Genomic DNA, 140361 nt, shown 5'->3' with positions numbered 1-140361 from the left:
CACTCCGTGGAATCGACAGCGCAATCCGAGAACAAGATCACATGGAATGTTATCCGCGAGGCTATGGGCAACATCATGTACCAGCTGTCGTCCATGAAATTCAAGGTAAGCTAAAAGAAGTGCCAATATAACGGAAGTCATTTTTATGCGATTTTTTTAAATTTTTTTGCGCCATAGGACCCCGTGAAGGATGGTGAAGCCAAGATCAAGGGTGATTTCGAGCAACTGCACGAGGATCTACAACAGGCTTTCAGAAACTTGGAAGATTAAGCTTTATAAGCGATTTCTACACAAGTTTGCTTTAATTTTAAATTGTTCTAAAAGACAAGGAGCCTTTAATATTGTTATGTAGATTAATTAAACGAGAATCGTGTAAACGCGTCATCCTAATCAGTAACGAAACAGAACCAAAAGGGACACACAACTATTCCTTTATAAAAGACAAAATTATGCATTCCACTTAAATGTTTCCAACAAACGTATTTAAATCATTTACTTTAATTAATTACATTGTTTTTCTGTGAAAATGTTAAAACGAAAACATTCCGGCCTTTCGGTGTTTCTATTGAAAATAAAATGTTTATTGCAGGCAACAAAGTGAAAAAACACAAACGTCCCAAAATGTACTTCCAATATTATTGTTAACATTTGTATCTTTTGGGATGTAAACCGTGCGCATTTACTGTTTACACACACACACACTATATATATACATACTGCAGAGCGGGTATTTGCTATCCGCAAAGTGCGCATTCAATCTACAAAATACAAGTCAAAAGTGCTTACATATACATATATACTTATTTAAAAATGCATACCAGTAGTATTATTGTATAATTGAAATTCTTGTTTGTCAAAATCTAAATGTATTGTTTTCGCTGCTACAGCTAACCTTCATTTGTTGAATGTAATGTAAATAATTACCTTATTGAAAATGTATTGTGAAAAGTGCATTCTGAAATAAAATGTGCAGCCTCAAGCTACATTTTACTGTAAACATACAAACTCCTGCTGCCGTTAGTTTCATTGTCTATTAGTAAATATTAATCGAAAATTCAGCAGAACGAACGGGATGCCTTGCTTTAAGGCACTTGATATGTGGGAAGTGCAGAAAGTAGGGTATTTGGTGAACATTATAAGCAAATTGCTTACACACGAACTTCAAATATTCCAATAATTTTTTACTTGTTTGTGTGAAGTGTACAAAACACATTTATAAATAATTAACTTCAATTGCTTGTTGTATATAATGCGATAGCAGAAGATTAGCTTGAGAAATTTAAAACTCAACTTTATCAGAGATCAAGCCATATTGTGTAAGAATTGCTAGCATGCGTTCTTAAATCTTATTTTTTCGTTTTTTCCGCTGGCAGGTTAGAAAACACTTAATTTAGCTGAAATTTGTTGCATTTTTCCAATCTCTTCCATACATATGTATGTACTTTCTATACTTCCCTAACGTTCATTAGACCATGCGAAAGGTTAAAGTTAATAGCCAACGAAAATACATGTACTTTCGAAACGTGAGTGCGGAAACTTCAAAATTTATGACTCGAAAGTGCTAAAATATTAAAAACATTTAAACTCACCACTTTGTGGGCCACCAATAAATTTCAGTACCCTCAACTGCCACCGCCATAAACGCAGCACAGCAGGTGAAGTGAGTGCTCGTGGCGTTCCACTTTGCTAAACATGACACGTCGCCAACGCCATACATATACGAAGGACATACACACACATACAGGTGTACTTGGCTTGACACACACATTCAAATTTCAACATGATGGCAGGGCGGCCGACCGTCCGACCGACCGTTCGCATAAAATGTCCACAATAAAAATAAAATGTGCGCGTCAACAAAGAAAATTTCATTTCAACATGAAAATCTACACACACACATGTGTGACGAAAAGCACAGTATGTGGCCAGTTGTGTGCTTGATTTTGATAGCGTAATAAACTTGCGAAGGCTCCACTTCTTCTGGCCACGGTTGGGTGAAATAAAACCGTAAAGTGACTTGACGAGGTGCTGAGCGCCAGTACCAGTGCCAGAAATGCGGACTAAAGCAATAACTGCAGGACATATTGTAACCATGGCGCTTAATGGGATAATAAGTGGATAGCAGTGAAAAGTCTAAGCTTTTTTTTTTTTGACAAGATAGTTTGCACTGGGCAGTTAAATGGAACATTGTAACAATACCAGAATTCGGTAAAGGGTTGTGTGCACACGTACACACACAACATTTATATATGTATGAATACAGGTGGCTATTAAAAACTTGCTAGCAGTTTATTGCGGGTAATCGCTTTTTTTTGTTTTTGGTTTGTTTTTTCAATTTTTGCTCACATGCAAAATTTGTAAACACATTTCACCGGACGAAATAATTTGTATGTACTTCATTTTACTGCTTTGTTAGAAAATACCGTAAAATAGAGTTTAATTCTTCAGGGGCGTAAGAAACACCTTTTCGGCAAGCAAACAAAATTTCGAATTCAAATTCTATACTTAGTTTAACGGTTCTGTGAAATGAGTTTGGCATACAAAATTATGTGTAATGTAGGTATGTATATAAATTTTTAAAAGGCGTGTCAGGATTTTAAAACACGTGACATATGTACATATACCATCCGTGCTTCTTTTTTATGTATGTAATTTCATTCTCAGCATCTTTCTCAACGAATGCTATTTCGTAACGGTAAATAATTGAAAATATTTGAAATAAAAATTTTAATTTAAATCGTTTATTATTGTTATAAAAAATTAAATCTCAAAACAAACCAAAACTGTGAGTAAAAATTTAAAAGTTGACCGTTATTCAGTTACAAGTTCAGCAAATGGAAATTCTAAGTTTTTTATTTCTGTGTATGTGTTATGCAATCATATAAAAATATTAAAAACGGTATCATTAGTGTTATACAATAAGTTGAATTTGAAATCAAAAACGAAACAGTTTTACCAAATGAATTTATTCCAACATTCGACTAAAAGCCGCTTGCATATCGTCATTAAGTTTCTTGTACTCGCGCATGATTCTTCGTTCTCCATCTTTATGTGCATCCTAACAAACCATTTAAATTCCTTGTCTTAATTTATCTACAAAAAGCATATCAAACATGCGTACTCACCTTAAATTTCATGGATGATAATTCGTACAGTATATTGCCCATTTCTTGGCGTATCTCATTCCAGGTAACACGATTTTCATCCGAAATTGTGCTTTCTATAGCGTTACGTGATAGATCGTAGAAAGTAATTATGTTATTGAGCATGCCAACGGTCTTGTAGAATGGACAATAGCGATCATATGTCGAATATGAGTTCTGCTGCAGAAAATCGTCTTTAATCAACTTGGCAACCTCCAAAGTTACTTTATCGGTCTCGGCCAATGAAGCTTTACCCACAAGCTGTACGATTTCTGATAAGTCTTCTTCTTCTTGCAGAATTTCTTTGACTTTCAAACGTAGAGGCACGAATTCCGGAAAATGTTCTTCATAATATTCGTCCAACGCACGCATATATTTTGAATATGATATGAGCCAGTTTACTGATGGGAAATGCTTTCGTTGCGCCAACTTTTTATCTAACCCCCAAAATACTTGCACAATACTGAGTGTGGCGGAGGTTACAGGGTCTGAGAAATCACCACCGGGTGGCGATACTGCACCGACAATGGAGACGGAGCCTTCACGTTCAGGATTACCTAAACATTTGACGCGTCCAGCACGCTCGTAAAAGGAAGCGAGACGAGCACCCAAGTAAGCGGGGTAACCGGAATCGGCAGGCATTTCAGCCAAACGACCGGAAATTTCACGTAGAGCCTCAGCCCAACGTGAGGTGGAATCAGCCATCATTGATACGTTGTAACCCATATCTCGGAAGTATTCGGAGAGTGTGATACCAGTGTAAATAGAAGCTTCGCGTGCCGCGACAGGCATGTTGGAGGTGTTAGCTACCAGAGCGGTACGCTTCATTATAGATTCTGTAACTCCCTCAATTTCAACAGATAGTTCGGGAAAATCTCGTAATACTTCTGACATTTCATTACCACGTTCTCCACATCCGACATATATTATGACATCAGAGTTGGAATATTTCGACAAAGACTAGAAATTTACAATTTTTATTTTTGTTTATAAAAAGAACACAGTATTACCTGTGAAATAACTGTCTTGCCACAACCGAATGCACCTGGTATTGCCGTTGTGCCACCCAAAACACATGGAAAAAGTGAATCCAATATCCGTTGTCCAGTCAACAATGGATGATTTCCCGGCAATTTCTCATTAACTGGACGCGGCTGACGCACCGGCCATACTTGCAACATGGTATGTTTGGTAACAACATTATCAAACTCGGTCTCAAGTACTACTTCGTCGACAGTATATTGACCCGGTGGAGCTATATATTTTACAGTACCTTTTGCACGCGGATTCATTAAAATCTTATGATTTACTAATGTGTTTTCTTGTACGTAACCAAAAATGTCACCGCCAGTCAAATGTGAACCAATTGATACCTTGCCTGGGCGAAATTCCCAACTTATATCGCGTGACAAGCTTGTAACATTCACACCCTTCGGGATGTAAATAGAACTTGTGAGTTCGTTTATAATGCGCAGCGGACGCTGAATTCCATCGAAAATGCCACCCATTATACCTGGACCCAATTCTACAGAGAGCGGCTTACCGGTCTTTAAAACAGGATCACCGACGGTAACACCTGAAGTCTCCTCATAAACTTGCACAGTCGCCATTTCACCTTCCAGACGTATAATTTCGCCGACGAGTTCAAAATATCCAACACGAACCAATTCATACATAGCGGAGCCCGACATATTCTCAGCAGTTACCACTATGGGATTTAAAGCAAATTCTTTATTAACCGATATATTCAATGACAATTATAGTTTACCTGGACCAGAAACACCAAAAACACGCCCATACTTGCTTTCGTCAATTTCTTTGCGCTTCGTGACTTCCATAAAGGAAGTCAGTTTCTCTTTCGAGGGCGGAAGACAAACACATTCCTTTTCCTCGACATCTATACAGCCACATGATTTCTCTTCTGGTTTCGTGTTATAGCAGGTACACCACTCAGACGACATTTTGAAATATCTTCGTTTACGTAATTTTCAATAAATTTTTGAACAGAATTTTCACGCAGAAACGTCTTTTGTATTTTAAATAATATTTCAATTTCACTGTGTCACTTTTCCAATTTGAATTTCGTGCCAGCTTTGCCAACTACAAAGAATATCTGATTTGATTAAGCTGTGGGGAAAAATTATACAGTGTTTACAGCCATTAGACTATAGATTAACATAAATGAAAATAGGCCAACGGACACTATAAAACTTACCCACTAACGTTCTTCGGGACCCACTTAAAGTTTTACTCAAATCCGGGCGGATTTTCTCTTTTTACCTTTTACTTTACACTCAAACTTAATGAAATCGTATCCGTCGCCGGAACTTCGAGCAAACTTGTATTGACGACGCAGTTGATTAAGAAGGAATTTAATTTACATTTACGGATTTTTAAATATTACTTTGGCAGCCGTAAATTTACAGTATGCAAGCATGGCGCAGGCATATCGAATATACCCAGGATGGCTGCCGATGGTGCCATATATAATGGTCATGCGGGAATGATTTTCCAGCTTTATTTCTCATTATCCACACGGTTTCGCAAGTGAAGTATTAAAGTTAATGATTTCTTTTTAATATAATCTTTCCCTCACTTAATATGGACTCGGAACAGCAATGGGTGGGTTAAGAAAACACTGAAGTTTAATGAGAAAGGATATAACCAGCTGGCAAAAGCATAAACATCTCTTTATTACAACCACAAAGTGGCAGAACCAACAGTTGCCACATCCAGCCACATCCAACCATCAACGAACCAACGAGTCGCAAATCAGTCCCTGCCTCGCTTTCATGTGGTGCGCACGGCTTGTTTGCTTTGCTGCTTGGTCGGCTGACCAGCATAAGAAGGGTCAATGCTGTTGACTGCCTCACTGCACTGTTGAAGGACATTCACGGCGCCGTCAATGTACTGTTTGCACTGTGGCAGCATGGTATACAGTGAAATGAAAATTACTGTTACTGACTCGCGATCAGCAAGCATGCAGGAGAATTACTTAATTTCTCTGCTGCATCTGTTCAGCGGATGCGGGGCAAGAAAACGGTGTTGACGACTGGGAGAAAGACTGAGTGACGTGAACGTGGCATTGCCACAGGCTTGTTGCTGGATAAGAGAATGAGGTGTGGAAAGATTGTTAACTTCAGTTTGTTACCTTAACTTTAGACTTTTTATTTACATAAATGTACATATGTGTATTAAAGCTAAATGGAGAATCTCTAGAAGATGCCTCATACTCTTCATTGATCAGCATAAACCAGATTCAGCCTTATAATCATGAAAGGGGGTGTCAATGCTCAAACCCACTCTAGACGGCCAATGGATTTTCTGAGGTTTGATATTTTCTACCGAAGAGCTGTTTTTATGTCCTTGAAATCGTATTTTGATGAAGTCACGTATGGAAGTTCACGCAAGTGAGGAAAGTTCTGTAAATGCCATTCACTTGGGAATGGCCAGAAACGATTCTTTTGAATATGACTCAATCAGCTTACGACTTACGGTCTTAGACCAAGTATCCTCTAGGTAGCCAAAGAACATCCGTCCCCAGGGTTGTGCGCTGGGTTTAGGACCCGCCACGTAAAAAACACGACCAAGGAAAAGAAGAAAACAGCCTCGGATGAGAGATTCCCCTTTTGATGCCGACCCCTGCAAATGTGTTAAGGATTACGATTTAAGGGCATGAACCTGGAATGTCCGGTCCCTTAATTGGGAAGGTGCCGCTGCCCAGCTGGTTAATGTCCTTACTAGAGTGAAGGCTGACATCACCGCTGTCCAAGAAATCCGATGGACGGGAAAAGAACTGAGGCGAGTAGGTCCTTGTGGCATTTTCTAAAGTGGCCATATAAAGCAGCGCAAATTTGGCGTGGGACTCGTGGTGGGAGAGAGACTCCGTCGCCGAGTACTGCCATTCACCCTGGTAGATTAACGTCTAGCCAGAAGCCGCATCAAAGCAAAGTTCTTCAACCCCGACGGAAGAGAAGGATGATGTGACCAAAGATGCCTTCTATGAGAACTGCCCCCGCCACGATATCAGGCTTGGAGACTTTAACGCCAAAGTGGGCAAAGAAGGTATCTTTGGCATTACGGTCGGTAAATTCAGCCTCCATGAGAAGGCTGGGTTGAGGTTGATCGACTTTGCCGGGCCCGAAATATGGTTATCTATAGTACTAGATTCCAGCATAAAAAAAACACATCAAGCAACCTCCGGAGCGGTGTCTACGCCAGTGAAAAAGAAGAAGAAAATGTCGTACTTAACGTAGCGTATTATTTAAAGAGGATCATCGGTGAAAATAAATCCAAAAGCACACAATGAGCCGAAAGTACAGTTAAATAATCAATTTTTAATTACATAACGGTTCTTTATGTACATATGTATGAATGTATCCTACTCGCAAATGAAAATAAAATATACTTTGACCGCTCATTTAATCAATTCTCGTCTTATGCATACATATCCATATGTACATACATACATACTGCAGCTACTATTACACATATTGCTGCACGAAAAAGTTTACAGCTGCGTTATCAGCAATTTGCAGTGAATTTATTTAAAATAAAGCACTCCAATTTGACTTCTCATACATTGATGAAAACTTTGTCCGAAAGTTAGGTAGACGCTTAAGCAGAGTAAGTTTAAATAAAAACCCACTGAAGCCGCCACAGATAAAGTAGACAAATACTCGAATGCTCGCCCACACTTACACACCTACACACACACATATACACTTGCATGCATAGATGCAATTAGAAAATTGAATAACTTCCTGCATACTCTTCGACACATGTACGCGCATGTGCGTGTGTGTGTGTGCACATGTGTTTGTGTGCTTGGCTTTAGAGATATTTGAGTGAGTTTGCATAACTGCTAAGATAAAGTTTCGCCACTGCAGCACCGCACTCCAGCACCCAAACGCACTTATCTAATATTATGTAAACATTCGCCTTTCAAAATTACTTTGCAAACTGAAAACCATCAATAAAAAAGTTGCCAAACCATATATTTTCCCAATGCAGCGCCGCCACTCATCGAACTGCCATTTCTGGCGGTAACCCCCTCCTCCGCCGCACCACACGCGCCTCGTCAAAACGCTGTTACAAAACGCGTTTACACATTTTCGAACTTATTCCACTTCTAATGCCACTTCTGCCAACAGCATTTGATAATTGGTTAGTTCAATTGATTTTACTTCCTTTTCTCCACTATTCGCACCCTTTTCATTTCTAAGCAAGCTGGCCCGGCGCCTCGCCTCTTTGACTGCCTGACTGCCTGACTTCCGGAGTGTGCAACATTTGTTTGCACACACTATCGCTGACTGCCAGTCGTTTTCGACTCAAATTCTTTTTGTTCCAAAATAAATTTTGTATCCTCAAATACGCAGAAGTCTTGGCACACAACGATTTCCATTGCCTCGAGTGCGCGACTGCTGCTTGGTAGTGATTGGGTTCGCAACGTGCGATAGGAGTGAAAATTGGTCAAACTTTCGCATTTTCGAAAGAGCTTTCAATTGTCGAAAGCTCTTACAGCGCCCCCGTGAATAGCATTTGACGGCGCAGAAGCTCGGCCCAGTGTCAGTACAATGCATAATTGCGCTATTTCCATTTTTATTCGCATTATTTGTGCATTTTCCTGCTTTCTGTTGTCGTCAAGTTGCAAAGTTTTGGTGCCACCCTCACGCAGTAAGACTGCAGTCATAATAACGCATTCTTTTAAGTAATACTTCGAGAAAACAATTAGTTTTGTAGTGAAAGGAAAGACCCTTTCTTGACTGCAAAAGAAAAGTTAGTAATGTGTACCTTCTTCGGTTTTTGGTAAGTTTCTGGGGGAGTTTCAATCATCTTCATAGTAATCGGTTGGCTTGAAGGCACCTTTTTGGTAGTTTTTGGTATTTTTTTGGTTTTTTTGATTGCCGAAAAAAACTTAATTTTAGCTTACACTCGTATTCACTGTTTGGTCCATGTGAACCTCTTCAAATGCGTTTGAACTACTTGCATCTTGCTGAGTGGCAAATTTCAATTACAAGCAAAATACTCAATTCCACTCCCAAGTGGGCAATTGCTTCGCAAACGTCCAGGTTCTACTGCTGCCGGAGCTGTAAGTTGACTGGCGGGTAACCGGCGGAAGAGTTCGTTAGTTAAACTACAAATAGACTTCAGCAAGTATGTACTCGTAAGAACTCTTTCAAGTTGCAGATGAGAAAATTGTGACACTTCTCATGACGTTGAACTGTGGAACTTGCAACAAAACCAAAAAGTCACTGAAACTTATGTATTTTAGAATTACATAATTATGTAAAAATGATGGTCCTAAAGTCTCCAATGAAAATACCGCAGAAATTACTGCTGATAGTTTCTCCTCTTCTTCTATTTTGGTATAGACACCGCTTACGCGGTTATAGTCGAGTTTACAACAGCGCGATAGTCGTTCTTCCTTTTCGCTGTTTAGAGCCAATTGGAGATTCCAGCTGTAGGCAGGTCCTTCTTCACCTGGTCTTTTCAACGGAGTGGAGGTCTTCCTATTCCTCTGCTTTTCCGTGTCGAATGCTCTCGAGCTAGAGTTTTCATCCATTCGGATGACGTGACCTAGCCAGCGTAGCCGCTGTCTTTTAATTCGCTGAACTACGTCATTGTCGTCGTATATCTCGCACAGCTCAGCGTTCCATCGAATGCGATATTCGTCATGGTCAATCCGCAAAGGAGCATAAATCTTACGCAAAACCTTTCTCTTGAGAATTCGTAACGTCGACTTATCAGGTGTTGTCATCGTCCCTGCCTCTGCACTATATAACATGACGGGGATGATAAGTGATTTGTAGAATTTGGTCTTTACTTCTCAATGGCTATTGACATCGATGTTATGGATGTTCGCGAGCAGTTGTACACTCTTGTATAGGGTGATTTTTTAAGAGCTTGATAACTTTTTAAAAAAAAAAAACGCATAAAATTTGCAAAATCTCATCGGTTCTTTATTTGAAACGTTAGATTGGTTCATGACATTTACTTTTTGAAGATAATTTCATTTAAATGTTGACCGCGGCTGCGTCTTAGGTGGTCCATTCGGAAAGTCCAATTTTGGGCAACTTTTTCGAGCATTTCGGCCGGAATAGCCCGAATTTCTTCGGAAATGTTGTCTTCCAAAGCTGGAATAGTTGCTGGCTTATTTCTGTAGACTTTAGACTTGACGTAGCCCCACAAAAAATAGTCTAAAGGCGTTAAATCGCATGATCTTGGTGGCCAACTTACGGGTCCATTTCTTGAGATGAATTGTTGTCCGAAGTTTTCCCTCAAAATGGCCATAGAATCGCGAGCTGTGTGGCATGTAGCGCCATCTTGTTGAAACCACATGTCAACCAAGTTCAGTTCTTCCATTTTTGGCAACAAAAAGTTTGTTAGCATCGAACGATAGCGATCGCCATTCACCGTAACGTTGCGTCCAACAGCATCTTTGAAAAAATACGGTCCAATGATTCCACCAGCGTACAAACCACACCAAACAGTGCATTTTTCGGGATGCATGGGCAGTTCTTGAACGGCTTCTGGTTGCTCTTCACCCCAAATGCGGCAATTTTGCTTATTTACGTAGCCATTCAACCAGAAATGAGCCTCATCGCTGAACAAAACACGCGCGCGAAACACATTTCGAACCGAACACTGATTTTGGTAATAAAATTCAATGATTTGCAAGCGTTGCTCGTTAGTAAGTCTATTCATGATGAAATCTTTCTCTTTGACACCATGTCTGAAATCCCACGTGATCTGTCAAATACTAATGCATGAAAATCCTAACCTCAAAAAAATCACCCGTTAGAAGATTGTACCTCCTCTATTCAGATCTGCAGCTCGAATTATATTCTCCAGGAGCTGAGGAAGTCGCACGATAGGGATTCGCCTTGTTTGAAACCTCGTTTGGTATCGAGTGACTCGGGCAGATGCTTCCCGATCCTGACGGGCCTTTTGGTATTACTCAATATCCGCCGGAATAGTGTTTTAACTTCATCAACTGTGAAAATTAATATTGGAACAACCTGTAGTTAACTGCAAAAAGCTTACTGAATTTCGCACTACTTTACCGTTAACCGTTGAGAAGTTTATTTAAGCCAAAATTACAGATTTAAAGATTTAACGGCCAACAAAGTTCGGAGAATGTTTTGTTTTATTTTTTGTTATTTCAGAAGTATATTTGCACTATTTGTTACAAACTCGCTTGTAAGCCTTAAGCTACTGAAGGGTCGGAAAATCCTTTTCAATGTACGGCCTTTGTTTTGTTGATTTCGGGGAAAAAGTTAACATGGATCCGGAAAGTATTATGTATTTTTCTTTGTTTATACAAAAACGTAAATCGCATATTTACACACATAAGCACATAAAATAAAGCATTTACAGTTATACGTCCATAACCATACACACACACATTTCCATTTGTGCGCTTGCTTTATTTTTCAAAATTCAAATTCAAGCATCGCCCAAAATACCGTCGGCTGTTATGTGTGTAATCACACACCAATACATATAAACAAAAATATTTTCTTTTAAAAATAAGAAAGTGAAAATAAAAGCTACAGCCATAATGTGTGCGTGTATGCGTGTAGTTTTGCGTTATTTCCTGCCCGAAACCGGACCCTTGTCTCACATACCATCACTGCAGTGATGACGACGCTGCCGACTAAATTGAACTAGTCCAAAAAAACTATATAAATTCGAAGGAAAGTTTCATGTAGTCATTTCTAAACCTTCTCGAGTTTAAAAAATGTTTCCGAGTATATAAATTTAAAGAGAAAAACTATCTTATCAGCTTTCATCTACATAGGCTGAGACTGATGTTCCTGTATTACCAACCGAAATCTGCCAGCAGTCATCTGCTAGTGCTTCAGCCTGAGTAATAAACCACCTGTAAAGAAGAACTCGATTGACTGCTTGGCTTTGTGATTCATGCTAGTACACCACTGGGGCCATTTTTCACATTCGCACATCCGCTTCATACATTTCAAGTAGCTCCACGTATAATGTATTTACATTACCTACTTGTTGTTATTATGCCCCGCACTGTATGAGCAAATCTGCTCCTTGTTTTGGCTTTCAACTCCTAATCAACGTTTAATCTTATATTTAGCATATTTGGGGTTCGAGCTGTTAATATTATTCTTACTAAAAGCAAACTATTTATGCAAAACTGTTATTGCACGAGTGTTGCGAGCATATCGACCGAGCGTTCAGGCAGGCAATATTGACAATGCACATATGTACATACATATATAATAACGAAGTAGTTTAGTAGTTTAGTGGATATTGCGAAAGCTCTACTATGACGGCTAAAAGAGCATAAAGTAGTATTTTTACTGTCAAACACTGCCAAGACACTTTTGCCTTCTTCAAATTTCATATGAGTCCCTGATTTCTTTAATTTTGATGGACGATAAAAAATATAATTTAAAATATTGTGTACATATTTTTATAAGGCTGAGTACATACATATAAATCTTCGACAGCTAGGCTGATAAGTGATTAGGCTAAAACATCTACCCTTTCGAAGTGTCTTTTGGAAGAACTCGTACGACGTAACGTGTGCCAGTCCCTTCTTGGATAAATATTGTCTACGATATCACTGGTGTATTATTCACTTTAGTGGCAGGTCTGCCGCGTTTAATACCCGTCTATCTACATACATAAACATATCGATATAATTTTTACTGTTTTCCTGATAAACGCCATATTAGCAGCTACTTAGTCCTTGTATCAGAATGTGACGGCACATAAAAACGTAAACAATAGAAAGAAAATTAAAAAGACGCACCGTGTTCCAAGGTGTTCGCTATAGTATCTTCCACATTCGCACTAGTTCAGGTCATGACGACTGAACACTCGCATTATCTCACCAATCCATTGGAACGTCATTTATGGGTCTTATATCCGAATTATCGGCATATAAAATGTTATTTTAGATACCTAAGCATATACCACAACCTAATAGGTACTTTGTGCCTTGACTCTAAAAACCCTCAGACGAAAAGAGTGGTTAGCCCAGACATTCAGTAGAGCTCGAATTCTATGCACTTCTCTAGCCTCTCTTTGCTTTATGCATATCTCCAGCATATTACCTCGGATGCGCAAAAACGAATGTTCCTCAACGCCATTGCTTGCTTCATCCAACACGACTTGATATTCGAGAACGGCAATATGAGTGCCATCTGAGGCTGCATGGATACAATCGACCACAAGATATTCGACACGCGTTTATTTGACTATGGGAAATGGTCTCAATACATTTTGGGCATGAAATATTTTATTTGCGATGATCAATTGGAAAATCCGAAATCTGCGGCAGTGAGTTATCGACGCAGGCAACTGGTGCATTCAGTTTTTAAGTATATCTTCTATGTCTCTCAAGCTGCGCTGATCTATGCGGTAATCAGGGTTTTATATTGGATGGAGTATTCATGAAATTTATCAGCATTAGACTTGGTTTCGAAAATAGTTTAACTTAAAAAATATAGACTGTATCTTCTATTTTCTATAACTCATATAATAAAGTAAGGATCAAGATCTTCTGCACCCACTTTTGCAATAAAAATGCACCTGTGAAGGGTATTATAGAATCGGTACAGCTAAAGTTGATGTTTTTTATATTGACTTTGGAAATAACGGAGCCCTAATATACTAGCAAGAGTACTTATAAACTTAATGAAAGTAAAGCGGTTATAACTTTCGCAGAGAGCGAAACCTATAAGCCACTTAACAGCTGTCTAATCCGCTAGTAAATATGTATAAGTATGTATTACAGTTAACTTGGCAAAGCATATAGGTACATAATTATATATTAATGATTAATACAAGTTCAATAAAAGGTTTGCCATCTTAGCCAGCAATTAAAAGTGATTAGCAACAAACTCACCCCGCAAAGTGTCCCTCATATACAGGGGAAAGAATTCTAGCAATTTCATATGAATATATGGGTGTATGTGCATATGTGTAAGTGCATATATGAGGTCTCTTAGCTGACCACTCCAGCAGCCAACACCAAAGCACCTATCAACTTGTTGGAACAACCGATAAGTACCCACCTGCCTGCATATTTATTCACATACGCACACATACATATGTATTATACCATATATATGCCTACACATATGTACATCTACCTCTTGAAATGCCTCAACTTACACACAACGTCATATTCAGCCACCCGCAGTCATTCTTATCTGCTCGACAATCCACCCGCTCGGCATCGAGACATATGTCACTCGGCGCGTCCAAGCGGACCGTTATGTGTGTGTCCATGTGTGCTCAGCTATATACTCGAGAATGTATGTTCCTGTGTATAAAGTTCGCAGTCAATCGAGTTCACTTGTGTCACATTCGTCACTTCCTCTTGTGTTGCTGTTGTTGTTGTGGTTGTTGCTGCTGCTACTTCTGCCACAATCATTTTAAATTGTTACTCATGAATCAAGTGCAAAGCATGTGAGTATGAAATGCGAAAAACTTTTTCTATAAAAATTGTTTGGGCGTATCATTTCATGCTTGTTGGCAGATAATGAAATTGTTGAAAACTTTTGGGTTAAAAAAAACAACAACAACGAAAAAAGGGAACACCACAAGCACTCAATAGCACTGAAAAAAGGCAAAGACAGAGTGAAGTACATACGAGTACATATCTAGGTAACTAAGTACATGCTTGTATGCGGCGAATGTTTATAAAGTCATTATAACTGCGTAGGTGTATTATTGGGTTGTTATTGTTGTGAAGCACTGTCATGTCAACATTTCCGATAACATCTAATCGATTTAAAATCCTTACAACTGGTGAACTTTCGCAGAGTGAGTTACTAAGTAATGAGCTTCTGAAGCTCTTCAAGTTTTCAAGTTGCTTAAGCGAAATCGTGGAAAATTTGGCGCACACAACGGAAAACGATGTGCAAAAAATAGGAACTCTTCATACATATTCTTCAAAATGTATGTCGTTCCGCTCAAAGTTATCCCCCTTGGCCCCAATACATTTGTGCCAACGTTTCTCGAAACAGTTTTTAAAGTGAAATTCCGGAATAGCCTTCAAATAGCCTTTAATGGATTCAATTGACTCGAAACGGTTTCCCCGGAGCTGTCGTTTAAGGTTGCTAAATGGCCAAAATACGATGTATGTAACGCAGTATGTCATGGTGCACTATCGTGGTGAAAAACCAAGAGTTGTCGGCCTAAAATTCCGGCCTCTTTTTATGAATATCTTCGCGCAAACGACGCATGGCACTCAAATAGTATTCTTTGACAGTTTGGCTGGTCGGTAGGGATTTCACTATATCTCGATAATCGAAGAAAACTGTCAACCTCGATTTTTGACCAGCTGTCATCCCGTTTCACCACACCTCAATAATCGAAGAAAACTGTCAACCTTGATTTTTTGCCGAAATGCCAAAATTCTAATATTTTTAGAAGCAAATCTATAATTTTACCTATTTTTGCCATACAACTGATTTCACAATTTATAAAATGTAACAAAAAAAGATAGAATTGACGATACGGGTGGTTTTAATAATTTGCTTGCTTGTTTCTAGGAATAAAATCAGCATTATTTTCCTAGTTTCCGTGATTGTCAGTTTTAGAATAATTTTTTTCTTTCACATTTACAATTACGTATAATAAATACGTGTTTATGCGCCAAACAGCCATTTAAATGAGAATTTGTTTTTATTTTTTTTTGTGCAAATGGTGCAAGTCCATCATTGATTGTATTGTATTTTTGTCAGCCACATGCTAATAAATTTTCCAGCAGCATAACTGTATATCAAATTATTTTGTTTCCGCTTTGTTTCCGTTCGATTTGTTTTCCAAAGAATTCCGTGCCGTGACCAACGAAAAACATAAATAAATTAATTTGCAAATCCATGCCATAATACAAACATGGGATTATGCACAGCTTGCCATGCATTTATTGCCGACCGAATTTCGGACCGAACGAACGCATAAGCGTAATTGAAATAATTTGATTTTTAACCATAATTATGCATACAAATTGCCGAATATCAAACACAGTGCGCAACATGCCACCGATAATCTGCTTTGTGGTGCTGCAGGGCGACAGTGCGCTGTGCGTAGTACGCTGCGTATGAGCGATGCCCAAATGACCGAATTAGTTGGAAGTGTAATCGAAATAAATTCCATTTTATTTAGATTATTTTTATGTGTTATTTTGATATGCTTAATCAAATTCTGACTGAAAGTTATATTTAAAGTTTCTATTTACACTTTCTTGTTATTTCACGCCGAACTTGGAGCGAATATTTTCCTTGCATGCAAATTTTTTGCCCAACTAATTTACATGCATATACTAGACCGGGCCAGCAGATAGTGTGTTCACATGTGTATGTGTGTGTGTGTGTGGTCGAGGCTAGAGCTCGCATTATGCTTGCTTTCGTTGCGCTGGTGTGGTTCCAGCCCCAGAGTCATTATGGCTGCTGTTCTACTGTTTCTCAGCTCGCCTCGCACGAGGCAACACACACTTTTTTTGCGCTCCAACTTGCACCGTCATTGTTAATATTTGTCTCAAGTGTCAAAGTTTGGCGTTAAAATACATTAAAGTTTCTCCGCATTTTTTGGTGCTTTTCTATTTTTCACATGAAAACACATACGGCAGCCAGTGCTTTTACACTGGAGCAGTTACGCATATACAAGCATACATATATATGCGTATATATGTCTGTAATCATCGGCAAGCATAATTTGTGAATGCATTATACGGAATGAAAATTTTATGCGCATATTAATGTCATGCGAATATTTAATTAACCCAAAAATAGCATGCGAGCGCTTTGTACATTTCCAAAATAAAAAATAGGAAAATACATTTAGTTCTAATACCAACTAGCAAGAATTCAGCGAATTGAATTGAATGTGGAATATAATGTTAAAATATGGAAAGTCGAAAAAGTCTTTTCGTATTTTGTCAATAGATGTCGTTGCAGTCGTATATCTCCCATGCTACCAATCCCATTCTGTCATACCAAGTAGTGTTGGAAAGGTGAGATTTTAAGCCTCGTATAACCAAAAAAAATAAATTTGGGGAAGTGGAAAAAAGTTACAACTGTAAAAATGAAGAAATTCACTTTGTTTTGAATTTTTTTGTATAAAAAAGGGAAGAATGCCACACCAGCAATGAAATTGCAATGGATCGCTCGTTTCTGTTCTCGAAATTTCGAAGAATGTCCCTCGCTCTGGTCGACCTATCGTTGAAAAAATCGATGAAATTATGGAAAAGATTGATCAGGACCGTCACATAAGCAGCCATGACTTCGCTAAGGATCTTAACATTCATCATCAAACGGTTTTGAACCATTTAAAAAAAGCTGGCTACAAGAAAACTCTCGATGCTTGAATACCACATGAATTGTCTGTGAAAAAAATATAATGGACCGAATTACAATCTACGATTCTTTGCTGAAACGAAATGAAATCGAACCATTTCTGAAGCGAACTGTAACAGGAGATGAAAAGTATATCCAATACGACAATAATCTGCCAGGAAGATCATGGTCCAAGCGTGTTGAAGCTCAGCAAATGGTCGCAAAGCCAGTATTGACGCCTCGAAAGGTTATGCAGAGTGTTTGGTGGGATTTGAAAGGATTCATCCACTATGAGCTGCTCCAGCCTGGTCGAACGATTGATTCTACATTTTACTGTCAACAACTGATGAGAATGAAGTAAGCAATCAAAAAAAACGGCCAGAACTGATCAACAGAAAGGGCTTCGTCTTCCATCAGGACAACGCTAGACCACACACATGTTTGATGACTCGGCAAAAACTGGTAGAGCTTGGCAGGGAAGTTTTGACGCATTCAACATATAGCCCTGACCTTGCACCATCGGACCACCAATTGTTTCGTTCAATGCAGAACTCCCTTAATGGAGTAAAGTTCGCTTCAAGAGTAGCTTGTTTAAATTACTTGTAATCTTTCGCCGAGAAACTAGAAAATTTTTACACTGATGGTATAATGTCTCAAGCGGAAAAATGTCAAAAAGTGATTGACCAAAATGGTGGATTAAAGTTCATTACAAATATAAAAAATAAGTTGAAGTTTGATAAGAAATACGAAAAGACTTTTTCGACTACACCTACTAAACTTAGCAAAAATTCAACGAGTTGAATTAAATGAGGAATATAACGGTGAAATAAATGAAATTGTTAGAAAAAAGTTGAAAATGCATTTTAAATTGTTTTATCATTCACTTGATTCTAGCGGCTCATAAGGAATCATTTCTACAATATTGTCTTCCTCACAAAGAACGAGAGAGCGTTTCACTCTCTCCAATCGATGTGAACCGATTTGCCTGTACTCATACTTTGACTGCTCTGGAGTATTATCTGATTCTCTAAGGAAGCATCTGAGGACGAAAAATAACAACAAACAGTCGGACAGTCGCGAAATATTCGTAATCTTCGAAGGGGATCGTGTGGTGCCGCCATTTTATTGGTTGAATAGCAAAGCATTAAAGTGCCAAAACGGATTTTCTTATATACAATTTTGATTATATAACATAATAAGCTTACTGCTTGAGCCAATGTGCAAATCCTTTTAAATTTCCATATATACACACACACACACATGAACACATGTCGATAGCGTTGCTATAAAACCACTTGACGCCGATAAGTTGGCAACAGATTCTTTTGGAAATCAATTTTTATTTTCAATTTAATTTAATCCGTAAAGTACTGCCAACCAAATTACTGCATTCAACTTACACTCCAGGCCCCCGCGGCGCCACATGTTGCAACTTTACTTCGCCCGCTGCCGCTGCCCTTTTTGGCTTACCGCTACCGTTACATGATTGCAAAATGACCTCCGGCATAGCAGAGCTGCTGTCTTATCGCCCAATCGTAGTCGACAAAGAACTTACAGCCATTTAATTCAAGCTCACTCACACTTGCAGGCAGCCAGCCCTTACGTACATACATACAACAACACCAAAGCTCATATGTATGAGTGTATGGTGTGTGTTTGTGTGCGTGTGCAGTTGAAAACATTCATATATTTGCACTTTACTGGGTATTAAATGTAGTTTAGCACAATCCTTATTCCTGATGCTGATTAAATCCAAGCGCACACGCCAACACCAACACCACCACCAGGACACATACATACATGCGAACACAAGAATGTGCGCACATACACACACGCACACAGGCGCAGAAAAGTTATGGTGGTTTTTAATTGAATTTCTGCGGATGAAGAAAAGGGAAAAAGAATTAAAATAAATAAAACAAATGCTGCCAGGCCAATGGATGGGTGGCATGGCGGGGCTGCTGCAGGAAAGCTCTTAGGCAACTTACTGCACAACCGGCAGTTTGGCCATACGACCGGGTTTAACGGATGGCCGCCCACTCGCACGCCCTAAACATCAGCAACTTATTTAAACGAAATTTGAAGATTTTCTGCCGTCGTGAACTCAATGGCCAGCACGCCGACGTCACCGCGCTCTTGCAGCGCGCTGGCTATTATGCAAGCGCACAGCCCGCAAACACACACACACAGCCACTTATACTCGTAACTATACAAGTATATGTATATCTAGATGGCCACGTTGAACTGTTGACCATCAAAGGCGAAGAAGTCATGTTAAGTGTCGAATGCGATTGGCAATTAGTTGCGGAATTAAAGGATCAAGTAGTCAACAAATACAACAATTGCCACGTTACATACAAAATTCATTTGATCGCAAGGCTTGGCATACTTACAGGCGTTGCCACCCACTTTTGCGACGCGCTCAACGCCGTCGTCCTTCAATGCTTTATGCCGCGTTCGCATTGTTGTTGCTTTTGTTTTCCAATTAGTGTACGCACACACACACACATTCGCACATGCTCGGTCATGCAGTTATTGGCGATTGGCAAAATCACTCTTGTCCATAAACTGCCATTTACCCGCCCCGCTTGTACCGCTCCTCCACTCACGCGCTGCCAGAGTTTCCGTAATTCACTTAAAAGTTTCGTACGCCCTGCTATGGACATCATTATCACTTGTTTCTTTTTTACGCACAATTCTTAATTCTGTTGCTTCTCCTGCACACTCCCTCACTTCCTTATAATTCACTGCTTTCATTGCTTTATTGGATGAGTGAACTCGACGAAATCTCTGTTAACCACTTTTGCTTCATGTGGCCACTGCTCTGCTCTTCGCCTTTCATGGAATGCACTCAAGCGCGCACACACACGCTCTCCGGCGCTCTCATGTGTGTGGGTTGGCCTCTGTGTAGTATATTTGGACTATTTTCGTTGCTATTCGTTGGTGTTTTTGCTTGACTCCTTGTTTTGCTCGCCTTGTGGGTCCCTATCAATTCAATTACAACTGTAACAATCTTAAACAATTAGACAACAGCAATCGGAGCGTCTCAACGACGTGAGTTTATCGTTTTGTTAAAAATTTGATTCCTTTTTTATTAGCTTCTCAATTTGGCTGTCGCCGACTTTCATCAACCGCACTTCAAAGTGGTAATTGCAGCTATTTTTGTTTTCCTCTCAAGTCTTCTTTGGCGGAACCACAAACAATTCGCACTAAGTGGATACATTTAGAATGCGTAAATAAATATATATAAATATGTAAATATCACCGTTTCACTAAAAGAAAGTTATAACTCTAAACATGCTTTGTCCTGTGTCAAATAATAATAATAACCTGCCGTTAAGCTGCCCTCAAAGCCGGGCTTCGACTTTGGCTTAGGAGTTACTCGGCCCGCAAGCTCGAAGACATTACGATGTTCTGGATAGTATTGGACTTGCTTGTGTAAGATGATGAGTTGAAACCAAGATTCGTTAGCGGAAACACTTATTTATACAAGGTTTGTCCGGAAAGTAATAGGACTGATTTTCTTCCACCGTGACTGTACTTCAGAACGTGCGCGCACCGACTGGTTTCGATAGAGGGCGCTCCTAGCTAACGAACGAGTAGCTGGTTAGTTATCTTCAAGTACCTAGAGATTCAGGACAAACATTCTCACGCGACGAGTTTCTGTGAGTGGTGCAAGCCGAAAATACAGCGGTCATTAGAGCAGCGATAAGCGATTAAATTCTGAGTGAAACTTGATAAAACTGCGACAGAGAAGTTTGATGTGATCAAGCAGGCTTACCCAGATGTTGCTTTAGCAAGAAGAGGTCGCTGATGAAGACCGTTCTGGGAGGCAAATCCAAAGTGAAAACGATGCCATAAAAGCCATCATTCGCCATGACAAACCGACAACGCCAATTTTTACGTGGAAGTCCTCAATAGACTCAAACGAAGGGTCAATCGGGTCCGACAAGACATCGCAGCCGATTGGAAGTTGCCCACCGACAACGACCCGGCTCACACCGCCTTTCTAGTGAACAGCTACCTAACCAAAGCCAGCATTCCAAAACTTCCGGACTTTTTTTGTTTCCTTGCCTGAAATGGCCGATTAAGGCAAGAATTTTGAGACGATAGAGGGGATCCAAGCATCATGCACCTAGGCTATTCCGGAGAGTGCCTTCCATGACGCCTTCAATACTTGGAAATCGCGCTAGAAGCGCTTCATCGACGCAGAAGGAGCCTATTTTGAAAGTTTTTAAAGAATTGTAACGATTGGTTCAATAAATTTTTTTAAATCGACTCAGCTCTATTACTTTCTTGACAAACCCTGTAATGATTAAGTCTCATCTGTCAACTCAGTGGACGTGAGTATCAGACCACGGAGCTGAAGGCTGGGCATTCGCAGAAATAATGTCCGCTATTTCCACTTTTTCTATATTCTGAAGTTGGGATATTAAGGGTGGGTGCCCTATGATGACCTCTACAATGTTACTAAGGTCCCTTTTGCCAAATAGTAGGAACTTGTTGGTCAGTCCACCATCATCACCACTCCAAAGTAACTTTGTGGCATGCCCCGTGTTGCTTCTGTTCAGGAATTGAGATGTTCTTATGAATATCTTATTTATAACTGTAAGAAACATTTCCTTGACCTCTGTTCAACATTGGACCCATTCGCCTCGTTTTGTTTTTTATTTTTTTTTTTTAATAAAATGGATTAAGTCATTAGCAAATAACCGCATTTGAACATTTTTGCAATTAATGTTAGACTTCTTTATTGGAAATGAGCTTTATTGCTCCATTTAACGAGCTTAAGTTTCCCTTCTCACTTTCTATTAATTAAAACATATAAGAGTGATTTAGTTCACATTTAAATAATGAAGAAAAAACCAAATGTAAATTGCCAGCCAACAACAAAGAAGCAATGCACTATTTTTAATTTAGTCCAACTGCAAGGAAATATATAAAATATAAGACGTGGCTTGTAAGCTTTTCTTCCACTAATGAAGAGCTTTGTGGCGGAAATTGCAAAAAGCGTAAAGAAATGAACGAGTAACCATTCAGCTGAGCATTTTTCGAACCGTGAGTATTTTAATTCGCGCCATGTAGAAACCAAAGTGTTGCAACAACTCGCCAACAGCGCACAAATTGCAACATGCAACAACAAGCTACACACCTAAACTCACCTAAACAGCTGCCCAACCCCCATAATTAGTGCGTTTTCATATTAAAAATGCGAAAATCAGCTAATTAGCAAGAGGAAAAGAGAAACGCCATAAAATTCATTTCGCTTTAACGAAAGAGTCCTTTGGCCAACAACAACAAAGCAACAGCGCTGATGGCAATTAAAGGATTGCGGCTTAAATTGCTTTCGTTACATTTATTATTTTCCATATAACGGAATGTAGCTGTGTATGTGCACAGGTTGGTATATATGTGTGTGTGGGTGTGTTTGTGCGCCTTGCTAAGCGGAAGTGACGGCTTGGCGAGTGGCGAGCGAACATGCGTTAATTTTCATTATTTACTCAGCAGCAATAACCAGTTTTTGCATAAAAATTACGAAAGGGGAAACAAAACAAAAGTTAAACTGTGTGAACAACCGAAAAAACACAAAATATGGCAACGCACTAACGAGTCCTTTATTAATTACGCAAATACGCAAACAAGGCGTTTGACCGACCGACCGACCGACTGTTTCGGTTAACGACGACAAGGCGACGCAGGAACACTATGTAGTATATACGTAGTCGCAGCGTGCGGAACGAATGTAAAGGTAGCGGGCGGAATTGGGGTGGGGAGCGGGGCTTCATGGCAAAGAGTGGGGGCGAGGAATGAGAGCGAGGAGTGAGGGCGGCAATGCGCGCTGACTGAAGTTGCTTTTTACACGCTGCAATTAGCAGGCGAAAATTTATATTTCATTATTACGGTTATTTGCATAACGGAGCAAAAAACTTTCCGCACAAACGAATACAGTCACGAAAAAAACAAAAAAAAAAACGCTGTCGGAAGAAGTAAAAAATTTTACAAATTTAATATTTTCACACAAAGTTATGCATTCACAAAGCAATGTGTATACAGACACACATACATTCACACCAATAGCAGAAAAGAAAATTTTTCCTATTTTTAGAAATTTCGAAAATTCAAAATAATCCGTCAAAGGAATTTTTGCAGGGCAGAGAGGCATTGTTTTTAATGGAACACTGAGGGACTTATAAAACAAAGAATCCGGATTTAATTAAAAAAAGAGTCCAAAATTAAGAAAAAATGTTTATTTATTGCTGGCAGCTTAAGATAATTAAAAATGTGTATATAAAAGGCTTTATAAGAAACCAATTCGTATAAACAAAGCAAGTCGAATCCAAAACCACATTCTTTCCGAAAAAAGGAAGGGAAGATTTGGAGAATAGGCAGACGAGTATAATATTCTTACTTGAAGTGAAGCCTAATAACACATTGAACCAACAAAGTCGGATACCATGTTCTCAGAATCCATACTTTCGCATTTAAACTAAACTTCCCGTTAACTTCTTCAGCAATAAAGAAATAAAAAAGAAAAGAATTTCTAGCCGAAAAGTATTTACAACTTTGCCTGCATTAACGGTTTAAGGTGTGTATGAAAAGTGCTATTAACCGACTCCTGATTCAAGGGACTTTTGCGCGCCTCCGCCATCAGACGCTCGTAGACACGCCCATCGTAGCAACCTAAAGTGGAGCCCAACACACGATCGTTGAAATCGAAACCATCGACCACAGCGACGGCATTGACACGCAAGTTCGCCAGCAAATGTTCGTAGCGAGCCTGCAGCTGATCGACTTGTCGCGCGTTTAATGGATAAGTCGTTAGGATGTGACCCAGACTACTCAAGCACAATTCTAGAACAAATAACTCAGCCAGCTGCGTGAGCACGTCCGCCAAAACGGGTTTCAGCTGTTTACAAAACTTTTCGGTCTCTTCCAAGGCGGTGCGTGCTAGGAATGCGCGTGCATGTAACGTTGCCACCTGTGTCAAACGTATGCCAGCCTTATTGGCCACTAACTGTTCCGATTTCAAAAGTTTACGCTGCTGTCTCTGATACTCGTAAAGCGTACGAATGCTTTCTGTAGCCGCAAACTCCAAGAGTGCCGTCAGCATTGGCAGCTCAATATTTTTACCCCATTTGGGACGCGTTGCATTACGCAGGTATCTGACGCTGTGTGGCAGTACTTTCCGTTTCAGGCCCTCCACATATTGTTTGAGGAGGAAGCGCGCAGTTTGCAGCAATAAAACCGTATTTTCGCCTTCGTAAGTGCATGCGGCCGTGACGGTGCCATAGATTTGTTGGAAATTTGACGAACTCAAATAACCGTGACCGCCGCAGGCTTTACGCAGTACTTCAACACCTTCTTCGGACTCCGACGAGCAGTATGCTTTGAGGCAGCAGGACAAGGCATGCAGCTCGGGCAGGTTGCGGCGCTGACCAGCATCCAATTCCTTCACAACATGCTGATACATAACCCAGACAACGTCGGCCGCAATACGAAAGTATATACCCTTTGCGATTTGTGGAAACAACTTCGCCTGTTGAGTGGTGTGATCCAATATTTGTGGCTCGGGTTGGTCGGGTGCAATTGGACTCTGACGGCGCACTGCCGAATACCTGCACGTAAAATAAATGGTAGAATGACTTAAAAATATATGTAATTTGCGTTATCTTCACAATGTTCACCTGGTTGCTATCGTGGCCGCTTGCAGTAAACAGAAGGAAACGTCGCGTACGATCATTACACGCACAAACACCATGGTACCATAGATAAGCAATGGTTCGGGCCCTTTCACAAAGCGTCCATTAGGGCGCACCTGTGCGTTTTTCATTAACATTTGCGTACGCGGTATGCGAACGTTTTTCAACCCCAGAAAACCATTATTCACACCATTCACACCCAACTTCGGTCCGATCTCGCCCACATCTACACCCGGGTCCGGCAGATGCGTCTCGGCATTACGTATGCGCACCAAAAACGGATGCAACCCGTGGTGTTTTCCTTTTATATACAATTGCGCCATGACAATCACCATGTTGGCGCTGTGACCCAAACCACCAGGCCACCATTTGTACGCCGTTAGCGTTGGTGTATTCAAAATGAACTCTTCACTTTGCACATCATAATCGGCGCGTGTCTCGAGGCCGCGTATAAAAGTGCCATGGCCCAGCTCCGTTTGCGCATATGTGCCGATAATGCCGTCCATGCGCCAAGCGCGATCGAACCATTCGCGTTGTTGCTCCTCCGTACTCTGGCCCAACAATGTCGGCAGGAACATCGAAAAATGCAAGCGCAACGGAAAGTTCTGCTGAAACAACGCCGTACCCAATGGGCCGGCCAGCAGCATTCGAAAACCGTACAGCGTTGCAATCGCGCTCTGCTGGGCATCGACTTTGCTGTGCGCATTGGCTGCGTGCCAGCGGCGCAGTTTGCTAAGAAATTTGCAAGCTTTCGCAATTGTGTACTCATAAAGCGCTTTGTGCGACATCAGCGACGTGTGTTGGGGGTCCACCAAATCGGCATCTTCTATGAAAAGCTTTTCTAAAGCTCTGCGTTTGTGCAGTGCAGCGCGTCCGCCTGCCCACCACTCCGCAAAGTCTTCACTCGAAATGGTTGCACCCGCGCGTTCGCGTTGCAGATCAACATTCGTCATTCTATTTGCAACGCGGAAAATTTCACTTTCTTTGCTAAAAACTCTTTTGTTCTACTTTTCAATGGGTTTGTTGCACTTTTGTATAATATTTTACAAAACTGTATGGAAATGCACTACGACCGACGTGTTTACACTTGCAGTTGCAGGCAAACTGGCTGCCGACTGTTGTCAGCCTACTTGCTTAAGCAAGTTGATAAGAGTTCTTTGTACTGCACTCTACCACTAAAATATGCTTTCTGCAAGAGTGTTGTTTATTTCCGTCACCACGAGTATAAATAACACATTATCTTAAACATCCATAAAGCCTGATGGCTAATCACTTTTATTTTCTGTCCAGCGAGAGCCTGCTGGCCTCTCAAGAACAACATAAGATTGAGATGGAGCGCTTTGGAAAGCGGCGGTTACAAAAGTATGCGTTCATTCACCTTTCGTTTGAGTGAGTATTCGCGGAGCGGCAATGCAAGCGATTATGAGTGCATTAAGGTTGCACAGCAAGATAGCTTAAGTATTACTGTAAACAAGGTGTTAATTTATGTATGTGGCGGATGAAGTAATAATGGGAGCAGCCCCTTGGGTGTTGAGTTTACAATAAAATCATAAAACCACTATTTTCTCATAGCAGTGTTTCGGACTAGATTGAACTTTTTAGACACCTGATCCCTTATCGGATTACTTTAAGAAGTTTCATGGCTTTCAGAGCATAAAAAAAAAATTTTGTTATCTTATGTAATCCCATAAAATCTATAGAATATTGTCCTAAATTCTTAAGTTGATCCAAGCAATAATTTTGGAGATACAGGCTTGAAAAGTTGCGCGTTCCAGTTCAGCTATATCGTCACCTAAAACTTTAAGCACATTTTCTCAATTTTTTTTTTCAAAATTGTTTTTCGCGAGCTTCTCAACCGATCTTAATGCAATTTTGTTGGGGCCTTAGGGAAATATTTTACAGAGTCGAAGAAGTTTGTTTGCTCAATTGCAACTAGTTGAAAAAAAAACGTCGAAAAGTTTTCACCAAAATTGGTATGTCTTAGTAAAAACGTCTGCATGAAATACAATTTTCGCATTTGAAAAAAATTATAGAAAATAGGCCGTTTTTTGTGCCACGAAACCCATGTTACTCCTTGAGTGAGCTTTAAGGGGTTAGATGGGTTTACGGGTTTCAAAAAATCATTTTTTTTTCATTGCCTTATTAAATTCTACAACACTTCTAGAATATGGCCCTAAATTTTCAAGTTGATCCGAGTAATAGTTCCGAAGATAGAGCCTTTAAACGCGTTTTTCTCAAAACTATGTTTTTGAAGTAGTTTGGCAAGATGTCTCGAGAACTACTCAACCGATCTTCATGAAATTTTGCACAGGTCTTTGAGATACAATTCTTAAAGACTTGGGCGTTGGATTCTTTTTTTCGATTACAACAATTTGGAAAAAAAAAATTCGCGAAATTTTAATTTTTTTGCAAAAATATCTGCCAAAAATTAAATTTTCAATTTTTTCCCCTCGTCCAAGTCTAAGTTAAGCTTTTAACTAAAACGCATATTTTCTCCTTTTAGATGATCTTGTAAGGAGTTATCCTGCCAACTTTTTCGAAGGGGTCACCGGACATGGCATCGCCGAGTTAAAAATATTTTTTTTTTCCAAAAACTTCAGAATTTCTTTGTTAGCAGTGTATGTTACATAACAATAAAAAATTCTATTAAAATATTTCATTTTTTCCTGAGGAAACGCATGTAACTCCTTAACAGACGGGCATTATAAGGAATGTCACCAAAAACCTCCTGCAAGTTCAAGCACCAATCACATGCCTTATTTAATGTCCACATCAACATAATAAAAATTCTCTGAATAAATTCAGAACAACGCTCTTAAAGCTCTAATATTTACGAAATGCCCATCAAATTTAATAAATTCAATTTCAACTGCGAATGCGTATGGATGTGTGTGCTCGTAAACGTTCATTGATTCGGCACTAAAATGTCCTGAATTTTCACTAAAAAAATTACAAAAAAAATACAATTTAAAAACCTTAACGGCCATATAGAAAGCAGTAACGGCAGGAGCAGTGATAAAAATCAACAAAAGTAAAAAATTCAAACAAATGACAGTCAAAAGCAAACAAAGAAAAAGTTAGCTACCTTTATGCTCTGGCAAAAAAATGTATAATGCAAAAGTAAAACAAAAACAAAAAATTCGTTGGCAAAAAACTCAATTAACCAACATTTCCAATTGAACGAATCGCAAAAAGCGAAAGCAACGGACGAAAACAAAAATAAACGTTTCGAATAATTGAAGTGAGCAAACCAAGTTAGCATAACGGCATATATGGATGTATGTATCTACATACATATATAGACGATCGCACACAAATACACCACAGAAAAAATTTACTTACTACCCAGAAGGTAGTCGTGGAATTGACCTAATATTGAGCCATTACGCAAACGAATTAACGCTAACAAATTATTACCGTTTCCGTTTAAGATGCCAAAATCTGAATATTTACAAATATAAAACCTTATTTTAGTTAAAAATCGAAGGCAGCATGTGATATCAGAAATTATCGAAATAATATGGGTTCTAACTGTCAACATACAAAAAATTGTAAGCCAGGAAACTTTTGCTCATTTTTTCTTAAATTTCGTTATGATAAATAATAAAATAAATGAAATATTAATAATATGAGTTCTAATAATTATTGTGTCTCTCTCTCCTCTTCTCTTTCTATCTTTTTTTTCCAAATTAAATGACCGGGTTTAAATCCTTTCTTTTTCATGATTTCGTGCTCACTGGTTACACTTTTTGCGCCGCACTAAACGACAAAGCAACAAATTTAAATGATATCGAGGAAAATTTATACGTAAGCCGCAAAAAATGTTCTGAATGCAAAATTGATACGTCTGAGTAAACTGACGTTGATGAATTTCATTTTCAGAAAGGCGACTCCCTATCGTGTGGCTTTTTAATTGCTGAAAATATTAGCTGCAAAACTTAATCGAGTACAATCTTCTATAAGAGTTAGTTCCAGACTGGACAAGGAAGCAAAACGAATTGACAGTAATATTTGAAGTTGTAGATAATTATCTTAACAATGTCAGTAGAAATCTTTTTGCCAACACTCGCTACTTCTGTATACTTATATTGAGAACAAAGGAAAAAGGCGAAAATTAAAATAAAAAAGCATCAAATTTAAATTAAAAAAAAATTAAGTCAAAACTAACAAAAAAATTAAAAAAAAAAAAAATATTAAAAAAAAAGGGTTAAAAATTTCAAAATCAGCAGTTGGTCAAGTGGGGATCTCAAAGAATTGGCCCTTGACGTACCCACGATTTCTGTCCTTCTGCCAATAAATTAAATGTTAATCAAAAATAATGCCTGACCATACCCACTTTTTCAACTCCTTGCAATTTTAATAAAAAAAAAATGTATCAAAAATAATGTCGCAATGTCTGGAACTCCGAATAAGTTAAAAAAAAATGTTTCACGAAATGGCAACAGCCTGTAAACAAATGAAACAACCATTTTTGTACCAATTTTTTGACTGTTTCGAGTTTTTTTTAATAAAATTTGAAAATAAGGCTAGTTCCAGACATAGACAAGTCTATAAAGAAGAGACTCCTAAAATTTCAGGTAAATTGGTTCTACTGAACTTCTACCTGAGAAATTGTGGGTATGAAAAAAATTCAGTTCCGGCCGAACCAGTACCTACAAATATCTCCGAATATAATTTGAAAAATCCTCTAGTAGACATATTAATGATATTCTTAAATAATTAAATTTTGAAAATATAGTCGATTTTATTTCTGCCCGCCCCCTTAAAATTAAAAAAAAAAAATTAAATGTAAAAAAAATTAAACATACCTGTGAATCTTTAGACAATTGCCATCCTGGATATATGTATATATGTACATACGTATATGTAGGTATTTAATGTGCTATAATTGTATTTTTCAGTTTCCTTTTATTAAAAAATATGAATTTAGTAATAATATATGCAGTTGTTCTCGCTTAAAATTCCAAATTGTTGTTTCGTTCGGCATATCCTACTTATTATCTCGCCAATTTTTGCTAAAGCCACTAATATTATTAATATAGGTTCTTATATTGAGGTTATTTAGGCCACTATTATATTAAGTTAGATTTGATAGTTTTGTGTATTTTAAAAAATCGTAATCAAAGCAAAGACGCCATAGAGGAGGGCACACGGATACGCAATCAGCACTTGTTGATGGTCCATGGAGTAGGCCGTCACGAATAGTTTCGAAGCGGACATAGCGCACCAAAGTATCGCCACGCCAGCGACAATCAGACCCAATGTGCCCCTAAGAAAATACAGAAAAAAATTTCAATTAAAAAATACAATATCTATGAAAAGGAATACAATTTAAAATATTTTATAATAAATATCAATAAATTAACTTAAATTTCAAACAATATAACTCGACTTTAAAAAAGGTTATGAGAACTATATATTCTAGAAATATTTGATAATAAGAGTTTATGCCGCATTTTACGAGCATTTCTTTGCTTTAATCGGCCGGCGAGAAACCAATTTACACGCGCTTAATAACATTGAATCTGAACTTTCACGAAGAGCTTTAATATGTTCAACAATGCTCCGACTAAACGTCGAATGCTCGTGAATAATGAAAGCGTTTCACACTAAATTAACGCACAAAGTCGGAGTAAACTGTAATTGAAAAGGAAACAAGTGACCCTCCGTGAAATTGTGTGTGTGCAAAAAGTGTGTGCAGACTTTTTAATTCGCATGAACAACAAAATTATGAGCGTTCAGTGCTGAATACAGTGGCTAAATCGAAGAAGAACGACGATTAGCAACAACAAAAACTACAAACAGCCAAATGTATTGACCCTAGCCAGGATAGACCACACAACAGTGCAGCAGTCAAAAACGTTGAAAAGCACATTGCCAAAGCCAGTGGGACCGATGGATATGGTGTTGATGTTGCCATTGGTTGCACGAATCAGTGTTGGAGATTGGCTTTGCGTTGAACAGCTTCTGAAGTTAATAAAATTGCAAAAGCGCAAAAATTGCAACAAAAAAACAACACAAAACTGCGCCAATAAAAACTATAAAGCTAGTGTGTGCAGAAATCTAAAAGAGCGCTAGTGTGCAGGGCAATAGATACGACCTGAATGCTTATACGAGGGGGTGCTGATCGGCGGGTGAGCTGGCGCATGTACAGCTAAATTACGCAGCGCATAGCGCGCCAATCTCCTGGGTGTACAATATTTTATTGACTTTACACCAGAGGCGCATTCTGGCCGGCAACAAAAACAACTACTACCAAAGTGGGTATATATGCAGTTGGCCAGCATGTCTAAAAGTTCGTTTGAAGCCAAAAGAGGCAAAAAGCGCACAAAAAATGTTCAAATAGAAAAAAATTTAAAACAAAAAACAAAAAAAAAATAGAAAAGGGGGATTGAGCGAACTGCTCATAGTTGGCCGCATGTGTTGTATCAATTAAACGCGTCTGTTGAAATTTAAAAGCACTGAGACCAGCTGGCGCCCAAACGTACATTTACATATGTACATGGAAATTGATTGGAGAAATTGCTAAAGGAAAAATGCAAAAATGCATTTTTAACTGAGTGCAGTCAATAAGTTAGTACATTCAAGCTTACGCATACACAGAGATATGCAGCTAACTGTTTTTATTTACTCACTGTTGGCGGCGCTCACAGTGGAGAATTTCTAGCGTTTTTTATAGGCGTATATGCAAGCGTATGTTGAAATTTTCACTAGTTTAGACTGATTTAGACTTTCCACAAATTTTGTGGAAATCCTCCGAAACGCTAAAAGTTAAAAATGAGTCGCGGGCCAGCGCTTTAACTGTTTATATTACATTAACAGCACTACACACACACTCAAATTGGCAGTTGGCCTTTGAGCAGTGACCAGAGGTGTCCACCAACAGCCGCATGTACTACATATGTATGTATGTATATGGAAAATATTTACATATATACATTTGTATGCATTTTATGCGCTGAAAATTTTCAATTAACCACGGAAGTTGATGAAGAAGTATTTCGTTCGCTGTTTGCTCCGTTGCGCGCGCATTTTATACAATATTTGTTATATATACTGTATATTATTTTTTGCATTGTTTCGCTGACCATCAGCAATCAATGGAAAACAAATGAAAATGTATACAAAAACTGCCAATAATAACAATTACAGCACAATGGGATGGCGGACCGATGAAAGCTATAAAAACTATTGCATTGTATTAAAGCAAAGAAGCGTGCAGAAGAAACGCGAAGTATGACTCCTACAGGCACAGATGCACATTTTATATGCATGTATGTATATGTGAATTTATTTACATAGTATATATGTGGATTTGTGTATACTCACTGTATGGTGATTAAAACGTTAATGCCGGACAGCACCACCATGGGTAGCAAACAATAGCCGAGCACAGAGACCACAGCGCCGAAGGTTACTTGCGCCTGTGTTGCCATCAGCGACAGTAGACAATAAAAGGCGATGCAGCCCATCACACCTATGCCATAAATGTATGAGAATGTTACTTTGCCGCTCTGAAAGCGCCGAATCACCAATATAAGCAGCGCCAGAACCGCGCACACAATGCCGCGATGGACAGCGTCCATTCGATTTGTAGGGGGGAGATTGGTGTTGTTGGTCGATTTCGCGTTATGGTGATCGGTGGCCAGGGGTGCGGTAGCGTGGTGATGGAGCACAGTTCGTTATGCGGTTGATTGTTGCAGGTGTGGTGGAGATAGTATCACCATTATTGTTGAGGTTTTGTTGTGGTGATCCATGCATAGTTGAAGAGCGGAGCGCAACGTTATCACCGGAAATAAGAATATTGAAAAGTTTTTCAATTAAAAATTTCATACAAATATTTAAATGTTTACAACTGTAATATGGTTAAGTTTGTATTACTTTCGAATATACATACATATGTACATATTTATGTATCATTATTTTTTATTTAAATTTTAAATTCTATAAATAAGTAGCATATTTTTGTGATTATGTAATTTATGAAAATGCGAAAAAAGTACTTACCAAGAGGAGAAAACCACCCAAAGCCAAACAGAATACCAGTGGGCCGGCCATATCTGTATCCTGCAGAATAGTTTGATCGGTGGCACGCAATGGATTTAGCACTGCCAGTGTCTAAAGCAGTAAGCAACAATTTACAGTTATTTTGAAACAATTTTCTGGCAGAAAAAACTTCAATAACTTATACTTCTACTTTAAATTTTCAGGTATAGAGTGGTAGACTTAGTAAAAAAAAAATGTTTCATTGTAAACGATAGTGAGGGCGCAGAGTCAAGCGCAGGCTTCCTAAAGGATCTCATCTCTTCATGGACCTCGTAATGGAACTCCATGTGGTATTGCAAAGGACCAAAAGTGGTGTGGCATCAGGGTGTTGTTGTTGTTGTAACGGGTACCTAGTCCCCGTTAGGATGGTAAGGATTAGCTAAGTTGTCGTCGACGTCAACCAACGGCGTAAATTTTACAAAATATACATTTGTAAGTCCGTTTCTACTACTGTCGGGTCTACGTAACCGGAACGGACCCCGGAGCTTTCTTATCCCATTAGGGACGGTCAAATTGGCAAAATTCTTGCGTTACAACAAGAACATTGTAAATTTTACAGTTCAATATGAAACAATTCTAACATACATTTTTCACGCCGAAGGTCCACAATTTGTAAAAAATTTTAATAGGAATACAATGACAATTCGATTTACCATAGCTTGAATTTTTCCACTTGCATGCTTTAGAAAAGAATTTACACGCGTCGCTGCATACGTCCATCTATTGGTGCCCACCACGCTGGCCCACTGGCGTTATGCTACAATACAGTGCAGCGTCGCCCACACTTTACATTCGTGGACCAAAAATGAGAGTTACAAAAGTTGTAAACGAAATAAAATGGTAGCAATGTGCAACAGCACGAAAACTTTAGCAACAGAACGCGATGCTTGCTGCCGGAAAAGTATTACGCACAGTACAAACGTAGCCACAAAGGGCTGACCAGCACAACACAACGTGCAGTACAAAGAGTGCGCCTCCACGCTGATGGAGTTGGTGGTCCACTCTTCATTTTGTTGTTGCCATTGTTACAGTGCTATGTGTGGCGAGAATTTATTTGTAAAATTTTTAGTCAAACTTTGAAAAATGGAAATTGATGATAAATGGTGTTGCTGACGACCACAAGCCAACGCTGTGCGTGTGTATGTGTATGTATGAGTTTGCACCGAAATCAGCTCACACATGACACTGGGATTATTAGTTGTGACACTGGCTATGTTGGCCGGGCGGCTATGTGCGGGTAACAGCTGTCAACAACGTGTATTGGAAATTGTAGTTTGCTGGGCGGCAAGTGAGAGAGCGCGGGGCGGAGTGGGGTGTGAATAGTCACCGCAACAATATACATATGTGAAAATACATATGAATTTATATACATACAAACATATTTATGTTGCGGCTTGAAAAAAGGACTTAAAGGCACAACAGCAATAAAATACTTATTTTTTATTCATGCCGGTTTGTTTTACCAGCTTTTTCCTATTGTAACTTCAGTTGGTAGTTTATCAGAGTGATCAGACAAAAGCAAATATGAATGTACATACAACTAACGAAGTAAATTTTCAATTATGCAGCACATTTGCATACACACTTTTGTACATACCAGCGTTTTTATTTACATAAGTTATTAATATTTGGCTTGAAAACCCGGGATTTTTATGCATTTAATCTATGCTCGGAGTATATTTTAAGCCTAGGGGCAGTTTGCTTTGCATGTTTAGATGCAATATAATTTTCATTCGAAATTAATATTTTACACTATTGACTATTGTTCTTAAAAATTTTCACTAGCCACACATACACACATATTTTTACCATAATATTAAATTTCATTTAAAAATTGTGAATTGCCAATATTATGGTTATGCTTTTTGAGGTTAGAAAAAAATATTATTCATAAAATTGTAAAAAAAAAATGAGAGTACTCTTAGCTCGACGTCCATTGTAGTTGAATGCAGCGAAAGGAAATTTAAAAATTTTTGTTTATTTGAAAAATTGTGTCGATATTTATTAATTTTTTTTTCATTACCCTGATTCATGTTTCCAAGAACAATGACAATAGTAAATGCTCCATTTTACTTATTATGATATAATTTCAATTTTTTGCAATTGGAGCAACTTTATATCATTTCTATTTCTAGTTAATAAGAATAATTTTATAAAAACGAATTTAATGTTCGCTCATATAAGATTGAATAACTTCACTACCCTGAATTTTAACATTGAGCATTGGTAGGAAAAAATCATAAATAGAATTGTTTATGAAATTACTTACCTTGAGAAAGATATGATGCGGATTTATTCCTAATTCTGTAAAAAACAAATTTTAATCAAAAACTTCATTATTTAAAATATTTCGCATACTACCTTCCAACAAAGGTGGCTCATCATCAAAATCATTTCCCGTGCCACCAGGCTTGAAACCAGAATCTTGGTCGTAAGATTGATTTACGTAGGCATTAGGATCATAGAAACCGCCAAGACCTTGACTAGCGCCTCCATAGCTAGCATCGTAATTGGGTGGAACGGAGGCTTCGGTATTGTCAAAGGTTTGAAAATTTCTAAAAGCAATAGAAAATTTATAAACAAATTATTACTTAAAAATTATATTCTATATATACATACAATTCTTGGCCAAATTCTGGAACTTCGAAGTTATATGACTGATCCCCGCCGCTAGCATAGTAATCATTTGGAGCACCCTGGCCACCGCTATATGCCATTTTTCGCTTAATTAGAAGAAATTTGTAAATATTATTTTTATCGCATGAAAGAATAAAAGCCACAATCTGTGCCTACGTGACTTTAACAGTGATTCGGAATCTATTGTAATATTTGCTTACTTACCTTATGAGATGATGGTGGACAAAATTAAAGTTAATTGAAGGTGTATTTGAAGAATATGTTTGAATATATTCAAATAACTATATTTATAATTCAATAAATATTATCTTTAAAATATAAAACCGGACTTCAATTTGTAGTTGTCATTTCAGACACGTCAATAGACCAGCAACAGCTGAGCCACAGGGTGTCGTGTATGATCAGAAATAAGTCACAGTCACAGCGATACAAAAAGCACATTACTGTAATTTTTAGTATTCAGATAAAACTATAGCTGAGATCTTTCAATTTATAAATTGATGAAATAATAAATAAGCAAAAAAAATACTTTAAGTTAAAGTCTAAGTTTGGTCTAACAAAACTTTTGAAAATCATAAATTTTCTTGGATACTCTCAGTATTACGTATTAAGTTCAACAATCAAGAGTTTCGAAACAAAAATTATTCAGCAATAACCTAGAAATCTTATTTTTTGTTGTATTGTTTACTTATTTCAGTTATGTACATATATATATACCCTTGCCACTGCTATCTGACATTTTTCACCTAATTACAAGAAATTTATAATATTATTTTTTATCGCATGAAAGAGTAAAATCTGTGCGTATGTTACCCTCCCCCTAAAAATAATGAACAACCCGGTAAGCGTTATTGTTTTTTATTTATTAACATGGATAATACATACGCATAAACATTCGCTTTAATCTCTATGTAAACTGTTTTATTTTACAATAAATAAATAACCTAGAACAGTCAAACGGAAAGCAAATAAAATTGTTTGCTTTTAGAAACGCTAAAGACGATTTGCAAGCCCTTTAGGTCTTAATATATACATATAACAAACAACGCAAAAAATTAAAATTTTCAATAGTATTTAACTGGTCTTAACATTTTAAAAATACATAAATCCACTAGACGCACATATGTATGTATAAGAGTTATACGAAAATTAATTTCTTGCCAAATTCTTTGAAATGTAACAATTACTTTTAAATATTCGTTAATTTAATTTAGTTATTATTTGCAGTAACAGTTTCTCATAATGTTCATATATATAGGTAAATAGTTTTGTTTTTTGTAGTTGAAGTTTCTTTGGTTCGTTTGCTTATACATTTGTTATTTATTAGCCACTAGTTATTGTTCGTCTTTCACTGGTGATTCGTTTCCGTTGTCACCATACTTCCCATTATACTGTTTAAGATATATTAACACTTGCTTAAAGGACATTAAGAGGTAAATTAAGGGTGAATACTATTTTGTATATTTATGTTTAAACTGATCCTAAGTTTATTTCCACAAATATTACGATAACACGTAATGACTAGTTGAAATGACTAGCTGTAAATATGTAAATACGTCAGTTATACGCTAAATGGATTAACTGAAATATTTCGATGGTTTGCTTAAACCGAAATTCTCTACTTTATATTACTTGGCTTTGGATGTAGTTTTTGTATTTAGCTTTCCCTCCTCCTTTTCAGAGACTTAGTCCTCTAGATTTCTAAAAGCTTGCTGTAAGTCTTCGTGAAGTTGTTCATAGTCCGCTTTGATTTTCGCCTCGCCATCCTTGACTGGATCCTGTGTTCAATTCATTATAAGAAAATTAAAGATCTATATACCTCACTAAAATATATATCTCTATATCAAACAAAAATTACCTTAAATTTCATTGAAGACAGCTGGTAGAGGATATTTCCCATCGCATCACGTATTACATTCCATGTGATTTTGTTGTCTGATTGGGCAGTGGATTCTACAGCATGGCGAGCGAGCTCATAGAAAGCCAGCATATTTCTTAACATACCCACTGTCTTGTAAAATGGACACACGCGATCATATGGCGAGTATGAGTTTTGTTGTAAAAAGTCATCTTTAACTAATTTTGCCACTTCCAATGTAATTTTATCAGTTTCAGCCAGAGATGCTTTACCCACCAGTTGTACAATCTCAGAGAGATCCTCTTCCTCTTGTAAAATTTCTTTAACTTTTGTACGAAGTGGTACAAACTCAGGGAAATTCTTATCATAATATTCATCCAGGGCGCGCATGTATTTCGAGTAGGAAATCAACCAGTTGATGGAAGGGAAATGCTTACGTTGAGCCAATTTCTTATCCAAACCCCAGAACACTTGTACGATACCCAACGTGGCGGATGTGACGGGATCTGAGAAATCACCACCAGGTGGCGATACAGCACCGACAATGGAGACGGAGCCTTCGCGTTCAGGATTACCTAAACATTTGACGCGTCCAGCACGCTCGTAGAAGGAAGCGAGACGAGCACCCAAGTAGGCGGGGTAACCAGAATCGGCAGGCATTTCAGCCAAACGACCGGAAATTTCACGAAGCGCTTCAGCCCAACGTGAAGTAGAGTCAGCCATCATAGCAACATTGTAGCCCATATCTCGGAAATATTCAGAAAGTGTGATACCGGTGTAAATGGAGGCCTCACGTGCAGCGACAGGCATGTTGGAGGTGTTCGCAACCAAAGCAGTACGCTTCATAATCGATTCAACGACTCCATCAATTTCACAAGTAAGTTCGGGAAAATCGCGAAGTACTTCGGACATTTCATTGCCACGCTCACCGCAACCAACGTAAATAATGACATCGGAATTCGAATATTTAGACAGTGCCTGCAGATAAACGAGTGTGTAAATAATATGATTCAAGAAATCTCCAAATGAAAATCTTACCTGTGAAATTACAGTTTTACCGCAACCAAAAGCTCCGGGAATGGCGGTGGTACCACCTTGCACGCAAGGAAATAGTGAATCCAAAACACGTTGTCCTGTAAAAAGTGGATGGTTTGCAGGTAGCTTTTCGGTGACAGGACGAGGCTGACGTACTGGCCATACTTGTAACATGGTATGTTTGGTGATTTCACCATCGAATTCCGTTTCCAAAATCACGTCTTCCACTGTGTAATTACCGGCTGGCGCAATATATCGTACAGTACCCTTGCAACGAGGTCCAACAATCAAACGATGCTTTACAAGCGTATTCTCATGAACAATACCGTACAGATCACCGCCAGTAATGTGAGAACCGACACGCACATTTGTCGGATTGAAATCCCAAGCTTCGGTACGCGAAAGCGAAGGAATATTCACACCTTTTGGTATATAAATGGAACCGCTGCTCTCGCCAATATCCTTAAGTGGACGTTGTATACCATCAAAAATACTGCCCAAAATGCCAGGACCCAATTCAACCGATAGCGGTTTACCGGTCCTCAACACTGGGTCACCAACAGTTACGCCGGAAGTTTCTTCGTACACTTGGATGGTGGCCATATCGCCTTCCAGTCGAATAATTTCACCGACCAGTTCATAATAACCCACACGCACCAATTCGTACATAGCCGATCCGGACATACGCTCCGCAGTAACAACTAAACAAAATGAAATGAAATATTTTGAATGAAGATTTTTTTTCAAGTGCTCAAGGTTTCAATTATTTCTCTTTTAAATGCTTTTCACCTTTAAACTGTAAATTTAATAAAACTCTAGGAAAGACCACCAACTTCAATGTTACTGGCATTCACATATACACTGTTATAATTGTATAATCTATTACTCACCGGGACCGGAAACGGCGAAGACACGACCATATTGAGACTCTCGCTCCTCCTCTTGATAACACTTCAAAGTCGACATATTTTATATTTCCTGGAAAACATTATTCCAAAATATTAGCATGAAAAACTTTAGATAACATTAAGGCATTGAGTAATATTTGATTATCGATTTTTCCGCTTGCACAACAACAACACTTGCTTTTTTTGTTTTATACCGAAATTAGAGAACTTTATTAGAGAGCACTTGAAGTACTAATGAAAATTCGCATTCATAAATTAGTAAAGGTACTTGTACTTAATTGTATATTCACATTTTTCAAATGTCATTATTATTAGGCCAAAGCATTTTGATTATCTCCTCCCCCCTCACATGTATACAAATGTATTCAGCGAAAATATACGCAGCATACTCTGCATAGTTCACGCACTCTCTTCCTCAATTATTTCTCTGCTACAGCTCGCTCTTTTGCTCTCTTAAATTTCGCAATTGGGTAAAAGAAAATTCGATTTTTCACCATTTGGCACTTGCAATTTTTCACCCATTGCACTTGATGGAAATTACCAAACTTAAATTCTACTTTTCACCAGTAAAAAGCACACTATTTCCATTGAAAATATTACAAAATTGTAGACGAAGTATTGAATTAACTTCTTTTGGCTTTTATGCGTTACAAAACTAATGGGAAGTAAGGAAAATGTGGATCACAAAAACCACTTACTTTCGTATGGTGTGTACGTAAAGTTTTCCGCTGACTAAAATACACGATGGACTGGACTGAACTAAACTGAATATGAATGGCAGCGATATTTTCGAGTATAGTGAAAATTTGGCTAAAAGAAGGATGAAAAATCGATGCCGAAGTGTGCCAAAACAGCGTTTTTAGTACAAATAATCGGGGTCGAAATTAGACCTTATTTATTTTTATACGAATATTTAATAAAATTTATGTAAATTTTCAGGATCTTGTGCAAAAATTACTTATTTAAGTATAATATGTTATTTTTTGAAAATAATAAATAACAATATCACAATTTATATTTTCAAACTACAAAATCAAATGCTGAACTGGAGATATGCCAATATTATTGATATTAGAAATATTATTGCATAAGGATTCATGTAACTTATTGTCAATCTGAAGATGATAGAATCGATGTACAAAATTAACAATAAAAATAGCGCAAAGCATTTATGAAATGTTTTATAATAGAAATTTTATTATATTTTATTACAAAAACTAAAAAAAAAAATATAAAATTGAAATAGCTATCCATTAACAATTCTTTGTGAATACCCAACATATTCATTTTTATTGTTTGTACATTTGTATACTCATACAAATATATTCAACTTATCCTGCTTACTCAATTTACAGTTATTTGTTAGAAGTGATTCAAGGGCTTCGGCATTAATGCATTTTTTGCTGGTTTCAGTCGTAACACGTTGTTCTGCGTAATTGTTTTGTAATCATTGTTATATCTTCGTTTTCGTTTTTTTGTTAATACAACGAAATTATGTTGAATTTTTATAGCAATATCCTTCAAAAGTCTCAAGAACCCAAATCAAAATTATCAAATACGCGATTCAAGAGATATTCGGTGTATAGAAACTGGGGCTCTGTTGAAAGTGTAAACATAAAATGTGTGTTAGTAAATATGCAGGTAGGTTTGTGCATATTATTCTTACAAATCTAAAAATATTTGTTACAAAAAATTAATTAATCTAATAAGATTTAACAAAATTAACCATTAGTATGTGAAGTCGCACTTAAAAGGCATTAACCAAGAGTTCAAATTTTTCTCATAAATTCACTGCAAATCAATTTTCGTTGAATTCATACGTCAATTGCCTCAGGGAGCTACCAAAGATATCCATTAAAGTTCCTATGGGTTTCTTCAGGCCGAATTGTTAGAAGCAGCTGAAACTTTTGTGTAAGTACGATGGTTCATCCACAGGACGTACGAGTGATACCGTATGTATCAGTTAGTTCCCTGCTAATTCTTCCAGTGCACTGGAATTTCGGTTATGACTTGCCGGGTACATTCTTTCAAATAACCGGTTTTAATTCCATTAATATGAATGACATCTCTGGGCCATTTCACAGCTGATCGAAAAACTGACAAACAAATAAATATTCACTCTTTCTTTTGACTTTATTTATTAAAAAATGAAGAGGTAATCAAATAATTATAGGCGAAGGTAGAAGAAAGTGGAATACAGAAAGTTGCAACGTTCAAAGTTTTCAGATAAAATATATTTATTTGTTGTGTTTTAGGGAAATTTAGAATAGAAAAAACATTGAAATAAATTCAGAACAATGATGGTAAGCTAAATGTGTATATATTTTATATGCTGTAAATCTGGTTCCAGTATTTTCATAAAAAAAAAAAACATTTTCTGATATCAGTGACCACTTGCATGAGTCAAAGACATCCTCCCTTTTTTTTTTTAATTTCATACGTCTATACAGCCGTTTGTCAATATCTTTTGTTCATTTTTTGTTAAGCACCAGACCAGATAAGACTGAAATTACAATTCGTATAAGTATTTTTACAAGATTTTCCTCAAAATCTGATTTTTCAGGACGGAACGGATGACTTAGCAACGGTTGAAAATCTGGCCAAAAATACGCCACTAGGCGTAGAGAACAGCATTTCAACCAACAATCCAACAATAATGGAAGTTTCTTCTCCCAATACACAACGGGAAACCGAAGGCGGTAATCCTTTAACAACTAATACAAATAACGGCAGTGGTACTGTCACCTCCGAGTCGTCTTCATCAGCAATCACACCTGCTGCGCTTGCGGAAAATACTTTGCATGTGGAAATTTCCGATGCTTTGAGCGAAAAAGATAAAGTTAAGTTTACCGTGCACACGCGAACAACCTTGCCCGGTTTTGTGAAACAAGACAATAATGTGGTACGTCAGCACGAGGAATTTGTTTGGTTGCATGACCGGTTCGAAGAAAATGAAGAATATGCCGGTTATATTGTAAGTTTTTAATAATTATCGAGCAGAAACGAAATAACTAATTTCCATTAAATAGATACCACCATGCCCGCCACGCCCTGACTTCGATGCCTCACGAGAGAAATTACAGCGGCTGGGAGAGGGCGAAGGCAATATGACAAAGGAAGAATTTAAGAAAATGAAATCCGAACTCGAAGCGTAAGTGCCGAAGTCAATAATAATATTATTATTTTCTGATTACATTTTTACTTAAGCGAATACTTGGCCACCTTCAAGAAAACAGTAGCCATGCATGAAGTTTTCTTGCGTCGACTCGCAAATCATCCGGTATTTCGTGTGGATCAGCATTTAAAAGTGTTCCTAGAGTATGATCAGGATCTCTGTGCAAAACCGCGTAAGAAAATGGCTATTTTCGGTGGTTTTGTTAAATCGTTAGGAAAGACAACAGACGAAATATTAATGAGTGCAACAGTGCGAGACGTAAATGATTTCTTTGAAAATGAGCTACAATTTCTCATTGAGTATCATGGACATCTGCGCGATGCTGCCGTACGAACTGAAAAAATGACACAACGTCATAAAGAAGTCAGTGAATGCCACCAAAAAATCTCAAACGCGTTGATGCAACTATCAACCGCAGAAAAAGGAAGCATGGAAACCTTTTGTGCTAAATCAGCCGAAATCTTTGAAAAAATTAAGGTATGTTTGAATGTAATAAAAGAAAACGTAAAATTTCAAATGTAATTTCATAATAATTTTTAAGAACTTGGAAGCACGCGTCTCTAGCGATCAGGACTTGAAACTCGGGGACACCTTGCGTTACTACCAGCGGGACAGCGATGCAGCAAAAGCACTCTTAATTCGTCGTTTACGTTGTTTAGCCGCATATGAGGCGGCCAATCGTAATTTAGAGAAAGCGCGTGCCAAAAATAAGGACGTCCATGCTGTAAGACATCTCGCCAATTTTAATATCATAAATTTCTTTTCACTCGCCTATTTGCTATTATAACGTTAATTGATTATACATAGTCTGCATTTTTATAGTCTCCTCCACTGTTTACTATTATGTATTTTGTCATTATATTATTCGCGCAATTTATTTAATTTATTCACGGTTTTAATTATTTATAACTTTTTGTACTAGTTCAATATTTAAATTAAAACTTTCTATTCACACTTTTTAAATGCAAACTATACAAAAACCAAACAAACTGCTTTCAACGAATTCATATGCAGCCTTTGGATGTTCAAGAGGTACTTGGTGTATTATTTTTTTACTCATATTATATGTAATTGTATACACATTATACTATATTCTAATGTATTTTTGTTTTGCATTGCCAATCCCTATTAATTATAACACCCATTATTGAAAAACTAAAACGCACCAAAGACCACACAAAATTATCCAGTACTCAGATACAACTAATTAACACTACGCATGCTTGAAAGAGTTCAAAACAACCGATTTTATCTGCTTCATAACATTACATATATATATTTATATTTCTTTCATTGCTTGTGAAAATAGGCTGAAGCAGCCCAAGCAGAAGCCTGTGAGAAATTTGAATCGATGTCCGCTTGTGGAAAGGAAGAATTAGTTGGATTTCGCAATCGCCGCGTAGCTGCCTTCAAGAAAGGGTACAATATTTAGATTTGTGTAGTAAATATATGCAGTTATTGTAATTATTTTTAATCGCAGGTTGGTTGAACTAGCTGAACTGGAGATCAAGCACGCACGCACTCAATATGAATATTTACGCCAATCTCTTTTGGCGCTCAAAGAAATTGCCTGAACTGTTGACTTGTACTTGTTATATTCTTCTCAACATCCTTATACATTTATACATCATATTTACATATATACGCCACGCAAAATATATTAAAGCCACATAATAATTACGAATATTAGCTTATATACGATATGTAATATATTATGTATACAGCTGAAGTATTTCTAAAATTGTATTATTGTTCTAAACCAAATTTACGTATTGATTTTTGTATGACGAAATAACGATAAAATACGATTTTCTAAAATTATTTGATACTGTTCTGCATTCGAATATCATTCCAAAGTGCTTAATTTTTCTTGATTTCAAATAAAAGTATTTACAGTATAATGTGAATTGCAAACGCTTTAAATTAGTCCACTAAAAGCAAAAATTTCGGGAAATGGTAATTAGTAATAAGAATATTAAATCACATTGTAGATATCTAATCAATTTTCCTGGAAGCATCAAATCTCCAAAAAAAAGGTCAGTTGACTTCTTTTCCTACACACATATTTAATTATCAATGTATACACACATACACATTTAATATTAGGCACAATGAACCCTAGCAACCATAACAGCTACATTTCATACAATCTATTGAATTATTTGATTCCCGTTATACGTCAGAAACAAGCAAAATTCGTTTATTTTATACTAATTTTATCGTAAAAATATTTTGTATTGCATTTTTGTTGTAAGCATAGTTGACTTTTGAAAATGAATGACTTTGGATTCATCGATTACAAAAAGCCAAGTGATGAGTGTAAGGACGACATGCGTACCTCCACCTATCGGAGTCATGTCTACATGACTGACACGATGATGGGGAACCATATGCATGCTAAATTCAAAGAACCTAAACCGTATAGCATAGACCCCACCTTAGAGAAACTGCGCACCAGCGACTACAAAGCCAATTATACATGGAAAGTAAGTAAAAATTGTATTTGAGTCGCAAATAGTGAGTATTTTACTATATGTTCGATTACAGTATGATGACCCAAATAAAGTGATTAATCCCTCGCTCGGTCCAAAAGTGCAACTAATGAAGAATTACGAAGATCGACGTCTACGTTTCATCAGTCGTCCAATGCGACCAGCCTGCAGCACCATGCACCAGGATTTCCTTTGGAATCCGCAAGCAGCACCTGCACCACCTACGCCTATAGCTTTACCCTCCCCTGTGGCTGCTTCTAAAGTCGTCATTAATCGCGCTAAACCGAGCTACTCAAAATTACTCGATCCGGCAGCAACCACTTCACGCCTCTCCTTTGTCCATTACACACCCGCTGAGTTGATGGGAAGCGTGGCGCGACATGACAATATAACATTTTGGAATTGGCCTAAATATAATACACAAATCAAGCGTGTTTTCCCCGGACGCGATGACACGCAATGTGATGACAAAGCTGCAAAGGAATGCCCAAAACGCCATTGTGAGTTCCCCAGCTTGGTGCAACATGTACCCAACTCTGGCATGACAACGGAGGTGCGTGCCAATTATATTGAGCCAATTAAACGTACCATCGACTTTGAAACGGCGCACATACACAATCGTTTGGTATACGAGCCAGTAACACCGTTATCGAAAGAAACCGAATACAAAGTGTACGGTTCCGGCGAGCGAACGCTGAAATATGTCTAAAAAATCGAACTCTTATTCAAATACTTATATTAAAGTAACGTTATTTTCAGAATAAATCGTGTGGTTTTACAGTTATATATAAATTTATTGTTTATTTGTTGTTACTTTTAGTATATATTTTATTGCTGCTTATAAAAGAGCCTTTGCACGTGTATGTTTGCGGTACGTCCATGCAATTATATAATTATCTGAATATGCAAGTTGAAGTTTTATGTTTACAAATTTAAGCTAGTAAAAATATATTATTAACATCCGTGTGGCATGTTTGTCTGTTAATCATAAAAACACAATAGCTGTGATATACAAGTTATTTCAAGTGTCAAGTTGAAGTATATAAATTAATTACTCTGAATGATAACATTTTTTATAATTTACAGGTAACCCGCGATAACATGAACCTATGAATGTGCAATCGAGCTGAAATTCGTTTTTAGTACCATTTCTTTAAGTAATCTGAGAAAAATAATGATATCGAATATTATAAAGCGAAAAATTGAGAGCCTACTCTATATAATATACATGTAAGTGATCACAATGCACCACTGGGCAAAAAGTTGATTAATTGGGCAACAATCATATTTTCGAAGTTTAGATAAAGATTACGAAACTGAAAACCACTAAAAACCCGTTGGGGTTCAGGGTTTTCAAGTTATTAAATTTGCAAGGCTTATCGCCTTTTATCAGAGATAAAACGAATTGCATTCAAGCGGATGAAAGACATATTTTTTCAGAATGAAATTATTTTGCACTTTAACCCTCTTTCTTGAAAGCTCCCAATATTGCTGATATATCTATAAAAATACAAAAGAGTCAAAATTAATATATGTATATATAATATGCACACAACTGTAAATAAAATTAAATATTTATGTGTATTTATGATTAGTACAAAATTACACTTCATCTATACTACATATTTGCTATTGCCAGTTTTTAATTAAATATACATACACACATGTATACATTAAACCATTATTATTGCCAGCAATAACGGTGTAAGTGAGGTCCATAGTTTGATATGATTAAAGAGTAACTATTGATTAAAATATTTGTCTTTCCATTATGTAATTAATCAATTCTTTTTATACGTGCGAAAACCATGAGGCAGCAGATTATAGATGGATGTCGACAGCACCAGATCTTCGTCAGACTTCTCAACATTGATTTGCGATTTTGTAATGAATAGTGGTATATCGTTAGGCGCAAACTCCATTATAAATTGTCGACACACGCCACACGGCGTTGTAAAGGAGTTCTCCTGATAAGCGACCACTGCACCTGCAACAAACTCTAGGTATCCCTCCGAAACGGCTTTGCTGATAGCGGTGCGTTCAGCACACGACGTGGGCGTGAAACTGGCGTTTTCAATATTACAACCTGCAAAGATGCGGTTGTCTTTCGTGCGGAAGGCAGCACCAACGTAGAAGTTACTGTATTGTACGTAGGCGTGCTTCTGGACTGCAATCGCTGCTTGTATCAGTTCTTTGGTAGGTTCATCTGTAAATTAACACATATGGACTTGATTTACATATATATATACATACATACATGAATAACAAAAAGTTCTAAAACCAAATGTTTAACTTGAAGCATTCAATTAACAACAGTTAGACAGCTGGATGGCATTCACTCACCCAAATCACCGTATTTTTCGATGTGTTCAACATATTCTGGTTTCTTCAAACCCGTGACCTGATATATGTCCATTTTATGGAAAAGTTGATATATTATTCAATATCTATTTTAAAATTTCAAGAGCACAATTTCGCACGAACTTTGAAAACTCAACGAGGCTAGTGCGCGTTGCGTATATTCTCCTTAAAGTATGATCGCCAACTGAAAGATTTGTATGTTGTTTCGCAGTCAACTTTCTGGCCAAAAAACTAATTAGTATAAAAAGCTATTTGTAGTTTCTTTCTTCTTCAAGCGTTCTGCTCTCCTTATCAATGCTTTCTCTACAAACAAATACAGATAAACGGTAGACTAGTGCCGTATATTTGCTGAGAAAGTTCGGAGAGTGCAACTGAGCCACCACCAATAGCGGTGGAAAATCAAGATAACAGCCAATAAAAATGCATTGGTAGATGTGTCTTATACAAAAAATAAACACATGTTGTGTGGCAAGAACGATGAGTAATTTCATTGTAAAGTTTCGTTTAGCTACTAAAAATCTAAATACCATTTACATTCATAAAACCGCACTAATTGAACGTATATGTATGTAAATATGTCATGTCTATAATTCAACATTGTTTACATTAAATTCAATGCATGGAAATTGAATTCACAGTACGAATTTCCGGTTTAAAGGCAGATCTACTACGTTTCCGTTCCATAGTATCACAATTCGGACTGAATCAAAGAGCAAATAAATGATCAAATAAAAAATTAAAGCTAATTTAATAAATTCATTGATATATTGAAAAATATAGTACATGCATTATAATAGTTCATCCAAAGGTAGCTGTTTAACAATATTTGTTGTTTACAATTATTACTCGTAATCAATTTATTTATTTCCTAGGAAAGAAAAGCTGCGAGGCAAGAGATCACGAATACTTGTGACTAGAACATGTAGCGGCGGACAAGCTGGTTTGGCACAATATAGTGGGAAATCTCTTTGCATAGCAAATTCAGCTAGGAATTGCCGACATACTCCACATGGAGTGGTGAATCCGCTCTCTTGCTGTGCCACCACTGCGCAGGCAACGAAATCGCGCTTCCCATCGCTAACCGCCTTGGAAGCAGCAGTGCGTTCGGCGCAAATTCCCGCCGGATATGCACCGTTTTCGATGTTGCAACCGGTATAAATTGATCCATCTCCCGTTTGTATAGCTGCGCCTACTTGAAATTTGCTGTACGGACAATAAGCCATTCGCCGCGCCTCTATAGCTGCTCTTATCAGTTCTTGAGCGTCCGGAGCTGGAAAAGCAAGTACACAAGAATTAGTCACTTGGAATTTGTAGTTGACCGTACATATATACCTAATTCCTTGAAGTCACGTACTTGCTTATCTGCATTGGTATTATATACTATGACTCGTGGCATTATATAAGCAATAACACATATGTATGTATATAAATAATTTATACGAAACCAAATTTGTTGAATTCACGTATATTTTAGATTACAACAAATTCACAAAATATATATTGAAACAATAGTGTCGAACTTTGATAGACTGTTAAAAAAAATTTAAAAATATTGATGTGTTTTTCAACGATTGTTTACAAAAATGTGTGATAAGTTTACTTAAGATGCAAAGTACTAAATATTGTTAATAATTTCATTGTTTGCATGTTTTTATTCCTAAACATTAAACGTTCGGCAACCCTGCAAGTGTTTTTGTTTTCTTTGTTTTCAGCGTGCTCCGCGATGTTTTATTCGTTTATTCCCTTTCTGATCTTCTAAACAAAATAGTGAATATTCGCTTAAATAAAGTTACAAATTCCTTTTGCAATTTTTGATATCGTTAATGCATTGCTCTTATTGTAATCGGGCTCTTGCTGAGGACGAAGATTGTCTTGAGTGCGTAGAATGTGATTCTGTGGTACACGCAAAGTGCCTACGCACGTGTCGGCCTGGTGATTTATTAGGTGATGTTTTCTTTGATTTCACCTGTGCGGCGTGTATGAATTTGCAAAATGATGCGCCTTCTACCTCAATGTCGGCTAAAACCGCTGCTCCACGCGAAAATTTCGTGCGTCAGCGTTTGTCCTGGTTCATGATTGTGGTTTTGACCCTATACAATTTATCGGTGAAATCAAAGGGCCTAAGTCATCATGGCTTCTTCCATTGGCGTTCGCATATTGTGAGTTTTATCAATAAGAATTGGGACTTTTTAATGGAACCAGGAACGTAAGTAATTATTTCCTCCTCTATTATCATTAATATTAAATATATAATGAAATGGTTTGCGTGTAGACGACGGCGCAAAAATTGGTTTGGTTCCATATCCGGTAACTTATCACATTATAGTCCCGAGTTCTTTTTATCCGGCCAAGAAACAATCCAAAAATCAGGTTGGTGGCGTCTAGCTCAGTCTAATTTAACTCCAAAAGCTATTCACAAAAAATGTAAGTACGCTTAAGAAAACAAGATAACCCACTGAATTAATTATGTCTATACGATATTGCAGATGAAGAATTTAGTCAGAAGCGCTCACAAATGCGCAATGACAAGAAAATCCATGAGGATATTGATAGCGCTGATGAACAACAGGATAGCAAGCGCAAACGTCGTAATGATTCCGATGATGACTTGATACCAATAGCTGATGGTTGCAGCCGTACTATGTATTATTTTCAAATTTGAATATTGTTAACATTTTTTAAATAATTATTTATTTTCCTCTGCAGACCATATATGGGTCGCACCCCTAAAGTAGCCAAGCAGCTTAATATAGTTGATGATGACATTAAAAACTTACAACAACAACAACCACTTAACACTGTTCAGTCAAGTTTAATGGACTTTTTGGCAGAAAATTTAGCTAACGACGATTTATTCAATTCCTTGCCGAATATTTCCACAGACACTCTCGGTGGTGGAGATGAAAAAACTGATTTTCTGCCGCTACTTGAAACTCACAATGATAATATAAATAATTTCAGTCCATCAAAAGCGAAAAGCAAGATTGATTCTGATGTCACTAATGCAAAGCCTATAGCTGATAAATTCAAAGGCTTCTCCAATTCAGACGATCGACATGAACAAAAATTGTCCTCATTAGAAACTTCTGAACAATTGTAATTTTGTAAATTATTATAAAACGTCATTATCTATACTATCTTCAATTTTTCGCAGGTCTCAAGAAGATTCTATTCAAACTCCATCTGAGTACAGTAATGATCCAGATGACGACGATGAATATCAACCGCGCATAGTACAAGTAACCAATTTTCAACAGCTCAACCAGTCTCCAAGAAAAGAGCTTAGCAGCTCAGTAGGCGAACAAGCGTTGTTATCTCAATTGGATCACACAATCAAAAAAGAGATAAAATCTGAGGCAGAACAATCGGAAAGCGAAGATGCCACATGCAGAGCTAAGGGAACAGTTCAAAATCCTGAGTCGGACAATGAGGCTGAGGGTAATAAGACCATTATGAGTGTTTGCAAACCTAGTCTTTTCACAAAAACACCTCGACGGAACTGGCCATGGTTAATAGAAGAAGACGAGGTATCTGAAGATCATATAGACAACCAAACCGTTGAAAAGAAGCCTTTTCAGGAAGCTGAAAGGTATGTAATATATGAAAATATAAAGATTTGAATTTGTTTAAAAGTAATAATGATCATTAAAGTTTAATAATGATGAGTGAATACGAAGAAACCGAACTTTTATTGAAGTTACGAAAAATATTCGATATGGAAGAAAAATGCAAAATTGATATTCCCGCCTATGTACGGAGGTTCTACAGAAAACTTTGTGTTCGTGAATGGAAACGTGAACATGGCAAGCCACTTTTCAACCTAGACGATCAAATAAATGGCAAGAACACCGATTCACTAGCGAACGAAGCCAAAGCACAAATCATTGATAGATATCAGGTATGTTGAATATTGGCAAGTAATGGATATAAGAGATGTTAGAAATGATTACCGCTCGCTTCCTTAAAACTCTTGCAGCTTATATCGCTTTCTTCGGACAACATACGCAAATCGTTCTACGCAAGAATCGCGGGATCTTTTGACTATGAAATGTTTGAATCGCCATATTCCCACCGAATTTTACATCCGTTCATCTACAGAGATAAGGAAATAGCTCCACCTTGGTTAAAAGTATACTTTTGCCGTATTTAGTTTTGGATATACATACTTAGTTTCTATTTTTCAGCTAATGTGCGAGCTCCAATTTACTGTTAATAAACAGTATCCGTTTCGCTCAACAATTGATTTTTGTTATGTGCGTCCTAATCACATCGCTGCAGTCAACGCTTTACTGCAAACAACCTTTTGGCCTGGGATCGACAGTAAGACAAAAGTGACTTTAATTCTCTCATTCCCACACACCTTACACGTATTTATTTTTTAATTGCATAGTGTCTGAATGCCTTAGCTATCCGGATTACAGTGTGGTAGCGCTCTACAAAAAGTTGGTGGTCGGTTGTGGTTTTCTTGTACCTGATGTCGGTTTCAATGAGGCATACATTTCCTTTATGGCCGTCCGACCCAATTGGCAACGTTGCGGCATAGGTACATTTATGCTTTATCATCTTATACAGGTGACTTATTTCATGAAATTTCTTCTGGGTTATTGAAACATGTATTAATTTTTTTTTATTTTTAGACTTGTATGTCAAAGGACATAACGTTGCATGTATCCGCCTCTAATCCCGCCGTTGTACTATACCAAAAATTCGGCTTTAAAATAGAGGAAGTAATACTCGATTTTTATGAGAAATATTTACCCATCAATTCTAAGCAGAGTCGAACTGCTTTCTTTCTAAGACTTTTGAGGTCATAGCATTGCATAATGTATTAGAATTATAACTTATACAAATTTAATAAAATAAAAATATTATATTTTTGTAATCGGTGAGTTAAATGTCTGTATTAAACATAGTTAAATGAACCTTAATTTATTTAAAACCGGATGACAAAATGTTTAGAATTTACTACAGCTTAGAGGTGTTGTATTAACTTAAGCAAATATTTTCTCCTCTCGTCTCTTCTTAGTAACCACTGTGCCCGGCTTATGCTGTGCATCTGGATGATTCATGAGCTCTGGTGGACAAATCGACACCGGGCTAGCCATTACACATTGTTTAAGGTCATAGAAGAGAGCGCTGTCATCTTTGGTGACAAATGATATCGCTACACCATTCTTGCCAGCACGACCCGTACGACCAATACGATGTGTGTAATCTTCAATTGTTTTCGCCATATCATAATTGATGACTAGCGAAACATCTTTGATATCAATACCACGACCAGCGACATCTGTTGCGACGAGCATATCTTTGGCACCGGACTTAAGCGCTGCAAGTGCGTATTCACGTTGCTCTTGTCCTTTACCACCGTGAAGCGTACATGAATTGTAGCCCAATTTTTCCAAGCCCTTGGCCAAAACATCGGCGCCCTTCTTTTGATTGACGAAAATAATGACTGGCGGTTCGATTCCCTTGGAAAGTATTTCCATCAATTTCTTACGCTTGTCGTGTTCGCCCATCATGAACACGATTTGCTCGGTACGTTCAGTTGGCTTGCCTACCGAACCAATGTACACAGTCGCTGGTCGTCGCAAATACGATCTTGCCAAACGTTCCACAGCCGGAGGCATAGTAGCTGTAAACATTACAGTTTGTCTAAAAAAATAAGAAAAAGTGACTTTAATAATTAAGAATAACAAAAATAATGGCAAACACTAACCTATACTTCTTTTTGGAGTAGAAGTTTTCCATCAATTTACTCGCATCTTCAGCTTCCTCACTGTCGGGTTTTAAGTTTGTTACCGGCATGTATTCAAGAATCTTTTGTACATCGGGTTCAAACCCCATATCAATCATACGATCTGCTTCATCCAATACTATATATGTACATTGGCTCAAAACTAGGTATCGGTTCTCCAAAACATCGATTAATCGACCAGGTGTTGCAATAACAATTTCACAACCCAAACGGAGGCGAAAGCCTTGCTCTTCACGTGATAAACCACCTACTACAACCACCGTTCGGATACCCAGTGGTTGACCAAATTTGATTGTTTCTTCTTCTATTTGTTGTGCCAATTCGCGTGTTGGTGCCATTATGATAGCGTATGGTCCTTGATCCGCATCTTCAAGTCGTTCTATTTTTGGTAGTGACTGAATCCATGATAACAGAGGTATAAGAAAAGCTAGAGTTTTACCAGAACCAGTTTCTGCAACACCAATGATATCGCGATTTTGCAAACCAATTGGTATTGCTTGTCGTTGAATAGGTGTGGGTTCTTTATATCCCACTTTATCAATAATTTCTATTATTTCCTTTGGAAAACCTGATTCCGCCCAACTGCGTATTGGATTCGGAATCTTACCACCTTTAATAGTAATATTGTAATCTTCTCTGAAAATACGCCAATCGCGTTCGGTCATCTCTTCATGAGCTTTTTCAGACCAATGACGATCATCCCATTTTTGCTTGTCTTCTTTGCGTTTTACCTTCTTTAATCGCACCTTCTCTTGCTCCTTCTCGGCTTCTGTACGTCGTTTCTCTAATAGATCTCCATAAAACTTACTCTGTGTACGCTTTTGTTCTTTGATATCGATTCCTGCAACATTACCACGACCGAAAAATTGCACGTGATGTCGTTCCTTATATAAGTTGTTATAATCAATAGAGGTATCTTCTCCAGCATCCCAATCGAACACAAACTTCCGATCATTAAGTCTGCGTACACGTCGCTTTTTCTTTATAATACCCAAATAGCGTTCACGTATCGCTTCCAACTCCTTTTCTTTATCCTTGTGTGAAAGGTCTTCTGCGCGTTTACTATCTCTATCCCTATCCTTGTCTCTATCTCTCTCACGCTCCCTATCTCGATCCCTGTCCCGGTCTCTTCCTTTTTCTCGGTCACGACGATCATAATCTCGTTCCCGGTCTTTCCGATCCATTCTTTCATTTTTAAGTTGTGTGTGTGATATCACATTATTTGCATTATCGGTTCCAGCAATTGCAGCAGCAGTTGCAGCACTTTGAGCACTTCGCATAGCAGCTACTTCCTCCTGACGTCGTTTCAAGGCTTCGGCAGCTCTTTGCTCTTTTGTCAGGAAAACAGGCTTGCTTCTTGTTTCCTCCTCCTTTTTCTTCTTTTCAAGTAGTTCTTCTAGTGAAAGTGGTTCCTTTTTAGTCAATTTGTTCTTTTCGTCATACAATTTGACATCTTCCAGTTCCAAATCTTCTTTGATGTTCGGTTTTTTCTCCTCTTTTTCATCTTTCACTTTTTCTTCTAAACGACGTTTGTCCGCGACCTTATCTCGATCTCTTCCTCGAGACCTAGAACGAGGTCTATTGCGTTCCTTTTCCCGTTCTCGTTCCCGGTCACGGCCACGATCTCGGTCACGCTCCCGTTCATAATCCCTATCACGGTCACGCTCGCGATCTCTCTCTCGATCTCTATCCCGGCGTTCCCTTGAATGTGAACGGCGTCTTTTATCGTTGACCATACTTTCCTGATCAAATTTAACTTTCTATGAAAACTCGGTATTGATAATAAGAAAATGTATGAAAAACGTTTATAAACTACACTGCTGTTCCGCTGACAAGTCTTTGACATTTCAATTCATCTTCTTTTCACACTGCAAATCACAATAGCACAAAATCGAAATATTTTGACACGCTGCAGCGTGGTGGTTTCCAAATTTGTATTTCAACAAATTAATGACAGGTCCAAAACTTTCCCACATTGCGTTAAGATTTTTACAAAACTTTTTCGTTTCTCAATTTGTAGAATACAATATCTTTCTATAAAGGGAGACATTCATACACAAACCAGAAAATTTTGAAAATACGTATTTTTACAAAGTCTGTATACGAGTTCTTACTAAGCTTAATCTGTACAGATTGTATTGTGAATGCTATTTATTTAAGAAGTAGCATTAGTTTACAATTTTCACAATTCAATGGTTCATATAAACAAAGTAAATTTTTACTAAAAGTGGAACTTATTTAATTGCGCTTTTATCATTGTGCACGGTAAAGAACATAACAAAATGTCGTCTTTCCGGAAAAAGGTATTAAAAATATTTCCTTCAATACAACCTATTTAGTAATGAATTTCATTTAGAGCACCAGCACAACAGAAAGCAGTTCGAGTTCCTCATCCGGCAGTTCTTCCAGTGGCAGTACTAGCTGCTCTAATTCTGGCAGCAGTTCTTCCGATACTGAATCAAGTAGTTCGGCTGATGAGAAAAGTGGGGTTGAAGAAGTCCCTTCAACAACTAAAAGCCAAGCAAATACTCGTCGTAAGAGTTCGGAATTCAAAACCACTGCAAAAACAGATAATGCCGATAAAGCTTCTTCTAATCAACCAGTTTCTTCTAAAACACGACCAAATAACAGTAATACAACATCCTTGCGACAAACTCGTGTAAGCAACCCATCAAGTGATGAAGAACTTCCACTCAGTAAAAAGTCGACAAGACCACCAGCAACAGGCAATACCACACAAAAGCGTAAACTTTCGGCATCAAGTGGAACTGCAAGTCAAAGTCAAGGTAATCAACGTACTACGGGTGGAAAAGCGCCACAAAACAATTCTGGGAGATCAAATGCGCAGGCAACCAAAAACTCTGGAACTAATCCGAAGTCACAAAATGTTACAGCCAATGCCGATACCGGCGTAGATGGGAAGAAAAACTCGGCTGCTAAATCACCACACAGATCAGATGACTCAGATCGAGATGTATTTCCATCTAGTCGGAATAAGACTGAACGTAAAGGCCAAGTAAAACTCTCAGCGCAGGCTGGTACTACAGCAGTTGGTAATAACTCAGATAATCGGTCAAAGCAATCGAAATCTAAAGTACAGCCTAAGCGTAATGTGGTTGCGAAAAGTAAGAATAAAAGTTCAGATGAAGACGAAGATGAAGAAGATTCTGAGTCAGAAAGTGGAAAATCCACTACGTCAAGTGAGTCAGAAGCAACTGAGAGCAGTAACTCCTACGATACTCAACCCGTAAAATCGGTTAAAGGGAAACGAGCGCCTACTGCTGCAAAAATTACGAATTCTGATTCGGATGATGAGGCTCCACGTAAACTTACCCGTTCACTTAGCACTCGGCGTTCCAGGCAACAACAGAAATCGTCTGCTGGCGTTGGTGGCGGAACAGAGAGTGAATCTGATGCCGACTTAGATATGGAGAAGCACTCTCTATCCAAGAGCCCCGCTAAACGTTGCGTTTCCACCAGTGGCGGTAGTAAATGCAAGGTAAAGAAAGAGGCTGGAGTCTTTGGAACAACACCGGCCAAACCACGTTCACTGTCACCGCCACAACATTTAGAAAAAAAATGTCCCATAGAAGGATGTGATTCTTCGGGACATTTGAGCGGTAATTTAGACAGACATTTTTTACCAGAAGCCTGTCCAATTTACCATAATATGTCGGCATCCGAGTGTAAGGAACGTGCTAATGAGAGACAATTACGAAATGAACGGCGCATGCTTACCAATGATTGCAATTCTACTAATGCCGATGGAAGTAATCAAAAACAACGCACTTCTGAGCAAACCGAATTTTTGACGAAGATACGCGAATCACGAACGAGATTTCGTCCAATCGCTGCAGCAATAAATACAGAGAAGGTCAAACTTGAAAAGGACTGCACTGATGAAGATCGAGAACCTAGCCTAATAGGGTTAGTACCCGATTACGATCTACAACTGTTTCGCGATGCCCAAGCAATCGCTTCCGAAAAAGTTGAAGATGAATTGAAAGACCTGCCTGTGGGAAAAGGCATTAAGTAAGTCAATAAATATAATAAAAAAAATAAACTATAAAAAGTAAATTTATGCAAATTCTTTTTCAGATATATAACAATGGGCAAATACAAGATGAAAGTTTGGTATCAATCTCCTTATCCCGACGACGCTGCGCGTCTACCTCAAATGTATATATGCGAGTTCTGTTTAAGATATCAAAAATCTGAAACTGGTATTAAGCGGCATGCCGAGAAATGTGTATGGCGTCATCCGCCAGGTGACGAAATATATCGAAAAGGCAAATTGCAAGTGTGGCAAGTAGACGGTAAACGTCACAAACAATACTGTCAACATTTGTGCCTCTTGGCGAAATTCTTTTTGGATCATAAAACTCTGTACTATGATGTGGAACCATTCCTTTTTTACATAATGACCTTGGCTGATGTCGACGGTTGTCACACGGTTGGATACTTCAGTAAGGTAAGTTAAGTTCAGGCTAAATAGAATTTTCATGAAATTAGGTATATACATACATAGGTAATATACATATACATATACATATACATATGTATGTAAGATCAGCCTACTTTTCGATTTCGAATTTGTTAATACCAAACGTTTTAAAATTTGGTTTTTGATAAGAAAACTTGATAAAAGTAGTTTCACATATGTATGCGTTTGTATATACAAACATACAACAAACATATATGTATATGTACATAAATACTAAAAACTAAAAAAACACTGAACTTTTCTGTTAAAACCGAATCGGAATGCGGATCAAATCTGTATCTTTTCCTACTTATTGATTGATTTTCTGATAGAAAAAAACATATTATTCGATTTAAGGGAAGGAATACTGTAGTATCTGTAATTATGCTTTCCAATACAGTCTTTTTCATACATGTTACCGCTAATCAAAATTCCAATAAGAAGTCCAATTGGGTAAAATTATTTAAGTTGAGTGAGATTTTGTTTCTTAAAAAATGTTTTTTAAGCTTCGAATCATTAGATTTGAGTATGCATACATACATACATTCATAGTACATATGCACATATATACAATTCTCATTTTGGTTTCAAAAATAGTAACTGTATCTGTATGTTAGGGATTTTTTCACACCCATAATACTATACAACCATAGTAGTATGCACTTTGTTCTTGACCATACCCAAAAATGTTGTAACTGTAATCGTAAAATGTGCACACAATTTGCGCCTCAGTTCCTCGACCTGCCCCGACTACAATTCGTGGCTGTTTGCCGGAGCTTCTGATGTACGCGCATGTCTGGATCACGGCTTTGGTGTGAGAACAAATTGCATGAACAGCGACCGGCATGTGGCAAGAGGAGGTGATGACCGGCACGACAAAATATCATTGATTTTTTTGTATTGCAGTGGTGCAGTAGTAGCCGGGAATGCATATAACGACTCGAGAGAACAACAGCAGACTGGGTTTGTGTTACAAATTGCGCATGCCGCGGTCTTACTGTGGTTGCCAGTGACTGGCGAGGCACCACTGTGTTGTTGTTGTAGCGAAAATATTTCCCAAAAAATTTTGAGGAATACTTGGAAGTTTAACAGAGTTAAATAACCGTGTCCCTGACGGTCATACGGACCGCACTGTCGTGGGTATATGGTACCAGGTGGTCGATGCTTGGTATAGTCTGTCCAATTCATTAGCTATACACTTCCATAAGAGTTACCAATTAAAAACCTAAACCCTTTTTTTGAATTTAGGAGTTTCGGGCCTCAAAAGTACGTCCAGGTCTACACGCATGTCTGCTTACCTCCTTTCGAATAAAAGAAAACCGCGTAGTTTTCTACTATTTTGTCAAACATTTATGGATACTCACAGCCATTAGATTTCTTTTTTTTTTGTATTGGCTTACGATCTAAGAGCAGGTTGACGAGTAGAGTAGGTCGGGATGTGCGCTGTGATGAATGTGTGATTTGGAGTTGTTGTATGGACGCGTGTGCACAATGAAAATGAGGGTTTCGGAGTGTTACTGCTTCGCCTATGCTTTTGTGGTAGGTTCAAAGCTTTGCATTCTATTGGTTGCCGAATCGTTGACGAAATTCGCTTCAAACCAGAGGTTGAGTAGCAGCCACATGCACGTATATAAGTGGGAGTTGTAAGCATTTATATACTTATATATATGTATGTATGTATATATAAGTAACAACATTCCCACACATACATATGGACGTTTTTCAATGGGTATTCCCCTAGGAATGAGACTCCACTGTCACAAACAACAAAATTCTCATTCAGCCAGTGACCCACTCAAACCAGAAGCACCCGCTCCACGCCATCAAGCCATGGCTGGCAGACATTAAAGGCAGACGGTACTCGTTTGCTATGCCAACAGTAACGACAACGACAACAATAATAACAATGGAAATAACAACAAACGACAGACAAATCGCAGACGATTGGGAAGAGAGCAGACAAGTGAACGCGAGCCGTAGTCAGTATCGACAATAATAGTCTCGGATTCGGTCTCAACCACTGCCTCTCCCATGGCCCGTTCGGCATGCAAGTCTATGTCTATGCACATACATACATATGTACATATGTATGTAAGTTTGTAAGTAAGTAATTTACGTCGTCGTCGCCAGCGCAGACGCGAAACCGGAAGCTTCGGATTGCAGCCAATGAACGACGAGCGGCATGCAACCTGAGTGGGGAGCAGGGGTTGTGCGCGCACAGTTGCTCTCTGCGACTGGGTGCAACGTAATGAGGTCGTGAACCTTTTCGTGCATTTCAGGGAGCACCTATGTACATATGTATACGTACGTAACAATGGAAAATCGCCATATCTATTGGCAAGCTGGAGTTTAGAGGCCGGGGAAAACGGTTGCGCTGCCCTGGACGTTTGGGCAGCATCACAAAGGATGCAGCAGCATAGAGCAGCTGCAACTTACTCCATTTTGGTGCCGTTGTTACTACACAGGCGTCAAATTTTCGGTTGTTTTTGGAGCATTTGTACTTTTCTATTTTTTGTTTGCATTGTTGTTGTATGGATATTTCTGTCTGGCTTTCGAGTTTTCGAGTGCAATGGCATGGATACCGGCATGCCACTGGTGTGAGACTACATTCGCCCCACTTAAAGGATGCTGACATTGTCTCCGCCGGCAGTCTGAACAACGTGGTGGTTGTTTTTTTTCGCAGCCGCGATCGAGTGCTGGTATGGGCCAGGATACGTATACGCCCAGACACAACCTAAATTTATGTACATAGTACGTTCATGGCACATACTCACATGCATAGATAGCGAGCTCTAGCCGCAACGGCGGCGCCCTTCACTTTACACACCACTTAAGTGTCTACTATCGATATGTTGTGGTCAATGAACCCCGAAAATGCAAACTTTTGTGTGACTGTTCAAAATTCTGTTCCTTGTTTAAATTTGTTGTGAAAAAGTCTTTTCTATTTTTGGCTTGTTTCATACATGTATGTATGTATGTATAGAATTTTATTAAATAATAAACCTTATAGACAGTAAAGGCGTTTTTAAAAGGTTACAAAATTTGTAAATTAAATTGCAGAAATGAAGCAAATGTTATTAAAGAAAAGAAATTATACACCAAGCTGAAGTATAAGCAACTTGAGCTCTTACTCCATATCCAAAATGAAAATTTTCTAAAAAAAATGGTTAGCTTTTTAAAAAGTTGTTTCTTAAATCTTTTCTGTAAATGTGTATTTGTTCGTTTATGGGGTCATTCTGGACTTTTAAAGTAATTTTCATACTAAATTAAAAAAAGTAAAACCTTTTTCCTTAAAAATTGTGTATATGATTTTTATTGTCATTTGAATAATAAACAAAAAAATCGTCGAATTACAGGCCGGTGGAATGGTGACTGTAAAAAAACTGTTGTTCGTGGTTGATATGATGAGTAGTGATCTAAATCAAACAAATTGAAAAAAATTTCATTAGGAATTATGTCGCTATCGGATTGACCTTACGAAAAAAAAATATTCTCAAAATTCGACGTGAAGAAAATTACTTCCTTTTATTTCACCTTTTCAAATTTTTTAAAAATTAAAATTGAAATTTTTTTAAATTTTTTTTTAAATTAAAATTTTATTAAAAATTAAATTTTCCATTTTTTTAAATTAAATTTTTCATTTTTTTAAATTAAAAATTTCCATTTTTTAAATTAAAAATTTCCATTTTTTTTTAAATAAAATTTTAAATTTTTTTCAATTTTTTTAAAAATTAAAATTTTTCAATTTTATTTAAATTAAAATTTCCCAATTTTTTTTTCAATTAAAATTTTTCAGTTTTATTTAAATTAAAATTTTCCAGTTTTATGTAAATTAAAATTTTCCAAGTTTTTAAAAATTAAATTTTTCTAATTTTTTTAAATTAAATTTTTCCAATTTTTTTTCAAAATTAAAATTTTTCAGTTTTATTTAAATTAAATTTTTCTAATTTTTTTAAATTAAATTTTTCCATTTTTTTTTCAAAATTAAAATTTTCCAATTTTTTTCAAAATTAAAACTTTCCATTTTTTTTAATTAAAAATTTCCATTTTTTGTTATTAAAATTTTCCAATTTTTTTAAATTAAAAATTTCCAATAATTTTTTAATTAAAATTTTCCAATTTTTTTAAATAAAATTTTCCAATTTTTTTAAGTAAATTTTTCCATTTTCTTTTTAATTAAGATTTTCCAGTTTTTTAAATTAAAATTTTCCAATTTTTTTTAATTAAAATTTTCGAATTTTTTGTAAGTTAAAAATTTCCAATTTTTTTTAAATTAAAATTTTCTTAAATTAAATTTTTTTTTTTAAATTAATTTAATTTTCCAATTTTTCTTAAATTAAAATTATCAAAATTTTTTAAAAATTAAAATTTTTTAAAAATTAAAATTTTTTTAAATTAAAATTTTCCAAAAAACAGGAGAAATGTGTAACAAAATTTGTATCAAATTCAAAAGAATCCTTTGAGTAGAACTTGAGATATCATGTCAACCACCTCAAAACATTGTTTCGAGAAAAACGCGTTTAAAGCCTTGTCGTCCGTTAAATCGATCCGGTTGCCACGACATTAAAACGTTTATAACATCGGAAATAATTTGTATTTTGAAAAATCCTTTAAGGGAGATATTTTTGAATATTTAAAATATCGAATTATGAAAAAAATCGATTTTTTTCAAATTTCCACATTGGAATCTGTTCGTTTATCTGTTAGCAAAAAGCTTTGGAAAATTAAATTTTTTTAAACTAACTTAAATTTGCAATTTATGGCTTCACATTTTTTATTTAAATTGCTTGTTTTTTTCAGGAAAAAAACTCGTTTTACAACGTTTCGTGCATTTTAACTCTCCCACCATATCAACGGAAGGGTTACGGGCGCCTACTGATTGACTTCAGTGAGTATAATATACATACAGACATCTACATAAATCTTGATTATAAATTATGAGTATAATTTTTAATTTAAATATATTAAAAGTAGAAGCCATAAGTGTTGTTTGGCGTAAAGTATGGTCTTTGCTATGGTTTTGCCGTAGACTATGCTTAGTTCCATTTTATTTCAAGAAGTACACTTCTCGAAATACTTAAATACAATATAAATTCAGTGTATATATTCTAGGGTTTAAGACCACCAAATTTTTCATATATTTCATTATTTATAATTTTTTTCTCGTAACCTATTTTAGTTTTGCATTTTTATCAGTTCCCTTATATTTTGTTATAGTCTCCAATGGTGTTCGTGTAGAAGGAATATTATCCAATAATGAATGTTGGGTCTCAAGATGGGTGATGGAGTTGCGAATAGTACGCTCAGTAGGCCATACGCTTTTGAAAAAAGTATTTCTACTTGGATTATATTTATTGGTGAATTACTGTGAAAGCTCCCAAAGGATTTTTGAGAGATTTGAGTTCCAAACCTCTTTCAAGTTTATTATTTGTTTTTGTATTATTTTTCAAATATTTTCTTAATGCCTGACTAAGAGATATCTTTTTAGGATATATAGAATTAATAGTTTGGGTTATTACGATCTCTCACTAAAGTCCAATCAACAGCTACAATTTCTTCTCGTGAGACTCATATTATATACCTGTGTTTGTTGTTAATATTAATATTGAGTAATATTGGCTTGTGGACAATGCTTTACCGTATATAAAATCGGCTCGGTATGGTTTCGTAAACTCGACTTTTGTAGGAACCGATACATTGTACCTGGAACCAGTTGCCTGCTGTTGCTTCAAGCATCCTAAACTCTTACAGGAATATAACATTAAACTGCTTTCCCCTAAACTTCGCTAAATATGTGGTATTATGTACCGTGATTAGTCACTTCATTCATTAAAATATGAAAAAACAGCAAATAAGCCGATGAGTCAGAAATGCAATTCAATAAACAGCGCGTTGCTGAGTTATTCATTTCCAGACATTTTCGCAAATTATTGCCACCAACATAAGTACATATATATTTTTCCAAAAGCACGTATGTATTTATACATATTCATTAATAAAAATTATTAATAAATTTTTTGATTTCTACTTGGAAAATTCATTGCTAAGCCACACCTACTGCTGTCACTGCAACTGCTTCGGTTTTTGGCTCTTTGATGGAGATGTGTTGTTCGACTATTCATACAAAGTGTCTGCAAGAACACCATCAAAGACAGAAATGCAGTATAATGCGAAACACCCATGCATACATGATTATGTATTATATTATGAGTAAAATTTTAGTCTCCGTACATACATATATACTCGTTCGACCCAAAAGGAAATTTGGGGTGGGTTTCTGGACAAATCGCTGCAATATTATTAAGGCAAAAAGGAAGTTTTTAAAATAATATTGGGTTTGCATGTTAGAAAACTACAGTTTGGTTAATAGTTTCACGGATATTTCCACTGAATCCGTCGAAAATCGATACCGTTATCCATTTGCAATCGACTCTACGCAACCGAAACTGTTTATGAGCTCTATTCAGGTCAGCTGGCACGAATATTCCTTAAACCTATAAAGGAATGCTTTTTACTACGGCAACCACATATCCACTATTTTTAAGAATACTTGGCAGTTTTGATACAATATAATATTGTACTTTCCTCCACGCCTGAGTGCTTGTTTTTCCAGCAGGGCTAAGCAATGCCCGCGCGTACGTGTATAATCTTACATATTGCTGTATCGCCGCATATATGTATAGTCGTTCTTTAACCGACGCCCATCCCCGCTCATTGAATGCATGTGAATCACAGTGCAGCGACGGTGCAACGCCTGACAATCACCAGCCATAACAACAAGAACAAAGGCGAAAGCATCGGCATACCTTGCCGGCTTGAAATTTGCGGACTTGTCGCCTCGTCGCTTTTCCTTGTTACCGTGAGCCGTCGACTGGGTGTAACGTGCTTGCCTTGCGTGTACATATGTACGTATGTATGTATGTGTATGGTGGCGGTCGTTTGTTGGCGCTTGTTGTTGCTTGTTCGCCACACACAGACTGGGCATACGTCTGCGGCAGAGACGTACAGAGTTTCGTTTCGTTTCAAGCGACATTGACCTTACACCACTTCACATTGCTGATATTCTCGTGTTTATACCCAAACTCATGTTTGGGCTTATGTGCCATTTGCCATTGCGAGATACTAATTTAATATATGCACTGCACGAATATACATATGCATACAAAGGTAATATATATTTACACACACACACACACACGCGCTCACATACAATGTGTAGATAGGTATGCAGAAAAAGTCATATATCAGTTGTAGCGCCATATCTGGCCGTTCGTGTGGCGTTCAGATTCACTCTGGCGTGTGGTCTGCACTTACCGGCCTTTTGTTGTTGTTGTTATGCGCCAGCTCAGACAGCCGATACACACAAATTCAATCGTTTCCCGGGCCCAGGCTGGGTCTGTTTCACTGCTCAAATGCGGAAGGAGAATCCTTAAAAAAAGTCTTCATAAATTGCACAAAAGTATTTGATACATACAAACATATTCACACATATACTGATTGCTATGTGCGTATACGCACTTAGCCACAGAGTGATCTGCCACTAGTCCGCCAAGCGCCGTTTATTTTACGCAAAATTTCAGCAGGTTTTTATTAAAATATTTATTTGAATAACGATAAAACGCTGAATGCTCGAGTTTCCTGAAAATTTGATCTAAAATTTGTTAAAAAACCCCCGAAAAGATCCAATTCAGTTAGCTACATGTTGATATTGATATACGTATGTATTTGTATGTCCATATACTTAAGTCCAGTTAATGTATTAAGTCACGGAATTGAGTCCAAGGTGATGTGAATACCACTTGAACAATTGAAACTTCGGTAATTTCCGCTGCCAACAACTCTTAGGTATGGATCGAGGGATCGTGATGTTTTGATGAAGCGCGGAGCCGCCTAATTGCGATTCCAGTCAATTCAGTCGGTTAATTGATGATATGACATTGAAAATGTTTCATGGAGAAAGTGTCGAAATGCTTTTATTTAGCCTTTTTAGGTATTTTTTAACACATGCTTTACGGTTTTTTTAAATTTTCAGCCACATTTCATCGAATTTTCTGAGTTGGTCCGAAGAATTGGTTTTTTTTCACGTTCGAAAAACTGCTTTATATTGCACTAGGCTAAAGTGGTTACTAAAAACTAAAAAAGAAACAAGTGGGGGAGGGTTAAGTTTGGGTGTAACTGATTTTATTCTTTCGTAACTGGCAAGGTTCAAAGCCTGGGAAACATCTTCAGTTGTTGGCCAAACTTTATATTAAACTAGAGAAGGTGCGGTCGTGATTTCATCCATTTAAGGCAAGAGATACACTCTTATTAGAAAGAATTTCTGCATTTCATTAACATTTCCTTACATATTAACCGATAGTTGCGGAATAAAGTTAACCGGAAGATCGAAAATATTTATGTTAGGCATATGGTTGCTATGGAAAGTCTTGACTGCTTTTACTCATTTTTGGCACAATTTATAATTATTATAAAAATGAAAGAATCATTATTGAATATAAGTAAGTGGGGTCGTCAACCGCCCATTGTAACACTGTCTTATAAGAAAGTAACCTCACATACACCAAATTTGATTGAAATCGATCGAGTAATTCCTTAGATCTAGGATTTCACCTAAAGCGTTGGGATGTTTAGGTTGCTGTTCACAAGAAAGGCGGTGTGAGCCTCGTTTGGTCTCTTGAGGACTTCCATGTAAAACTTGGCGTTGACGGTTTTTTCCACGAGGAACACGTTCATGGTGGACGATACCTTTGATATCAAAAATTACAATGAATGCCATCGAAACACACCACTTCTAGCTAAAGAAACATCTGGGTTGATGTGGCAGATTTACCAAGTTTCACACAGAATTCAATCGCGTACCTCTGCTTTAATGAACGCTGCATTTTCGGCTCACACCACTCACAGAAATACGTCACGCGAAAATGTTTGTCCAGACTCTCCAGGTTCTCGGAGACAACTGACCAGCCGCGCGTTCGTTAGCTAGGAACGCCCTCTAGTACAGTCGCGGCGGAAGAAAATCAGTTCTATTACTTTCCGGACAAACCCTGTATCATAAGATCCTAATATCTGTGGGAGGTAAAAATTTAGAAGAAGCAATTCCAGTATTAGTCGAGGTTTACATTTGAAAAGCAAAGTTTTGATGGTCGTATATATACTTCGTGTATTCATACTGAAGACTACACCTCTACTATTCTTGTTGTTCGACTATCAGAGGGCGCTACTTGTTTTGTCTGTCGGAAATACGCTATCGGATTCGTTATCCTTCCGCGAAAGACGAAAGCCTCTAAAAAGCTTAATTGCTAATAAAAGCAAACATTATCATGCCGAGGCTTTGAATCCTCTACCCTCCGTACGAATGTTTTTCTTACGACTTAAATAGAGTTTTTTTATATTCATGCGAACTAACCGGCTTGTCTTCTTTGTCTTTGTGACTAAGTGCGTACAAAATTGTTCGTGTTGAAGTGTTTACTCTCATTGACGAAAAGTTAGTTCTTTGTTGTGCCGGAGCAATGCAAATTTGGCAAAACTCGCGTTTATTAATAAATCTACAATGCGTTATTGCGTTCTTATTTTATTGATTTGCGTAATTGTCATTTTGTTTGTGTTGACAGTGGCGGCGACGGCGACGGCGGCGGAAGCGGCGGCGGTGGCGACGTTGCTGGCTGATGACGGCGCAGTACATAGTGTTGAGCAGACAACAAAGGTCAGGACAGGTCACAATGAAAGGGCGTCGTCCTTGTTATGGTACAGGCAACAAATGATTCGCCGAATACCGGTTACTTGTGAATTTAGTTGCGTAAGGCCATTTCAGGCGCATATAATGCATAACAAACGTTTCACCAAATGCTAAATTGGCAAAATAACGTAGAAACGGAGACGGCACAAACGGCAGTGAATACGTTTACACGCACTCTTCTACCTTCAACGGCATTTTAGGCATATTTCTTGGCGTCAATTTGCCAATACGAGTTTTCAAAGCATACTGCTAGGCGTTAATACCATGTGGTCCTGCTAGCTGCTTCTTCTGCAGTCACCGTTCAGTCGCTTGAACTGAGTACTCGGTTCTGCACTTCGGCTCAATAACACTTTTGGCTACGCCTGCACATGGATCGATAAAGTCGTCTCGTCATTCGTCCCCATGCCCCTGCCGCGCTTGTACGCGTGCAAGTGCTGTTTTGCTTGTATATATGCATGCGCGTATGTGCGTGTGTATGTGTGCAGACTTCAGTGCTTGTGTGCTGGAAAGAAAAATCAAAGCAGCCTTGCTTTCGTTGCCTTACGTAGTAGTATTACTCGCACTCGGGGTGTACCACCATGCGGGCGTGCAACCGGCTTTTGGAGGTATGTGGGTGAGCGTTCGTCTGCCGCGAAATGAAGGACAGGGTGTGGCAGAGCAGAGCAAGCGCTGCAGCAGTGGTGCTGCAGTAGACATGGCTCGCTCGTGTTGTTGTGCGGTGCAACGCACAGAAAGAATTCAACCCCGTTTACCGTTTGAGACTTGCACAGCAAGTTTCGTGTTAAGGTGAGTTGGGGTTCCGTAGAACTTCAGACGCCAACCGCCAAAAGCATAAATTGCTACAACACAAACCCTACAAAGCACTCCCCCATACGCTGCGGTGGCAAATGTAATTCGCTGACAATGTACAACTCTTTGTATGTGTGTATATATGTGTGTTTGGATGTGTATGGCACAAAGTAAGGAATATTATAAGCTGTGCCGCAAACATATACACAAACACACGCACCGACCTATAAGGTGCGTGGGTTGAATGGACGCTTGCTGGCGCTGTCGCAAAGCTTTTTGCAAAAGTTGAATGACGGAATAGAATTGTGCTGTTCCTGCAACATTCGTCCGCTCGTCCAGGGTTTTGCCCGTTAAAGCGTTGTAGTATATAAATAAAAGTATTTGTATATCGACATTTGAAGTACTCATCCTTAAGTTTGGTCTGTCTAGACGCATGTGGATGGCGTTTTATTAATGGGGAATGACAAAGTTGGTCAAAACGCGGGGTTGAGGAGTGCAGCAGACAGGCAAAAAACATTATTCATTGAGTTTGAGGGTAGACACGTGATGCCAAAGAACTTGAAGGCGTTCACACGATGACCCTGTACTCTCACTAGTTATAATACAAATCACAAGAGTGTTGTATGGAATTGTATTTTAACAATTTTTATCATTTCTTATTTATTCACACTTACATAGGTTACCTGCTGACTAGAGTGGAGGGCAAAATTGGATCGCCGGAAAAGCCACTGTCGGACTTGGGTTTGATATCCTATCGGTCTTATTGGAAAGATGTGTTGCTGGATTATCTGTGCACGCGAACCGGAAATACCTTGAGCATTAAAGACGTATCGCAGGTAATATGCGCAGCATGAAAAATAAAATATTTTTTTATTTAATATATATTTTTTGAATCGTGCATCCTTACGAAAAATCGGTCCATAAGCATTATCTTCTGCTCACGAATTATTTTTCGTTCTTTATTTATTTTATAACGTGCAGGAAACGGCAATATATTCATACGATATCGTGAGCACTTTGCAAGCCTTAGGCATGATGAAGTACTGGAAAGGCAAGCATATCGTACTTAAGAAGCAAGTGAGTACATACCTAAGTATATAAATGAAAAAAATTACATTTACAATCGTTCAAAAATGTTTACTTTAGTTTATTGAGTCTTTAAAATAATTTTCTAATTTAGTTTGTTGAACCTTTAATGAAAATTAAAACAAATTTTCTTGTATTATTTTTCTTATAATTTAAGGATGTACTCGACGAGTACGAAAAACGTGTTAAGCAAAGAGGCAATTTTCCGAAAATCGACGACAGTTGTCTGCGTTGGAGCCCTTTTGTGCCAACACAAACTAATAACTCCCCATAATAGTAGGTTCTAACTTCTCGTACGGAGGCGATAGTCATCATCTACGTGCACTGATTAATCTAGTTAATAAATATAATTTTATGATTAAATCGTGGTTTAGCAACAGTGAATATATTAAGCAGCGGCTTAACTTATTAAATACTGTACAAATATTTATCGTGTCAACTCACTCTCATAGAGAGTCATAGTGCAAGCCACTCGCGTGAAAATCACTGGTTTTTTGCTTTCCTTATAAGCTCTGAACTGTCTTTAAATTTTTTAAAAATCCTTATATCGAATATGAATGGCGTTCAAAACAATTGCACAAACATTGTATATAGTGTATTAGTAAACCAAATATTTAGATAATTATTAGTGGGAGAGACTCCACTCGACAATTCATACACAATTTTTAAAAAGCAAAATTGATATTGTTAAATTTAAAATATTAATTGTAAAATATATAATATGTAAATATTGAAATCTGTAGATATAATTGATAGTTAGTTTAAAGTATGATGATAAATCTTTTTACAAAATAAATAAACTAATTGCATTTTTAATTTTACTCAAAATTGCGATTTCTTTTAAAAATAAATATCAGATATTAAATATATATGTATTTGCATTGGTATGAATGTACAGGGTTTGTCTGGAAAGTAAGACGGCCGATTTTCTTCCGCCGCAACTGTTCTTCGGAGCGTGTGCGCAACGACTGGATTCGGTAGAGTTGTCTCCGAGCAAAAGTGAAAACGATGCTGATTGTTTTTTGACATCAAAGGCATCGTCCACCATGAATTTGTTCCTCTTGGACAAACCGTCAACGCCAAGTTTTACGTGGAAGTCCTCAAGAGACTCAAACGAAGGGTCAATCGGAGCCGATTGTAAATTTCATCATGGCAACGCCCCGGCTCACACCGCCTTTCTTGTAAACAGCTATCTAACCAAGGCCGGGATCCCAACGCTTCCGAAGCCGCCTTACAACCCAGATATGAAACCAAGGAGTTATTTTTTTTGCTTGCCTGAAAAGGCAACAATTGGTTCAATAATTTTTTTGAAATCGACTCAGTTCTATTACTTTCCGGACAAACCCTGTAACATGGATGATTTCTAAGATACAAATTTTCATGTGTTGTCTCTTATTAGCAGAACTATAAGCTTCAAACATTCGCTAACCCCCAATGGGAAAATTCTATCGTTAAGTTTGGAGAGAGTATATCTAAAAAATGAGGGATATATACATATATAAAGGGACATTTGAATTGGTCAACGTGTTTATAATCTCATAACTCTATAACTCAAGATGTCTTCAGGTTACCTTAATGATCTCTAAGTAGTCTAGTAGACCTATAAATACTCCATAGAAACAGTTGCAATAATTTTTAAATATTTCATAGGACAAACTTATATCGATATATATGCATACGTACATATAGTTATGCAGGTAAGATACAAAATTTTGATAGTGGTTTATGAAATATTAAGAATGGAGTAAGCAGTGATTCACAACAGACGAGTGATTAGCCAGTTGGGGAATGATAAAAGTTCGCAAGTTCGTCTGTCGAATTAATAATTTTACGTTATGTCTATACCAATATTTTACGTACTTTTCACTTACTTATGCTAGATTCGGGGAAAAGTACTTTCTCACATGCTGTACTTCTATGTATACGTAATTAACAATTAATTATTTCATAATTATTATGAATTGTAATATCTTTTTACATCACACAGGTTTTTAAGCTTTGAAATCAGCTGATGATTTTGGCTTGGATCCTCCCATGCCATAGAGCCGGCACCAACGTCAACTTTCTTGTGTTATCGAAACTTTGTGACTCCCCCTCACTAGCAATGCATTTAAAGCACAGACATGCATGTGCAACCGTTGCAAGTGAGAAAACCTCGCATTCACCATACGCATGTAAACATTCGTGCATAATCGGGTTTCGGCGCTTGCTCACTACCATTTACAAACAAAGCGGCAGCAAGAGCAGGAGCAAGAGCAACAGAATCAGAAAGAGCAAACTTAAATACACCAAGAATATGGTCATAACAACGGTCGTGGTGGTTATGGTTATGGTGGCGATGACGATGACGACGACGATGACTTAGTGGCTGCAATGGAGTCGTTGTCGCAGAAGTAGACAGAAGCAGCGGCGTTAACAGTGGCAGTGGCAATGCCGATGGCATTTGTTGTCCAACAAGAAGTATCTGCCAGACAGGAGACGTGCGACGGGTTTCGCCAACATTCTCGTTACAAGCGGCAACCAAATGAGTGAAAAAAAGTGTGTGCCCCTGCATGTATGTATGTGTATGGTACATACAAAAGGTATATAGCAAATAATATGAAAAAAAACGGCGCATTCGTACGCGATTACCGGCATTGGCAAACGACGGTGGGAGAAATACTCGCTCGGTCTCCGACACTCTGGCACTGACAGTATCTACACACTTGATTTAGAACTGGGTAGCAGCTAGCTCTCTGGACGCAAACACAGACGAAGCAACGACAGAAACATACATATGAACACATATATATTTACTATACATATTAACATTCTGTGTGCAAGTAGAGACACCACGAAGCTTATTTGTAAACGCGAACCGAAAGAAATTTTATGGCAAATAGCTGGCTCTGGTTGCTTTTGATTGAACAGCGGCACCGAGTAACACTCATTTGATCAGACACAGCCGGTCTGAACGGTTCGTCTTAAAAATAGTCGCTCGAAGTCAATTAGCACACAGTGGTATTCACAAACATAGAAAGAAATTCACTTACCAAAGCATTCAAACTGGAAGCAGACATCAAGAGTTAGTCAGTTACTCAGTTAGTCGTCAGTCGCAACAGTACACCAGATGGCCAAGCAGTTATTTAAGGTCGTCGCCGAGTGCAAACGCCGATGGCAGACAGCTGATTTTCCAAATGGTAGACATGGAGGGGAGTGACTCTATAGTAAAAATTAAACACACAATTAGCTAAGGATCAGTTGGAAGTGCTGTGGGCGTTGTTTACACGTTTCGAAAATGAGTTGAAAAAAAGAACGGAAAAAACGCAGACTTATCGGATATTTTTTGGCATTATTTAAATATTGAAAGTATTTCCATTGTTGCCGTGTGTACTTGTTTGCACTGTTATTATCGTCATCGTCATATGACGGGCGGCATTGCGGCAAACGACAAATGGGCATTGTGCACTGCGGTTCAGTGCTTGTGCACATGTATTATATATTTGTCTGCATGTATGTACGTTTGTAGTGCGAAGTATGTATTTTGTATGGACTAATGTGTATATAGGCGGCGACGTCAGTCTGATTGTGTTCGTGTTCTCGCTAAATACACTTGTGTTGGTGCGCGTATACGTGAGCCAATGAAGGAACGGCCAACAAGATAGAAAAGTGAAGACAATTCAATCGGAAGTGCACTTCGACCGGAAAAAGCAAAGGAATTGTGAAATTCAACAAGGATGGCCCCCAACTTCGGCCGTGGTAATGCACTTCACAGTGCGACCTGTGCACGCTGTGGGACAAAAGCGGTGGAAAACTTCGAATTTTATTGCTAGTGACGATGGAAATTTCCCGATCAGTAAGCCAGCAGTGATACAAATTTCGAGCACTCCACAACGCATTGGTCTAGAAAATCGAGATGGTTGATTATTATTAGTCGATCTATATGATATCAGCCTTGCTCCGGTACTACGTATTGGTCCCAGTGGTGACTACATAGACGCTGACGCAAGTGTATAAGTTGCCGGCGTTAAAAAATCTACACACCCGCCCAGCTGACACGAAAAATACTAATGAATAAGTGGGACCTGGTGCCACAATGACAAGCGCCGCAGCAGCGGCATATTTAAAAGTAAAATAGCAAAGTTTTGGTGATAAACACGCATCCGATTAAGCAGCTAAATAGCCAAATAGTCGGTAAATAAACATACATGTACGTGTGATGCGAGCAATAAATCATTTATTTATATGCACAAGTATGTGCGTGTGTGCGACCACATAGAGATATGCAGAGGAATGTAGAACATATGTGCAGCGACGTATTATTGCTCATATTTTGCCAGAAGAAGAATATTGCAGAGGGATGGACGAGGTGCCGGCTGAACGACATCATGCGAGTATTATGTAGAAAAATGGCCAGGAGGAGGACAGCGCAACTCACATGTTTGAACGACATGTATCTGAAAAATTAATTTTAGACTGTAGATTGCTAAAAGAGACAGTAAAAAGTTTGAAAAGTCGTGCACAGATCGTGATTTCATACGAAAAGTGGTGGCGTATGCGAAATAGGAATGCGGTCGTTCGAGGGAAAGACAGCACCAAAATCAAAATAAAAAAAAAAAACAAAAGCAGAAACCGAACCATAGAGAATGGCATAAGTGACGGCAATACAGAACGAAATGCGAAATTCTTGAGTAATGAAGCATGCGAATATGTGAGTTAAAGTGCGAAATACTGCCGAAGGAGTAGAACTTTAATTTCATCTTTTTTGCTTAATGTTAAAATGGTTAGTGCCACATAAACGTTTACTATGTATATGAGTAAGTGGTAAAGGAGTGAATGTCTGCTTTCGTTTTAAAAACGCGAATTGCACTGAGAAATCTCGTCATTATAGCTTTAACTTATTGAAGAGAAATTCGAGCGCTTAGAAAGATTACACAGTTTATCCGCTCAAGTGTAGGTTGAAATGTTTAACTATATATTGTGTATTTGTATGCATATTCGTATATCCGCATGTCTGTCCGTGTACTTAAAATTGACGTTAGAAACAGTCTTTTGTTCTTTTGCTGCTACCTCTGATTTTTCACCATGCGGCACAAAGTGCCACCCATACTTGCACGCACATAATATAATATGAACGCGAACGCAAATACAAGCCCAAAGACCGAAGACCGAACCAGATGGAAGACAATGGAGGCAGACAACGGCACAGTGACCGGTCTGAAAGTTTTGCGAAGTTGAGTGCAAACAGCTGTAGCTGTGTCGGAGTGTGCATGGAGCATACGCACACATGCATATAAAAAATATTCACTTATATATCAATAAATGTATATATTTGGATATATTTACATATATATGTATATGTTTATGTATGTATGTGTTTGTGCTTGTGCGCTTATGCGTGGCATTCACTGCTGATTCGTCACTTTACCGGTAAGTTCGTTTAATATGACTTATATATTTTTTCTACACTAACTCCATTCATTTGTTGTAATGTGTATATGGACTAGTATGATTTACATATTTACATTTATTTGTATATTATAATACATTTCGTTTGCAATATACAGTGGACACGAATAAGAGCCAGCGTGTTTAAAAAGCTCATGCGAGCGACAAACTGTTGGCACGAGAGAGAGAGGGTGAGAAGAAGAGAGACAGAGAGTGTCACATTGATTGTGTGTGTATGTGTGCAATTTGTAATGTTTTTGTTGTAAAATATGGTGGGTCCATTGCAGGCAGACCATGAACATCCCGATGCATCATCGTCTGCAACATCATCATCATCATCGCCATTATAAATGACTTCGTTATTGTTGCCGGCATGCAACGACTTTTTACAATTGTACATACTCGTAGCTGAAGACATACATATGTACATGTGTATGTGTACTTGCTACGCCCTGCCGGTAGTCGTGCAAACTCCAGCTAAAAAGATTATTGCGCTTGTGCCCCACCCAAGTAAATGAAACATATGTACATACATACATATTCATCCTTTCGATAGTACGAATATAAATTTAATTATGTACGTATATTTTAGAGATTGTATACATACATCAACTATTCACATTTGCATAAAATAACCTCATCCCGGCTGTTGTTTGCCAAACATTTCCGAACCTCGAAACTTTTCGCCAAAGCACGTTCGGCTTAAGCCAAAGAACCTTGGATGTATTGAAGTCAGCATTGCGGGGTAAACTACATATACACATGCCTGTATGTATCTAGTTGTGGGTATACGTTTGCGCGACATTCAAAATATTGGCAATTACTCATTATAGTACTCAGCGCAATCGCGAACTGTCGTCATTCCAACCATACAGCCGATGTGCGAACCAAGTGGCTCGGTTTTCACTTAGGTCACCGACTGCGCCAATACATATGTACATACATACACACACACATACAAGCATATGTAAATACGTAAGCCAAAATTCAGCAAAATAACTACTTTGTAAAAAAAGTGCAAATCAAATCGAAAATGAAATACGAGCACCATTCAATGTGTGTGGAAATATCTCGCTTCCTACTAGCCAACAATTTTCGGCACTGCGCGCCTGGCTTAGTGTCTAACTAAATGTTGCTTACGTATTCACGGTTAGTCTTGGAGGTAACACGAAGTGTCGCGGCCACCACAAGCAAGCAACGATTCAATTGCAACTACAACTTCTTTACAATGCCATTGAAACTTTGAGATATTCACACGTTCCGCCAAGAATTCGCCGAAATTCAAGGCTTCAAACAGCAAACACATTCATACAAATTTGCTTCTTACATATCTGCCTATATGCCTTGAAGCTTCGAACGTGTTCACATGTTAGTGGTCGCTCGCAGCATTCGCCTCTCCGTCTTGCTTTCAGCTGCTCAACAGACGATTGTTAAGTGAAGAGGTGGCCAGGCTTCGACTGGTGTCGTTCGGGCTCCAACAAGAGGATCGTGGCACTGCTGATCGGTTGGTAGTGTGTAGCCAACCAACAGCTGTCGCCGATCTGCCGAGCGCTTTCAAGCGTAAAACAAATTTTTGGCAAAATGAAAAATGCGAAATTTTTACAATACAAAAAAACTTCATATACATACATACATACATACATATTTGCATGTCAGTGTACAAGTATATGTGTTTGTAGTCGTAAATAGCGAGAAGGGGGGTAATGAAAATTTGCAAATCGGAATTCGCCAAACACGCGGATCGTAGTGAGTACACAACTCGCGAAGCGTGATCTGAAACTTTGCGAAATTTTCAAGTAAAAGCAATATGGCAGCCGCTGAAGTCGGCACAGTGCAAAAATGTCTGCCAGCAGTTGATGAGGTGTGTGCCGTCTTCGTAGCGGCGGAAACAGCTGAACACGAACACATATACATAGACGATTTACCGAAGGAAAAATTAATACGATGACGAAGACAAAGACGAAGAAGTTCTGCTGAACGAAGAAGGAGAAGTCAAAAACTAAACAAAATAATACAAACATAAATAGATACGTGAGCGGAAAGCTGAAATTGAAGCTCAAGCGCTACTATAATGTATGCGTCGGCAATTACCTATGTATGTATGTATGTATCTATATCCGAATCATAACCAACGAAAAAATTTAAGCAACAAACATACACATACAAGTATGTATGAATCCCGAAGGTGCGTGTGTAGTGGGGCACGTGTCGTTCGTAGATACTCATTAAATCGTGTTATTTTATTTTTTATTTGTTCCTGCCTTTGTGCGCTCTGGAGAAAGAGCACAAACTCGTGTATATACATATACATGAATGTGTGTGCGCTCGGTTATAAATGAATAATTGCAGCACACTGTGCTTGAAATCAAAAAGCTACTCTCATCGGAACAGGCAGCACCAACGGCAGTCGGCAAGCAACGTTGTATCGCACAGTGATCGCTTTTATGCCGATGTGTTTGTGAGTAAAATTCAAAACTGTTTTAATTTTGTTCTTTTTCAGCTTATTTTTTTTTTCTTTGGTCACTCACACCGATTCGTAGCGGCAATGTGCGAATTTGTTCGCTAGCACGACCGACGACATCGTTTGCTTAGTAACAGCTTTGAGCCCGGACGGCCAATACCTCCTCCTTCGGTTGGTCGTACGGTCGAACAGCTGGTCGGCGAAAAAATGGGAAACTATGTGTGGCCAGCAACTGCGAGATCGGCATCTGCGACAGAGGAGAGCAATACAAATTTAGAATATCAGGGCCGCTACGTCTTCTGGCATTGCAAGTGTATTAGAGACGAGCGGCCTGCATGGGAAATACACACGGTAACTCTACAGGATAAACTTCGTGACTTAATTGGCGGAAGTTGAATTCAGTGTTAAGTGAGCGAACGAGTAGCGGGTTCACGGAAATGCCGACCAGATGATGTCATGAGACAGTGCCCGTGTGAACGGTTTGCCAGTAGCTTCGTACTTTGGTATGTATGTACATATGTATAATGTGTGTATGTTTGAAAATGGGAAGTCTGCGTTCGGTTTTGATATAAATATGGTTAAATATGTGTATGTGTACTAGACCGTTCAACAAGTAATTTATGGTGCCAGCTAGTCAAGAAAGACCATTTGCATAATTTCGTGCTCTGCACTCGGAGCCAGAGGAATAGTGGGCAGCAAACGCAAGCCAATACTTAGCAGTCAGGTGTTGAGGGAAGCGAGACATATACACATACATGACTTTTGCAAATACGAATCGCTGAAGAGAGGCGAGCAGTATAACTTACCACAGCTAACAGCTGCCGGGGATGTGGCTGTGTACTTTCGCACACCGATACCGCACAAGTTTGTTTAGGTGTGAGTGCAGAGCGCTCATAGGTGAAAATAATGGCATGACTAATTTATAATTCCAGACGAAGTTCGGTATCTACATATTTTTCTTGTTATTCTTTTCAATCCGTCGATCAGGTTGAACACGAAGCAAGTCATCTTGATAACGAAGCGAATTCCAACTCCAAGCTTCGTTGATTACGTGCAGAAATTAGTGAACGAAATTTGCAGAAACTCTCACACATATTTATAAAAATGGCAAAGCGAGAGAAGATGACAAAGAGACGCGCACACAAACGAAAAAGTTAAATACTTTGCGGTAAGCTCTTTGAATGTGAGAGCTGGGAACAAGGTAATAAATAAAGAGCGACCAGTGGACGTGAGTTAATGATACCCAATTAGCTTGCCAGTCTGTCAGCTGGTAGTTTTGCCGGATGTGACGAGCACAGGTCGGTCGACTGGTGAGTAGTTGTTTGCTGAGTTTTCGCACACAAATCGCGGACTGGTGTGAGACAGCAAAGAGAGCAAGCCTCGTTGAAATAAATGTGCTGCGAAAAGAGAATATATGCATACAATTGGGCATATTGGTGTGTATATGTGTATGAAGTCATCCGGAGACCATTCATGGGGCGCTAACGAAGTTGAAAAGCAGATCGTTAACCTTAAAGCTTCTCATGGAGAGACCACAAGGTCGTTTCCTTTGGATGATCAACTGCGGTCGACACCAGGTTGTGCCACGGTTACGCGTTGGGCAGATGAGTGGGTAGGTACGAATAAACGAGCTGAAGCACGTACATATGTCCAATATATATGTATGGAGGTATGTGCATGCAGTCACACGGAGTCACGCTGAGTAATCGTGCAGCCAAGTGCAACTGCTGTTGCCAACTGCAATTGCAGCTGCAGTTCAAGTGAATGAGATCGCATGTTTAATGCTATGCAGACTTCCGTGCATTTTTGATGCATATTCCATTTATGTATGATTTTTTTTTGGTAATTAACATTTTGGCAATCAACGCTTTCAACTGTGAAGTCAAGTACTTTGCGCGCTAATCAGTGACCGGGGCTGGGTTGTTATCTAAGGCAGTCAGGTACCTGAAGTAGCGCGCGAAGTGCCTGTCAAAGTCAACAGAGTCTCGTCATATATTAAACAGTGAAGTTGCAGCGACCATTTGCACATATTCACACCTGATATCTTAAGTGACTAAGTGATTTAATTCCTAATAATTCAATGAATGTCCCATGTCTATTGTACTTCATCAGGTGCTCTGGTGTTCGGGTTACCCGGCACATGTTGAAGTACATTCAATATGAGACTAAGTTCGACGGTGTAATTAATGGAAACTTCGATAGCTGTAAATGTAATGTAAAAGCGCAGCGTGGACGCGGTAAATTTAGACAACTTACGTATGTATGTACTATATGTACATATGTATGTATGTATATAAGCGTGTTTCACTTAATCTTTGTATTAATGGCAATGACTTCATTAGAAAAGCATAAATGATATGAGGTAAGCGTATACATATCTACATACATATGTACATATGTGGGTAATTAATCACTTTTGAAAAGAATAAAAAAAAACAAAAACAAAGTATTACATCAATAGATGAAGCTTTCACCTTAAAATAGAAGATGTTAACACTTATTTATAGTATTTGACTAAGCAATTTCGTTTATCTGGAAAATTGAGAGACAATCAATACTTTATTTCTGAAACTTTAAATAACACTTAAATTTTTCTAATAGTTTGTATATTTGTATTTGTATATGCAATACCTATCGATATTACGTTAAACAAAGAGCTATTAAGGTAAGTGGTTCACCAGTGTTGAATATAAGACTTCTGTTCGCGCATGGTAGGTTGAAAAAGATGAAGAGTGCAGAACAGCTCTAAATATTGTTTTAAAAAAATACTAAATAAAAAAGCGCACAGCTGTTTATATAACTATAACTATCATTTATAGCAGATTTTCTTCAATATAATGAGAGAGAACCAGATCTTCAGTGAGCATCCGGAACAATAAATCTTATCACCAAATAGGAAATGTATGCGGCTAATTGGCAGATGACTAAGAACACAAGGACTTTGTTTAGAAGTAAAAGTCACCAAAGCAAAGCGTTCGAAAATCGAAGTGTTTTTTCGATCAACATCAAATCTTAATATTCCGGAAGTGTGGCAGTTGAAAATTTTTATTTGTAGCCTACACAAAGGCGCAAAGTCATATGTGTGTACCTATAAGCTTATTGTATGGATTTTTTATATTTTATTTATTTATTATATAAATGTGCATACAAATATTTTGTGTATTTTGCATTAAATGGATAATAAAAAAATATTGTATTTAAATAAATATTAAAATGTAACATAAAGATTTTTATTTCCATGTGTTTAATATGCTGCCTTAAGAAAAACTAAATGAGACGAAAATTATGGTAATAAATCTCTTTGAGACTTTTTATAAAGACTCGACAAAAAAAAAAAAAAACTTCAAAAAGCAAAAAGTTAATCTGTGTAGAGTTATAGTAAGATAGTTCCTGATGAAAAATATAAATATGAAACAAAGGATTTTGTTTTTTATTCAATAAATTCTATCGAAGGGCTTCAGAACTGGTGTGTAGTCCATTCATACATTAGACTTTCGTTGAATGCATGTTTTGAAATCTATGGGAAAATTCCTTTGAAATATTAGGAATATTGGCCAGCCGATTTAACGGAAAAATATTTTGAGAATCGATTTTGTTTTATACATTCTAATGTAAACAATAGGATAAATTGCCGGTTAGTCTTGAAATACAAATAGTTTCAAACTTTTTCAAATTTGAGAATATATCTACATACAAACATAACATTACGCAGTAAATATAAACGCATGTAAGTGTGGTTTTGTGTTTCCTTCTTATTCAGTTATGTTCAGATTTTGATAATTACATACAGCATATAGTTTATTTATAAAACTGCAACTTAACCTAACTAACTACTACTCAAAAACTAATAACTATTACGCTTTTACACCGTACGCTTCCGGCATACGTTCTATGGCATATTTGTGCGCAGCTACATACATAATAGGTACACCTGGAATTTTGCGTATACGATTTTTCAAATCCTTGTCGTTGGTTGCTACTATATAGCATTTATGTTGGCGAACTCGCTCTACTAAGCAGTCATCCGCATATGTGCCCTTATGTAGGCAGGGTAAACGTTCAAAGCGTGGATCAGAAATTATGCGCAGCGCTAATTTATAACGACTTCCTAGCTTTTCTAACTCGGCACGAACACAATCTGAGATATAGGGGATACATTTGGCATATAAGCAATCCATCATGCCTTGAATGATATCCAGTTTGTTTTTAATGCTGAAGTTGATGAAATTTGTATCGAGTATAATGTGATATGGTGGACCCAGTTGGGTATTATATTGGAAGAACAGTGCGGAGCTTTGTTGTTGAACATTGTGTACTTTCAAAGCGTGTGGATCTATTGGCTTTTTACGTGTCTTGCGTATCCCTTCTTTGATCCGTTGATCAGTAGGTTTTAATAAACGTTTCAGTTTTGATGTACGTTGTTTTTGTATTTTACGTGTTTTCTTTTGTTTGCCCTGGAAATAGTTTTAGTTATTGTAATTGTGAATTTCTTTAATATATTATATCTATTTACCATTTTATTTCAACAACTGGTAAAATTAGAAACAAAAGGATCCCACATGTATACTTGACACTTGACTGACAGTGAAAATTGTTATTGTTTACATTTTTATAGTTGCCGTATTTTTGAAGAAGATTTTAATTAATCATAAAAGGTGGAAGCTCTTTTCCGTAGTTATAAAATAAATATTTTATTAATACTTAATTCCTTTAGTACATTTTAAGCACTTTTACAGACAAGACAAGACATATTTTTACATTTATACAATTTACAGAACTTTAGTTTAAAAATATGACCAAGAAAAAAAAAAATGACTCAATAAAAATATCATCACTGCACACACTATTGTGAATGCTAGTTTAACCCTATCCCTTTTCACTGAAATGAGTACTTAATTGAGTGAGTGTCTTTTCATTTTCTTTACTTCTATAACCCATTTAACTTGCATTTAACCTCAATATTTTTATTAATACCAATGGTTATGTTGCTTAATAATTAGTAAAATTTATTTATTAGTGTAGTGAAAGAAGAGATATGCAGGTAAGACAGGTGGTGACACTTTTGGCACTAGGGTGCCTGGTGCTAACTGGTATGACCTCGGTATTTGCTCATGCCGACGATAGTGACTTTGCTGATTTCGATGACTTCGATACGGACGATGAGTTTGTGGAGACTGTGTCTACATCAGCACCATCAACTGGAGATGAGAAATCTGCACAACAAGCACAAATACCCGAAAAACCGAAAATTGTAGAGACAGTATCTGGCAAGTCAGATGACTTTAAAACAGACGACGATGACGGAATTGTTGAAGACGATGACAACGAATTTGAACATTTCCAAGACGAAGAAGAGTTTGAAGGTTTTGATGCAGGTGAAAGCAAAGACATACCTGTAGATCCAAAAACCGCTGAACCGAAACTGACTGTAGCTAAGATTCCAATGCACTTCCGGTAAGAGTTTCTTGATTGAAAATCTTTACTTAGAAATATATATCTACATGTATATTCCTAATGCTTTCTAGCACTCACTGGGACTCATATTGGATGGAAATGCTTATGTTGGCCGGTTTGTTAGCCTATTTCGCTAATTTCTTTGCGGGTAAAACGAAGAATGCGAGATTAGCACAATTATGGTATAGTACACATAAGGGCCTATTGGATGACAATTTTGTGTTAGTCGGTAAGTTACAAGTCGAGAAACCTATTTTCATGTTTATTTTAATACTGCGCTATTCTCTAATTTAAGGTGATGATGGAAAGCAAGAAAACGAAAATCCTGGGCTGATGAAAGAAAGTGAAAGTTTATACACATTGTGGTGCTCAGGTCGCACTTGCTGCGAAGGCATGTTGGTTGAGCTTAAGATGATTAAGCGTCAAGATTTGGTTGCATTAATATCCGGTTTGATACGCCCTCAACAGGATCAAGTACACATAAAAGTGGAAATGACGCGAGGCGTAATGGATTCATTTGTATTTTGCGTGGGTCTAAGGAAAACTATAACCAAAGTTTTCAAAGAGTACGCTGATTTGGTGAGTATTTTTATTAAATATAAATATATACAAGCATATTTATATATTTTACAAAAGTATATGTAATGATTGCACTTTCCACGTTTCTATGTAGAACAAATATTGCAGTCTAGTCAGTAAGCCAGAGGATCGCTACAAAGTACCTGCAGGATTTAGTGCGCTCTCCGAAATACCTGAAGCCACGTCAGCAATATTGGAGGCCCGCGTCATAACTGCACTCAACAAATATCAGCGCTACATCGACTATATCCATATTTCCGATCAATTTAGTGGTCCCATTCAACAAGAAGATGCCAATAATTTGAAACAACCAGAAACGAAGTGTATGCTTATGGCAGGATTTAACATGCCCAAAGGTGTGGATATGGAGTCGATCAAACCGTTGCTCATACTTATTTTCTATTTAATGGAACGTTTAAAAGTTTACCGCATGTCTAAAGAGGTAACATGAACTACAACCATTGATCATAAGATACTATATTGAGAAATGCATATCTTCATGCTTTTGCAGGGCAAAAACAAAGCGGAAAAGAATCGTTTGCGTGTGGAGGAAGAATTCTTGAAGAGTACACACGCAGCACGCGCAGAGGCTGCTGCTCAGCGTCGTGAAGACAAGCGCAAACAAGAGAAAGAACGCGTGCTTGCCGAGGACGACCCCGAGAAGCAGCGCCGCTGGGAAATCAAGGAGCAGAAGCGTCAAGCAAAGAAAAAGGCTCCCAAAATGAAGCGTTTGGCAGTAAAATCTTTATAAGATTAATATGCTACGAATAGTCCAATGATGTTGGCCGCTTCATCTAACAGTATTTGTTGTTAATTTGATTACGGCTTTCGTTGTATCCTGGAGATGTTCTCCTAAAATCTATAAGATATAGCAATAAACATGTAATTGAGCATGTCTATAAAGCCATAGCTATACCAACAACGTGATTTCATTTACGCATAATTTTGTTAAATTAAGTGATCAGCATTTAACAGGAAAACAATTTTCATTGGAGACATAAGCGATGTGGTTGCGTAGCGTCTTGATTTGCTTCTGTGCGGCATCGAAGCTGTACGAAAGTGTATTGAGTTGTCCTTGCATCTCACGTATAACGGCTTCACGATCACTGACAGATAGACAGGCGGTGGCACGACACTGCGCCAGTTCCTTTTCCAGACGATCTATTTGTTCCTGCATTTGACACTTCATTGCCTCGGCGCGTTCCTTAGTGCGGGCGATGATTTTGGCCGACTCCGAACGTAGCGTGTCGAGGTCATCTTGTGTGGCCTTGAGTTTTTCGCAGAAGAGGTCGCGTTGTCTTTCCATTTCCTCCAGACGCGCCTTGCATTGCTCCAGTTCTAGCTGGCATTTCATCAATTGTGGTCGACAATCCGTTTCGTCCTTAGGAGACTCAGTCTGCGCTTTGAGTGCCTTCAGTTCTTTGCAAATAAGCATCAACTTTCCCTGGAGATCTTCCTTTTCCTTGCAAGCCTGCGCCAACTTCAATTGCTCGTTTTCCAACAGCTTGGGGAAGTGGAGTAACTCGTTGAGTTTCTCCTGGAATTTGGCACGTATTTCTTTTACTTCCGTGTTGATTTGCTTCTCTATTCGTTTATTGTTCATATTTAATTTGTCTAGTGTCACACTCTGTTCTTCAACTTTCTGTTGCGCCACCAAGTATTTATTGCGATAATCCTCCAGTTGCTGTGATTGTTCCTTCATTAGACACTTGAATTCTGTTTGCTCTTCCTTCAAGTCAGCAACACGTTGCCTGAGCACTATTAATTCGGACTGGTCAGTGTTTTGACCTTCGCCTTGACCATTATTGTGGTTGCAGCTGCCGCAAAAACCTTTCAGGCTACAACAGACATTATCAGAAAGTGACACTGTTATTTATTAAGCAAATATTTTATTAAGAAACTTACCGCTTCTCCATTTCTTTAAGTTGGCAATCCTTTTTCGAAAATTCTGCCAACAAGTGCAAGTAGTTTTCTCTCAATTTGGCCATTTCATCGGCCTTTGTGGTTCGTTTGCTTAAGCAAAATTGAATGGGATCGGGCTCCTCCGAACAGACGTCTTCCTTCTCTTCCTCCGGCTCACACACTTGCTGCTTCTCGCGCTCCCGACGATATATTTCCTGCTTCAATTGGCAAACCGATGATTGCATACATGTGATTTTCTGCTTGAGTCTCTCCAAAGAATCCGCTCCAGGCATAGAATCAGACGAACAGGGTTGCGTGGATTTTTTGCTTTTCCTCGAAGGCTTCGCGAACGGTGGACATGGTCCTCGACAAGGTGGTAGCGAAGGTGGACATGGTTGCGGACAGGGTGGTGCGCTTTTTTTCTTCTTGTGTCCCATCAACACACCTGCGATTTCTTGTATAAGTTTTTTGTCTTCTGGACAGCAGATCTTCATCTTGCCTAGCGCTTTGCATAAACAACGCAAGGCCTTCTCGTCTTTACACTCCTTTGGTTCGGCAGAGGCGCATCTATCCGTTTCACTGCTTTCGCCACCCTTCCATGTTGTTTGCTGCGGCTGTTGAGTACCCGCATATGGCGTCATGTTATCTTCATCGATGGTTGTGGCAAGCGGTATCTCATGGTAACGTCGTCGAGAACCGAAGTTTTGCAATTCCATGGCTTTGGTCATCAAGCAACGCAACTTGATTATCTCCTGCTCCATGCATACGCGTAGTCTTTTGATATCCTTCAGTTCGCATTTGGTCTTGCAAGGTTTGGCGCAAAGTTCCACAATTTGCGCTTTAATATCGTCGACCATTTGATTTTGGCACTCGATCTCCTTGATTAGGCTCAAGTATTCCATATAACGACGTTTTTGCTCAGGATCGTCCGATGACTCTCCGAGATGAGAGAATATATCTTCGGTCGCCTCCTCGGCCTCTTCACCCATATGCGTGGTTTCGCTCTGCGAGTAGACACCATCTTCTGTGCCATAAATGAACTCGTACTCTCCTTCATCTAAATTTTCCGAAGCTAAATTTTTCTCGGGATCTTGTTCACTGGTCATTTTTTATTTAGAATTTGACAACTGCTTTTCAATAGAAAATACTTAGAATTTAGAAAGAATTATGTTAATTTGTATTATATGTGTTTTCTTTGAGTTAATTTTTCCTAATTTTTTTCTTTATGTCGAATAATGAAGTTTCACTCTTTGGTTACCTAAACTTCTTTTTTCGAAAATGTTGCTCATCTAAGTGATGCGGCAAGTGCCTAGCATGGCTGGAGACACGTTCCCATGACAGTCGGGTCTACGTAACCGGAACGGACCCGGATTTTTAGTCGGTCATGGACGTCAACTCGACAGAACTCTGTCGCTACAACAACATCAAAAGGGCTGGAGCCAAAGGCCGTTAACTCAGTAAGAACCAGTGAGTAAGGTGGCATCCAATTGTAACAATCCCTTGATAATATCTCTTAAAATCTTAAGATGTTCTGGTCCGGAACCAATTTTAGTCTGTGCCGTAGACCCTTCTAGGTCCTTCAAAGATTCTCCCTCTCTGAATAACATTTCTATAGTCCGCGCTGGAACTGATCTGGACTTTTGTTTGTACTTCGAAGAATATTTTCAAAACGAGTGAACAGCTAATCGTTTATCTGACCATTTTAATCATATTAGGGTGGGTGTTTATACAGTAAGCCACTCTGCGATAAACGCAGTCGTACATAGATTTGTAGATTTGCTCCTGGAGTAAAAATACTTGAACGGAAAATATAAGCAATCGCTTTATTTTGATCACATCCTTCAAACTTTGTTGTCGTATCAAATTATTTTTTGGATTTTGAATGAAAAGAGTTTTGAAAAATTTTCTGTTGGTAAATAGAGTCCCAATTTTAAAATAAAAATTGAAATTTGCACAGACAAGCGTAACAGTAACCATCTTGTGCGCCTCTTTGTAGAAAGCCCACACCTTTCAGAAAGGACGCAAATGGACCGAAAAAGTCAAAATTTGGAGTTTACACAAAAGTTGAGTGCGAAATCAGAAGAATGTCTGGAGCGACGTTCCCATCCATATTTCACATTGTCACGGCAAACGTGCGCCTCCGGCGGCGACATGGTAACCGCATCCGATGGTTTACATTGCAATTCGAAGAACTCAAGTTACCAAAATTTAAGTTTCAAAAGTGATCAGTCGGAGGAACAATTCGAAGATGCCATACAAAATGTCGATGCGCAAGCGATTAAGGCAACACCTAGTGATTTGAGCAATTCCACAGATATGAGACCCTCATACCATGCCACCGTCAAGCGAAAATCCAAACATTGTGAGGTCGGTTCGAAATTGAAAGCTGAACTATCCAAGTACAAGAAAGAACTAAAGGAGTACAACAACACCACCAAAGATTTGGAAGAGAAGTACATGAAGATAAATTTTGAATTGAATGAAATGCAGCAGAAGCACGACCGTTTTGTGGCCAACCGCAAGTGCTCCAAAGGCACGGACGTTTATTCGGACAGCAGCAGCAGCACCGGATCGGAGTTTTCATTGAAGCGCAAGTACACACAAATATTCCATCGCGGTAGCAGTTTCATGACCATGCTGCCGCCCGGTTGCACCAGCTCAAATGAGAATTTGGAAACGGAATACAATATGCCGGAACAGGATGTGTCGGTGGGTCGTAGAAAACGCAAACTCTCTTCGACATCCGAATACTCAAACTTGCGACAACAAAATGGACAAATGTCACAGAAACGCCACATAAAACGCAAGTCCGAGAACAAAGAGAACGAGGTGCCACACGATGTGGACAAATACAATACACGCGGACATGCGGCCGGTTTGAAAGACATCTATAAAGTGCTTAAGAACGTATTGGATAACAATCAGAAGACGCACGGTCTGACTAAAACTGCAGACCTAAAGGAGCTACAGTCGATTATATCGAACCTTCAGTGCGAGCAGTCGCAATTTCGTAACATTATACAACAGCAGCAAAACTGCTTACAGGACTACCATACACGTTGCATCAAGGCGCAGCATATAATGCAAACGCAGCAAATAGAAATCGAGAAGCTCAACTCGAACAACCACCAACTCGAGAGCGAAATCAGCACTGGCATCGATCAGCTGCGCCAGAAGATCGACTCCAAGTTGCGCGACGTATCGCACTTGCCGCAAATAGTGCGCGAAGAGCAGTCCAAATACGAGAAGGTGCACAAAGAGAACAACATGCTCACAGAGCGGGTGCGCAACCTGCAGGGCGAGGCGAATCAGTTGAAACTGAAAATGGATGAGCTGGCACGTCGCAAGGTGATGACCATTAATCGGCTCAAAGCGGCCGAGCGCGACTTGAAAATCTTCAAGAATTACAACACATCTCTGAAACATGAGAAACGCAAACTGGCCGAGGAGATGCAGAAGCTGAAGGAGCAATTGGATAGTGTGCAGAACGCCAGCAAGCGCACCATGGCGCGCCAGCGTGAGCAAACGGAGAAGCAACGACGTGACTTGCAGAAACGTGTCTTCGAGCTTGAATTGAAGCTGAGTCGTAGTCAAAACTCAACGACCAGCTTAATTCAAGAGCGCGACAGTTTAATTGCCGAGTTGCAAACGCAGCTGAACACGCTGGTGCACAACTTCGAAGTATCGCAGAAACACATTCGCGTGCTGCGGCGGCACATCTACTCCATGTCCGGCGGCAATGTGCGTTGTCCGAATTTGTTGAGTGAGAATATGTGAGTTGTCAACTGGTTGGGTGAGCAGTGCAACATTTCCAACATTTCGCGTCTATCCGTTAACCAAACTCTAAACGATGTATCTTGCTGCTTTGGCTTACAACGGTTTCCCTGTGCAAGCGCAGTGCAGCTTTTGATGACGATCGCTTAAAGCTTTTTGGAACATATAGTGCCCGACAGCGCTTCGCTGATGTTTTACACTATGTGCTTCACCCTGTTGTTGGCGATCGTCGGATAACCGGAGACCGTTTTGGTAACGCGAATAATTGCTTCGTTTGTTAGCCTAGGTATACTGTTTTAAATTTATAGTAAAGTCAGAACAAAGCGAAGGAAATTTTCTTTTTTTGTATGTAAATTATTAATAAATGTTCAAAATTTGCAAAATTTTTATATGATCGCCTATAATTTGGAAGGTATTTGCATTATGAATAGGTAAAAGGGGGCTCCACCATCTGTGATGTATTGTTAAGAATTTGTTAGCCAAAAAATGGTTATCCCTATGAGAGTTTTCATTTCAATATTGTTTGGAGTTTAGCTAATAAGATTTTTTTCCAAAATAAGTAATGGGACGAGACGGTCGTCATATTCTCAGTGGACGGACTCCGCAACTCCGGTCGTTACTATTTTTTACACCCTTTACCTTTCGTTCCTAACAAATATGTAGTCGTCGAACAACTACAAGCCGATTTTAATCTTCCGAAACTGTATCCGCTTGTAAGATTGTTGAATAAAAAGCTTTTCTTTGTAAAGACACCAAAAATGGATCGGGCTTGTTTATATAATAACGGGGTTTTCAATAAGAGCGAAAGTTTTTTTAAATGTAACAAAAATGGTTAGGGATATCAATGAAACTTCCTATTCCTATGAAAGTATATTGGATGGTCACCACGGGCTCACTTGCAGAAGTCCAGATGCTCAACCCTAAAGATATACGCTGTGTGGCTTGTGGCGCCGTCCTGTTGGAACCACATATTGTCCAAATCGGCATCATCCAATTCGGGCCAAAAATATTCGGTTATCATTGAGCGGTAACGATTTCCATTCACAGTAACGTGCGGGTCTTGATCAACACAGAAGATATGCGGTCGAATTGCGCCGCCGACCCATAAATCACACCAAACCGTAGTTTTTTCGGAATGCAATGGTGGCTCAAGGAGTACGCGTGGATTGCTGCCCGACCAAAAACGCATATTTTGCTTAATCACGAAGCCATTCTGGCAAAAATGAGCCTTATCGCTAAATATGAATTTTCCATGAAAATTCGGATTATTTTCAAGTTGTTGCTCAGCCCAATTCACGAACATCTACAATTCTGGTGGCTTCAGTTCTTGTGTCAATTTGATCTTGTAAGGATGTAGGACAAAATCTTTTCCCAATATGCGCCACCACGACGTCACAGAGATGCCGAACGCTTGAAAACGACGTGAGAGAGACTCATTTGGGTCTTTCTGATGCGCTAGCGGCAGCAGTATACTCGACATTTTGGGCATTTCTTTGTCTCACTGGCACGGAAACATTTTGTACTGTGCCTGTGGATTCAAAGTTTTCCACTAGACGCTCAGTTGTTGATCTGACAGAACGGTTATAACGACCATAAATTGGACGTAGAGCTCTAAAAAAATATAGCTTCGTTTGCTATATTAATCGGTTTACTTTATAGCGTCCCTATTGAAAAGACCCGTTACTTAGTATAGAGTGACTAAAGTAAGCAATCTGGGATTCGATAGCCATTTTAGAGCTAAGAACAAACTCCGGAATATACTTTAGGTATAAAAGAGGCTTCTTTTTACCATATTTGATCGCAGCAAATAACGGGACACAAACGTCAAATGCTCTAAAATTTATATAAAATCATTTATCTTGTCTGAAGTTAGATAGATAGACGAGGAATGCACCTATTGTGTCATCCACTTGTCTAAAGTTACATCAAACATCCCGGCTCGCTTATCAATACAGCTTGGACCCTTACTTTACTTTAGTTTTATTTTTCTTTGCTCTTAGTATCATCACTTCATCTTCATTACATGTAAGTCATCTAAATATTATTGCTCCCTGATCGGCACAAAAGGTGATCCGAATTCGGCGCGATCGCCCTTCGCATACCTTATTCCATTTCAGTTCCGAGCGATGCGAACACTGACGAGCGCAATCAAAACAAAATCGTAAATTGTTTGTCAACACAATTCTTTATTGATGTACACACACATATACATACATATATACATATGTAATGTTTTCAGAATTTCTCGTAATATTTCTACACAACGCATAGACGAACGCAAATTTTAAAAAAAGTACCGCACGAAATTTATATTCGAAAAACGTAAAAGCGAAACAATCGAGCACTCAAAAGGTATTCACGAATTACATTTGGAATTTTACTACATAATTATTAAGTACACACTACAAACATAGATACATACATATGTATGTACCGATGCCTTGTGGAATCGTCCACACTGATTTGAGAATGCAAATGCGACTAAATATTGGCCATTAATCGGCACGTGTCCATGCTGCCCGAGTGTTTATAGACTTTGACGCTTAGCGTTTCGACTTGCGGATTTCCATCGACGCAATTTCAGTGCTCCGAACGGGGCGAACTCACAAAGTCAACGCGCAGAGAAGAGCATATGCGCACGTTTGCTTGAATATACTACGAATAGTACGAATATGCCAGAGGAACGGCTAAAATTAGACAATCCGCAAATGTAGCGCCGCTCCACGCAGCCACTGCAGCTGTGTGTGTGTGTTTGTGTGTCGCATAAATGTATACAAAATCACTTAGACGCTGGCATGTACGGATGAGTGTGATTGTGTATACACGGCTTTTGCCAGGCGGTCTCTGGCGGCGGCGGCACGGAGCGATTGCTCATTAAGTGTGTAGTGGGTTGTGGCATTGAAGGCGTCGGGGACGTTGGGGTGCTGCGGTGCGGTGTTTTGGCTGAATGTTTTGTTTCAAAATTCAAATTAAAATCATCAGCCACCGTCGCAAGCGGCGAGCCACAGCAGCGGGCGGCTGAAGGAGCACAATTTAGTGCGAGCGTTTTTTGTGTGAGTTTGCTCGGCATGTTGCTCAGTCAGTGCGGTATAGGAATTTGCATTTGACGTGCCGTGAAGCGGATGAACGGGTTTGCGGAATTCAGTAAAAAGTCGAAAACTTCGAATGCGCCGTGTCGTTGCACCTGTGATCCAATGGAGTGTGGCACTGCTGCTCGTGTGTGTGGTGCGAATTTCACCCGCCAACGCCATAGTGGATGCTGAGAGCTGTTGGAATGACAGTGACGCGTGTCTCATACAAGCCACGCTGCACAAGGTGGAAGAGCCGCCGCAATCCGCGGGTTTGGCGGTGCAAATCGATTGCCAGACAAAACCAGCTGGTGAAAACAGTCGCGCGCCCGCTTATCTATTGCGGCCACTGGAAAGTTTGCTGCTCGATGGCTGTCACACGCCGCTGGACGTGAACACTTACGGCATGGAGTACCTGCCTTACTGCGGCACGGTGCCGCAAGTCTATATGGAGCGTTTCCATGCAGACGCGCTAAAGCCTTTCAGTTGCCCAGCTGCGAACAACAGCGTGTTGGAGGTGGAGATACTGCGCTATCATAATAACGAATTGGCCACTATAGGCACAGACGCATTCGCGAATCTACCGCGTTTGCGGGAACTGTACTTCGTACGCAACACGCTGCGCCACATAGCGCGTTCGGCGTTTGATACGCTGCGCGTCGTGGAACGCATTTACATCGCGCACGAGCCCTTGTTGGCGCTCAAGGACGGCGATCTGTTCGAACGCACCGGCGTCGCTGATTTACAGCTGTTGCATTTGAAATACATCACGTCTGACCTATTTGGCCATCTGCCCGAGACGCTGCGTCAAATAGTCGTCACACGCACCGCCTTCGATGACGACACCGTAGTGGTGAGTAACCCCCAGCTGCTGCGCAATATATCAATCAACGACTGCACCTTGAAATCGTTCACGCTGCTCGAGTCCGCACAAACAACCAGCGTGCGTTACATCAACTTGAGTGGCAACGCGTTGAACGCGTTTCGTGTGGATTTTCTCAGCGATGGCAGCAACACGTCGATTGTGGCCGTGGAAACGCTGGATTTGAGCGAAAATCAGTTGACGCAATTGCCGTTGTCATGGCTGAGTGAACTGAGAAAGCTGCGCCATTTACTGTTACGTGGAAATCGACTGAAGATGCTCTCATTGCCGGCGTTGATGTCCGCCATACCGGCGCTGACGTCATTGGATTTGCGCGACAATGAGCTGACGTCACTGCACGATGCAGCGGCCGTGGCCGCCTTGAGTTGGGAGCAAGTGCGTATACAGATCGACCGAAATCCATGGCATTGTCTGTGGTTGCTCGACTTTGCGCACACACACCCCGAAAAGTTCCGCGTCTTCCAGTACGCCAAATACATTTCCCAAATTAATGTTAACGGCTTGCAGTGTGTGCCCGTGGAAGTGCCTGCTACAGCGGACAATGTCACGGAAAGTGCGCCAATAGTGAATAAAATAACCACCACACAAGGCCCGACGATGGTGCGGGGTATACAAATTCATGGACGGAATACGGGTGTGGTGAACGCCTCCACCTACAAGTTAATCTACGGTGGTCCGTGGGATAGTAAACGCAGTCAACGCGCCGAGGCGCTGATAATTGTGTTTATGCTGCCGGTGGGCGTGGCGCTACTATTTCTCTTACTCTATATGTGGATCAATTGTCAGAGGGTGTTCCACTTGTCGTACTATCGTTCCTTTGGTTGGCCACAACGCAATATCGGCAGGCGTTTTACGAGCGCGGAGCGTTTCGATGTGGTGCGCCAGCTGCCGCCCACCGCGAATGCTTTCAATGATAACACAAACAATAACGAAGACTACGAGACGCCTTTGAATGGCATCGGCTCCGTGTGTAACTGCAACAATATCGGCGCGGCCACATACGCCAATGAGAAATGCAACAAATCGCATCACATCACCTACGAAGAATTACCAACGGAGCAACCGTATAAAATCTACGAGGAGATAATTGGCGATGACGGCACAGACACCGAGACGTATGCGCAACCTTTTTACGATCATCTTTCGTACACGCAACCGACCAAATGCGATGTCACTGATTCCACATGAAACAACAGCTGATTACCCATAATTTTCATAAAAAGATACACTTTTGTACGTATGAAGCTAATATTTGTACTTACACATGTATATGTATGTATGTGTATATTTATATTTAACACCCGTATATAATAGTTCTTAATGGTCGATGTATTATTTAATTTTGTAACACTTAGTTTTTACTCAAATAAGTTTGTATAACAAAAATTATTGAATAAAAGTGTAAATAAATAATGCCAATAAAATAATTTGTGGAAATACATATGTATGTATGTACATATGTATGTCACATAGGCAAAATGAATGAAGTTGGTAATAATTTTGCACTCTCACAACGAGTGTTAGCAGCGACATCTATGATTCATACTAGCCATACTATTTATAACGAAAAACAGGTTGATATGGAAACAATAAAAACAACTATGCCGTGCGCCATCTAGTGTTGGATTTCGCTTTTTAAACAAGCAATATATTTGTAATATGTAATTTGGCAATATATTTGTTAAGCTAATTGCAACTAAATTTATAATATTTTGAATTTTCATATTAATTTATTTAAAAACAACAACAATATAGCATAATCAGCTGTCGCATTTCCAAAGCTTTTGTTTTGGCATACTTGTTACCTTGACAACGCTTACCATTCTTCCTCTTCTTTTACCATTAACTTAGTTTCCTTTTGGTTATAAAAATATTGCACTTTGCCAACGAAAGTGAAATAAAATAAAAAACAAAAATGCAAGGCGATAAAGTAAATTCACAGGAGTCAAATAACCTGCCAGTGACGACATTTCAGTCGGATGATCTGCTGGAAAAGCTAAAAATGCTGAATTACGAGAAGCAACTATTGAATGAATACAAAATGAAGCCGCTCTCGCGTTTCTACTTTGTCAAATCCTTTAATCCAGGCGAACAGTTTTTCATGTTTACGCTGATTTGCTGGTGGCTGTGCCGAAAGCTGGGCAAAGAGATGGACCGGCCGCAGGAATTCGATGACCCCAACACAGTGATTGCCAAAATAGTGCAAATACTGGACGAAATGGTAAGGTTGGCCCTACAATAACTGTGTGTTGACTCTAACTTCATTATCAACTCTCACTGAACGCGTGTAGGATGTGCCAGTGGACTTCCCACCCAACAAGCTTATACGCGGCGCCGGTCCTATTTGTTTGAACGTTTTGGATATACTCGCCACACAAGCCACCAAAGTGGCACAGGTTAGTTTTAAGTGGATGCATATACATATGTATATACATATGTGTAAGTGTTAAATGCAATTGCTAATTAATTCCAACAGATAGCCTACAGTCGTCCGCACATAGCACAGGAGGATGAGGTTGCGACCGATTACTTGGAGGATAATGCGGAAATCATATTGGAAAAACTGGAAGATGAACAAAATGCCGCCTTGAGTGATGATAGCGATATGGAAGTGAATGGTGGTGGTGCTTTCAAAAATCTCAACTGGGTTAATCGCACACGGCGCGCGGATCGCAATCACAACATTGATTTGCCTGACGATAACGCGGCCACGGAGCGCTTTACTGATCAGCAGCAATGGCGGCAGGAGTTCGAGCGTGTGCTGCCGCAACTGAAAGTTTACGTGAAAGCCGATGCACGCGATTGGCGCACACACTTCAGCCAAATTGAGTCGCTGAAGGCCAGCATAGATGAGGTAACATATTTATACACATTAGATGTGACTGCGTTTAAGTCAATATTTTCGTATTTCTTTCAAGTGCTCTGAGGACACGCAATCGCAATTGAAAAAGCTGCACAGTGAATTCACCTTCAGTCTGGAGAAGATCGAAAGCCGGGAGAAGCATTTGAATAATGAGCTGCAGTCCTTCATACGCCAATTCAAGGAAATCTCCATCGAGCTATCCAATGTCCAGCATGCCCAGACGCAAGTGCAGACTGACACCGAGGCGCTTATGACGCAACTGAATGCCGTTATACAAGAGAATGACATTAAGAAGAGTGAAATGGAGCGACGCGGTCAATCCATGTCCGATGGCAGTGAGTGCATGCTCCTAAATATCGTTTACTACGCTTATACGGCAAGAAAAAATTCTGTTTTTAATTATATTTTATGTAGGTTCTGTGGTAAATATTAAAAAGGCGATAAATAAGCTTAAAGAGGATACGGCGCACTTACATTTGGAGGTGGCGCTATTGGTGCATGGCATCGATCAGGACATTATGCGTCAGGCAGGGAGTTTCACTGAGACGGATTCCGGCTATGAGACGGCAACAGTGAAGACCTTTTAGTGCGAGAATTTATTATTATTTATTTACTATTCTGGATTTTGGATATATTGGAAAACATATTTTTTTGTATACATACACACATACATACATATGTAAGTACTCTTTAAATACGAACTTTAGTAAAGTCAAAAAAAAATTACGAAATTCGAAAGTTCGAAATTACTTCAGGAATATTTTCTGCTGCTCCAATAACAACAGCAACCCAGTCTATTGGTGGCAATCAGAAGTTTTCTTCAATGTTACATAACCGAATATACAAGAAATGTGCTTATGGGGTTACATGGGTTTCCGTGAAAAAACAGGTTTTTTCAAGAATTTTTTTTTTAATAAAAAATTAAATATTTTGTTTCGCGATATTTTTTTCAAATTGTTGTAATCGAAAAAACTCCTTCAAGAAGATGGGTTGAGTAGTTTCTGAGTATCTAATCTTGCCAACCGACTTCAAAAACACAGTTTCGAGAAAAACGCGTCTAAAGACGACGCACTTGGCCTAGCTAACCTCGAGCTCTCAAGTTCTCAAGGCTGTATCTCCGAAACTATTACTCGGATCAACTTGAAAATTTGGGATAATATTCCAGGAGGTCGATTTTATGAAATCCGTAAACCCATGTAACCCCTTAACCAACAGTGCATACCCAAAGCGTGATTTTACGAGGGTTACCCTGGTATTTCTAAATGCTTCTGGTAGACGGTTCTGATTCATACTCTTTTTACAAAGTAATAGTACCTGGTCGCTTGCCTCATATTTAATGGGAACCTGGTAGATCTCTTGAGAGCCGTTGATGTGCTCTATTGGCTAGTTAAAATGTGTGATTGAGCATTGCAAACGCTTAGAAGCGCGTGATGGGAGGATACGAAGGTAGTTGCCGTAAAAGTGAAGTTGCCATAACATTATATAACTTTTCATGTAGAATAGCCGCTCAAATCCATATCTGTTTTTTATCAGAAAATTAAATCCAGACTAAAATTAGTGAGTCAAAATAAAATCAAACCCTCTAAAATTGACCCCAGAAACATAAAAGCACAGTTAGGTCGGTGTACACTGCGAAACAGTTAATTGATAGAATAAAAATTTCTCTCTTCTGGGAAAGGTGAAAATTATTTATCTCTGCCTTGATACCCAACTAAATATGTTTTTCAATGGAAATGTCCAGCAACGGAAATCTTGAGTTGTTAGATATGTCTTTGCTGCTTTCCTTTTATGCCTCATTGCGCCTTAATTACTTCTAACCGTTTACATTGCCAACGCTGGTGTTCTAAGCCATGGCAGACACGGCCAACAGATATTTGCTTGTTTACTGTTGTTAGTGGCATTCATTGATAAGCAATGATGATGTCCTGCAGAGCAAGATGCCAATAAAACTGCATGCCATTGCTTGCATATACGTACATATGTACATGTGTATGTGCGAGCTCATGTATGCATTTGGCATTATTGAGGTTTGATTTTCCCATGTTTCACACAATGGCCTCTGGCGAGCGAATTAAGTAAATAGCGATACCGTTGGCGACCACCAGCGTAATTGCGATAAGACAGAGGCTATTAAGTCGCAATTGGTCCGCCTGCGCAAATACGCAACTGCCTGGACGCCTATGTACAAACAGACAGAATTACATGTGCGTGTATGTGTTCATTGGCATATGTGCTTATATGTACATTAATATGTTGCATTTAAGTGCAATTATCACCTCTTTGTTATCTATCTCCCACACATCGGCGGTCGCTCCTCGGCCTCCACACAAACGTTGTCCTCAACGTCCTCCGCTTGCGCTTCGTGCTCATCGGGCATGCCGACGTCAGATACAAGGTGTTTATTTGTTTCGCCGTCCGTCCATCCGTCTGTCCGTCCGTCCGTCTGTATGCACTGTTTGTTTGTTTATTCGCAGCGCTCGCCGATTTCTGTGGTCGCCAATGCGGTCGACCGCCTGTGTGTTGGCGTTGTCATACATATTACATATTGTTATTCATGCTGTTGTTATTGTTGTTCTTGTAGTTGATTGTTGGTGATCATGTTAATGTTAGCTTGTTGATTGTTTGTTGCTGTTATTTGCCATTGCTCTGGGTAAACAAATTAACGCAATCCACTGTCGGCAACCGCAACGCAACGCGGCCATCACAACTGCCTTCGCCGGCGAAAACGGCGTTTGCGCCTGCGTGCCTACGCAGAGATTCGATGTGCGATAAGCGCAGAGGCGTTGATGCTTATCACCACGAATTGTTCACGGCAATTGTTCACACACACACACACATGCACAGCGCACCTAATGCATATTTGGCTAAATGATGGTGGGGAGCAGCGGTTACTGGTTTCACATGTTCATGTGTAATTAGGAGCCCGGCCGAAAGGATCTCGTGCGTCCTTTCGTGTTTAACTTTCATTGCCGCCACGCGCCGCTACGTGACACGCGAGCCAATGAATTTTGCAAGCAAATATCAAGTAAATTTATTTAGTTTATTTGCCTTACGGCGGTGGTAGGTAAGCACGTTTCGGCGCGTTTGTTTGTTTTGGTAAACCAGTGATGTTGTTCTTTATGTGGTATACTTTAAGCGTTTTGGGAAAAACCCAAATACAAGTGAAATGTGCTAAAAGGACTGCATTTGGGCAACAGGTACAAGAATACACCGGAATTAACGAGCAAACATGTTACAAGTATTATTTGAAATTTAACAACATTGTACGACGTATGCTGCAAGTACAACAGGATATTGGAAAGATATCGAACCGCATCCTTTCATCTTGAGCGCATCGCATATTAACAGCATTTTATGAAGGTTACAATTGCAATTTGTAATATTGATCCGATAAAAATTGGTGTAGAGTGGATCAATCGCTGTAACCCCCTTATACATATCGCTCATTTGCTGCAAGACCGGCATAATTCAAAAAACGTGATTTTGGAGTTAATGCTGCAGAATTGTTCGTTATATCATACTTCATGTTGAGTGAAAAATTCATATGAATACCTCTTATATGCTCCGCTTGAGAAGAGGTGTAAGGTTGGAGTCACCGTGTAAGGTTGTAGTAAGTTGAAAACTTTAAACGCGTTTTCTGGCGAATCGATTTTTTTTGACTTATGCCGGTCTTGCAGCAAATGAGCGATATGTATATCGAATACTATAATGTGCTATATTTAAAAAAAAATTTTTTGAGGGTTCAGTAGACCCCTAGTTAGTTAGTTAGATGGGGATCCAGCCTTTTATTTTATAACATCGAAGGTTGGAAAATAGTCCCGGTCGAATATTGGAACCCATTTCAAGTATATAACAATGCAGAATTCTTTGAAAATGTTAAAAAGTGAAGAAATTCATAGTAGGTTCAAACTCATTGGAAACAAAAGATAAAACTTCAGAAATTAAACGAAAAATTTTTTGCGTGATTTGAGGTCGGTTTACTCGATTTCTGTCAAAACTGCGGACACTTCAGAAAAAAGTTATATGACAAAGGTGTTGTAATGAAAGGAAATATAATTTCTGCATATTAAATTTTTTCACATAACCTCAAAATTTATGTCAAAGATTTAAAAAAAACCAAGTTTTAGGGTTTTTCATTATATTTTGAACAAAACTCAAGCTTCTTTCACGAGATTTGGTGTAAACTAATCACTACTTTTTGATGGTATAAAGAATACTAGAGAATATACAGTACTATTGTATTTTTCAGTAAATTTCAGAAAATAGTAGGAAAGGATTAAGTTAAGAAATCCCAAATTATTCATATTTCTTGACATTATTGCTATTATTACAATCTTCATCTTAATAATTATTACTATTACATATGTACATATATACTCTCATTTAATTCTCATTTTTATATGGTACATATACATACATTACATAAGTATATATATGTATGTATCTACATATCTATAAATTCAAAAATTACTCACACGTTGTACTCTCATATACATGTTCATACATATCATCCATAGTTCGGCAATCACCATTTTCTTTATTTTAAATCCGTTACATTGTCTCTGACCCGAGCATGCAGTTGCGAAATTGATTTGTGATTGGTCCAAAGTGCGGCAAAACAAAAAAATCGCCAGCTGAGTTTGTATTCAATTGTGTTATTAACAGTAATTGGCAGTCATGCTCGTGATTCTACTCAGCTTTCATTACATTGGCATGCATGAATGATATGTACATACATAATACATAGCGAGTTATATACTACATATATGTATGTATGTATGTAAGTGAATTTGCTCTGTAGGATATGGTAAATTTTAGTGAATAAATATATTTATATCGGTTCAATTATCCACTTGATGTATAGATTTAGTTTATATGGAGTTCAAGATTATTTTTTTTCACACACATACATATGTATGTATTTTTATTTTGACTTTCTAAGATTCCCCTTTCTAAACCCGCAAGTTCGTAAGTGTCCGAAGAGCGAAGCAGCTGGGAATATTTGTTTCCATTCTATAACTCTTATTATTGATTTGCTTTCAAGGAACGTCGAATTCTACTGATTTATTCAATATTGCGAGATTCATCAGCCGTTTCTCATTTCAAAACGCTTTTAAACTTCAAATGCTACAATTTCGGTTTGTGCAAATTAGAAGTTTGACTCTTGCAACCATATATATAAGCAGAATCCTTTATTTAACAAGTAAGGAAGGGTTAAGTTCTACTTTCGCATTATCGATAGAAGTTCTTATAATATTTTTGAAGAGCAAATTCGGTTGTTGTAGTGTTACCTTGAGAGATATGTACATTAAATCAATTAGAGTGCGAAGAAACGCCCACTGTTTTTTTTGCATACTGGCAAACTTAGAACGCGCGTACCAAGTTTCATCAAGATATCTTAATTTTTACCCAAGTTACGAGATACGTATACGACGACATTGACATTATAGTTCAGTGAATCAAGAGAGAGCGGCTACGTTGGCTAGGTCATGTCGTCAGTATGGACGAAAACACACCAGCTTTGAAAGTATTCGAAGCTGTTCCCGTCGGGGGAAGCAGAGGAAGAATAGAACCTGGTTACACTTGGGATCTCCAATTGGCGCCAAACTGCGAAAAGAAGCAACGACTGGTGCGCTTTTGTAAGCTCGGCTGTAACCGCGTAAGCGGTGTCTACGCCAATAAACAAGAAGAAGAACCCTATATCTAACTCGATTAGTTTTAGGTGACATATATGTAAAACCGTTAGATGAACAAAACTATTATATTCTGTAACATGTTGCAAGGGTGTAAATATCATATATTATTACATGTTCGACTCCAGTTATGTGTGCATAGGCCACAGATTTTAGAGGCTCCTAATTTATTACATAGATGCTTGAAGTACATATATGTTGACCATACCATGTCAAGGCTTACGCCGGACCAATGTCTAAAAGTCCTAAATATTAATTTCCAAAACGCGTGTTCAATTGTAATTAATATAACAACCCCTTAGATTAGGTAAGTCTTGGTTATAGGGTTGAGGGGAAATGTAACGCAGGATTTCACTTGGATAGCTGTGAGCGCAGATTCTTTGTAGTTCCAAAATCTTTAGATATGGATCACCAGACCCATTTTTGTAGATCGACGAAACTTTTTTGAACGTAACGCCAGATTTTAGAAAATGCGTGAAAATGTGTTCCTCAACATCTACCATAGCGACGGAAGAGTCTTGCTAAGAACAAGTTATTATAAGACATCTTACGTTTCCCTCTAGGTCAGCAGCATCTCGTTGCTGCAGGCTCGGTTGTTGACCAGCGTTTGCCAAGCTCGCGGGAGATCCATAGATGCAAAGCTAAGGAGGAGGAGGAGGACAGCGGAGTACCACTTTAAGTAATTGTCATGTCTTTATTTGTATGTATTTTATATGTAGCATAGCATATGTAATTAAACTGAAGAGGCCCATGAAAGGACGACGTTACGCTTCTCTTGACGAGATAAAGACGACATCGAAGGAGGAGCTGAAGAAGATAAAAAAACTGATTTTTTGAAGTGCTTCGAAGATTGGAAAAACCGTTGGCACAAGTGTATAATATCTCTTGGGGATTACTTTGAAGGGGACAAAATAGATATTCATGAATAAATAAATAATTTTTGAAAAAAACACAAAATGCGCGATACTTTTTGAACACACCTCGTATATGCAATGATGAACTATTGTTTTCTTACTATGAATCTAAATTATATTTTACACATTTTTTTTTAAGAGGATATACTGTATTTATAGATATTTTGTACTAAAATCACCTTGCAATTTTTTTATAGCAAAAAACGTAGAAGGATAAAAAATAAATATCAAAGAAAAATGTCTAATTATCAAATTAAAACATATTTGTAATTATATTTGTTAGTCGAAAAAACATTAATATATTTTGGAAATACACCTGATTGCGTACAGCAAGCGCAAAATGCGACACAAAGTGCATAAAACGCATGCGGCTACTTGAGAGGAGTCCCGTATGGACAAATACTTGTCCTGAGTGGCAAGCCTAAATAAAATAATAACTAAAAGCGCCTTTCAATAGTTTCGGAAATGATAAAGCAGTGAAGGCATTGTCAAAGAGTAATCTCGAAGTCGCCGTGCAGCAGCGGTGCCATCGACAGGCCAACCATAGCGCCCATTCATCCATCCATCCATCCATACAGCTGTGGGTAAGGCAGCCACTCAGCTATTCAAGCACTCAGCAACTTGGCCAGCCAGTCAGCTATTGTTTGTGTACATACATACGCACATACATACATTTAAGTATAATTGTATAGCTATATCTCTATGTGTTGCATTTTTGGATACATGAATGTGTTTACATACACACACACACACACATGGATATACACACTTAGATACATAGGTTTGGGAGCGGTGTATGCGTTGCTCCACTCATTTGCCACTACTGTGCATTTCCCACGGTGCCGGAATGCTCTGATGGTACTGCTGATGCCTTAGTTGTTATTGTTGATGTTGTTGTTGTAAACGTTTTGTGCGCCTCGCGTACACAGTCTGTGCGGACAGGAGCAAAAGAATCGCGGAGTGCTCATGCGCAACACGAATGCGGCGCGTTCAATTCTCCGTGTTGTGAGGCCTCAACTTGCAACTTTTTGTTGTTGGTGTAGTGAATGTATTGTTCAACTGGCGTTAGCCCTGCAGAAAAAGCCGAATGTTGATGAAATTTAGATGTTGATGAAAATTAGCTTTATATCGGGAGAGACATAAATATATCATCAGCAAGGAAGTATCTGTGGAGTTTGGAGTCAATTTCGAAATAAAAATTCGATATCGAAATGTATGCGTGTTTGCCTTAGAATTCATAACGTACGGCTAAATTTGCACTATGCAGTTTGCGTTTTCCTGCAGGCCCTTGAAAGCTTTTCATGATCGTTCTGTAAAATATACACACACACCTAAATACTCGAGTACATTAGCAATAGGCGGCTGATATTGCGCGCATGCGTGAACTGCCTCGCATGCCTATGCACTGCATTCGCCAATCATTTGTGTGCTTGGAGTGTATGTATGTATGAATTTATGCGTATGCTTGTAAGAGTATGTGCAAAACTACTATCGTGGCTCACCTGCGTGTGTGTGTGTGTCACTGGGCAAGAGAACACGTTGAACAAGTGAATGGTGCTGGAATGCTCCATATTGCGCCGCTGGCCAAATTGCATTATCACTATGGGAGTCTGTAATACAAGGCTGCAACATTTAAACGCATCTCATCACTACTCTATCAAATTCTCTTCTTGGTAGCGCTGAGCTAACAGCGTAGTGCGCACCTTTAATTGGTCTGCTTGTAAATACAGTGCTCACTTGCAGACATCCCAGCCCGTTTTATGTACATATACATATACATACGCTTGTGTGTTGCTGTATTTATTTATAGAACTATTATTTTATTATGTAGCTGGAAATAAAATTCTTAGTATTAGTAAAGTAAGATTAGAGTGTTCCACTATATTCATGTTGATAAAAAGTGGTGCGAACTCGGTTTCTGGGTTCATGTTTTTTTAATTTTTATATTATTTTGACTTGAGTTTCCAAAAAGGACTCGCAGATGATAATTTTAGAATCTGTAAGCTCATTTCGCTTCTCAAAATCCATATCTTGGGTAGTCGAAAAAGTATTTTCGTATTTCTAATCAAACTTCAACTTATTTTGCACTATATTTAAAATGAACTTTAAAGAACCAAATATGCACCATTTTGGGTCGACCACTTTTTGTAATTTTCCCGCTAGTGGCATTATTCCATCAGTGCAAAACTTTTCTGGTTTCTCGGCGAACAACTGCGACAAGTATCTGTGAAAAAAAACCAACTTTAATCCATTAAGGGAGTTCTGCATTGACCGAAACAAATGGTAGTCCGATGGTGCAAGGTCAGGGCTATATGGTGGATGCATGAAAACTTCCCAGCCAAGCTCTCTTAGTTTTTGCCGAGACATCAAAGGTGTGTGCGGTCCAGTGTTGTCCTGAAGGAAGACGAAGCTCTTCCTGTTAATCAGTTCTGTTCCGTTTTTTTTCGATTGCTTGATTCAATCTCATCAGTTGTTGACAGTAAAATTTAGAATCAATCGTTCGGCCAGGCTGAAGCAGCTCATAGTGGATGATTCCTTTCCAATCCCACCAAACACTCAGCATAACCTTTCGAGACGTCAATCCTGCCTTTGCGACCATTTGTTGAGCTTCATCATGCTTGGACCATGATCTTCTTCGCACATTTTTGTCGTATTTGATCCACTTTTCGGTTTCTGTTACCATTCGCTTCAGAAATGGTGCGACTTCATTTCGTTTCAGCAAAGAATCGCGGATGTTTATACGGTCCATTAAATTTTTCACAGAAAATTCATGTGGAATCCATACATCGAGCTTCATTTTGTAGCCAGCCTTTTTTAAATGGTTCAAAACCGTTTGATGATGAATGTTAAGTTCCTTAGCGACGTCATGGCTGCTTATGTGACGGTCCTGGTCAATCTTTTCCATAATTTAATCGACTTTTTCAACGATAAGTCGGGCAGAGTGAGATGTACCTCATTTCATTTCATGTCACATCGAAATTTCCAGTACGGAAGCGAGCGAACCATTTTTGTGCTACGCGAACTGATATACGTACAGCAACGGCATCTATTGACAAAATGCGAAAAGACCTTTTCGACTACTAATATATTTTTTTACATGTGTTTCCAAAAGGTCTCGCAGATGATAATTTTAGAATCTGTAAGCTCATTTCAGCGAGTTTCAGTAATTAACTTAAATTGAATTAATCTCAGAGCAAACGAGAGCGCTCCACTGAAGCTTGACGTCGAGGTCCTGAAAGACCACCCAGCAATTTAATGAAAATATGTCACAACATCTATCAATATGTTAATGAATACCCTAACCTTTTTTTCTACTAATATGCAAATATCTGGGCACACATAAGCTTATTGGGCACAAACGTAAGCCCTCGCATAATTAATAGCGAATTTATGTAGGACAACAGTAGCAAAATGATTGCAAAGCACATTTCAACGTATCAGCGATAATTACTGGATCATTCTCGGCGCGCATGTGGGCTATCATACGATCATCCCATCTCGTGCATAGTCATAATTCAATATCCTTATGACAGCTACAAAGTAATGTGCTCATAGGTAGGTCCATATCTGCCACTATACCCTTTCCACACACACACACACGCACGCATGTGTGTATATGTAAGCTTGTTGGTATGTATTTATGTGGTCAGTAATCATAAAAATCATAATAAATGAAGTTGAATTTATACAAAATTTAAATGATTCACAATGGTTAGCGTAGCGTGCACAGCGGGTGCTCAGGCATTCCGGCGTTGTTCGGGCGTCCGGGCGTCAATTCCGTGTGGTAAAGACGCAGTGTTAGTGGTTTACTGCCTCGCTGATGACTTTTGCTAAGCAGCGCGCGAGCTTCTCAGTTCCGTTCCAAGCGGCTCGGTTACACTCAGCACACAGTTTGATACGTTATACCCACTGGCTGGTTGTTTGTTGTTTGGGCCCCTGCTTGGTTACCCGCTCAAATAAATATATTGAATGACCACAATTTAAAAACCGAAATAAGTTGCAATACATTTGTTCTGCTGCTATTCAAGCTATTCATGCAACGTTCGAAACAAAAAGTGAGAAACGATTTTTAAAAACAGTTGCGCAAAACAAAAGAAACAAAATACACACCAGAAAAAAGTTTATTGTGGAAGAAATTATTTGTTTTGTCATATAAAATTCTCGAAAACTAATGGCTTCATATAATTTATGGTTTAATTTGTACGCTGAGTTAAGTTTTTGGTTGAATTTCGGTTGGCTGGAGTGCGCATGCGCGCCGTTTGGTGGGTGGAATGTAGATTTTAAGGATCTCCGACACATGCATTGACAAACCTGATACCTGCTGCATATACTGGTGCATGCGTATGTATGTATTTATGCATGTGGTTGGCTGAAAACGGCAGCAGAAGCTGTAAAAGAGACAAGATTTTTGGAACCCCCAATGTGCGGGAAACAGCGCCAGCGCCACCGCCGTCGCCATCGCTTTCGTCGAAACAATAACAACGCGGACGTCATATACACCTACATTTGTTCGCATATACATATGTATGTATGTATATGTAGATATGTATATGTTAATAAGCAGTGCCACCAGCAGGGTAGCAAACTGTATAAGCAACTCAGTGGATCAAAGCCGTTTAAATGCAAATAAATGTAGCAGCAATAAACCACATTTGTTTCAGACAACATCAGCACACATACACACACACACGCACAGCAGCCACATCGCGATGCCAAATGCAAATATTCGTAATAAAAAATTGAAACTAACAATGACAACAACAGTGCAAGCGCTCGTTAAACGCGCTACCCGTCAGCGTTGTGTCCATATATTCACCTTGTTTACATATATAAAGTATTAAATTTCATTAATTGCCATATAAAACTTAAAATGCACATGTGTGGGTTGTGTTTTAATGTCCTACCAAAAACGCGCACAACAACAACGCACACCGCATCAGCATCATATGAAATACATACAAGCTATAAAAACGCTAAAAAATATAAATAAAAAATAAAATTAAAATAACAGCAAACACCAGCATCATCAGCCATTCAAGCGTTCAGCGCGCGGTGTTGAAACATCAATTGGAAGCTGAAATCAAAGCGATTTTCCCACTTACATACTTATATCTTGTTGAAACGTGTGAGATCGTACTTGGCTGCGAACTGAAGCAGTCGCTGAAGGCATTTGCATACATACATATGTATGTATGTATGTTTGCTTTGCGCTGATGTCAATCAAAAGCCAATATTTCATAGCGGCCGAATCGCGAGCGTTGCGCGTTTCGACTTGATCAACTCGTTTCATTCATTCATTGATTTCCAGCATCTTAACCGCTGATTAAATTATAAATATACATACTTACATATCGCTCATTTGCTGCAAGACCGGCATAATTCAAAAAACGTGATTTTTGAGTTAATGATGCAGAATTGTTCGTTATATCATACTTCATGTTGAGTGAAAAATTCATATGAATACCTCTTATATGCTCCGCTTGAGAAGAGGTGTAAGGTTGGAGTCACCGTGTAAGGTTGTAGTAAGTTGAAAACTTTAAAAGCGTTTTCTGGAGAATCGATTTTTTTGACTTATGCCGGTCTTGTAGCAAATGAGCGATATAACTGTGTGACAGCGACGGTCTCGGCAGGCAGGGAGAATTGCGAAGATTTTATTTTAGTTTTTCTGCTGCAGCATATTGATGTTGTTGCTTTATACTATGTAATTGCTCGGTTTCACGAAATTTATTGATTGCAAGTTAAGTTTCATTTAATATTACTTTTTAATTTAATTTTAATTAACTTTGGACTTAAGTTTTCTGCATTTCACCAATATTCACATTTCTCATTACAAAAATGAAAAGGCAGGGATGTTAGTAAGAATTACAGCTGTTTTGTGTAAACAAATAAATTGTATTTAGCGATCAAAATGGATAGTTGAAATAAAAAACATACAAGTTGGGCTAAGCTAGGCAATACATATGTATGTATAAAGTCAAAATGAACGGAAAGACAACAAAAATGTATAATTGAGAAGCATGCTCTCAAATGCAGATACTTAAGGATCAACTAAAACCAAAGTAAAAACGCGCTGAGAACTTTTTTTCTTTTTGTTTGGTTCTTGCACTACATTGAATGAGAGCCATTGAAATGTGGATTTTTATAGTTTTGGTTTTTGTACTTTTGCACATGTGCCTAATCCGGGCCCATTAATTGAAAAGTAGTTTTTTCGGTTTCGAAATAATTCTACTTCATCCCCACCTAATTATATATTGATTTTAAATACTCTCCATTAGTTTAAATTATTTGTTACGAGTATACTGACCTAGTGATAGTATCCTTACTTGAACGCAGTCCACAAAAGCTAGCACAAGTGGAAAGTTTGTTACATTAAAAATTGTTGTGATCTGGAGACTGATGCCCAGAGCATACTGAAATTATGGAAAAAATACTTCTCATCCTGCTGTGCGAAAGCATAACGCCAGGAGAAGGCGAACCCGATTCCCCAATCGATGACGATGGAGTAGACATTCCATTGTCCAACCATGAAGAAGTTCGAATAAGAATTAGCCGTCTGAAGAACATCTATCTATCTGTCTGTGGGATAAGCCTCCTCTCTTGGGCGTATTGTGTGAAAGATTAAACCCCACCGTTAACAAACTGATTAGACCTTATCAGTGTGGCTTCAAGTCTGAAAAATCAACAACTGATCAGATATTCACCATACGTCAAATTTTGAAAATGACCCCCTAGAAGAAAAGATTGACTCACACTACCTCTTCGTCGATTTTAAAGCTGCTTTTGATAGCACGAAAACGACATGCCTCTATGCCTATATATCTGAATTTGTTATCCTCGCAAAACTAATAAAGCTGTGTAAACTAACGTTGAGCAATACCAAAAGTTCCGTTAGGATCGGGAAGGCCATCTCCGAACCGTTCGATACCCAACGGGATTTCAAACAAGGCAACTCCCTATCGTGAGACTTCTTCAGTCTGCTGCTGGAGGAGATAATTCGAGCTGCAGAGCTGAATAGAAGAGGAACAATCTTCTACTGCGCCGTGAGTTTTGTTTTCTCTAGGTTGGATAAAGAAGCGAAGCAAATGGGTCTTGCAATCTAACATAGAATAACTCTTGCCAACAGGTGTTACTTCGATCTGAGTAGTCAACTCAGAAGTAAGGTCCTCTCTCGACGAACAAAGGCTAAATTCTACAAGTCATTCATCATCCCCGTCCTACTTTATAGTGTAGAGGCATGGACGATGACAACATTTGATGAGATTTTTCGAGAAAAAGGTTCTGCGGAAGATTTATGGTCCTTTTCGCATTGGCTACGACGACATTGACTTAGTTCAGTGAATTAACATTACGAATTAACGGACAGTGGCTTCGCTGGCTAAGTTATATCATTCGAATGAACGAAAGCACTACAGCTCTGAGAGTATTCGACGCCAGGTGGAGAAGGACCGGGCTACACTTGAAATCTCTAATTGGCGTCAAACAGTGAAAAGGAAGGGCTGTTGTAAACTCGTCTATAACAATATAAAGAAGAAAAATATAAAATTGTTTCTGAATTTCTCTTAAACATTCTAAATCTCTAATATTGATAATGCACTCTAAAACATACATATAAGTCAGGTGACTTACTTTTTTTCATTTTAATGTCATAGCTTAGAACTTTTGGATTTTTTATGCTGTAAAAATATTAACTTGCCGTTAAAGCTCGATTTGTCTACATAATAAGGGAGTTCGCTGTTCGGTTAATCCTTGTTGCCAAAAAGGTTTTGCTCGGTTATGTGGACACTTGGTAATTCAAAACTGACTTCAGCCATTCAGGCCGCTTAAATTTTTTATATATTTTTTATTGTTTATCAACGATTATGTTTCCTGTATAATATTTCTTTATATTTTTTTTGGTTTTAGTTTGTAAAATATTTTAGTATGGTAATACTGATTATTTAATAGTTTGTAATTCATTTGTTATTCTTAAATAATCATAATTCAACAATAATTTAAATGTATACTAAAAGCTATTTTTGCACTATATTATATAAAATAAATGTGTACAAATGAATAAGTGATGTGTTAGTGTATATAAAATTGAAAAAGATAAGTGCAAAATTAATTTTATGTATAGAAAATATTTAATTAAAATATTGCAAATTTTCAAAATATCTCGCAAACTATAAGCTTCCTGCGGCTATAATCATATATATATTCCCGAAATCCTGGGACGGTATATTAAAGCCGACCCAGACTTTCACCAAATATATTGTTTTCTTTAGGATCATTATAAGAAGTACCCGATTTAATTCTAACTTCCAACAAAATTCATCTTTTGCACAGAAGCAGGTGGGTGATCTGTATGTTTCTTATGCATACGGTGTGGTTTTGTAAGATACGTATAAAAGTAAGGTTGTTCCAAAAACATAATCCCTCATACATCAGACAGATTAGAATGCTTAGCGTAGAGCCATTAGGTGTGAACTTTTAGTCACCATCAGTGTTTCGTATCATTTTAAGATTGGCGGGGGAGGATCCCTTCCAAATAATATTCATTCAACTAAAATATTACCAAATACATTATTTTATTTGACGAAACGACGAACAAGTGTTAACGCTAAAAATGAAAGCGCCAAAATGACTTATATTTTTCCATTAATATATTTCTTTACAAAAGAAAAACGTGTACAGACAATATGTGTGATGAAATACTACTTTGACTTAATGAACTTTAAGCTTTTGTTGTTAGACTAACAAATGAGTGCAAAGCGGATCGAAAAATATTTGGCTAAAGTGTGAAAACCTTGTTGTTGGTGTGGTGAATCTCTATTTTTAACAGCACACATTTAGACAAAAGTTTTGATTGAACTTCTACATACATACATACATATGTATGTATCATTTTTCTTGCCAACATTCATAAATATTAATGAAACCTTTGAATTGAACTGCTTGAATCGATCGGCGTATGCAAATCACCGCGCCGACCCAACCCAGTTGAGCAGCACCTCCCTCGAGTTCGCACTCCAGTTGGCTTCCTCAAAGCGTCACTTTTATTGTATTCAATAGTAAATAAATGCTTGATTTTACTGCTATTTGCGGTTGCTGTTACTGCTAATGCTTTTAGTGTTGCGACTGCTGCCGATATGGCTGCTGTTGTTACCGTTGTTATTGAAGATCTGTTGGGGAATTAGTATTCAGTAGTTCATTGTTGTCATCTCACGAATACATCTATTTATTTATGGTCTTTTTTTGTCGATACTTAAAAAAATTTAAATAAAATATAACCGACCAGTTAGCTTGACACATGTACAAGCGCACACACACACACACATACATACTTATGTACATATATCATTCCGAAACGATGTTTATTTAAATATTTATTTGTGTCCATAAAATGCCAAACAACTAAAGCGTTAACAACAAAACATAAAAATAATAAAGTTGCGATCCGTCGATGGCAGCGCTCATAAATTGTCGCCGATTCATCCAATTTGGTAGAAAATAAATGTCTGCATTGCGTTGCCATGAATGGACGTAATTTATGACACGACGCAAAAACAAAGAAAATAATCTCTTGATTTTGAGCGCTTTTTCAGAGTCGTCGCTGCCGCTGTCGTCGCAGTCGCCGCTGGCGTCGCAGCTCCTGCCATTGCCGTTGTCACGAATAATTTAGATGTTTTTGTTGTTGCTGCTTTAGCTGCCACCATTTAAGCCATTGAAAGTGGCGGTCAATTACGTCGCCAACTGTATTGTAGATCGGTGTGCGGCCGCGGCGGCACTTTGTGGTTGTGGCTAGTCGCTCTGCCGACGTTCCCGACGTTTCGAATGTTCGTGTGTGGCTTGCTATGGTGCGAAAGGTGTACTTTGTGGTTATCGTGTATATTTATTCATTTTGTCGGTTGCTGTTCTGGTTGTACAGCTGGAGAGAGTGTGGGGGTGAAGTGTGAGGCCATTAAATGAAGCTCTAAATTAATTCGTTGTATTTAATTTGCCGATGACACATTTTCATTAATGAAACGAATGTTGTTGAATGGTACACCGTGAAGTTCATTCAAGAATAATCGAAATGATTCGAAAAATATTTTCTTGAATTGTTATTCGTAAATAAAGTTGGTTATATTGGCTTCTTTCATTTAATCAGAAAATCTAAATTGTTTGGAGTATGGGCGTTACATGGAGATGATTTGGTCCTTCACTGATCTATGAATATTGTGAATTATAGCAAAGAGCGAGCTCGTTCATTCAATTTCTCCACGAGGTCTGAGATATTTTTGATTACTTTGGGAGTCCAATCACAAAACTAGTTATGTTCCGATTTGCACATTGATGCTTTCATGTAAGCAGGGTCATAAGGATATAGTTATAAGCCAAATACTCCAACATTTTTCCATTTTTTATAAATTTAAATAGTTTGTCGGAAGTTTGTGAAATCGAAAAGAAAACTTTGGGGATCCTATAAAATATATACACATAAATATAAATCCACAGCTCGTCCAGCTGAGTCGATTTTTCCATACACGTCTGTTTAGACAAATTCGGAGTCAGTTGCATGGAACATTTTTCACTTGACGAGATATCTTTACCAAAATTGGCGTTGAACTGACTGATCGAAATAAAGTTCTTATAAGGAATCTTTTGTATTTTTGTTCTCAACTTAGTGGTATTTAATGGAAGTCCATGTTTTATGGGCTATTTGCCTTGAGAAAAATGCAGGTTACTTTTGCTCTGTATAAGACACTAGGCTGGATATTGGACCAAACTAATTTGAAAAATTGAGTCGGAAGTAAAAACCAATATCTCCGCATTTCGAAGTTAACCTCAAAAGTCAAAGTATTCAATAATAACATCATCTTTCTCCAATGGTGCATAAAAATTTTAAGTAAAAGTCTAGCAAAACAGACGGAGGTGACTGTGGTAGTATTGAGAGGCTACAGTAATGAATATGCTGTTTTCCGCGGCAATTGTCAAAGTAAGAGATATTTTTTCTAACAAAAATAAAGCTTTGCTTCTTGAAGTTTGCCGACAACAGAGTTAACTATGATTTTATATTCATATACACATATATATGAGCGTATGCTTATAAGTAGGTCTGTGCAAATGTAGGCTTATTTACATTTCTATACATATAAGTATATATACCGGAGTGTGGGTGAGAAAATTACGCAGACGAAAAGCGGTAAAACCAACAATAGTAAAATATATCCATATTTACTGCTGCACCAAAACATATACTTCCATAAACATAATTATGTACATATGTATGTACATAGATATAAGTATGTATATATGTATGTACATGCATATATTACAAACATTTCGTTATAAATGTAATCGTCCAAAGTTATTTTTAACGCAGTTATTTATATACATACATTGTCGTAGAAGACACAAATGCGTTCATACATACACCTATACCTTCTTATATTCAAGTATGAGTGAGTATACGCAATTTTATTCGACGTGTAGAGAAGTATTGGACCAACGCAATACACTCCATATACATCTATGCATTGCTATATGATTGCGAGCACGGCGTAATGTACAGCAGAAGCACAAAATGCTTACCATAATGCCTTCCGGACACGATGCCGCTGTTGGTGATGTCAAAACTTGCTCAGTTGACTTGTCAACTCGCTCTAACCGAAGCAACCAGAAACCCGAAAACTCCCTCGTATTCGTTCACACTCCTCGAACGGTGCATGAATGTACATAAATGGAGCACATTTTTTGTTGTTCTTATTATTGTGCATGGAGGCCGCAGCTGTGTGTGCTATGTGCTTCAAGCCGAACTTTTTATTTTTTTCTATTTATTTTCGAGTAAATTTACTGTACGCTCCAAATTTAGGGCAACCACAGCAACGGCGACCGCTGATTGGTTGATTCGAACAGTACCGCCCCCTCGAAAATGGAGCGCAGCAGTGGTGACGACACAAATAGCTTTAAATGTGTAAGTGTGGAAGCGCTAGCATTGTGAGTTGCTACAAAGAGGGTGGTGGTTTAAAAGCGTCTGTATGTTAATATGTGCATGCATGCGAGAAAAAAATAGTTAAGGGAACAGAAAGGCTCGTACAAAGCCAGTTGCTTGTACTATACATACATATGTATGTACCTATAAATGTAAGCATATTATATATAAAAAGGTTGCCTTCAAAGAAAGAAAAAATATTTCGAGTGTGTAAAAGTAGTAGCGACGCACTGCCAACCTCATGAGTGGTGATAACACAGTTTAACCAACAAACAAACGAAAGAGATGGCGAAAGTGCTGCGGCAAAGTAATGCTACTGGTCACCACTAGCGTCGGAACAGTCAAGCACTCCGGCACAACCGTTTCCTCCAACTATGTAACTACTTCACCAATACTACAGCAACTTCAATTCGATTTGCCCTCAAACCATTCATCAGCGTCAGCTCATTCATTCACCGTTGCTGCCAACTTTGCGGCAATGGCAATACAATTTGCTGAACTTTCACTGCTGTTACCACTTACTGCTGCATAATTAAAATGTCCATCCTTACTTATTTACTTACATACATATAAATATGTATACATAAGCATATTTGTATCTGAAGCTTTGCGTTTTTATATAGACATAAGTTCATAATCCACAAATTCAAGCCACTCGTTTGCTGCCGGCTTCGCTGTTGCTAACCGCTGCGCTGGCTCGGCTTTTGACTGGCTTTGAGCGCTGCTTGGCGTTGCGGCCACGGTAGCACGTTATTTGGCCGTAATTACCACAACTCGGACGGCGCTTAGCCACCGTAATACGGCTATAAGGCAAAAGGGATACGCCCCTCGCACATATCGACAAAGCACCAAAAATCCCCCAACACATACACAGCCGCACTTAAAGAAGTTGCTTTGCATTTGTATTGAGTTGTGTGCGTTAAAAAGTACTCAATTCGAATTAAAGTTGCAGTGCCTTTTCTACTCTGCCTCCAACTCACTCCAACGGAAATACACGTATTTAACTGAAGTCAATGGAGTGTAAACCTTTATAAACTGTCGCGCGTGCGCATAGTCGAAAGCACTCCACGGCTCGTTGTCCGCTTTGAGTGAGCGCAGTTTGAGTATGCCGAGCAGTTGAGTAATCGAGCCTGAAATTTAATGTATTTGCACTGGAGTGCCGACAAGTTGGTTGGTGGTGGATGGTTGATGCCTGTCTTGTTGGTGTTGGTGTCTGCTTACCGTACACTGGCCGAATATCACTCTACTTGAAAGCAGCAACAACATCTGCATCTCATTCGCACATGCACAGAGCAAGTTGGCCAAATGCCAAGAGTACATTTTTGTAATTATTTTTGCCCGCCTGTGCAAGATTCTGCTGCTGGTCTTTTCTTGTTGGAGCTCCGTTTTTGAGCGCAAGTGATGATGTTTTCTATGCCCCTGCTGTTGTTATACAAGTGTACCTACCAACATATGTATGTGTATATGTGTGGAGGTATCTACTTCATTTTACATTATGTTTTTGCTTTTGTGCTTCTATCTTGTATGCACACACACATGTGTATGGCAGTGCTGTCTTCATTTTTCGAGAATTCCATCGAAAGCGGAGCCACAAACTGAAAGCGTGCGAAGGCAAAAGCAACAACAATTATTGGAACTGTAGTAGTCCAGCAATGAACCAATGAACCAATTACAATAACAACAAACATAATGGTAATGCGCTTGCGGCGGCGAAGAAGTGGAAGGCGGGCGTACCAGTCGGAGCAACAGCCAGTAGGCATCGCCAGCAGCTCCACAACCGCAATAGCAACTGCCACCATCAGCACCACTACCAGCAACAGCAATAGCAGCAACAGCACCATCAGCACGATCAGCGGCTTGAACGGCTGGGCAACACGATCGCCCGACTCATGGGTGTGCGGCCGCAAGAGGCACAAGGCGCGAAGCAAGAGGACTGAGTAATAAGAAAAGCAAGGTGATATCACGGCAGAAGCAGAAAGCAGAAGCAGAAGCCGCTCCGCGTTCAACACAGGCAGCTGTTAACTATCAAGCTGAAGTTTCGATCGTAACTTTGCAGTTCACTGTCGCGCACGGAAGCGTTCGGAAGTGAAATATATTTTATTAAATAATATTAAAGCAGTTGTATACCAGAATACGCCAAGCCGAGATCGCGCCGCTTAGCACGCACGCAATATCATCATAAAATAATATAACCTGACAAAAGCATAACGCAGTTTTTTCTCAAGGCGAACGTACATCTTCTGTCCGATTGCGGTAATAAAATCGGACAAGTTTTTACATTGCGTGGATAAGACAACAAGTATTTTTATGATTAAAAATTTCAAAATTGGCCGTAACGAAAAACTAATCGTGTGTGGGCTTAAGCGACTTTTTAGAAAATATTGAAATATCGCAAAGTTGTTAAAAGCGACGTGAAAAGGACTTTAAACCGACGGAAAATCGCATCTGCAACTTTACGTTTATTTTAGCTACCTGATTTTGGTAAGTTTAACAATTTGAAACTCTTTCCTAATATAAATATTTATAATTATCAAAATATTTAATACACAATTTTACTCCTATTATTATAATTGTTCATTGTTGCGTGCTCCGTACACATCTACAGTAGCTATTATTGGCTGTCTGCATTAGTCACTGCGTTTACGTGCGCCCACTTCCCATTGGCACACCCATCGGTGTGCGTAATGGCTGGCCAATGGTAGCCGTTACCAATACAGATCACAGCTACTGTTTGCGTTCGTTGGGCAGCTGTTTCATGCAGTTGATATTGTATGCGATCGTGTGGCAGCCGAATGCGGCTGTTCATGCCCACAATTATGCATACGTCACGTAAACCACATAAAACAAATCACTCCGCTAGTGACCACATTTGACAGTGGCGACGTGATAAAATCAATACTAGAGCTTACAATAGTCGCTTCGGCTGCTGTGGTTGTGTTAGCGACGGCCAAATCGGCGTCGAAGCTTCACTGCTAAAAATCAAATTATATCTACCGACGCACGGTGTGACAATTTTATTTAAAAATTTTTGTATTGGCAGATATTCTTTTTAAAAAAAATTTTAAGGTATTGTTTTATTTTTTTTATACTCTCATATTGTATTCTATAGTCGAAACTTCACAAAATTTTTTTTTTACTTTTATTATATGAGAAATATTTTTAAGCATAGTAATTGCTTTAGTATATTAGTATCATGATTAGAGCTAGACAAAATCTAGTAGAAATTTAATTTTCAATTGAATTTAGAGAGAATTTAGTTTCATTATTACAGCCATTTTGGAACTGTGACATTTGAGTCAGTTTCTTGCCAACTTTGGCCGTTAAAACCGAAAACAATAGCAAAATTTGTCTAACAAGTAGTACTTTTTGGGCTGTGATGGAGGGGTATAGAAGTCAAACCACCAATATTTACTAAAATCATAAAAATTACTGTACGTAATGAAAAATTTTAAACTCAAATTTGTAATCAGGACACCTCTTGACACATAAATCGCAAATTTTTCATTCAAATTTGTTGAGTATTCTTATCTAGACATATTATTGATAATAATGGGTGTTATAAGACTTTCAAAACCGTTTCCTTTTATAGAAAAATATACTCAATTTTATTGATTTTTGCTGAAGTATTTCTCAACAGTTATTATATCAATTCTTTTATTGTATTTTATATACAAAATTCTCAATAAATGTGTTTAAAGCATTAGTAGAAAAAATAATTTATAATTTTTGCTTTTATCTACTAATTAATTTATGGCCATAAATTATATATGCGCACATATTACTTAAACATTACATATTCAGATTCCTCGGTTTAGTGTTGAGAGCTTTTATAATGCATTTCTAATTGTAAATTATATCTTCATTCACAAAATCACAAAATGCGTGCCACCACCTAAGCGTTCACTGATTTCAACATTTCAAACGACTTTTATCGTCACCTAAACACTGTTCTCATGCGCACACTAATGTAGTTGTAGTTGTCGCTATTGCTGCTGCCACATGTAAACCAGTAGCTGCCGTACCTTCGGCTACCGGTCTTAAGCACCTCCTTCCCAAGCGATCGTACACGCACGAAGTGGACCCCTTAAACGCACTTCAACTGGACTTGGCAGTTCGGGCTTAGTTAGTCATCGATGACTCGGTGTACTAGCTACTTGATTGGCTGTTGGTTGTTCGGATTTCTGGCGCACAGTGTTAGTCATCGGCGTTGCTATGTAGTAGCCGACTTGGCTCTAAATTATATACATATATACTTCCAGTAGCAGAAAAAGAAAGGAATGTCTAGTATATGTAAAACATTTCTTTAGAACACTCTGCGTTGGGCAGCTTCTGTGGATGGGAAGGTGAGCTGATTGGCTTGTTCGTTATGTTAGACTGCACTCGCCGTTACGCTCAAATAGATCGCTCAATTTGTTACGCTCACAACGCACCGCCATGCACATACATGTGCGTTTATATACATACACACACTCACAAAGAACTCTCACTCAATTCGGTAGTTGTCGACGCACTGGCACGGCGCAGCGCAGCGCATCCCAATGAATTTGGCTTCGTACCGCATTGCATGGCAGCGCAGCGCAGCGCTTGACAGCAAGCGGCAGCAGCAGCAAATAAAGCAGTTGGCCTGCAACGTCGGCACTTTCGCACCAAATTGTAAGTAGGTAGTAGCGTATCTCATTGAAGAAGTCATCTTCGTGCCTTACCGACGTGCTGGCTCCACAGACCGTAATCTGTAGCAGAGCAGTAAGCAACCGTTTATTTTCGTCTCGCAGTTAGTCAAATTGCATCGTTGTACGCGTACAATACAACAAACGCATACGCGTAGATACATATACAACATAAAAATCATAAATTTATCTGTGCATACTCCACCAAAGTGTTAACTAGTTTGCAACTTTAAGTTGAATCGCCTTGTACTTATGTTACAAAGTATATTTTTGTACATTTGAACGCGTTTATCGTTATTGTGCTTGTGAATTCGGAGAACTAGACGTTTGATTGAGCAACAGTTTTCACTGGGTAAGTGATACGAAATAAGTTTCAACCCAGTCTGCGGTAGTGGCACCCTCGGATATCTGGCATGGTGCCAAAGCGCGACCGCAGCCATTACAGCGCCTCTCTTTGCACATGCGCCGCAATGAAACGCCACCGACTCAGCGCAACATTCGGCTTAATCGGGTGGTTCGGCAAATGTATGTACGCCCAACCGCGATGGCACGACTTCTGTGTTACGCCACCATCGCTTACATTCAACAGACATACATACATACAGACGTGCGTTTTTTGTTGTAGCGCTTTTTTGTTGCTGCCTCAGCATTCTCCATATTCTCCATTTATGCTGGTTGCGGTTAGATTTCGTTCTGTTCGTGCTGCTCCGTTCTGTGTAAACAGTAGCTGGCCATGTAGCCATGTTGTTGTCGTCCGTGTTGTTCTAACTGTGCGTCACAAGCGCTCTTCCGACCACCGTTGCATATACACTTGCACATACAGCTGTACAATGTGTTTTGCCGTTCGCCGCTTATGTTGCCGCTACCAGTTTTACGCACTCTTATTGGTGAATCCCCTTAAGTTTGTGTTGTTTGCGCTGTTTGCGAGATTGTGTGTGTGTAATTCTTGGTCATTGTGGGGCTAAAGTGTTCTCTAGCGCTGGCTCGTTCTTGCGTGTATATTTGGTGGGGTTCTTTATATACACATTGTATGTTCATATGCATGAGTTTACAAATGTGGAGAAAAAGGTTATGTGGTTGTTTTTTTTCCTGGGAAATTTACAATTGGTTGTTGAAAGTTGTGCATATTTCGGGTTTTTGTAATGATGTATGATACGGAGTATGTAAATTATTTAGATATAACAGTGTGTATATAGTTTTTACGCATATTTTTACCAATCACTGACTTAATGAGACAGGAAAATTAAAAAAAATAGAATAATAGAAATTTAAAAGTTATAAATTAGAAAAAATTATAGTAGAAATTTGGAAGTAAATACAGTAGATTAATTAATTTCAAAGGCAATACAATACTTCGCTTTTGGAAAATTTTAGAATAGATAATATTTTAGTTAAGAAAGCCTTTGGAAAACACTTGAAAATTTTCTTTTAGTTCTACAAAATAATCTACGTATCATCTATCTATCATATGTATGTATGTATATGGAAAAAATATATCTACTAGATGCTTTAAAGTTGTTGGACTAAAATTGTTTCCGTACAGTTACATATACAGCTGTGTTCATTGAAATAGCAGTGCAGATGATATGTATAATTTAGATGGACAAATTATATTATAAAGACCAATATGAGATAAAAAATGTTCTAGAGGTGATAAATTATTTTTACATGACTTAGAAATTCTTTTGTGTTAATTTATTCTATATTTATTAAGTATCTATATGCAGCATATGGTCTGACGTTTAATTCATATCGCAGATACATATCTTTTAATTGGATGAGCATTAGTGCTGTTGGTATTAATTATATAATATCAACTCTTAACAATATCAAACAGATTAGCTGTACTATTGTTGTTTGCGTTTGCAACTACCAAGCTTTTCATAAAAATTACGTAAGAGGTTTAGAAATAAAAAAATGTTGATTTCGGTTGAGCCGCAGTTAAAATTTTCTTCACAGATGCATTGCTCATAGCATAAAGGCGAATATAAATATATTTATCTCGATTATGATCGGTCAGTTTGAGTGGCTGCTATGTATATGCTATAGTGATCCAATATCAGCGGTCCCGACAAATGAGCAGATTTTAGCAGATAAAAGGACAACAATCATTTTGGCTTACGTGAGTGTCGGCCGAGGACGGCCTAATATCACGGTGCTTTGAAAAGCAAATAGATCAATACAATGCGTTAATCAGCGTCCAATATAATAAATCTTTTTTCACGCATTTTTGGTTTCAATTGGTTTAGGTGGAAGGAAAACCTTTTCCACCTTTGTCGGGTTCGTGGACGAAAACCTCTGGCTTGCTGCGGGCCCGTCATCCGGCCGCAGTGCGACTCCACACTGGTTTGAATTTTTCAACCCTACCTACCTTTAGGTTTAAACCACCTTGAATCTCCACAAAGCGCCAAACCCAATGAGCAGATTGAAGCGAATTTCAAAGGCCAACTGCTCCCCGTGGTACCAGATATAAGTCTCCGGTCAGACCTTGCAGCTTTGGCTACTACTAGTTAAGCACCCAACAACTCAATGACTGGTGACATTTGTCGCTGGAACTTGAAATGTCTTTTTATTAAAAGGAAACTCATTCAAAGTCTATAATGTCATTTCAAGCTGAGTATTATATTTTATTACTATTTTTGACACAGACTATGATGAAATTTCTAGGCAAGCTCAAAATACAGGCGCAGTGCATATGGATTTTAGTCGCCTCTTACGACAGGCATTTAGTACCTTTCCGCGGGCAAATTATATCCTCTGCCCGCTGGGGAAAAAAAGGACAGTAAGATAGCAGGATCTATATCTCAAAAACTGAGCATATGTAGACGGTCATGGCTAAATATATGCAATATCCAGTGAATATCTTTTTAAATGGTAACAAAAGATGTTTCAAATTTCTTTTGTTATTTTGCATTCTGAAATGTTTATCTAAAATTTAGATTCTAAATTGCCGTCTTTAGTGTAATATTTTTCCGATTTTATAATCTTTGATTGTCTATTAAACAAATGATTGATTCATATTCCGATTTGTAGTATGTGTCGAATTGCTTTATTAAAAAAATATGAATCCATCACTTTAATAATTGCACTTCACCGTTTTGGCAAGCGCTGCCCCTCCGTTTTCTTAACAAAATTCAGATCTTTGCAGTGTTTTTGACTGCTTACATGTGTCAAATCACACTGATGGCATTATGGCATTGATGGCTCACAAAAGACTTAAGCGGCACATGAAAATCACCGTTGATAATGATCTAGTAATGACTCGGAATGTACACATTGACACTTACATACATACAAACACGTGTGTGTGCATCCTTAATAATGTATTATCCCCTCGACTTCGGCTCAGTTTCTTTGTTGAGCACTTTCTTCCAATTATAAACGCCGCTTTGTGCGCAGAAGATTTCTGTTTGTAACACATCATTTCTTCCACGCCATTGTTTTCTGTTTAATCCCGCAATTCTAATTGTTGCTCGCATAAATACCTAAACACGTACATACACACATACATAAATGGATGTTTTACTTGGAATTTCGGGCCATTAGTACAATTAGATTCGATTCAGTTGGAAATCGTAACGAAGCAGCCGAGGCTGGACGAGGTGCGTGTGTCGGCTCTTTGTTTTTTCTCGCCTCGCTTATTGGCATTTTTTACATTTAATGCCACCTCGCCACCGCTGTCCGCCCTCATTTCATTCAATGCCACAATTGTCCGTCCGTCCACCGTCAGGCCGCCTTAAGCCCGGTTTATGCGGTTATGGTTGGTGTTGCAAGCGCAAGTGACACAAACAAGCTACAACAAGCCGTCAGCATTTTGTACTCCACAATCCTCTTCGCACCGCCTCAATTTTTATCGGCTGAAGGGTGTTAAAGTGTAACTTTTTTTGATTCCTGGAAAACGTAAACATAACCTCATCGTATTAGTAGAGTTAATGCATAGGGGAGTGAAAAAAGAAATCCCGAAAAAGACAAATACAAATCCTGAAGGTGTTGAAGAGTCAGCCGGCGGACCAGTGGACCCGTTGGTAGTGCAGCGTGGTTATACGGGGCGCGGCGACGTTGACCGCATTTTATCGCTTGTTGCAACACCTCAGGATGACGATAAGAATGGCAGCGCTGCAGCGGCCGCCAAGTTCGTTGAAAGGATGACCAAGATTCCGGCCGAATCTGCGGTGAATTCAGTGTAAATCTAATTTCACGCGGCATTAACGCTGCTCGATCTTGCATCTTTTTGTTGCAGATCACTTTTCATGCATTTCGCCCGTTGCATGTTTGCTTTCAGCATTCAGCATTTTTGGTCCACGTTACGCTGCTCGATCACTAACTTGCTCATCCTGTAAAGTGTGACACAGCGTGTGTGCAATATTTAATGGATTTTCCAGCAGCGACCGAAGGCAAGGCAAGAAGGTGTAGAGCGGCCAGCGCGCGCGTATGGCTATCACACAGTAAGCCAGGTAGGACGCAGGGCCAAAGGCAATAAAATCAATGACAACTAAACATGAAAATATTTTTTTGCGCACAAATATCAACAGATAATGCATTTCGCTACGAAGCGGTGTCTAACATAAGAAGACACACACGCCTGTCCATCACTCACGCTCGCTGCGCGGCGAAAGGGCCATTTCTCCGGGGCTGGCAATCACCAACAGCGCAATGTGTACAAAACACTAATTATTTGCACTGGGATTAATGAGATTAACACAGCATTGAGCGTTGCGTTATTATACAACACACACATACATACACACACGCAACATATTAGCATATGAGTGTTGGCATGCTTAAGGACACTGGTTGTGTGGTGTTGTGTTGGTTGGTCGACAGTCGTACTCCTTATGTCAAGTAGTGGGCTACCACATGTGTTCAAACGCTGTGTAGGCAGCGTGTGTGGCATGCAACGTGCGGCTTGCTGTAATTATAAAATGCAGCAGTGACAGCGGTGGCGGCAGCAGCCTTCACCGCAATCACTAATCGGATTTTGGGCAAAGTGTGCATAAAGACTGAACCCATTTGCATTGGCACTGCGTCACTGGGAGACAAGCAATTGGCAGTTTGCAACATTCACACGATCTTGGTCTTGGTTTTGACTCTTTGCCACAAAAGCCGTTGCAGTTGAAGGCTTTAAAAATCAAGTGTGGACTTAAGACACTTTGGTCTTTTGATTGGAATTGCTCACACAGTGTTATTTGCGCATTTAAATTTTGTCTTTGGAAAATCCATTTTCGCAAAAGTGCAAATCCATTTCATGTTTTGTAAATATTTATGAGCTAAACTGTGGTCTAGATGGTCATGTTGGGAATTCAAAGGACTTCTTTATGCATGATAGGATTAAATGCTTTAGCTATGGTTTAGTAAGAGGCAGATTATGGCAAGAATAGTTAAGGCCGCTTGACTAAACCTTGAAGTCAACTCTTATTTTCCGCAAATTTCGCATTTTTTATTTTTTATCTCACACAGGATATTTCCCAACAAGTTTGTAACATCTAGAAGGAAACGTCGGAGATCTAAAAATTGTATATATAAATGATTAGCGTGACGAGCAGAGTCGATTTAGCCATGTTCGTCTGCATACTATATACGCCAGCTAGTCCCACAGTTTTGGAGATACCAAATTGAAATTTTACACATATCTTTTACTGCACAAGGAGCTGCTTATTTTTTGAAGCCGTCGAGTTCGGACACCTGTAGCATGTAGCTGCCATATAAACTGACCGATCAAAGTCGGGTTCTTGTATGGAAAACTATTTTATTTGACTAGATATCTTCACAAAATTTTACATACATACATATTTTTTCTAGACCAACACTAAAATTTTCGAAGAAATTGCTCAAATCGGACTACTACAACCTGTGGCTCCCATAAAAAGTAAACGATTTATACCTTATATTTTATTTTATTGGCTAGTCGAAAAAGTCTTTTCGTATTTTTTTACTGATGGGATAATGTCTCTATCGTAAAAATAGCAAAAAGTGGTCTACCAAAATGTTTATTGTTTACTATTGTTCATTATAAACATAAAAAAATAAGTTGAAGTCTGATTAGAAATACGAAAAGACTTTTTCGACTACCCAATATGTTAAAAGAAATGCACCTGTGAAGGGTAGCCGAAGTTAAGAATTTTTCTTGTTTGTGAGTAGCGACAGTACCTCAGATGATAAAAGTATTAAACATAACCTCAATTGTTATAAAAAGCGAAAATGGGTGTAGTAGAACTCAAACGGTTGAAATATTCGTTGAATATAACAAAACTAAAGGATTGACTGCTTACTAATGAAGTAGTACTTAGGTATGGAAAACACCAGAAATCCCCAAATAGCTCACTAATCGAAGGTATTTACTCGCGGTGGCAGTTCGTTTAACGATCGTGGCTCCACCCCTATTAAGAGAATATTAAAATTTACATAATCTTAACTAATTTTTTAATAGTTTTTCATAACTACTTTACGAGTTCACTCCCGTTTTTTCATTTCGCTCTTTAACCCGGTTCGTGCAGACCAATTTTAAGATTTACATACGAGCCTACCTACACCTGTAATATGAGCGTTTCACTTGCAACCTACACATTAATTGGAAACAACAAAAAAAAACCAATGCGCTACTCAAGATGGATAGGAAAACTTTGTACTAAAGCGCCGCATTGCAGTCATAAAATAGAAAATATATATGTATATGTATGCATATATGTATACATATAATAATAAAAGAGTAGTCAAATAAGCAAAGTAGAGGGAGTAGCCATAAACAATAAAGGTCTCAAACAAATAAAATGGAAATATGAAATGAAAAGCAGCATAAAGTTATGCGGAGCACACACACGCATACTACATACTTGTACATGTGTATATGTATATATGCACGTTAGCATTTAAGTATGGTTATAACTATGAATGTGAAGTGGCCTTTAATAGTGGGGCGCCCGCTTGGTAATAAGTTGCATGATTAACGGCGACAAAATGCCAATGTGACGCCACATTGTGTACACAAAATTATGAATGGCATAGTTGGGACCACTTACCACTTGGGCCACTGCACCACTACACACACTTATTTCCCACAGATACACACACACATGGGCACACTTGAATGGGTATTCCTCAAATAGCGCAGCTTTTCTACGCCAGCGCGGCTGCGTGTTTGCCAAGGGGTGCATGTGTGTGTGCACACGCTCCAGTTGAGACCTTGGTCAGCAGCCAAGTCAGTGTCGCTTTTATTTTTTGGACATTAATATTGTAATAACAATAAGCGACACAGCGCCAGAGGTCAATTTCGTTTGAGAAAAGGTTGGCCATTATGCGCGCGGCGACTTGGTGGTGCGGCGAAGAGAGCGCGGTTAACTGCTTAAGCTGACGCAAACACATGCATGTGCCGCATGTTGCCCAACTCCAATGCCAACGGTTTGCTATGGCTATTGTGGTGACACTGGCGTCTGTGCTGGCGCTTTGCGGGGCAGTGGCGATGGCAGCGGCGGTAGTGGTGGTGACTTGAGTGGCGTTAGTGACGTGCTTTTGTGTACATTGTGGGAGCGCTGTGATTTTCGTGCTTCAGATACTTTTATTTATTCATAATTTTGTTCTTAGCGTTTTTTTCCATATTTTATTATTACTTTTTGTTGTTGCCTGCTTGCGTAAGGGTCTGCATGCGCCATTTTTCATTTACTGCTTGCTTTGTTGCTGCTGATTTTCGGGAAGCACTCCCCGCTGTGGTCTAAAAACAACGTCACTTTTACCATTGAATGCGACAAAAGCAACACCAACAACAACAACAACAACAACAAATATAAAAATACAAAAATTAAATTGAAGCCAACAAAACAGCAGCGGCAATTTAGCGCAAAGTTAGCGGCTCCAACAGCTAAAGGCAGTCAACGCGCTTTACACCCAGCTGTGCGCAGCTTATAAATTCGTTGAAGTCACATTGGACGCGCTCCTTCAGCACCAAGTGTCACTGTGTTGTTGCACCTTTGCAGCTTTGGTGTGTGAATTGTTTTACGTGCGCCTGCAAATCACGCACACACACACACATGCATACATACATGCATCGCCTCTTTGTTGTTTTTGCTTCTACACTTTATCATTTTATATTTGCTTCGAAGGCTTCTGAGTGGCGCTCAAGCGCCAAAATCAGCTTAATCCACACACATTTTGTTATGGTATATGCGCATGCGCCGCTTTTATTTGCATCATTTCATTATATGACATGCCTTATACCTTTATAAGTGGATATTTCTATATGAGTATTACATTTCATATCATATCATTTAAAACAATGGCATTGAATGCCGCATTCGGCGTTTTGGCGATCTCCAGCAGCGTGGCGACTAAATAAAATCAAGTAAAGACAAAGAATGTCTGACTACTGCTGGCTCGATTGCAATTTACGAGCGAAACGGTGCTGCGGTGCCGGTGGTGTTTGTGGTAGTTGCGGTGGCGATAGCGGTGACCGCTGATGGCTGCTGTTGGCATTGCTTACCGTTAATATTTACATTAACGCTGCCACTGCGCATATGTGCATGCTTTGCGGCGCGCGGGGCGTCGCGGGGCAGCAATTTCACAAATGCAATAATGCATATGCTGAACTGGTGGATCGGCAGCAACAACAGCAACACTTGTAATATGCTAAAGGACATTTAAATTGAAATTTAACGCCCTCACGTTTCCAGCAACATGCATGCACACAATTACATAGGAATTTTATGCTTGGCAACTTTTTATGCACAATGCCAGCAATTAATAATTACAGTTCCATTAAACCGTTGAGAAAATGTTATTAACTTGGCGAATCTGCGCTTTTGAGCGTTTTGTTTTATGCGCAGCAGGTGTGAACTCAGCGAACTTAAGACTTAACTTTGTGGAGGGAGGTCAGCATGGGAGCTCTACACTTACCATTAACATGAAATATTTATGCAAATTCGCGCTCGGCTGCTTGACAATGTTGAGACTTGAGCGGGTGTTTTGATTTATCTTTTGTCTAAAATAACGCGACCACTTACTGCAATGAAGTAAATTATTTATGGGCTTTATGAAGCAATGTTGTTGTTGCAGTTAAGCATAAGCATTCGTGAAGAATCGAAGTTTTCTTAGTTTCTTATGATTTTTGTATGCCCTGATTGGACTATATTAAGATTTTAACAATTTGTAGGAAATGTCGGAGAGCTTATAAAGCATTTATATAACTGATCAGAGTGAGGAGCCAAGTAGATTTAGTCATATCCATCAATATGTACTTCTCTCTGTTTCTATATATGCAAACAAGTCGATTAGATCTCTTTCTAAGATGGCATTTATTTGTCGGAATCGTTAAAATCGGATCACTATAGCATATAGCTGTCATACAAACTGAAAAACTGGAATCAAGCGCTTGTATGGAAAACTTTTTCATTAGACGAGATATCTTCATGAAATTTAGCATAAATTATTACCCAAAATAATAGTGTAACTTCTGAAGAAATTGTTCAAATCAGATGACTATAGCATATATTTGCCATATAAACTGAAACTTTCGAATTAAGAGCTTGTTTGGAAAACTTTTTCAATTAACGAGATATACTTACAAAATTTGGCACAAGTGATTGCCCAAAACAATGGTCTAATCTCTGTAGAAATTATTTAAATTGGATCACTATAGCATATAGCTGCCATACAAACTGAGCGATCAAGTTAAGTCCTTGTATGGAAAACTTTTTCATTAGATGAGATATCTTCACGGAATTTGATATATGTTATTGTACAAGACAGCGGTTCAACATATGAAGAAATTATTTAAATCGAATCACTATAGCATATAGCTGCCATACAAATTGAACGATTGGAATCAAGTGCTTGTATGGAAAACTTGTTTAATTGACGAGATATTTTCACGAAATTTGGCATATGCTATTGCCAAAAATAACAGTCTAATCTCTGTAGAAATTGTTCAAATCGGATCACTATAGTATATAGCTGCCATACAAACTGAGCGATGAAAGTTAAATTCATGTATCGAAAACTTTTTTAATTGACGAGATGTTCAGATCGAACCTCTAAAGCCTGTATCTGCTATAAAACTAATTAATGAAAATGAAGATAAACAACTTTTTGTACTTTCATTTAAAATATAAGAAATGCACCTGTGAAGGTTATTATAGTCAACGTTATTATTTTTCGCATGAAAAATGTATGTCCATAAAGGTAGTGCAATCTAAAGCGACATAACTCCAATTCAATATATTTGAAAGTAAAAACAGTTACTCAAAGATAATTAGTGTGCAGAAATGACGCATCTTGTGGTTGGTTTTTCAAAGGTCTGCAGACTTGACACGGTGACTAGGCGAATAAACTGCCGAAATAGCAGTGCCGCTAAAATAAAATTTTATGTGCGTATTTTAATGCATGTATGAGTCGATATACATAGATACATATTAACGCAAATATAATGCTGACTCATTGCAACCAGCCACCAGAAGTGACTTGTAGCTCACCAAATAGCTGACCATTTGAGGTTTTTATGATTTACAAATGTTTATAAATAGGTATGTGTGTATCTAAAATCCAATTATGTATGTATGTGTATAGTGAGAAATGCGCAACAGAAGTTGCTCAATGCTAATTTTCATATCAGAGACACAAATCTAATATTGCGGTTTTATTGACTTGAAAGTGTCATAATTTAAAATTCGATTGTCAGTATTTTTGGGGATTTATTTCGAGTTTTAACGAACTACATATGTATATGTATGTATGTACTTACATATATGTATATGTATGTATAAAAATTTAGTGCTTGTGACTTTACAGACGGTGGCAAGCGCTGCTTAGCATGGCATTTGTTCAAAGTGTAAAGTGGAAAGTAGAATTATATTTCATAAAAAGATTAAAATATTTTTTTGTATTTTTTTCATTAATTTAAATTAAATTTTAATTATTATATTTATAAATACTAAAATTTTTTTAACACAAATATTTTGTTGTTGTTATATATTAACAACAATAGCAAATATTTTGAAAAATTTCCACTGAAATTTTGCCTGTTACACATATTTAAATACATACTATTATACTATAATAGTGAAGTGCATTTCTTTATTCTAAACTCTTGCTTGCCTTGTGCTTGCATAAGTAACTTACAATATATACATACATACATACATACATATATGCATAGATATACTAACTCACACGGCTGTAGCTCCATTTCGCTGTTAATTTTGATTTGCACACGGTTATCACGTGCGTTGTTTTTGTTTTTGCTCTTTCCTCGCCAACGAGAAGGCGTTGCTAATGTCTTTTGTGTTCCATTTTTATTGATAGCACCGTTTAATATCTACCATTTTATTATGTACTATTTTTTTTCATATTTACTTTATTGTGTTGTTGTTGTTTTTCTTTGTAGATTTCCGTCATAAAAGAATCAGCCCACCAACGCCAACGAAAACGCCTACATACAACCACACACACACACCACACCAGCAACAGCAACAGTCGCATGCACGTGTAGTGGTTCAAACGCTTAGTAGTGTGCGTGAAAAGCAACAACAACAAAGTTTAAACGTTATTATACAACGTAAGCGAAGGTGGTAGACCAACAGCTGGAAAACACTAATAACAGCGCGCCAACAAATATTAACGACAGCGTTCATCATAAAAAGTAGCAACAAAAAGTATGTAAACATCTACTTAAACAGCCAACGAAACAACTACAAATTAAGTGCGCATACAGCACATACACACACGCTTGGCCGCCGAGAAATAAAGTGTCAAAGCGAAGCGATTTAAATCACTTCGCCGCCACCAACGCACCGACACACACAAACAACATATACACAACGAGCATATAAACGAACGTAACGTCGCCTTCGTTGAAAAGCGATTTCGCATACAGACCTCCACCCTCCGCGCAAGGAAAACGCCCAGCGTCATTACTGTTATCGACCGCAATTGCACGCACACAGCGACAGCACGCAACACCAATACGAGTGCACCAAAAGCAGCCGACACCTTTACAGCGAGCGACACCAACACACTGCACCGCTGCCCGCCTAGATAACTAATACGCTCGTAATTAACGCGCATTCAGCCAGCAGTCAGCGCGCCGCACATCGCGCTATCAGTTGATTTGTTCGTTTAAGCACCGCGCGTCATACCTCGCACGTCGCGCAACGTCGACTACTCGTCTTGTAGTCTCTCCAGCAAATAGCGAGTGCAACATTGACTCCCCCCCCTTGCGGCTAATAACGGTGTTATTCACTACTTGTTTTAATTATTGCCAGCGTTGAGTGAGCTTGCGCTTTGTCTAAGCGTTCAAGTAGCCATAACGGTTCCGTTGGGGAGCGCGAGCGTAATCAGAAAGTCGAGTGCACACATACACAGGCACAAGCGCTTAGCTGAAATAAAACGGCATATAGGCACACATACACAAGTGCAGCAGCAGCAGCAATAGCAATAGCAACAGCAAAGCCAAAAGCAACGACAAAATGTTCGCTGTAATGAGAATCGACAACGATGACTGCCGGTCGGATTTCCGCCGCAAGATGCGTCCAAAGTGTGAGTTCATTTGCAAGTACTGCCAGCGGCGTTTCACCAAACCCTACAATCTGATGATTCACGAGCGCACCCACAAATCACCCGAGATAACGTACTCCTGCGAGGTCTGCGGCAAATACTTCAAGCAACGCGACAACCTGCGTCAACACAGGTGAGTGACACAACATACATACATACATACATATGCAATTCAGAAACAGTCGAAAAGTAACTTAATTGTAAGGAAAATAATTGTAAAGAAAAAGTCAATAAGCAAAAGTTCTGTGTAGAAAAACCACCATTTTCGCAATTTTCACAATTATTGTGGTTTTTCTAGTTAAAAAACTGTTGCAAGCGCTCAAGTCTTGAGGAGCTCAATTGAAAAAGTGTGTGTAAATAAATTCAGTTTGCCGACGCTTAGCCGCAATTAGCGGAAGTTCAGTAAGGTCTACTTGTAAAAAGCATATTCTTTTAACCTCAGTGCATGTATAATGGGTGGTCGAAAAAGTATTTTCGTATTTTGTCAATAGATGTCGTTGCAGTCGTATATCACTAGTGCTATCAATCACATTGTGTCATACCATTTAGTGTTGGAATGGTGAGATTTTAAGCTTCATTTAACCAAAAAAAATGTAAATTCGGGGAAGTTGAAAAAAAGTTACACAGGCCATATCCAAATTATTGTCGTAGAAAGTGTGAAATTTACGCGTAAAAATGTGCAGTGCAAACTTTTCTGCTTATCAGGAAACTTATTAAACTCAAGTAGTGACGCATAGCGTGTAGTGAAAAAATAGAGTTTTTATTTTGAAATTGTTTTAGAAGTTTTCAAAAGCGCAAATTTCATGAATTCACAAATACTCACAAAGTTAAATGTAAATATACTTGTACGTAGAGGGTACATACACAGTGTGACAAAAAATTATTTTTTTCAGAAAAAATTTAGCAGAAAATATTTGAAAATACAGGTTACGATATAAATAGATCTGCTTGTTGTAATTTTGGCATTACTGATGTAAAATATAACTACTTAATATTATTACTCATTTCAACTACTTCTTTCTCCAAAATAATTTAAGAGCCTTTAGTCTATAAAAAATGTATGGAACATAAAATAATTTATTTTTTTAACAAGAATGCATTTTTTTTAATATTATCAATAATTTCACCCGAACTCCGACGGCACTAAGAAAAATAGTTCTCTACTAGAAGATATTGTCCGCATATTTCAGGGAGGGACCTGCTTTAGAGGCTTCAAAAAATCTATTTTTTTAGGATTTTTTTTGGGAGGGAAAGCAATATTTGATTAAAGCGAAATTTCTGGGGCTTATAGTTATATATTTAAACAGCATCCGCAAAATTTTTGGAAACGAAATCTTTTATATTCTGCCTTTGGGAAGCAGGGAAGCAATTGCCCAATGCATCTCGCATGTGGCGGGCAGGATGCAGGTCCCAATTTCTATTTGAAACAAAAAATTCAAAGAGATTCATATTTGTTAATAACTTATCTTCTAGTTAAACTATGAAAATTCCAAAAATAGTCTCAAATTCCACAATTTTTTAAAAATGAAGAAAGTGGTTTTCGATCAGAAAAATTTTACTTTATGTTGTTTAAAATCACGTTCAAACTTGACTTTTCTTAGTGCTAAAGATAATAAAATTCCATACGACGTTTATTTTTCCTTTCCGCCAATTACGAAAAATCGTAAAAATGAAAAACCTAGAAATCGCGCGTCAAAGTTTTCGCTTTCTGCCCAAGCGCTCATATATCTGCAACACGCTCGGCCACTATTTCCTCTCTAGCTTCGACAATATTTCGAATTCCCACCTATGACTTTGGGGACATATTCTTGGATAATTTTTTAAAAGGTTTAAGCAAAAAAAAATCGATTTTTTGAAGCTTCTAAAGCAGGCTCCCCCCTTAAAACATGTTGAACCTTTTCTAAAATGTTGGCCAGATTTGAGATTTTGACGCATCGCATCAAAAAAGTGGTAGGTTATTGTATGGTTAGTTTTAGGAAAATTTGTTTTGGGATAAATTCGATTAACGTAGTTCTGAGAAAGATGCGTTTAAATTGAAACTGATTAAATTGAGGAAGTCACTCTTACACTTTAGTAGACTGGAAAAAACAAAACATATTATATTGATAATACTTGATTATATTAAAATTTCGCGCTAGATGTGTCTATTAATGAATATTTGTTTTCTCAATGAGATTGAAGTTAGATTTCAGAGGGACCCTCCGAAAAATCACTGATTTTCGCGATAGATGGCATTATGGAAGGTTTTTTTTTTCCAAATTTGACAACATGGCGGCGGTTTACGTAGAAAAAAATTGGAAGATTTCAAAAAAAAAAAGCTACCATAGCGCGATAGCAAATGACCTTAAAAATGTTCTCTCCAAATTGGAACTAGATATCTTCAAAACTCTTGCTTTGAGAGAGAAATACGTTTCGAAAAACAACATTCTGAGTAAAACGCGTTTAAAGTATGAAGTCGCTGCGTTCGCCACTCTGTTCCCTTTCTACAAGAAACGCTATTACGGTCGCTAGTAATAATTTGAATTTTCGATTTCAATATTTGAGAGAAAGCTTATTACAGTATACTATCCGACAATGAAACAAAACAATCAATTTCTCGAGAATACTGAGACGATACCTTAATAATTCATGGCAAGTTTCGTGAACACATTTCGTCAAATGAACAAGTTTTCCATACAAGCTCTTTTTGCTGAACGTTCAGTCGGCTGTTCCGAGAAAGGGGGGAAAAAGGCATGCGCAAAATTTTAGATTGACAATCCAAAAACTGAGAGACTTGGCTAAATCGTCACGGTACGTCACTCTGATCAGTTATATATACTTCGGTCTTCGAGATTTCCTTCAAACTGTTAAAAGCTTCCTTGCAAACTTAATATATGCTGCTCAGGGTATACAATTGGAAGAACTTTGCTTATAGGATTTTTTCTTGTCTAGTTATTTAATTCTATTTGCTAATTAGTGCTTCTTATTTCTTATGGACACTCTATATTGTATATATACCTATTTTTATTTACTCATTTACTGAGGTATATGTATATACATATATTAAAATTAGTCTGTATTTAAGTTTATTTGTATTTTTTACAATCGAGACCATATAACTTATATCTATGGCTTGAGCAGATAAAGATTCTTTGCTTATGAATATAAATTAATTTGCTTGCACGTACACACACATACATACATATATACATATGAACATATAAACTTTCTACGGCTAAAGGTTATTTGGTTTCGATTGTCTCTTATTCGCCAATACTTATTTACAGTGCGAATACTATGTAAACTTATTCTAAAATAATATTTGCTAAGTAACAGATTTTCAATATTTGTTTCTGTTTTCTATTTACTCTATTTGTAGATGTAGTCAATGTGTTTGGCGATAAACAGCAAACGCCAGCTCAAACTTAAGCACTTCTTCTCTCATGCACTTAAATTAAAAACGCTAAAGCGAAAAAGCAAAAACATGAAACAATATATAAATATGACATACATACCTACTATATAAATCACCTAGAACCCAGCTATAAAAAGCAAGCACAAATGTTGCACGCACGCACGAATGCACGTATGCACGTAAATGTACGCCCTTACCACCACTTGCACTTTGCACGCAAACAAACAAAAACAACAGCAACAATAATTTGGCAAAATATTTAAATAAGTAATAATAAAGTAAAGCAGACTGCAAACTTAGCAAACGCTCATGGTGCGGCGCTGCAACCGATCTCCATGTGGTGGCGCGTAGCCTCGGCCTCCTCGTTGGTGTATGGGGTCTTTGGTGGCTTGGAAATGTTTGAATTGAACTTGTGGTGATTGGTGTTATTGGCGGCGGCGGTATAAGTGAAGCTTCCATAAGCGGACCATCAATGGAAGCAAACCTGTAAATACATACATACATACATATAAGTGGCTGCTTGCGCGTCAACGCAATTTCGCACAGTTTCTGGCAATTTGGTGAGTGGCGGAACAACTCTTTTCACGCACATTCTATCATAAGCACAAACTCATAGCACTCATTGCATTCTGCACTTGGAAAAACGGCAATATTGCACACACACTTACATACATCACTTAAAAAACACTTCCACAACTGTATATAAACGTATAAGATAGCAATGTCTATGAAAAGCACTAAGTTCATCAGCATTCGAGCTCCTTCATTGCGTACACGCTGTGTGGCACACAAGACGCAAGGAAGCTGCGAATGTTGCCACAAAAAAAAAAATAATAATATACGCACATACATACAAGCATTCCCAACAGTCACGCAATATTCCATTAAAATATGAAGTGGGGTTCACAACAAAAAAATATACATACTTACATATATGTAAATCTGTTTTTTGTTTTGCTTTAGAAGTATGCACATGGATACTTGCGGACGCATGTACTAAACAAGCCAACAAAGCTCGCGAAAACTCCAAAACTCAACTCATATTTATGTATGTATATCACTAAGCACCACAATGAAAGCGCAACCAATGCTTCAACTAATTATCCAACTGGAATAACAGCAGATAAGTAAGTACATATGTACAACAACAGCATGCCACATAGATCCACCCAAGAGCCTCGGACGTAAGCCAATAGTACCAACAACAGCCTTCGATTCAATTAACTACGGTTTACAACAACAACATAACGAACAACAACAATAATAACAATAACAACAACCACCTCGACATCGACTTCCACTGCGGCGCTGTCGCAAAAGCGCAATTAAGCAACGACTTTTTGCGTTTTTTAACTTCAGCGCCACGCAGCGCGTCAAAATCAAGCGTCGAACGAAGAAGCGGCCGCAAAGCGTAGAAATATTAGCTTGTCACAAGCCACCAAGCCATGAGTCATAAGCGCGCAACAAACTTTGCAGTCAACTTTTCAACATCTTCACATAAAGCACACACACACACCCACTCACATCAGCAAACAGTTTCGAACGTGCAATGTCAGCAAATCAGCGTTGTCCAGCGCCTCAACAGGAGTGCCTGCTGTGTCTTCAAGGTGTCTCCTCAGCGGCCAAAGGCGCAACCAATGCAAGCGCGCACACGCGTAAACACCCAACCAGTGCTTTCGGCTTGGCGCGCATGCCCACGCGTCCGCGGAAACGCATCGTGTTGCAGCAACTTCCACTGGCGCGCTGCTTCAGCTAAGCGTACACTGTGCCTGCGCTGCGCATGCGTAATTTCATCAACAGTAATTATTATTATTATATTATATTTTTATATTTTTTATTACTTTATTGCGTATTCTTTGTTTGTTATAAAAACTCTAATTTTCTTGTTAAACAAATTCTCTTCCCCTTTCCCTGCGTACTCTGCTAAGCTTTCCTCTAATTATTTAAGCGCTTGTTTATTATTTTTCTAATTTTCAAAAACATAAAAAAAAAACAAAAAACGTTTAATGAAACTAATTTAAAAAAGTATTGAATTTTGTCGGTTTCGATCGCCTTAAGCTTTTAATATAAATGAGAAGGAAATGTGCACTATTCAAGTAACGTTTATGTATGTAGTGGTAATGATGCGATGCCTATTAAATATGTAAGCATTTTGTAGCGTTTGCCTGCAGTCTCCTACTTGCCGCTCGCCCTGCGCCCCCCGTGCCCCGCGATTCTCTCGAATTGTCTCCACATTTAAGACTTATCTCGTGGCAATTACGAGTATTATAGACATGAAATAATTATTTACTAATACATACACACACACACACACAATAAACACAAACATACAAGAATTAAGTTATTTGAAAAAAACGAAAAAAGCGAAAGGGAAAATGTTAAACGCAGTGAGAATTGTAGACGAACGAATTGTGAACGCAAATGCTTTCGGTATGTTGCAATAAGATTGTATGTACATGTCTTGCGTACATTTAATTTTAAAATGTTTATTTGATTTTCATTATTTATACTATATTATTATACAATGTATTACGTAATACGATGGCTTACCAATTCCATATGATAAAAAACAAAAACAAAATTAATTATATATATATATATTTTTTAATTAATTGATAATTAATTGCAAACTATCAGTTGAATGAATTCCTTAATTAAATATAATTAATTAATAAATTACTTATAATAAATAATAAATAAAATTTAAAAAAATAATCTGATTTTTTATTGAAGTTGTTCATAGTGCTTTCAGGTGGGCGATGTAAGTGTTCAATAATATATATTTTTCATTGGGGGTGTTTTTTTGGTGGCGGGTCTCAAATCCAGCGCGTAACACTGGAGAGCGGTGTTTCGGCTTTTCACTTCAACTCGCCTTTAAACGGATGATTTTTAGCTACCAGAGGATAAATTGGTCTAAGACGGAAGGTCGTTTTTGCTTGAGCCTGGGTAGGTCACTTCGGCGGGTCTCAAACCCAGCGCATACACCTGGGAGAGAGGGGTGTTTCAGCTTCTCACTTTAATTCACCTTTAAACGGATGATTTTTAGCTACCCAGAGGATACTTGGTTTAAGATCGGAAGTCGTGAGCTGCTTGAGCCTGTGTAAAAGAATCACTTCTGGCCACTCGAAAGTGAATGACGCTCAGAGAACTTTACTAACTTGCATGAACTTCCACACATTACTCCATCCTCTACGTCAATTATTTTTCCCATAATGCGTCAGAGCATGCTAGTGCAGGGTTGCATCGCAAGTGCTGCCCATTTATTTAAGCAAATGGTGTAGTTATGTTTACCTGTTGCGCTCACGAAGATGCATTCCTGATTGAAATCGATATTTGGCCAAACGTCCACTAACATATCTGGAAAATTAAATTTTAGAGTTTCGTTATGTCCCCATTGGGAATTATCAGTGGCGGATTCAGAGGGGGGAAATGGGGGAAATTAACCACCAAGGTCTAAATGGCTTCTTAACTTTTACTATTAAAAATTATAAAAGTCATTTGCCTATGTAATATTTTATCTCTAACTCATTCACTCAGCGTGACTCTTCAGAAAGAATCGATCGATCTGGCCAAGACATCAGATATGATATGTATGCTGTTTGTAACATTCCGAAATCGAAGACAAAAAGCTGAGGAACAATTTCGATCCATTGATTCAGACGCGAAAAAAATGGCGGCAGAACTGTAAGATGACGAAGGAAAACCAAGAATCTGCGGCCGACAGACAAAATGCGAAAATTTGGGCTTCAGAACTTACGAAGAATACTATGTGTAGGTACTCAGTGTACATTCTTCTGTTGGATACAATCGGCGAGAATTTGAAGATGCGCTTTTCTAGAGAAGTATTGCATGGATTTCAACTGAGTTTGCTGATTCCAGAAAAAGTATGTGCTTTGAAAAACAAAAAAATTGAAAATCTTATTGACTGCTGACATATAGAGCTACATACAACCTACGTTTGGACTATAATGACACGGTCGTACGCGTTTTGACGCTCAAAGGTGAACTTGATCAATGGCCTGGTGCATTGGGGGCAGAAGCAAAAAATCAAAAAGACAACAAGTACCGACTACTAAATTGGAAACAGATAGCTGCGAATATAGACCGACCCATAATTCATAGTTATTCGCAATATTTTGCAACACTCTTGTGACGTTTGCGAGCTCTGGGGGGGGCTTCAAGCTTTCGACACTTCGTCCGCATGAAAAACGTGGCTGAGGGACGAACATACGGTCAAGATAGATTATATAGTTTTTTCCCTGAGCATGATTTTAATGATCCAGATACAGGGTCAAATATGCACAGTTTTTCCGATTCCTTTTAAGCTGTAAACTAATTTAATCATCATGTCATTCTCTTTAGAAACCCCATATCTCTTTTTTAGCAAAAATACTGGTAGAGTTCATTTTCAACAAGAGTCTCTCTTGAGCCAAACTTTTTCCAAGCAAAATCATTCGCCAGGTGTTAGGTACGTAATCATGGATCAGTACCGATTCAACTAAACACATTAAGGGTCCCAAACAGAGACATTAGAAAACTCTATGACTTACAATCCTGATCACTTTGGGGACCATTGCGCCGGCCAGGAACCTACCGATTCTACTCCCAGCGGCATCATTCCACGACTTAATCCATCCGAGAGATAGTCAGTGGAGCGCCGAAGACGCTGAAGAGGAGTCGCAATGAGATTTTTCACGCTTGGGTCGTGGCTCGAGGCGAAGGTTGAAGGAGGAGTCTTCTCGAAGGATATCTCAATCAAACTCTTGTTCACCGTACCGATACACTGTAGGGGTATCTCTCTAGCAGAAGGGGCAGCCATATGTAGCAGCAAGATGAGTTCAGCGCAAATGCGGCTGGATCTTTTAGGGAAAATAGTTTATGGCGTATGCATCCATTTTCATTGCAGAGGTGCTATACAGGCCTCACCAGCAGTGACATCAAGCAACTTCTATATATGTATATCAAATCGCTGTAAATTGAAAAGCAAATGAGTTTGCAAGAAAAGTCGCCCAAACCCCAAATTTTATCAGATTGAGGAAAAGCAGTGGTTCCCCCGTCTTAATGCATTGGATTTAAGGATCGCGCAAGCTCAGCAGTCGTTGGTCGGCAAACATCACTTGTGTAATAAATTTGTGTCAGCCTGTAGGTGTAATGGCGATTTGCGACGGTCTTTTGGATCCATATCTAGGAGTTTTTGACATGACAATGTACAAGCGTCATCTCCAAGTGGGATTACACGACCTCACACGAGTATTTACATT

General features: G+C 38.4%; 19 protein-coding genes and 1 pseudogene across 27 annotated transcripts in view; 11 read left to right on the top strand and 9 right to left on the bottom strand.

The window, feature by feature from the left end:
* The window catches only part of LOC105230728 (V-type proton ATPase catalytic subunit A), a 4126-nt gene extending 3121 nt beyond the window's left edge, over positions 1 to 1005 (top strand). For all 5 annotated transcript variants that reach the window (XM_011211688.4, XM_011211687.4, XM_049461159.1 and 2 more), the window contains exons 4-5: positions 1 to 105; positions 178 to 1005. The exon at positions 1 to 105 is cut by the window's left edge and continues 873 nt beyond it. In XM_011211688.4, coding sequence (XP_011209990.1) covers positions 1 to 105; positions 178 to 270 — 198 coding nt within the window. In that variant the 3' untranslated portion in view covers positions 271 to 1005. The remainder of the gene's footprint in view (positions 106 to 177) is intronic.
* Positions 1006 to 1935: 930 nt separating this feature from the next.
* On the bottom strand, positions 1936 to 5239 carry LOC105230813 (V-type proton ATPase catalytic subunit A). The gene is made up of 4 exons (XM_049461145.1): positions 4912 to 5239; positions 4154 to 4851; positions 3126 to 4103; positions 1936 to 3058 (listed from the first exon to the last, which is right to left on the bottom strand). Exons 1-4 carry the CDS (start codon positions 5102 to 5104, stop codon positions 2966 to 2968), a joined length of 1962 nt encoding a protein of 653 aa, XP_049317102.1. The 5' UTR covers positions 5105 to 5239; the 3' UTR covers positions 1936 to 2965.
* A 522-nt stretch (positions 5240 to 5761) lies between these two features.
* On the top strand, positions 5762 to 13621 carry LOC109579866 (uncharacterized; annotated as a pseudogene).
* An 8846-nt stretch (positions 13622 to 22467) lies between these two features.
* LOC105230729 (probable peroxisomal acyl-coenzyme A oxidase 1) lies at positions 22468 to 26520 on the bottom strand. The gene is made up of 2 exons (XM_011211690.4): positions 25153 to 26520; positions 22468 to 25083 (listed from the first exon to the last, which is right to left on the bottom strand). The coding sequence occupies exons 1-2, from the start codon at positions 26118 to 26120 to the stop codon at positions 24024 to 24026; spliced, it is 2028 nt and encodes a 675-aa protein (XP_011209992.3). The 5' UTR covers positions 26121 to 26520; the 3' UTR covers positions 22468 to 24023.
* Positions 26521 to 30060: 3540 nt separating this feature from the next.
* Positions 30061 to 36222, bottom strand: LOC105230730 (protein YIPF5). The gene is made up of 7 exons (XM_049461247.1): positions 36055 to 36222; positions 35833 to 35936; positions 35575 to 35768; positions 35483 to 35517; positions 33175 to 33285; positions 32497 to 32681; positions 30061 to 30436 (listed from the first exon to the last, which is right to left on the bottom strand). The coding sequence occupies exons 2-7, from the start codon at positions 35928 to 35930 to the stop codon at positions 30274 to 30276; spliced, it is 786 nt and encodes a 261-aa protein (XP_049317204.1). The 5' UTR covers positions 35931 to 35936; positions 36055 to 36222; the 3' UTR covers positions 30061 to 30273.
* A 470-nt stretch (positions 36223 to 36692) lies between these two features.
* LOC105230732 (V-type proton ATPase catalytic subunit A) lies at positions 36693 to 40470 on the bottom strand. The gene is made up of 5 exons (XM_011211692.4): positions 40350 to 40470; positions 39634 to 39721; positions 38747 to 39444; positions 37709 to 38686; positions 36693 to 37628 (listed from the first exon to the last, which is right to left on the bottom strand). The coding sequence occupies exons 2-5, from the start codon at positions 39707 to 39709 to the stop codon at positions 37536 to 37538; spliced, it is 1845 nt and encodes a 614-aa protein (XP_011209994.1). The 5' UTR covers positions 39710 to 39721; positions 40350 to 40470; the 3' UTR covers positions 36693 to 37535.
* A 537-nt stretch (positions 40471 to 41007) lies between these two features.
* LOC105230733 (sorting nexin-6) lies at positions 41008 to 44647 on the top strand. 3 transcript variants are annotated; one of them, XM_011211693.4, is made up of 8 exons: positions 41008 to 41292; positions 42215 to 42625; positions 42681 to 42802; positions 42859 to 43303; positions 43368 to 43550; positions 43841 to 43858; positions 44136 to 44245; positions 44307 to 44647. In XM_011211693.4, exons 1-8 carry the CDS (start codon positions 41146 to 41148, stop codon positions 44398 to 44400), a joined length of 1530 nt encoding a protein of 509 aa, XP_011209995.2. In that variant the 5' UTR covers positions 41008 to 41145; the 3' UTR covers positions 44401 to 44647. The 3 variants fall into 3 exon arrangements, with proteins under 3 accessions (XP_011209995.2, XP_011209996.2, XP_011209998.1); XM_011211696.4 differs by lacking the exon at positions 41008 to 41292 and adding an exon at positions 41752 to 41954; XM_011211694.4 differs by lacking the exon at positions 43841 to 43858 and having other exon boundaries at positions 41131 to 41292.
* Positions 44648 to 45046: 399 nt separating this feature from the next.
* Positions 45047 to 46050, top strand: LOC105230734 (uncharacterized). Its single transcript, XM_011211697.4, has 2 exons — positions 45047 to 45312; positions 45374 to 46050. The coding sequence occupies exons 1-2, from the start codon at positions 45100 to 45102 to the stop codon at positions 46025 to 46027; spliced, it is 867 nt and encodes a 288-aa protein (XP_011209999.1). The 5' UTR covers positions 45047 to 45099; the 3' UTR covers positions 46028 to 46050.
* A 787-nt stretch (positions 46051 to 46837) lies between these two features.
* Positions 46838 to 47898, bottom strand: LOC105230735 (cytidine deaminase). Its single transcript, XM_011211698.4, has 2 exons — positions 47662 to 47898; positions 46838 to 47524 (listed from the first exon to the last, which is right to left on the bottom strand). Exons 1-2 carry the CDS (start codon positions 47732 to 47734, stop codon positions 47100 to 47102), a joined length of 498 nt encoding a protein of 165 aa, XP_011210000.1. The 5' UTR covers positions 47735 to 47898; the 3' UTR covers positions 46838 to 47099.
* Positions 47899 to 48422: 524 nt separating this feature from the next.
* LOC105230736 (cytidine deaminase) lies at positions 48423 to 49209 on the bottom strand. Its single transcript, XM_011211699.4, has 2 exons — positions 49012 to 49209; positions 48423 to 48949 (listed from the first exon to the last, which is right to left on the bottom strand). Exons 1-2 carry the CDS (start codon positions 49073 to 49075, stop codon positions 48537 to 48539), a joined length of 477 nt encoding a protein of 158 aa, XP_011210001.1. The 5' UTR covers positions 49076 to 49209; the 3' UTR covers positions 48423 to 48536.
* Positions 49210 to 49358: 149 nt separating this feature from the next.
* On the top strand, positions 49359 to 52505 carry LOC105230737 (cysteine-rich protein 2-binding protein). Its single transcript, XM_011211700.4, has 10 exons — positions 49359 to 49885; positions 49952 to 50103; positions 50166 to 50322; positions 50386 to 50775; positions 50834 to 51268; positions 51331 to 51577; positions 51656 to 51808; positions 51864 to 51999; positions 52070 to 52251; positions 52317 to 52505. The coding sequence occupies exons 1-10, from the start codon at positions 49503 to 49505 to the stop codon at positions 52491 to 52493; spliced, it is 2412 nt and encodes an 803-aa protein (XP_011210002.2). The 5' UTR covers positions 49359 to 49502; the 3' UTR covers positions 52494 to 52505.
* A 77-nt stretch (positions 52506 to 52582) lies between these two features.
* On the bottom strand, positions 52583 to 55288 carry LOC105230738 (probable ATP-dependent RNA helicase DDX23). Its single transcript, XM_011211701.4, has 2 exons — positions 53399 to 55288; positions 52583 to 53334 (listed from the first exon to the last, which is right to left on the bottom strand). The coding sequence occupies exons 1-2, from the start codon at positions 55171 to 55173 to the stop codon at positions 52671 to 52673; spliced, it is 2439 nt and encodes an 812-aa protein (XP_011210003.2). The 5' UTR covers positions 55174 to 55288; the 3' UTR covers positions 52583 to 52670.
* Positions 55289 to 55584: 296 nt separating this feature from the next.
* LOC105230739 (histone acetyltransferase KAT7) lies at positions 55585 to 80804 on the top strand. 2 transcript variants are annotated; one of them, XR_007423456.1, is made up of 8 exons: positions 55585 to 55740; positions 55794 to 57469; positions 57536 to 57908; positions 62721 to 62808; positions 69124 to 69281; positions 69427 to 69522; positions 69689 to 79781; positions 80239 to 80804. XR_007423456.1 is itself a non-coding variant. In XM_011211702.4 (7 exons), exons 1-7 carry the CDS (start codon positions 55720 to 55722, stop codon positions 69803 to 69805), a joined length of 2529 nt encoding a protein of 842 aa, XP_011210004.2. In that variant the 5' UTR covers positions 55585 to 55719; the 3' UTR covers positions 69806 to 80804. The 2 variants fall into 2 exon arrangements, 1 of the variants encoding a protein (XP_011210004.2); XM_011211702.4 differs by having other exon boundaries at positions 69689 to 80804.
* A 347-nt stretch (positions 80805 to 81151) lies between these two features.
* On the bottom strand, positions 81152 to 82057 carry LOC105231956 (rRNA-processing protein FCF1 homolog). Its single transcript, XM_011213523.4, has 2 exons — positions 81933 to 82057; positions 81152 to 81873 (listed from the first exon to the last, which is right to left on the bottom strand). The coding sequence occupies exons 1-2, from the start codon at positions 81933 to 81935 to the stop codon at positions 81274 to 81276; spliced, it is 603 nt and encodes a 200-aa protein (XP_011211825.1). The 5' UTR covers positions 81936 to 82057; the 3' UTR covers positions 81152 to 81273.
* A 193-nt stretch (positions 82058 to 82250) lies between these two features.
* Positions 82251 to 84374, top strand: LOC105230742 (PAT complex subunit CCDC47). Of its 2 annotated transcripts, XM_049447503.1 has the most exons (6): positions 82251 to 82319; positions 82437 to 82873; positions 82945 to 83102; positions 83169 to 83452; positions 83547 to 83894; positions 83964 to 84374. In XM_049447503.1, the coding sequence occupies exons 2-6, from the start codon at positions 82455 to 82457 to the stop codon at positions 84201 to 84203; spliced, it is 1449 nt and encodes a 482-aa protein (XP_049303460.1). In that variant the 5' UTR covers positions 82251 to 82319; positions 82437 to 82454; the 3' UTR covers positions 84204 to 84374. The 2 variants fall into 2 exon arrangements, with proteins under 2 accessions (XP_049303460.1, XP_049303452.1); XM_049447495.1 differs by lacking the exon at positions 82251 to 82319 and having other exon boundaries at positions 82331 to 82873.
* Positions 84375 to 84413: 39 nt separating this feature from the next.
* On the bottom strand, positions 84414 to 86680 carry LOC105230741 (early endosome antigen 1). The gene is made up of 2 exons (XM_011211703.4): positions 85358 to 86680; positions 84414 to 85290 (listed from the first exon to the last, which is right to left on the bottom strand). Exons 1-2 carry the CDS (start codon positions 86458 to 86460, stop codon positions 84414 to 84416), a joined length of 1980 nt encoding a protein of 659 aa, XP_011210005.2. The 5' UTR covers positions 86461 to 86680.
* Positions 86681 to 87038: 358 nt separating this feature from the next.
* LOC105230743 (golgin subfamily A member 5) lies at positions 87039 to 89522 on the top strand. The gene is made up of 2 exons (XM_011211705.4): positions 87039 to 87266; positions 87351 to 89522. Exon 2 carries the CDS (start codon positions 87380 to 87382, stop codon positions 89129 to 89131), a length of 1752 nt encoding a protein of 583 aa, XP_011210007.2. The 5' UTR covers positions 87039 to 87266; positions 87351 to 87379; the 3' UTR covers positions 89132 to 89522.
* A 2529-nt stretch (positions 89523 to 92051) lies between these two features.
* Positions 92052 to 94506, top strand: LOC105230744 (uncharacterized). The gene has a single exon (XM_011211707.4). The coding sequence runs from the start codon at positions 92294 to 92296 to the stop codon at positions 94265 to 94267; it is 1974 nt and encodes a 657-aa protein (XP_011210009.2). The 5' UTR covers positions 92052 to 92293; the 3' UTR covers positions 94268 to 94506.
* A 411-nt stretch (positions 94507 to 94917) lies between these two features.
* LOC105230745 (intraflagellar transport protein 57 homolog) lies at positions 94918 to 130877 on the top strand. The gene is made up of 6 exons (XM_011211708.4): positions 94918 to 95300; positions 95371 to 95475; positions 95556 to 95933; positions 95998 to 96277; positions 96357 to 96621; positions 130538 to 130877. Exons 1-5 carry the CDS (start codon positions 94995 to 94997, stop codon positions 96527 to 96529), a joined length of 1242 nt encoding a protein of 413 aa, XP_011210010.2. The 5' UTR covers positions 94918 to 94994; the 3' UTR covers positions 96530 to 96621; positions 130538 to 130877.
* A 148-nt stretch (positions 130878 to 131025) lies between these two features.
* On the top strand, positions 131026 to 137424 carry LOC105230746 (protein drumstick). Its single transcript, XM_049446258.1, has 3 exons — positions 131026 to 131839; positions 135065 to 135660; positions 136064 to 137424. The coding sequence occupies exons 1-2, from the start codon at positions 131619 to 131621 to the stop codon at positions 135087 to 135089; spliced, it is 246 nt and encodes an 81-aa protein (XP_049302215.1). The 5' UTR covers positions 131026 to 131618; the 3' UTR covers positions 135090 to 135660; positions 136064 to 137424.
* Positions 137425 to 140361: the final 2937 nt, after the last annotated feature.

Source organism: Bactrocera dorsalis, chromosome 1 (assembly GCF_023373825.1).
Source record: "Bactrocera dorsalis isolate Fly_Bdor chromosome 1, ASM2337382v1, whole genome shotgun sequence".
NCBI lineage: Eukaryota > Metazoa > Arthropoda > Insecta > Diptera > Tephritidae > Bactrocera > Bactrocera dorsalis.
This window is presented reverse-complemented; position numbering and strand designations above follow the sequence as displayed.

Coding starts and splice junctions, on each gene's coding strand:
- LOC105230745 (XM_011211708.4), top strand. CDS start 94,995: ATGCAAGGCGATAAAGTAAATTCACAGGAGTCAAATAACCTGCCAGTG. Junction 95,301..95,370: donor TGCAAATACTGGACGAAATG/GTAAGGTTGGCC, acceptor GAACGCGTGTAG/GATGTGCCAGTGGACTTCCC. Junction 96,278..96,356: donor TCAATCCATGTCCGATGGCA/GTGAGTGCATGC, acceptor TATTTTATGTAG/GTTCTGTGGTAAATATTAAA.
- LOC105230737 (XM_011211700.4), top strand. CDS start 49,503: ATGCATTGCTCTTATTGTAATCGGGCTCTTGCTGAGGACGAAGATTGT. Junction 49,886..49,951: donor TTTTTAATGGAACCAGGAAC/GTAAGTAATTAT, acceptor GTTTGCGTGTAG/ACGACGGCGCAAAAATTGGT. Junction 50,104..50,165: donor AAAAGCTATTCACAAAAAAT/GTAAGTACGCTT, acceptor ACGATATTGCAG/ATGAAGAATTTAGTCAGAAG.
- LOC105230734 (XM_011211697.4), top strand. CDS start 45,100: ATGAATGACTTTGGATTCATCGATTACAAAAAGCCAAGTGATGAGTGT. Junction 45,313..45,373: donor AAGCCAATTATACATGGAAA/GTAAGTAAAAAT, acceptor GTTCGATTACAG/TATGATGACCCAAATAAAGT.
- LOC105230738 (XM_011211701.4), bottom strand. CDS start 55,173: ATGGTCAACGATAAAAGACGCCGTTCACATTCAAGGGAACGCCGGGAT. Junction 53,335..53,398: donor TACTCCAAAAAGAAGTATAG/GTTAGTGTTTGC, acceptor TTATTTTTTTAG/ACAAACTGTAATGTTTACAG.
- LOC105230732 (XM_011211692.4), bottom strand. CDS start 39,709: ATGTCGACTTTGAAGTGTTATCAAGAGGAGGAGCGAGAGTCTCAATAT. Junction 39,445..39,633: donor CTTCGCCGTTTCCGGTCCCG/GTGAGTAATAGA, acceptor CATTTTGTTTAG/TTGTTACTGCGGAGCGTATG. Junction 38,687..38,746: donor GTAAAACTGTAATTTCACAG/GTAAGATTTTCA, acceptor GTTTATCTGCAG/GCACTGTCTAAATATTCGAA.
- LOC105230735 (XM_011211698.4), bottom strand. CDS start 47,734: ATGGACATATATCAGGTCACGGGTTTGAAGAAACCAGAATATGTTGAA. Junction 47,525..47,661: donor CGAAAAATACGGTGATTTGG/GTGAGTGAATGC, acceptor GTTAATTTACAG/ATGAACCTACCAAAGAACTG.
- LOC105230743 (XM_011211705.4), top strand. CDS start 87,380: ATGGACCGAAAAAGTCAAAATTTGGAGTTTACACAAAAGTTGAGTGCG.
- LOC105230741 (XM_011211703.4), bottom strand. CDS start 86,460: ATGACCAGTGAACAAGATCCCGAGAAAAATTTAGCTTCGGAAAATTTA. Junction 85,291..85,357: donor CTTAAAGAAATGGAGAAGCG/GTAAGTTTCTTA, acceptor TGTCTGTTGTAG/CCTGAAAGGTTTTTGCGGCA.
- LOC105230746 (XM_049446258.1), top strand. CDS start 131,619: ATGTTCGCTGTAATGAGAATCGACAACGATGACTGCCGGTCGGATTTC. Junction 131,840..135,064: donor GACAACCTGCGTCAACACAG/GTGAGTGACACA, acceptor CTCTATTTGTAG/ATGTAGTCAATGTGTTTGGC.
- LOC105230744 (XM_011211707.4), top strand. CDS start 92,294: ATGCGCCGTGTCGTTGCACCTGTGATCCAATGGAGTGTGGCACTGCTG.
- LOC105230813 (XM_049461145.1), bottom strand. CDS start 5,104: ATGTCGTCTGAGTGGTGTACCTGCTATAACACGAAACCAGAAGAGAAA. Junction 4,104..4,153: donor GCAAGACAGTTATTTCACAG/GTAATACTGTGT, acceptor GTAAATTTCTAG/TCTTTGTCGAAATATTCCAA. Junction 3,059..3,125: donor TATCATCCATGAAATTTAAG/GTGAGTACGCAT, acceptor ATGGTTTGTTAG/GATGCACATAAAGATGGAGA.
- LOC105230730 (XM_049461247.1), bottom strand. CDS start 35,930: ATGGCATATAGCGGTGGCCAGGGTGCTCCAAATGATTACTATGCTAGC. Junction 33,286..35,482: donor CGCATCATATCTTTCTCAAG/GTAAGTAATTTC, acceptor TTACTGCTTTAG/ACACTGGCAGTGCTAAATCC. Junction 30,437..32,496: donor AACGTTTTAATCACCATACA/GTGAGTATACAC, acceptor GTATTTTCTTAG/GGGCACATTGGGTCTGATTG.
- LOC105230742 (XM_049447503.1), top strand. CDS start 82,455: ATGCAGGTAAGACAGGTGGTGACACTTTTGGCACTAGGGTGCCTGGTG. Junction 83,103..83,168: donor TGACAATTTTGTGTTAGTCG/GTAAGTTACAAG, acceptor CTCTAATTTAAG/GTGATGATGGAAAGCAAGAA. Junction 83,895..83,963: donor TTTACCGCATGTCTAAAGAG/GTAACATGAACT, acceptor ATGCTTTTGCAG/GGCAAAAACAAAGCGGAAAA.
- LOC105230729 (XM_011211690.4), bottom strand. CDS start 26,120: ATGACGAATGTTGATCTGCAACGCGAACGCGCGGGTGCAACCATTTCG. Junction 25,084..25,152: donor GCGGCCACGATAGCAACCAG/GTGAACATTGTG, acceptor TTTTACGTGCAG/GTATTCGGCAGTGCGCCGTC.
- LOC105230736 (XM_011211699.4), bottom strand. CDS start 49,075: ATGCCACGAGTCATAGTATATAATACCAATGCAGATAAGCAAGTACGT. Junction 48,950..49,011: donor ACGTGACTTCAAGGAATTAG/GTATATATGTAC, acceptor TTGCTTTTCCAG/CTCCGGACGCTCAAGAACTG.
- LOC105230739 (XM_011211702.4), top strand. CDS start 55,720: ATGTCGTCTTTCCGGAAAAAG. Junction 57,909..62,720: donor CGGTTGGATACTTCAGTAAG/GTAAGTTAAGTT, acceptor TGTTTTTTTCAG/GAAAAAAACTCGTTTTACAA. Junction 69,282..69,426: donor GCATTAAAGACGTATCGCAG/GTAATATGCGCA, acceptor TATAACGTGCAG/GAAACGGCAATATATTCATA.
- LOC105230733 (XM_011211693.4), top strand. CDS start 41,146: ATGTTGAATTTTTATAGCAATATCCTTCAAAAGTCTCAAGAACCCAAA. Junction 43,304..43,367: donor AAATCTTTGAAAAAATTAAG/GTATGTTTGAAT, acceptor ATAATTTTTAAG/AACTTGGAAGCACGCGTCTC. Junction 44,246..44,306: donor GTAGCTGCCTTCAAGAAAGG/GTACAATATTTA, acceptor TTTTAATCGCAG/GTTGGTTGAACTAGCTGAAC.